The following is a 129,562-nucleotide window of genomic DNA, read 5'->3' on the forward strand; positions in this document are numbered from 1 at the left end:
CAACCCCTGTCCATCACTCTGGGATTCAAGTAAAGGATATGGGCTTTTGCTGCAATGAGAGAGACCTGAGGTAGACCTAAGGAAGGACTTGTTGGTGATAGAGTGTTGGAATGTATTTCATTAGGGTTTATTATCTCCCCAAGCCGGGATATCTCATTTCTCAAATAATGAGGACTGACAAGTGTCAGGCTCTGTTTTAGGAGAGAAAGCCCCTTCTCTCGTGGAGTTCACATTTCAGTGGGGCAGAGAGATAATAAAAAGTGATAATAATGAATACACGATGTAAGTTCAGATAATAATAATTGCATAGAAGAAAATTAAAAACGGGAAAGAGGAGAGAGAGTGCAAGCAGGGTTGGTGCTTGGAGGGCTGTTTTCATAGAATGGTCTGGGAAGACTTCTTGCAGAAGGTGAGTCCAGTCAGGGAGAGAGCCAGGCGGGGAAGGCTGGGAAGGGCAATTGCAGGCGGAATTCCAGCAACCGTGAGTGCTGAGGCAGGGAGCTGAGAAAGCTGGCACGTTGGAGGAACTGCCAGGAGGGAGTGAGGGAGTGGGAGAGAGGCAGGGAAGGAAGTAGAGAGTCACGCAGGCTCCTGGAGGGAGCCCTGGGAAGGACTTTGGATTTTATTCCAAGTGTGAAGAGAAGCCTTTGGAGGGTTTTGAGAAGGGAAGTGACATGATTTGATTTGAAAAGAAAGCTTGCTCTACTAGAATATGGATTTAGCAGTCATTTATCAGGAGTGCCTGTGACCCTCGTGTAGGTTAATTTAGTCCAGCCTGATATTACTGGATCTGGACTAGATGCATTTTTAACATCTCAGCAGTTGAAATACAGCATCTATTTCCATCTATATCTTTGTTTTTTCTCTATGTATTTCTTTGACAAAAGGTCTTGTATGAAGATGGATTGCTTTCTAAAGAGAAAATATTGTCATCTTTTGAGTTACTGCTTGTGCCGTCTTTTATCTTTTTTTAGTGCAACTTTTGAAAAGCTATGCTATTTGCTCCTTCCTCCCTTCCTTCTTTCCTTTTTTTACACAAATACTTAATGTTTCATAAGACACCTAGATTCCCCGCATGAGAGTGTTAATAAAAACCAGTGTTGGGTAGTATTTGCTGGGTTGTTTTCTTTTTTTGTGCAAACATACCTTGGGAATATTGAATAGTATTCACAGATGGTGGAATTGAAACTTTCAGTTCTACTTTCTTTGCACACACCTTGTTTGAGACAGATGTTTGCTTCTGATACGCTGATAACCGTGTTGCGAAAGTGAAATTTAAATTGCCTTAAAATGTCTCTTGAATTTGTCAGCCTCAAATCATGTGTATTTTGTGGCAACCCTATTTTCTTAGTCATTTAAAGCTCAGCTATGATACAAGCCCAGAATGGCCCGTGTACCTCTTGCGTGCAAGCGGCCAGCACACCCGCTCTCAGTCACCTTGAGGAATATTTATGGGCAGGCTGGGCTTGCTACCCGAATAGCTTAGTAACTGCCCACTTTTGTGCTCAGGAAATATATATCAAAGCCACAAGAGGGCAGCTTGTCCAGTGAGTCGAGGGGTAAAAAGTGCTTTAGATACAGGATAACGAGGGTGAGAAAGTCTGAATTTTTCAAAATGTTTCTTGCATAAGGAAGCTTTTTTACATTCTTAGCCAGCTTCGTCCATTTCAAGAGACAGTGTTTTTGGAAATTGAAGGTTTTAAGGCAAGGTCTTTCACTCAAATCTATTTTCACTTTTGTTTGGAATATGAGTACCCATTTCCCCTTGAATTCCCCTTTCCCCCTTCTTCCAGCCCTTTTATCCTTATTCAATCTTTACTGAACTATAATTTACATATAGATAACATTCAAACAATTTTTAGTGCTATGTGGAACACATACAGCCATGGACCCACTGCCCTTATCAAGATATAGAAACTCCCAGCTCTCTAGAAAGTTCTCTTGTGTCTCTTTGCAGTCAGTCTCCCTTTGCAGGTCCGACATCCCCTTGGATCATTAATCTTTGAAATTTTTATAAAGCATTTTACAAAGCATTTTATGAATGTAAAGTAATGATCATGCACAAATATTGGGGCCCTTTCTAAGAAGCTGTGTGAGAGCTCTGGAAAGATGAAGGAAATTGGAGGCAGCTCCTTTCCAAGACAATTATATAAGTTTTTACTCTTTGTGTTGGCCGTGGTGGTTTTAATCTGGCTCATTTTCTCTGAGAGGGAGGATTATCGTTAAGTGCACAGTCGATAATTATCCATTTGTTCTTTAAAGTTTATTTCTGCTCTAATAATAGCTGATTTAATAATAATGCATTTCTGGCACTTAACTACTTACTGGTATTAATGAGCTCAAGGAATCTTCTCTGTGAAGGAAGTGCCATTATTATCCATATTTAGATGAGGAAACTGAGGTATATGTGACTTTGATGGATGAAAAGGATGAGTGGAGTTAGTTTCTTGACGTGAAATGTAAGATAAATGAAATTAAAAGCTTAAGAAATGCATGTTCTCATTGATCAAAGTAGTACCCTTAAAAAATTAGTGCTTCTCTAGATGCACATAATGTCCTTGGGCAGTGTCATCTGTGGCCATGGGTTGAATGCCATGACAACTTCAGTTCTGCATCCCTGACCTTGCCTGCCAAGCATCCCTCTGTCTGTTTCCCTGGTCTCTGCCTTCATCTTCTCCAGATGGGTCACCCTGCCTTTAGCCCCTCTGCCTCGTGGTCAGGAGATCTTTCTAACAGGCAGTTCTGGTAATGCCACCTTCCTGATTAAAATTTTCCAGTGGTTCATTGTGCAATAAAATGTGAGCTCCTTGCCTTTTTCAGCTGCACCCTCCGTTGCTGCACCCTCTGCTGCTGCACCCTCCGCTGCCCACCCTCAGTCCTACTACTCGTCATTCTCCAAAGATGCTGTGCTCTCTCATGTCCCCATACCCAGGAACTGACTGTTCCTTCTGGCTGAAAAATGCCCTCTCCTCATCCGTCATCCCTGTCTGCCAAGCAGACTGTTATTCATCCTCCAGAACTTGGCTCACGTCTTCCTTGATTAACCTTGACAGACTTGCAGTCATCTTTCCACTTTCCATTGCCCCTTGTGTCTTATAGCTGGTGTCCCATTGTTTCATGATGGTCTTGTTTCATGTCTGTGGTCTGCTAATCTGCAGTGCCCTGGAGGGCAGCAACTTTGTCTTTTCAACTTGGTGTCTCTCGCCTAGCTCAGTACCTGGACTCCCTATCCCAGACCATTATATACCATGAAGGCAGAGAAGATGCCTTCTTTTATTCACCACTGCTATACCCAGTGTCTGGCTTAAGGCCTGACCTGTAGTAGGTATTCAATTAATATTTGTTGAAAGATGAATAGTGGGTGTTTTTAAGTGTCTAATTGCAATGGTTTAGCCCAGGGATTGCCACTGAAAGGTCCCCAGCATAATCAAACCATGGACATATTCTGTATGGCTTCCCAGTATTTTTTAAAGTTTAAAAATTTGGTACCTCTCCTATTTACCACTGTCTACACCACTCCTGTTATTTTTTGCTCTTAGTCGACTTCCTCATTTGTTACCTGCCTGCCTGGTCCTGAGATATAAGGTTGGGGGTAGAGAGAGAGGTAGTGTATTAGACCACTAGGGCTGCCATAACAAAATATCAATACCACAGGCTGGGTGGCTTAAACTAGAGAAATTTATTTTCTCACAGTTCTGGAGGCTGGAAGTCCAAGATCAAGGTGTTGGCAGGTTTGCTTTCTTCTGAGGTCTCTCTCCTTGGCTTGCAGATGGCCACCTTCTCGCTGTTCCCTCACATGGTCATCCCTTGCTCTATATGTGAATGTATCCTAATCTCCTCTTATAAGGACACCATTCGTATTGGGTTAGGGCCCACCCATATGACCTCATTTAACCTTAGTTACCTTTTCAAAGGCCCTATCTCCAAATACTGTCACATTCTGATGTACTGGGGGTGGGCAGGGCCATGTCAGGGCTTCAACATATGAATTTAGGAAGGACACTATTCATCTTATAACAGGCAGGAACATGCGCTCTCAGGTACTATGGTCTCTGCCTTGTATCTGACGAGTGTTTTAGAACTCAGGAGCCATCCGAGAGAGCACTTTGCTCACCAAAGCAGAATCTAGATGGACACGCACCCGCTCCAACACCTGATCTCCACTCTGATCACTTTGATCAGGGGATCATATTCATGTTTCCTAAACAACTGACATTTAGGTAAAGTGCCAAGTAGAACTTAGGTGCTTTTCAGTTTGGAAATCTACAGCCTTTCATCCTATTCGCTCCAAAAGCTGACATGTGGGCTGCAAACTGCCTTTGCCAAGGATTGGGGGACAGTCGAGGGGAAAGCCTTATAATGACATGGTACCACCTCCGTTTGCTGTAAGCAAACAGCCAGGTCCTTTATTACCCTTGAAACCAGCACTCGTGACACAAGTTGGACTCAGAAGCAAGTGAAATGCCAACTCTCTGTGGGTCAAAGTTCCTTCAAGCACTATGTTAATCAAAAGCTCAACCTTAGTTAATTAGGCCATTGAGTTGGGAAGAACTTTGGAACAAATGATTACCTAGTTCAACTGCAGGAGTTAGCAGAACTCAGTATTTTGTTTCCCAGAGGTAGCTTGCAGACTTGTGGTCTTTCTTGGAGCGGGTGGGAGTGAGACTCCTGTGGGGTTTTATTCATTCTCGGTGAGTTGTAGCATAATGAAGTCTGCTGTACAGTGCCTAGTTAATCAGATGTATTTAATTAAAGATGGAGGGGAATAGTTAAGGACTATTGCTCATATATGGGCAGAGAAGCTAGCTGCAAAGGGCTTCCAAAGGTAAAGAAATATTAAAAACACTAACAGCTCACAGGGCTTTAAACAATTTGGAGTGTTTGGTGATTTACCCTAAAAGACCGCAATTTAATGTGCCTCTGCAGAAAGACATTTAAATGAATATAATAATAATAGCTGCCCTCCATTGAATGTTTTCTCTCATATGGGGCCCCAAGGGCTTCATATATGTTGTCTTGTTTATTGTCACAATGTCCGTAACAGGTAGATAAACAGGCTCATATTAGATGAGAAAAAGGAGGATCAGAGAGGTTGAGTAAAACGCCCAAGGTCACCCAGCTAGCAAGCAGTGGAGGTGAGTTTTGAGTACGTGGCCAAACCTGTGAGCTTCTCCCCGTTACACCACCTCTTTATACGTTCCTCTTCTCTCCTTGTCAGACTGAGATTTTTTTCCCTTGAATGTCCTTTAGCTAATATCAACCTGAATAGCCTTGTGGAATTGGCAAAAGGACATGACCTATTTTCTCCATGTATGTGAGCCACTGCAGATCTCTTGTACTGACCGGTTATGTAGCTTTCCTTGTAATCCATGCACACACAAAGGTATGTAGTAATCATAAAACACCATATTTCTTCTTCTTACCGCTTCCCCTCCAACCACTAGCCGTCATTTACTGCACACTTCTCCTTAGCCATCTCTGGGTCAATAGTGTTATCTTTTCCATTTCAGAGTTCGGGTAAGAGAGGCATCAGGACACCTCGCATTAGGTCACCTAGCAGAGATCAGCCACTCCTGGGCTCAGTGAGGAGATTTGGTAAGTCATCTGGCTCCATCTTCACTGGGGCTCAAAAGGACATCATTCAGGGGTGCAGAAAAGTAGGTGAACATTACATAGTGACAACCAAATGTTAATCCTTTCTCATTTTTTAAACCAACACATATCGGTTTTTTCTGGGTATTTGCTTAATTTACTAGGCCAGAGTGCCCTGTATGTTTTGCAAGTACCATTGTCCCCAGAAGACTCCCACAGTCAAAAAGAATGACAGAAGCTCTATTTGAATGACTTTGCTTAAAGTCTTTTAATACTGAGTTTTTCCTGTAGTGTTCACTGCATTTCATCAACTGTAGAATACATTTCCCCCCCCCCACAATTTAAAATGTCTGAAGGTGGGATACATCTTATGGGGATTTCGATTTGGTGAAACACAGCATTCCTCTAATAACCCACAAATGACCAGCATTAAGTGTTCTCTGCCTCCCATTTTTCACAAAGTGCAAGTGCCTTTAAAAACTAAAATTTTTGGTGACTCCATATGATGGTTTTGAGACGAGTGGTCTGTGGACCTCCTAAGCAGTGGTCCTGGCATTCAGAACAACCCATGTGACATCACGGAGCAGCCTCTTAGGCAGCAGGTCCTAGGACCAGATGCTCTTATCCAAAGCCTGGCACCCTTCCAGCGCTCTGCATCATGGGATTTACAAGTCAAATACTCTATTTTAGAATATTTCACTACTATGTCCCCAGAGTGATTTGTTAGCGTCCATTTATGTGTGAATGAGTCCAAATTCACATTCATGTTAAATGCATGGGTAAATAGCATCTTTGTAGAGTTAATACCACAGAATGGACAGGATTCTCCAAGTCACATGGGTCTGATTTATACAGGCTTTAAGATTTGCAGAACCTCTGTATTATAGGGCCCCATGGGTGATAGTACATTAATCCTTAAATCAGTAGTGGTACAGGTAAATTGGTTAACTAAGGTTTTTCCCTGCACCTACTATGTGCCAGGCTCTGTGCCAGGTATTGGGTAATTCAGAGAGTAAGACAGAAAGGATTGGTTTTCTGCCCCCAAGAACCTGGTCTAGTAGTCAACGCAGACATTAAATAATTGAGTTGTGAGTGGGCTGAAGAAGAATTGCAAGGAGTTAAGGGAGTTTAAAACCAGAGGACCTACTCTGAATGTCAGTGGGAGGAGTGACCACTGGTGAAGGTTTCTCGGAATTTAAGTGCTGTTTTAACTGAGACCTGAAGGAGAAGGAAGGAGTGGTTTACTAGTCAGAGGGCAACTAGGGGCAGGTGGTAGTGACTTATCAAATGAGGAACAGCTGGAGGGTTTCAACTTGGGCTGGCGAGTGTCAGGTTCAAGGAATAAGCATGATCCTAATGGGGAAAGAGGTAGAGAGAAAGTGGCTTCAGAAGAACAGACGTCTGTCCTAAAATAAGGATTTAGTCACGTTTCTTGAAGAATCTTTAAAAGCCCTTAAGAAATTTTTTGTTTTGTGGTTCAGACATATATTCTTCCTTTTCTATTAGCATCATTTCCTGGAGCTGGATTGCAAGTCCTGTTTTCCTGCCAATCCTTTGAATTCTCCCCAAATCTATGTTCTTAATTTCCTTCATCTACCCCTTACAGGAAGGTGATCAACTTCTAGTGAGAGATTGTTTTCATTAATAAATGTGTCCACTTTTCTTTTTCTCTACTTACTTGATGGCATCAGGGAAGGGTGATCACTGATCACTCCAAAAGCCAGATTAAAAAAAAAAAATAGATGGTTTAAATAGAACAGACAGAAGCCGGCTACTTGACCCTGCTTCCATTTTGGACCATTATGAGATTCTCAGGTTTTGAAACTTCATGCTCTATGTTCACATTTTCTATCCAGAGTACTGCTAAGCAATTGAGTAACTTAATTGACAGATTCGGAAATTCACACATGTGTATGTACACACATACACATACCATACACAACATGGAACCCAAGTTCCACTGAATTGGCCATCTCAAGCTTGCTGGTTTCTTAGTCATGAGTGAATTTGATGTGGTCATTTTTGAGAGGTCTGTTGAGTGTAGGCCCACGCTGCTCCCGGGCCCCTTGAACTGTTCTTGCTCTGGGATATCCGCTGATGCTTCAGGCTTCAGTCGTCTTGAGAACTTTAAAAAAAAATGTCAATGCACAGGCCCCGCTCACTGAGACACTGATTTAACTGGTCTCAGGAGGGACCCAACTATCAGTACTTTTTGAAAACTCCACGACTGAGTCTCATCTATGTCCCGTGTGGACAACCACTGGTTTACACTTTTGCTTATTAACCTGGTGAATGGCTGTGTATTGCTTTTTCCGGAGAGCATAATTTGCGTTCTCTAGTAGCTTGTTTTGGTTTTGTTTTTCCTGTGGTCTGCGAAGATGGTTTGGGCCTTAAAAACCTTTGGGTCTTAGGAAGACTTTGCCACTGCTTGGTGAAGTCCTGTCTGAGAACGGATCCCCTGTTTACACTACCCCATTACATGTCCTGGGAACCACACCTACACATCCTCGCTACAACACTGCTCAGAATATACAGTTTAATTACTTAACACCTAAAATCTTATAGATTACAGGTGTATCTATAGATACAGGTGTACCTATAAAATAGATATACCTGTAATAGAACCCCAGTTCTATGTTACTATGTTAACCCCAGTTCTATGTTACTGGTACAGCTACTGGTTCTATGTTAGAACAGTACAGTACAGTTACTGTACAGTTACTGGTTCTATGTTAGAACCCCAGTTCTATGTTACTGGTACAGCTTAAAGATCATGGGAACATATTTATCTTATGACAACCCCAGCTATCTATCTGTTGTGATGTTCACTTAAAATGAACAGAGACATAACACAGGCACATTTTAGTTCCATTTTAGGTCTGGGGGAAGGTCTTGAAAATCTCATCTGACCTTTACTTAGACACCAATAAGAAGAGATTAAGAAGTTGATCTAGACCAGTCCCTAGATGCTAAAATGCAGAAACCAAGGCTAGGGGTTGAGAGAGAGGAGGCCCACTGAAATAGCCAAGCCTAGAACTCAGGTCGCAGGTCCCTTAACGCTAATGATCTTTTCTCTTCACTCTGCTGTCTCACTTAAAAAAAATTTTTGTGGCTTTTCCTCTTTATTCATACTACCACTTTCCTAGTCCTAGTCCTAACTTTATTCCTGAATTATTGCAATAGCCACAGAGGGGGGAAAAAAAACAACAAAACCCAGAAGAAACTGCATCAAAATGCCCACTACTGTTGAGTATGAAAGGTAGAGGTCTAGTTTTAATTTTTATACCTGCTTTTCTGTGATTTACACATTTTCTTTAATAAACAAGTATTACTTTCCTAAAGGAAAACCAAAAACCATTAGTGGAATAGCCTTCTTACCGGTTTCTGAATGTATGTGTCCATTATGCAATCCTGTTTGTGGCTCGCTATCAGATCAGATTCCTAAAATATGTTTTTCTCCTGTCATTATCCTGCTTAAACCTTCAGGGGCTCCTGTTGCTCTTGAGAAAAAGTCTAAACTCCTGGAATGCAAAGGTCTCCTTAATCTAGCCCCCGCTTCTGTCTGTCCCCGTATCTCCACCTCACCCAGCACAATCCTCCCTTCTGGCCGGGCCAGCATCCCCCTTGTCCTAGAACCAGGAGAACTCTGTCCAGTTCCTCGGATCATGCTGTTCTCCACTTGGAGAGCCCCACACTCTTTGTCCCTTTCTCTTTATCTGTCCAAACGTTGCCTTTCTAAGCTCAGCTCAAGTACTTCCTTCTCCTGTTCACATTTGTCACTTTTTATCTGTATCAAGGATGGCAAATAGGTTTCATTATATATACCAGGTCCAGGCAATTGAAAATAACGTTGCATGGGGAATCCTGAGAGCTCATCCCTGCTCAGAGGGGAAGGGTTCTGTGATCAGCAGTGGTTTCTGCCAAAGGCACAATAGGGAGAAGTGACAGAATATTTGTTACCTACCTTCCATCCAGATCTATAACCATTTTTTTAGACCTGTGATGTCCAATACAGTAGCCACTAGCCACATGTGGCTATTTAAACTAATTAAAATTAAATACCATTAAAAGTTTACTTCCTTAGTCACGAGACAGGCTGGGACCTGGAACCCTTTACTGCAGTGCTTGCACCTGGACAAACGTCTCCTCAAGCAACAAAATACAAAGAAACTACGAGGGACTAAAAATAACTGCAAGCATGTGCAGTTGGGGCAAATTATGCACATGTCACAAAAAGACCAAAACCCAACTGCCACTTCTGAGGTGCAGGGAGCAAAAGCAGGGTCCTGTGCATGATCCCTGCACATAGCACCACCAAGGGGGTGGGCAGACCACCCAAGCCACCGCCTCCGGCCCGACCCACGTATCTGCCCCATCCTAACCCCATTTAAGGGACCAGCTCACCCCACCTCGGGGAGCGAGCAAGGGAACCTATTACCTGTTTTTGCTCCCTTGTGCTATAGCAGGAGTCCCAATAAAGCCTTGCCTAAATTCCTTTTCTGGCCTCTTATCAATTTTCATTGATTAACGGGTCCAAGAACCCAGGTTGGTAACAGTAGCACTACCCACACTTTAAGTGCTCAGCAGCCACACGTGGCTATACTGGCCACCATATTGAACAGCAAAGATAAAGAACCATTCTGTCATTACAGGAAGAATCATCAGCTCTGTTTTAGCTGTATAATTACGTAACAATGTAAGACAATATATTTGTTTCATGTGTGTGTGCCTTGTTTTCTCAGTGAGCTCAAAAGCTTTTGATGGGCAGGACTCTTCTCTTATACTTCTTTTGTATCCCAGAGCACTAAGCCAGTGCTGGGCATGTATGGAAATACTTTATAAGTATTTGTTGAATTGAATTTTTAGTACTAACTTGGCAATGTGCTATGAAGTAGAGTAGTAGAATGGGAACTAATTTGGAAATCGGGAAACCAAGTTTCTGGCTCAAGCTCTTCCGCCAGCTAGTGTGTAACTTGAAATATCTCATTTAACCAAAGTAGGTCATAGTTTCCTCAAATGTAAACAGTTATAGACTAGGCTACGTCGAAAGATTTTTCCAGGTTTGGAATTTTGTGATACATATGGAGTGTTCATTTTAAACAGACATGCGCTCATGCACACACACACACACTCAGAATGGAAAACTAGCCTGTTAAAAAATATTCTAGCTTATTTTAAATGCCTTTTATCTAATTTTCTGACTATATAACACTATCATTTGAAGGTTTAATTTCCTGCCAGATCTACAGCTAAATTTTTCTTTGAAGAGGATCATAGCAAAGGGAAGATGCCTCCACAAGTGGAGAATGTCAGACTAGGCAAGTGCGATGGAGAATTAGGTAGCCTTTGTCAGTAAGAAGGCAGTGTAACAGCTGTCTCATGTTATGACAACCAGACTGCATGCAGAAACCTCCAGTTTATGCTGCCCATCCTTTGCCCTTGCTCTAAGTAAGGGATCAGCAAACTATGGCCTGCTCTGCTGCCAATTTTTGTATGTAGCTAAGAACGGTTTTTACATTTTTAAGGGTTTCCCCAAAAAAAGAAAGAGAAAGAAAAATATGTAACCATATGGCCTGCAGAGCCGAAAATATTTACTATCTGGCTCTATACTAATGGCCAGTGACCGTCATGTACAGATCCAACCACTTTTCAAGGCAGATCGCTTTCTGAGATGTCGTAAGGGCCTGTAGCTCAAACACAGTGGGATAAAACTCCCTGTTCTCCAGGCGCTGAAGACAGGGAAAAGCAATGGGCTGGTGGGGCGAAGGCCGGGCCCCGTGGCTCCACCCCCTTTGTATCTGAGGCAGGCAGAGGCCTTGACTCTCAGTGTTCTGAGTGCAAAGCCAGTCCTTGGATCCAGACTGTGCATTCTGGTCTTGACGTTGGAAATTTGATGAGTCACAGTTTCTGGCTGTGTCCTCCTTGACATTCAGCATTCACAAGAATAAATTCTGAGGGTTCCTTGAAGGGGAAAGCTACACTCCTTGGTCACCCAGGCTTATCTGAGGAGGGAGCCGTGCTTGCATCTCAGCTTGTTATTCTTTTTCTTTTTCCTCTCTCTGCAGACACTCCTTTCAGTGCTTGAGTTATCTAGACTGAGTGTGCAGATAGAGAGACTGCTGGAAAGGCAGACCCCGTCACCAGGGCAGGGCTGGGCCAGTATCTGAACTCAGACAGCAGCCCTGCCAGGTGGGCCTGAGGCAAATGGCAAAGTTGACAGTTTTAAAAGTAAAAAATGACTCTTTTACTTTTCCTTCAGATGCCCCACAGCAAGGGCCCTTGGGTTTCCCCAAACCCTCTTTCTCCCTCGGCCTGCTCTCTAGGCTCTCACTAAGTCTTGGTTTCTAAAATGCACGTCTTCATTATCCAACACCCCAGTTTTGGCATCTTTTCTTTTCTGATCTACTCTTTTTTTCCCCTCCCCTTGTCTCATTCGCTCCTCCAGGCTAATTTTCAAAGTTCTATCAACCTTGGCTTCTGGTTACACAACTGCCTTTAGTATAATGTAGTGTGCCTCACATCTAATAAAAATCCAAATTTACAAAACAAAAAAGATTTGAAAGGTAAATCTTCCCTTTGTTAAAGAAATAAAGAAATTTTCCCAAATGAAAGATTAGTATCTCTCTTTCTCCCTCCCTCCCTACCTTATATGTTTATCACTTTCTACATTTCATTATAGCCCTTGGTGATTGGGGGCGGGCCCCTAGTTGGCTGCAAGCAAATTCATTTTTGTATTTGCAGATCATGAGGCCCCTCCTTGCCCCCATGCTGGATCATAAAAAAATTTACTTTCTCTAGTTTGTTTACTGTCAAACCTGAGCTCATTAAATATATCCAGTGGCCTGGGTCATGATCATACAAAAAATAGGACCTTGGCTCACTTACAACAATGGTTGCATTTGCTTCAGTTGGTACTGATTCATTTGGAGAAATTACCAATTTATTCTCAAGGATGATCCTAGCCCAGCACCAAGCTCCCAGCAGCTTCCAGTTAATAGTAATGAGCAGTGCCTGTGCACCATTTCTCCATTCTAGAATTCCCAGCCTGGACCAATGCTGTTGTCATGCCCAGGGAAGCATCCATTAGGAAAGTCTGCTCCGAGTCAAATGCTGATGGCCAGTTCTGGATAGAATTCCCTGACACACAGCCTTGGTTTTCATCATTGCTCTGATAGCAGAACACACAACTATGAGACAGAGAGAAGAGAAGCAACAGAAATCGATTTGCTAAAATTTGAGATGCAAATACGCAGAAAACCCCATCATCTTTGGGATTCTCCATTATTCAGAGTTCAGTGTAAGCCTAATAGTTACAAGCTGAGATTTTGGTGTCTGAGTGAGTGAGTTCCAGTCTTGCCTCCCCCCGATAACTAGCTTTACTTAACTAGGGATCATAATAGTACTTGCCACATAGGATTTTGGAATGATTGAAGAGGTAATATTTGTCAAGAATTTAGTGCTGGGTCTGGTACACAGTGGGTGTTTAATAAGAGTTGGTATTAGTGTGTTAGTACATGTGTGAGGGGCATGGTCTACTGCAGCTTTTCTCAAACTTTTTTGGGCTTAGCACATCTTAACAGGCAAGTAAAATAAAGGACACTCAATGAGATGTAAACTTCAGATAAGCAATAAGTAATTTTTTGGTATAAGTATGTCCCAAATATTGCATGGATACTTATGCTAAAATATTATTTGTTGTTTATCTGAAATTCAAATTTAACTGGGCATCCTGCATTTTTATTTGCTAAATCTGGCAACCCTGTCTTTACATTCTTAATTATTGAGGAACCTGAAGTGTTTTTGTTTATGTGGGTTGTATCTGTTACTGTTTACCACATTGGGAATTCAAACTAAGAAATTAAAAATATTTATTTATTAAGTACTTAAAACATAATCGTAATTTCTTATGTTAACATAAGTGACATTTTATGAAAAACTATATAAAAAGTAGATGGTAGAAAGCGCATTATATTTTTGCAAATCTCTTTAATTACTGGCTTGATAGAAGTCAACTGTATTCTTATATCTGCTTCTGCCTTCAATCTGGTGAGATATGTTATTTTTATCAAAGTAAACAAAGAATACTCAGCTTCACAAAGATATGTAGTTGGGAAAGGGAGGGCTATTGTAATAGCCTTTTCAGATAATTGAGAACATTCTTCTTTGATATTAAACCCAAACTCTACAAGAGATAGTTTCTTAAAGATTAGTTGCAGTGTAGAATCTGAAACCATATCAATGAACTTTTCATACTCATATTAAAATCCACTGGTTTATCTTGTACTTTGAATGGATCTTTTACTATGCATGATTCTGTAACATCGTGAATTGGTCATTTGGAAAATATTAGTTTACTGAGTTGTGAAGATGATCCAAATATTGACACATTTCATTATACAATATTTTAAAAAATCACATTTAATAATGTCACAACTAATCTCATCAGAAAAGCATTTAATTATTGGCAAGCTGTCAAGCTCATGGTGGTGAATTCAAGTTCTTCAAAATTTTAACTTCTGCTTGAAAGCTCAAATTTTATCACTGGAAATAAATAGTAATACTATTAGTTGTGTTCTTTGAAGTGACAGGCACACTTCGCTCATTCTTCCAGAAATTGTCTACCAAATACCCACATCTGGATAGCCATAGTTTATCTGTCAGTCATTGCTTCAAGTAAAAATAGTGTTCCATGCTTTCCATGATGAAAGCAGCTGTAGCTCAATCTGTAACTCAGTCACACATGACTTTCCTTGCGCCTATGATCATAATTTATTATGCAGCAAAAAGTGCTTGTACTTGCTTCCCATTTCATCACATAGAATATTTAAAAAGGTATATGCTCAAGACATAATAAAATTAATATTTTCCTGCTTCAAGTACATTCTTAAGAAAAACTGCCTCTTAAAAAATAAAAAATAAAAACAACTTCTAGTGCCTGGCAATAAAAAAAATGCTATGATTACTAGTACACATTTGTGCCACTGTCTCATTCTGTGCTGAGGTACCAGCAGTTTTACCTTCTGCTGCCTTGTCATCATTGGTGCAAATGTCAACACAGTGAAAAAAAGGGCAGAAATGTTAGTATTATTATGAAAATAGTTTTGACTTTGCAGACCTCTGAAAGAGTCCTAGGGTCTCCCAGGGGATCCAGGGACCTCACTTTGAGAACTGCTGATCTCGTGGCTGATGTCCCAGTGAAAGACATTGCTGGACAGTGTAGATTCATCACGTGTTGCCCTCATCTGTTCCACCGTCTCCTTCCTGAAGCAGTTTGGGAAAACACCAGGGGCTATTGGGACCTTCCTTAGGGTTTGGTTTACGCTGGACTAGGGGACCAGCAATTTCTGAGGTCTCACTCACAGTGCTCTCTGAAGCCCTCTCCAGAAAACTGAAGGGGCTTGAGGGATTCAGGGGAGTTTCAAGACCTTTCCAAGATTCTGGGAGACCTACTAGTTCCAAATAAAATATTCACCTCCTGCTGCTGCTTCTTCTCCTGTCACTAGTGTCTGAGAGAGCGCAAAACTCCTTTCAGAATCTGGAATCATCTTGCAGGCCAAATATATGCTAGATTCAAATATACCTAAGCTAGAGGTGGGCCCCTGGAACTGACAGACACTCTGGAACAGGCCTATGGTGACAGAGCAGCACTCGCCAGAGGTTGATTTTTCTGCCCTAACAGAACTTGGCAGTTAAACATACTAGGGGCACACCCGCATGCTGGCATACCCAAAACAATAGCACAAAACTCGATTTAGAATTGCCTGGCTGGAAGTAGGAAAATACTATTATAAAACATTTATATGGTATAGAAGGCACGGTTCTTCCTCAGGGACACAGAATTTAGTCTCTGAGCAGCAAGAGGTAGATTATTTGAATACAGTAGCACACCAAGGGCTATATATAACACAGGGAATTTTAACACAGCCTACAGTGTTTAAAGTCAAGTATCAAATTTGTGACCATAGGAAAAAAATGAACATAAAGGCTTACGTGAAGTAGGGAAATCCATGCTATCTGGATGGTTTTTGTGGTCAAATGAGGGCCCCAATAATAGAGTTCGTCAATAGATTTCAAAGTGAGCAGGACAGATTGTCTTGGGGATAAAAAGAAAAGGTGAAAGGGAGGGATTGGGGAACTCAAGGAAAAGGAGATGAAGAACAGGGCCGAACGGGTTCTCGTAGAGTCTAAAAAGCATACACAGGTGGCTCTGGATTTGGGCAGCAGACACTTAGTCCCTAGGCTGAGCAGGCCGCAGGGTCCTTGTGTCGGGAGAGTGTGGCTCAGGTGAAGAGCAAGGACGAGGACTGGACCTGCTTTGATTCTCAGATCTGCCCTTATTGGCAAAGCGCATGCCCTCGGGCGGGCTCTTTGAACCTATCTCCTCCTCCTTCTCTGTTTGATTAAATTAAATGAGATTCTATATCAAGTACCTGGTAAATTGTAGGCATTTAATCATCATTGGTTCTTGTTTCATGGCGTGACTTGATGGTTAGTTTATTTGCTACCCTGTCTTATTTATAATCCACTTTTCTCATTCTCTTTGAATACAAAACAAAAACAAAACAAACCTACTACATCAAAACCCTAAACTCTTGGGCCTCCAGGCATTCCTGGAGTTTACTCCATGGAGGCACTACTTTGGATTCTGATATTATGTCTTCACATTTTTTTCCTTCAGAATTCAAATATATTCCTTAACAGTAAGCACTGGACACCATGCTAAGGGTGCAGAGGTGGATACTCTTATGGTCTAGAAAACTTTTGACGTGCACACAAATATGCTGGTGCGGTGAGCGTGGCATGGGTACCCAATAAGGAAAGACTCCTATGAAGTGAATAATTATTCCCCAGTCATGCAGCTTTGTCACTTTGGAGATTTGCTTCTCTTGGGTTTGCCTAAAGAAGGGCACACAGGGCCAGCAGTAGCCAGGAGGTGGGTTATGGGGGTCAAGTGAGATAGACCCTAAAAACAGGATGAGAGTTTGACAGTCCAGAGAGAGGAAGAAAGGAGATGAGGAGAAGAATGCTCTGAGAGGGGAATATGCCACAATTAGCAGTGAGACCCGATTAGACCAGGTGGGGACTTTGGGGCACTGAGAAGAGGTACATTTGAGGGTGGGGAGTCGGGTGGTCAGGGCCAGGAACGGCAGTAGGGCAACCCTGGCCTGTCAGGAGAGCCAAGCTTCAGCCCCATGACCTCAGGCCAGCTGTTGAATCTTTCTGGATCTCTCTTTAGTAGAATCTGGATGATAACACATCTGTCTCACCTCCCTCACCGGCTTGTTTGATATATCATGTAAAATAACAGAAGAAACAGGATGATGAGAATAATTGCTGTCCACATCTTTCTCTCAAGGACGCAGGGCAGAAAAGGAAGGAGGGTAGAAAGGGAAAACAGAAAGAGAAAATGAGAAAAAAAAGAAGAGAGAAGGAAAACGAAAGGGAGGCAGGCAGGCAGGTATCTGTGTTAGAGGGCAAGATGAATTCAAGAGGAGAAATGTTGTGAAAGCACAGGCGCTGGCAGCCTGGGCTGGAGGCTGGGGAGGCCCCCTCACCACGCCCCTGAGAGGCAGATAACCGGGCATTTAGGATACCCACCCAAGGCAGATCAGTCATAGCACTAACCTGAGGCATCTGTGATACAAGGAAATGGAAAACAAGATAAGACTTATGTACATGAGATAGGGGGGAGAAAAAAAATGGACAGCAACCCTAAAATGCTTTGAAAATGTGTGTATGCCATTTTCTAGGCTCTCAGATTGGGAGTGCTGTCAGTTCTTTGGCAAATCTTTTCTGTTTGTAGACATTTTTACTTTATAGATGAGGGAACAGGCTCAGAGAGGTTAAGTGATTTGCTCAAGATCACACAGCTGGTGTGAAGAAAAGCCATGACAGCAATTCTATGTTCAGTTTTCTTTTTTCCCCACTGGCTATACTAAAGGTATGAAATGCAGAATTCTAAGTATTCCTGGGGACTGGGTTAGGGAGTAGGGCCAAGAGAAATGGTTTTTGTAGTTGCCTAACCTGGCTGTGTGTGAGATCCCAAAGCCAAAGTCACTTCTTTCTTCTCCTCTCTACAGCCTTGGTCTCTTTTCATGGAGCAGGCTTGATGGTCACTCAATAATTCTGTTTTCTCATTTCTCAGTTCCAAGAGCAGGTAGGTGCAAGCGGCCCACTTGAGCTGCAGACTCCAGCCATGTCCATATGTAGTTTCTGTAAAACCAGGCCCACGATCCCTGGACACCCTCTCTTTTTATCTTGTTAACCCTGGTGGTACCAAGAGGCACCTGACATTCTGGGTATGCTAATAATTCGGTGCCAACAAGTTTCTGTTATCCTCCAGTTGTAATTGTTAACTCGAATGGAATGCAAAACTTCTGGTTTGGAGCAGAGTTGGTTTTTAACTGTGAATTACTTGAGGGATATGGAAAATGGGGAGTACATTTTGTGTTTTGTGGAAGATGGTTTATGAAAAGCTTTTTTGGATTCGGATTTGCTCTGAAAAATAGAAATCTACGGTACATGTGTAGTTGCAACGGTGTCTACAGATTCACTGGGGGACTCTACCCTCTGTTAACTCTTGCCTTTAACACTTTTTCATTTAGAAAGCCAAGACTTGCTTGGGGATTAGAACAATGAGCTTATCATAATGCCGCTTTAAACAAAACAGAACACCACACAAAACTCGAATGCTTCTAGTGTTAAGGTTTATTTCTGCGAGCCCTTCCTCTAGCCGCCCTCCATCCCACCCCTTGCAAGTCTGGGATTTTTTTTTTCCCCTTAAGGGGAAGTGTGGAAATAGAGCCCGCCTGTTCATTTGCATTATTGCACATCACACGATATCTCTGCGACCATTATATTGTGTTCTCTCAATGGTGTTTGCTCTGAGGGTGGGACTCAAGGCTGTTTAGTGTCTCGTAAAACATTTACCAAAAGCACTGAGCCATGGTTTTGAAGGGCATTCCGTTGCCAGAGCGTGTGGGAGGAGAGAGCGAGCCGGGGAAAGAGCGCTCCAGGTGTTTGGCAGGTACTTGTTTCATAGTTTAGAATTTATACATGTTTAGAATTTCAGATTGCGTACGATTCGGGTTCCCTTCTGCCGAAGGGGCGGGAATGGTGAGGGGAGGAAGGGGGCCAAGTGATTGCTTTGCAAACTCTTATTTTTCCGTAGCCTGGAGTCCCCGGATAATTGTAATCTTCAGTTTCAGTCAAACGTTGTTTTCAGTTTTACTAGGGGGAGGTGTGTGTCATGGAGAAGGAGGTAAAATCTACCTGTGCTTGAGGTTTTCCAGGGGCCTGAATCAGAACTTAGCATTTCCTTTAGCAAAGAATTCGGAACCAGGTGCGGCGTTTCTAGGAGACGACGTGTAACCTTGTGATTTGCGCTTCGTTATACCCCGTGACTCATTCCATGAAAAGCTTTCGCTAAATGGTGGCTCTGGTTGCTTGAAAATACTCAAACTTTCTTTCCTCCCCCATCCCCTACCCCGATTAAAGGTCAGTTTGAAAGACTGCTTCTTATCCTTAAATTTTGTTTTTAGAACGCAGTTGCTAGGAGTAACTTTATATACTGGTCATACATAGTTTTGGAGAAACTAATGACTCAGTATTTCTTGGGAATACTAAGTATTTCTATTCTAGCTTATCTTTTTTTTCTTTTGTAGAAAATATGAGCGTATATGGTAAAACTAGAGCCGGAATCAAATGTTTACATTTGATCAAGTGTTAATAATGATATCCTGGACACAGATACCTGGAACTGTGTTATTAGTGGCTAAAACCCAAACAGGAGATAGGAAAATCTAGAAAAAGAATAGCTGCAAAAGATTTCTGTAATGGCCAGTTTCTGGGGAAAGAAGTTGTAGTATAGTCTTTGCGGTGTAACAAGCATATGGAATCTTTAGTCTGTTTATCTTATGGTGGGAAACCTCAGCATAAAGAGAGAACTAAAGTTAAGATTAGACTGCAAGCGTATTGATTATGAAGGAATGTGATTTGGGTACTCTTTTGCCCAGTGACTCTGGCAGTAAGAAGCTGAGAGTCTTCTGACAAGTTCCCAGTCATTGCAAAATGGCTGGAATAAATGATTGTTTCAAAATTAGAGGAAACTTCCTTCATGGGAAAAACGTCCCTGTGGCTTTGTGTATTTAGGCAAATGGGACTAAATCTAACAACTGTGGAGGGCCAAAGACATCCAGTTCACCTGAGGGAGAGCAGATTTAATCATTTTTATATGAGTATCAGATAATTGAATTTAGCATTGAGTCATTTCACTACCCCGGCTACTGGAAGTTTATGTAACTTGCCACAATCAGATTAATATTTTTCTTACCTCTTTTAAAATTTCAAAACAGGGGTAAGAATACTTGCTCTCTACTTGTCTGTCCTATAGATGCACCTAGATTGCTTAAGAGTCTGTCAAACTTTTGACCTTCAGTGATACCTCATAAATCCAAAATAGACCCTGACCAGTGAAGGAACTCATGTGTTAACTCCACTGTCTCTGAAGTAGATTGATACCATTTTACGTTTGAAATTTTGTCAGAGGAACAGAAAGACTGGAAAAAATTCTAAAAATAAATCACCTTTAGATACTTGTCATTCCCTGTTTCCCTTTATTTCACTGGGAAAATCCTATTCAGTGCAGTTCCTTTGTTTGGCTTTTTAAAGTTAGAAGTCCCAAAGATCTGTATGGAATTGTAAGAAACTAAGGTCAGCAAAGGCTACATTTACATCTCTCATTAGGAGTTTTTGCAGTTACATGGTAGTTTGTTAATTGATCAACTCAGATGTCAAATTAAACCCTACGTACATTGGCCCCTATCTCTGGCATTTTAAACTTTGCTGCTATTCCATGTGATATGTTAATAATGCTTCTATATCAGGCTGGCTTTATAAGGCGTATATTTGAGTGAAGTCTCTCCACAAAGCTTGTTGTCATCTGTTCTTTCTGTCCTTTAGACTGCAAGTTCTTGGTTTGTAATATGTCTTAAAGCTGAAATCTCCAGGAACAATAATAGGCTCCAAATTAGGCAGTGGTTTGCAACCTGCAGTAATGCCCAAGGAGTCAAGGTTGTTTTGGCTTGCTTGGACAGAGCTGTCAACGGAAGGTGTGGGTGGGTGACACCCACCTTTTTGGGTGACCGTGCCAGGAAAGTCACATTCATGGGAACTTGGGATCAGAACTGTGCAGGCAAACTAGAGGAATCATCATAAAGACCTGGGCTATTTTGGGCTGGTTTTGTTTTGGTAAAAACTGAATTTGTATAGGTTAACCCAGCAACGGTTAAAAATCCTTCACTGGTCTAGTAACTCAAGGTCTTGAGTTAAGGCAAAAAACAGTCCTCACAGTAGTCAAAAAATTAATGCCATTATGTCCGTCTGGGCCTCACTGTGCCTTTGGCTCTTGGTTTAGACATCTTTCAGTAGAATTCCTGTTTTCTCAGTGCACAATAAATCAGAACTCTTCTTTGTTGGCTAATGATCATTCACTCATTCAACAAGTACTTACTGAGGTCTCATTCTAGGCTAGGTTCTTATCTTTCAGTTCTTAAATGTCCCTTCCTCAAGGTGACCTTCCCAGACCCTCTAAATTAGGTCCTATACCCCTGCCCCTTTAAGTTAGTCATCACCCTTGTTTTATATCAGTACTTGCCTCTTCTGCCAAAAAATAAGTCCCCCTTACATTATGGATTGCGAGTGTCTTATTCACCACTATATCTCCAGTGCTTAGCACATACTAGTCATTCTAAAGACAGGTACCAGATACATGAATAAATGAGTGAAAGAAAGCAAATGATAAGAACCAGGAAGGTTAGCGGCAGGCATGTGAAAAATAGCCCCTGATAACAGGGAAGGGGCAAAAATTACTGTCACCCAGTTTAGAAGCAATGGCCCCTGAAGCCATCATTTCCTCTCAGCTCAGCTCAACCATATAAGTTTCTAAGGATAGCCTTGGTTCACCAAGAAGTATGTGCTCAGTAGCGTTTAAGATGATAGGAGTACAAATCATTTTATAAGGATTTTCATCCAAGAAAGTAATAGTTTTCTTACTTAAATGGATACATTCAATTATTTGGAAAATTTAATATATGAGTAATATTTTATTCCTACAATTATGAGGTACCAGTGAATACATTTATCACTTATACAAAATACAAAAAGAGCCTAGAAGAATGCATGAGAGAAAAACTTCCATGTAATGAAATTAAGTCAAGTAAGTGCTTTAGAAAATATTATTTCAAATATTATTTATTCAAGTATAACATAAAGGCAGTAAAATGAACAACTCTTAAGTATACAGCTTGAATTTTTACATACACCTGTGTAACCACCAGTCTTAGTTCAAGGTACAGAACATTTTCAGTGTCCCAGAAGGCTCCCTTGTGCCTCTCCTCCCTGTCACCCACCCTGCTCCAGGTAACCATTATTCTGACTTCTATCACCATACATTAGCTGTTCTTGAACTTCATAAAAGTGGAGTCATATGTATGTGCTCTTTTGTATCCGGCTTCTTTCAGCATTACTTCGTGTAGCTATAATATATTCCTTCATTGCTGCATAGTATTTCTTTGTAAGAATACACCACAATTTAATAAATTTGGTGGTGGGGGGGATTAAAAACATGACTCTATGAGCTGCAAATTACTCCCTGTGTGTGCCAGCCCTTTCAAGTTAAATCATCTTATAAAAGGTGGGTTGGAAATGTTTTCACCTGAAAGGGCTCAAGGAGAGAAGTCTTTCTGGGAGTGGATTTGCTAAGTACTGTGCATAGGCTGTTTGTTTAAGTGAAACCATCACCCTAGGAGGCGACTCCCACGGTTTGCAGATGAGGAAACTGAGCCTGAGGAAAGTTTCATGACTTCACAGTTGGTCTGAACCAACACGCAAGTGGTTAGTTACAGTAGAGAGCAATCCTGTCCTGGAAGAGACTATGCCAGGTGACTGCTGAGGCTGTGCCACCTCATTAACAAAGACTCAGCTTTTATACAGTAGTGCAGACCTGTGTGCCTCCTGCTGGAAAGCTGGCCATTGACCTGACTTTTCTTAGGTCATTTTCTCTGTCTTTCCCTTCAAAGTTTGTTTTGTTTTGAAAACAAGCAAACTTTTCTTTATGAATAAATTTTTGTGGCTTATGAATTTTTTTTGAGTTGCACATGGTATAATCTAAAATCTATTTAGCAACTATTGAGGTATTTTTTTGTTTGTTTTTTTTTTAAATTTTGGCTGTGCCACACCCTGGCCACGGCAGTGAAAGCACCAAATCCTAGCCAGTAGACCACCAGGGAACTCCTTAAGATCAGGTTTCAATATCAATGCATAAAGAAATGTTCAATCACCGTTAGTAAGGTAGGTGAATTTCAAGTCAGAATTGCTGAGAAATTTCCTGGGAGGCAAAAGTCACATCTCTCAATGTGGGGTTTGAAGTGTTTTAAATTCTAACTCCCAGAAGGGTCTATATGTTGAATTATCTGACTCATTTGATCATCTTGGAAATGAACAAAATTTCTAAATTTCCTTTTCCTTACTACCTTTCTTGATTTTCCATCCTACAAGTATAGGCATTCACAAATGTTCCGTTCTTGCTTCAAAATTTACCAGAAACTTGCTCAGAATGTCCTTCAGTTAGACTAACAAAAGGGAGCATACACCCTTTAGATTTTTTTTTCTAGTTGGGAATAAAAGCGGTTATGTTTTAAATTTTGCATTAATATTGTAAGGCAGATCAGTGTGATCAGGTCATCATTTCAGTGAGGCCACGGATAAGCGGCCCCCTATGCCCAGTGGAAGACAAGAGAATACCCTGAGCGTCGCAATCAATTGTTTTAAGTCACTTTTAGAAAAAGCAAGAGATGCCCAGATTCTTTGCTTCAAAGGTGTCATTTTCTCAGTTAGTAGAAATCCCCTTTCATACGGGATGCTTGAAAGCAGTCGTTGAAGATTTGACTTGATTCTTTTTAACTTTATGAACAACCACAGGAACAATATCTTGTATTTGTACACTTTAAAAAATACTTTCCCAAATTTTTATAGTTATCTTTTAAAAAAAATTCTGAGATGTAACATATACCCATTTTGTATATGAGAAAGCTGAAATAGAGAACCTAAGGTCACACACCTTGTTAGTGAAAGAGGTGACATCCAGACTTTCGGCCTCCATGTTGCCACCTCTTCCCACTGCCCACGTTGCCACCCAAGCAGTGTTTGGTGAACTGCATCAGCCATTAAAAATAGCTCTCCTTCAAAACCGTCTTTGGTCTGTGATGCCTTCTCAAATCATACCATTTGACTGTGTACTTACTATGTGTCAGGCATTGCACTGGCTACTATATGTATATTATCCCCAATTCTTGAAACAATCCTGCAAGCTAAGAATCATTAACCCCCCTTTACAATTGGGGGAACTGAGTCACTGAGAGCTCAAGAGCCTTGAGTAAAGCCACATCATTTAGTAAATGCTGGAATCTGCCTTCACACTCAGATTAGTTTGACCCCAAAGTCCATTCAGTTTCCCCACGCCATCCTGCCTCTCATCAGTAAATAGTGTCTTTCCATTATCTTCTCAATTACAATTGAGACAAGTGCAGGAGCCCTAAAACAAATTGTTGACAAGCCTTAACTCACCTCAACACACCTTCCTGACAAATGGGCATTATCTTTAGAACTTAACAAAGACATGTACTGGGTTGTATTCAGTTAAAAAAAATTTTCTTTTTAACTCTTGGAGCCATAGGAAAACTAGATTTGGTTGCCATGTGGTCAAGTGTTGAGTGCAGAGGGTCCTCTCTTCGTCAGTGAGACTGGGGGACCCCTGATGGGGATGCTGGATGAAAGGGCAGCTCTTTGAAAAGGTGATTGGTCCAGGTGATTCTCAAGATCTCTCTAAGTCTCAAGATTGTTGTGTTCTAAAAAACAGTTCCATGATGGAAAATGGGAGAGAAGTGTTCAAAGCTACTGCTTATTTCTCTCCATCAGAGTTATTGTTTTCCTTCACCAAACAGCCACGTCTTGAAGTGGAATCAAGTGGTTTCCAGCACCCAAGACAACTATAGTGTGGCTGCGGATAGGATGGTCTCAAAGAAACTGAGTCAGCCAGAAAGGTACCTTGGATGCCAGTTGGGTACAAAAAAACACCGTCATGAGGTTGACTTACCTATTGGTCTTGTCCTGGGTGATAAAATCAGAGCCAGCCAGCAGCTGAGCGTTCTGCCCTTCCCAGTGCAGTGGCTGTCTCTGTACGGCACTTTTACTTTTTCGGCAAATTTACCCACCTTCTGGCAGTTACTGTTAGGGTTAATTGAGATAATGTGCAGTATAGGAAAGTATCTGGCGCGTCATGGGTGATCTTAGTTTGCCTTCCTCTCAAACAGGATTTCCTGGAAGGAAGTTGGCACATGTGAATGGAGCTGGACTCTTACTTAATAGTGAATTCAGTGGATTGAACATTGTCACATAGACTTTCTTCCCCCTTAAGGATTGTGAAACCTCACCATTTAAATTCCCCATTGTTGAAGTGAGGGCGATCTCTGTGTCAATCGCAAATGCAAACTTTGAGTAGAAACAAAACAAAGGCTTTTATTCTACTCCTCTAATTAAATGGCTTCTTATTATAAAGTGTAAGAAATGCCCACTCTTTCATTTTTTAATAACAAACAGTAGAGTAGTTCATAGGCACAGTCCCTGCTGTTGTTTGAATAGATAGGTCGGAGAGAGTAAGACCATATAATGAGGGTGTTAAACAGGGCATCTGCACACATCACAGATGATTGAATATAATCCCATTCATAAAATGATAAGGGCTTTACTTGCTACATAATAGGATAGGTGTTTTCATTGGAAGTTTTAAATGAAATATTTTGTAGAAGATGTCAGGTTCTGAGGAATTGGGGTGCTATAGAAAGAACACTGACCGGGAATCAAGGAATTGATTTATGCCTGGGCCTTCTTCCACCTCATCTGTGACTTAGAGAAATTTCTCCATGCTTCTGGCTGCTGTCTCATCTGTGTACTGTCACACTGTGTGCCTCTCAGGAGCATTCTGCTGTTTGTGCAGTAAAAGTTTTGTTTTGCTTTTAATTCTAGGAAATGACACTGATTTGGATATTGTACTGTTATTCTATAGACAAAAAATTAAATATCAGAAGATTCTGGCCTATGGAGTTTAGTCCAACCCTTCTTTGTCTTTGCCATAAGAAAAATTAAGGAATAAAGCAGAAACTAACACACCATTGTAAAGCAATTATACTCCAATAAAGATGTTTAAAAAAAAAAAAAAGAAAAATTAAGGCATCTTCTTATTCTTTTTTTTTTTTTTTTTTTTTTTTAATTATTTTTATTTATTTATTTATGGCTGTGTTGGGTCTTCGTTTCTGTGCGAGGGCTTTCTCCAGTTGTGGCAAGTGGGGGCCACTCCTCATCGCGGTGCGCGGGCCTCTCACCATCGCGGCCTCTCTCGCTGCGGAGCACAGGCTCCAGACGCGCAGGCTCAGCAACTGTGGCTCACGGGCCCAGCCGCTCCGCGGCACGCGGGATCCTCCCGGACCAGGGCTCGAACCCGTGTGCCCTGCATTAGCAGGCAGACTCTCAACCACTGCGCCACCAGGGAAGCCCCTTCTTATTCTTAAAAGTAAAAAAAACAACAAACAGCCTTTTTCATTTTTATAATTTGCCTTCAGAAGATGACTGTCCTTTGCCCTCTCTAAGCACTTCTTTGGTAAAAAACCTGCCACGTACAGATATTTCACAAATGGCCTATTTCTGGGCCACGTAAAAGTGGTGACCAAAAAAAGAAATTTGAGTGGAATGTGAACAAATTAATAGTGATAATTTTTGATGGGGAAGGATTTTCAACACAAAGAAGTCATTCAGTATTTTATTAATTCAGTATTCTATTCACAAGGTCTTATCATGGAATCTGAGAAGTAAAACAACAGAAAAAAGTAGAAAGGAACAGTCTAATTCACAAAAGAGAAATACTGGTGTATAACATAAGGAAGAAAGTCAGTTTTGCAAATAACCTGCAAATTAAAACAACAGTGAGATACCATTTTCCTGCCATGAAAGCCAACTTCCTTATATATGTCTGGTGGCCGGCCACGCAGATTGGTATGACCTAGTAGGGAAAACAGTTTGGCAATATATATCAAGAACCTTAGAAATGCTCAATCCAGTAATCCCACAGATGGGATTCTGTTTGAAAGAAATAATGTAGAAGAATGTAGAGGAACACCACTGAAGAATCAAACACCAAAATTCCCACCCATGATGAGAGAGAGGGTTTACAATTTTATATTTAATTATCCATGTTTCCATCTCCTATCCTCTTTCTTCCCTAAGGCCTTTCATAAGAAATCATCTATCCCAGTGTGTGTGTGTGCGTGTGTGTGTGTGTGTGTGTGTGTGTGTGTGTGTGATGTTTCTGTGTTTTCCATGGTGAACACTGATTTTTTTTGTATAATCAGAAAAAGCATGTGAAAATGTTATTTCTAAAGATCACTGAAATTCAAAGTCTCCTGCTGCCCGAGCCACAAGGTAAAGAGAGTAAACACTGTCCAAGGTGAAGGGAGCAGAAAGCAGTGACCATGGGAAGAAGCTTTTTGACCTTCCAACTGTATGCTGCTAGTAAGAACTCTTGCACCCTCTGAGTCTTTTCAGAATGCCCAGGACTGGTGTAACTTGTGCCCACAGCTCTCCTCCACTGCCTCCTCCCCAAAATGCGAGTATGCAGTTCACCTTTCATGAATGATCTTCTTCGGTGATCTGGAGGAAACCTTCTCCTTCCAATTCCTGTCACCCACTGCTGGCCATCAGCAGCCACCAAAACCTCACCTCTATGTAGCCTCCCTCTACCTTGAGACCACCTTGTAGGGAGGATTCCCCTGCCCAGTGCAGACTCGTCATACTTCTATTGCATTTGTTCTTCTCTCTCAGCTTTAGGTTCTGATTTCAAGTCTTTGTAGTTCTTGTTTCAAAGACAGGGAGTGAAAGAAGAGGGAAGATGTAAAGGTCAGATTTTAGTCACCGGTTCTGAGCCTGTGATGCAACACTGCCCTACGTCTGTTCAGGCTTAACAAATTCAACTGTTTTCAAGTTCTATATCATTGAACAGTGACTGGTTCACACAGTCATTAATCTCTCTCCCCCCCCCCACCCCCCGCCTCTCCTCCTCCGCCCTGCCCCCCATCAGAGAGATGGGAAAAACATGCGCTTAGCCAGGGCATTCATTTCTCAACAACACTTGGAGAGTCCTGTCCACTTCCTCATTCATACTTGACTTCTCAGTTCAGACCAGGCTCATTCATTGAATGAAGTTCTGTACTCTTTTCTGAACAGAGTAACAAGGACCAATCAAACAAATATCCTCTGGGAAATAACGTCAACATGATTACAATACAACAGGCGATTTGTCCAATTCGGCAGACCCACCCTAGAAGCCAGACAGGCAGACCTGCTTCAGGCATACCAAAAACAGCTAAAAATGCCCAAACTTGACCTTTGTGTGTATTCATTCTGGTGAGCGGACAGGCCAGAATCCGGGGGTTTTGCTGCAGACCGTGTTAATGCTTAAGACTGCCTGGATGGGAAATTGATCTGGGGGAAGCAGGAGATGGGGGAAAGAGTATGTGTGTGTGCTGGGGCTTGTGGTGGAGGTGTGTGTGTGTAATTGGTGGAGGTGGTTTTGTGGTTACTTAATATCGGTGTCAGGAAGGGAATTCTGCCTCTGGAAACGAAGAACTAAAAGACTAAAGTAACATCACTTGAGCTACTGAGCTTCATTTGACTCTCATCCGAACCTTTATTGAATCTTGAAAAAGATGACCTCAGATATTCATAGCGCGTTAAATGATACTGGTGCCTTCTACTCACCACTTGAATGGAAAGGGCGTTGATTAGCTCCTTGCCCTCTACCAGACTGGATAAAACATTTCTAAGGCTTACTAATCTGCCCCAAATCTCCTATTCTTCTGTCTGGGGGCTACCCTATGAATCTAGACCTGTGTGTCCAATACAGTAGCTAATAGCCACATGCAATGCAACTATTTAAGTTTAATCAATTAAATATAAATAAATTAGGTCCTTGTTTGTACCAATACATTTCAAAAGCTTAATAGCACTTGCTTGGTAGCCACTGTATTAGACAGTGCAGATATAGAATGTTTCCCTCATCACAGAAAATTCCGTTAGACAGCACTGATCAAGATAACCTGTTCAGGATCTGAGAGTATGAAGTAAAGGCCGTGCATCCCTCTACCCTCTGAGATTAGAACGATAAGCAACAGAACTCCTGGATTTGTTTTATATGCCACCCTTATTTCTGCTTTCCACATCTTCTTTGCCGTACAACCTTCACTATAACTTTTATCTTCATGTTATATGAGATATGTATGGTCTTAGGTTGCAACGATCAAGTTCAAGTTTTGATTATGCTCGAATTAAAACCAGGAGTATTTCCCTGTTTTTATTTTACTCTTCATCATAAATGAAACCATCATCAGATCTCCTGTGCACATTTGGACTCCAAATTAAACCTTCAGTCACCTGGAGCTTTTGTTTTATATTACTACTATTTTTTTGACATTGTGGAATTCAGTCAAGAACATAATTGTTCCAGAGCCCAGTTTAAGTACGTATTCCCCTTGCAGACATTTCTTCAAAAACTTAGAACTTGAAATTCATCAACAAGTGAAACCTGAATAAGAGACATGACATAGACCAAAGAATAGACCACAGGCCCATAGTCTATGTTTTCTATGATGGATTTATTACTAAAAAGTTGTGGTTAAAGGGAAATCTAGCAAACCAATCGAGTTTTCAATGTGTTGAGGAAGCAAAAGAGAGTACTGGGGTAGATCATTTTGTAAAGAAAAATATTATTTTGTTACATGACCTAAATCACCTTCTAATTCATCTGTTTGGTAAATTCAGATGCCCGTGTGTTGTGTGCTTATCTCAGTAAGGCTTATACCTACATAACCAGTCTGTTTGGACCTCAGATCAATTCATTAAATACAAAATTAAGTCGAGTTGTTTAGGATCAAGTAGATGAACATTTTATTGGTTTTATATTTATTTATTTATTTATTTTTGTTTGGCTGAGCCACGCAGCATGCAGGATCTTAGTTCCCCGACCAAGGATTGAACTCGTGCCCCCTACAGTGGAAGCGCAGAGTCTTACTGGTTGTATTTTTTAAATGCCACACCTTATGTGTTGGAATTGTTTGGGGCTGGCTGTGGGTTTTTCCTAAAGGTGTTTTAGGAATTCTTTATATACAGAGTGTTTCTTCATAGTTATAATTATATTACTATGGAGTTTGCAAAAGAGACATTCACTGAATGAATGAATGAATAACAATGCTATCTTTATTTAATATGGCTAACCCAGTAATTCTAAGACCTGCAGTTATGACTTGGGTGTTTCTAATTCATTCAGAGGAGTCATAAGAATTTTAAAAATTCTAGTAACAAATCGAACTTAGATTCACTTTAATTTTATTTATTTATTTTTTTAAAGTTTTTTTAAAATTTATTCACTTTATTTGTTTATTTTTGGCTGTGTTTGGTCTTCATTGCTGCGTGTGGGCTTTCTCTAGTTGCGGTGAGCAGGGGATACTCTTCGTTGTGGTGCGCGGCTTCTCATTGTGGTGGCTTCTCTGTTGCAGAGCACAGGCTCCAGGCACACAGGCTTCAGTAGTTGTGCTTCGTGGGCTCAGTAGTTGTGGCGCACGGGCTTAGTTGCTCCGTGGCATGTGGGAACTTCCAGGACCAGGGCTCGAACCCGTGTCCCCTGCATTGGCAGGCGGACTCCCAACCACTGTGCCAACAGGGAAGCCCCACATTAATTTTAAAAAGGAAATCTAGGGGAATTCCCTGGTGGTCCAGTGGTTAGGACTGTTTCACTGCGTAGCCTGGGTTCAATCCCTGGTCGGGGAAGTAAGATACTGCAAGCTGTGCAGCATGGCTAAATAAACAAGAAAACAAATCAATCTTTTAATGAAAGAAGTATGCTGTTACATCAATTACAGAATGTTATAATTTCAAACATTAGAAATTAGCCTTTTGATTTTTTTAGTCTTAATATGTGTTTACTAATTGGTTTCAAAAAAATTCAAAAATTTTCTAATCTACATTGAAATTTAGAGGGAATAAATATAATAAATTCCAGTATGCCTGTCTCTCAGATTTAATAGCTTTTAAGTTTTTGCTTCAGTGTCATCTATCCCTTCCTCCTTTAAGTCATTTAAAGCAAATAAAAATATCATATTATTTTCATTTCTAGTATTTTAACATGCATCTTTAAAAATATGGAGATATTTTTATTTAACCACAATGTCATGATCATACCCAACAAAATTAACAGTAATGCCTTGTTATTGTCTAATACCCAGTTCACATATACATTTCCCAGTTGTCTTTTTTTTCTGTTTTCTAATGCCCCTCTCTTTTAAAATTTAACCTTTCTAAAACTGAGGTATAGTTAATATAAAATGTGTTAGTTTCAGGTGTACAGCAAAATGATTTAGTTATACATACATATATATATGTATACATGTATACCTTTTCAGATATATATATGTATATATAAAGGTATATATAAAGGTGTATATACATAAAAGGGTGTGTGTGTGTGTGTGTGTATATATACACACACACACACACTTTTTCAGATTCTTTTCCATTAATGTTACAAGATACTGAGTATCGTTCCCTGTGCTATACAGTAGGTCCTTGTTGTTTATCTATTTGATGTAGAGTATATGTTATATGTGTATATGTTAATCCCAAACTCCTTATTTATCTCCCCCACTCCCCCATCCCCTTTGGTAACCATAAGTTTGTTTTCTATGTCTGTGAGTCTATTTCTGTTTTGTAATAAGTTCATTTGCATCATTTTTATAGATTCCACATATAAGTGATATCACATCAGTAGAGCGGGTGGGTAACACCATCATCAGCGGACTGTACCAGGGAGGGGGTGGCCACTGGGCTGGTGGCTTTGGCGCTCAGGCCCCAGAGGTGGCTCTGGGCCTGGCCCGCCACAGAGGAGGTGGATTAGTAGTGCCTCCCCAGAGTGCTCATGTTTGTTATGGAGACGGATGGGATTCAAGACTTCGCATTGCCTTATATACCTGTCTTTCATCAGCTATCAGCTATGCAAGTTGTTTGCAAAGTTGAACTGTGTCTCTTGGTGATGTTAGGAACTTGCTTTTTTTTTTTTAGTCTAAAAATAGAGATGAATGTATACTGCCCTCTTTTGTCAATTTCCCTTTTTGTTATACTCATGCCAAACTCAGGCTTCTTTTTTTTTTTTTTCTTTTTAACTGTTTACTTCAAAGTAAATAAACTCAAATAATTTGAAAAATTATGTGCACTAGTTGTCTTAATAATTTCTTTTTACAGTTGGTTTCTTCATTAAGGCTTTGAACAAGGCCCCCAGAGAATGCTTGTCTCTTTTTTTCACCAACGTTTTATTATTTTATTATAATAATTTCAAACATACAGCAAATTTGGATCTTACAATGAACACCCACATAACCAAAACTTAAATTCTGCCATTAGCATTTGCTATACTTGCTTTATCATTATCTACCCCTAATTCATTCCTCAATCCATATATTCATTATATTTTTTTGATGGCCTTCAAAAACAAAGTGCTGAACTTCGGGATACTTACCCTGAAACACTTCATTAACTAAAGTTCAATATTTGTTTACAGTTTTTTAAGATAAAATTTGCATAAAATGAAATGCACTAATCTTAGGTGTATATTTACTGAGCTTTAACAAAGGCATACCCTGGTGTCACCCAAACCTCAGTCATGATAAAGACATTACCATCACCTCAGAAAGTTCTCTTCATGCCCCCTCCAAGTCAATCCCTGCCCCTACCCCCATCTCCCAGAGTCAACCGCTGATGTTATTTTTCCTACCACATATTAGTTTTGCCTGTTTTCGAATTTCATATAAATGGAGTTTACTCAGCATGTACTCTTCCGTGTAAGACTCCTTTTACTCAGCATGTTTTCTGCTAATGATCTATGCTAATAAGCTAGTGAGCCATGATATTGCATGTATCTGATTTTAATGAGCAATATTCCATTGTATGACTATATCACAGTTTGTTTATCCATTCTCCTATTCTCAGCAGATTCTTTTTTTTTTTTTTTTTCTGGCCGCACAGCATGTGGGATCTTAGTACCACTACCAGGGATGGAACCCGCGTCCCCTGCTTTGGAAGGCAGATTCTTAACCACTGGCCGACCAGAGAAGTCCCACAATTTATTATTAATCTTCATTCATTTTTAAAAATATTTATTTATTTTCCTTTTTTTTTTTGGCTGTGTTGGGTCTTAGTTGTGGCACACAGGATCTTTGTTGAGGCATGAGGGATCTTTTTCCTTACGTTGTGTGGTCTGCTCGGGTTTCTCTCTAGTTGCGGTGTGCAGGCTTCCCTCTAGTTGTGGCGTGAGGGTTTTCTCTCTCTCGTTGAGGTGTGAGCTGAGTAGTTGTGGCACATGGGCTTAGTTGCCCCGTGGCATGTGGGATCTTAGCTCCCCAACCAGGGATCGAACCCGCGTCCCCTGCATTGGAAGGTGGATTCTTAACCACTGGACCACCAGGGAAGTTCCATAATTTATTATTAATCTTCATTATTATGATGTTAAGGACTTCACCTAAGCGGAAAAACTCACAGTGTTCAATTAAGAAGAGCATTCCGATGAAAATGCAGTGTTTTGCCAATAAATTGGAGCTTTGAAGGGATGTGGTTGTAAAGACACTAGTGGGCTTTTGAGCTACAGGAAAATAACTATCACAGTGCCACTTGAGTTGTGAATTGGTCTGGAGTCAATCATAAAGTGAATTTTACATGAACTTTGGGTTGGGAGAAAAGAAATCTGACCTTTAGTGCTAGCCCTACCACTAATTAGTAACTTTGTCACCTTGAGAAATAATCCAGTCACCAAAAGGAAATGAGGGGTTGAGCGAGATGATCTCTAAGGTGTGGTTCAAGTCGTTAACCATTTCTCAAACATGTGCTAAGCTTTGAGGGCACAGTTAGGAATAAGACATATCTTTTGGTCTTCACTCTGTTCACAATGTAGGAGTGCCAAATGGTGTTCTCCAGCTGTAAAGTGTCTGTGATATTGCTGATTCATTGTGTTCCTTCTCTTGGGCAAAGCACAATATAGTCAATGGATGAATGAATGAATTGAATGAATTAATGAATAGAAGCAAAACCCCCAACGTCAAGAACACTGTAATGTAGCCAAGGTTACCGATAGGTCTACAACCTGTTGTAATATAAGCAGAATATGCTGTCTGCTGTAATAAAGACTGTGCTTGGGGAACAGTGGAGGAATGACTAAATAAGATGTGATTCTGAAGTAGTAACTGCTTCCTCATAGAGTCTTTAGGAAAAGAAAGTCTAAACAGTGAGTCACATTTCTGATGTAGGAAAACTTCTCCATGTATGTATTCCCATGTACCTGAAAATGTAAATAAATGATACATTTTGGAATCTCAAAGCCCTGTTGGTAGAGTATAAGATCCATATGCTGTAGATCTTAAATTTCACCCTTTTTGATTTATTTTTGAATGAATGTGTGGAGTTTTGTTTTTCTGTCTGAGGTAGCCGTTCTCCCTAATTTTTGCATTTCAGTCCCCTCCCCCATTTATGTATTCATTCAACAGGTATTTATTAAGTACCTATTATTAACATGAGGCGTGAGGTGGTAATACCGCAGGGAGGTGTAAACTAACTGAATAAGACTTATCTGAAGCTAACTGTAAGATCTGCTCCAGTTTGTAAAGGTACCAAATCACAGTCACATTTATACGTTGTGTTAGAAATGAAAACCTCTGTTTTGTGTGTAAGTGTGTGTGCGCATGTGCGCACGCCTTATGTTTCCTAGCAAGTAGAAGCTATTATATCAACTGTCATACTTAACAGTTTTTAATAGAATGCTATACTATAGTTTGCTTTCCAAGGATCCCTAAGGGAAATTTCTAGATTTACCAGTAATTTATGCATTTTTCATGAAAAGGAGTTTAAAGAAGCATCAATTTTAGGTAATTGGTGTCCTGGGATATGTATTACTAGAAAGTTCACTGCTGATATATGGCCCAAATCAATTGTGTATTCACCAGACTAAGTAAAACCAGCTTGCTCAATAAAGTAAGTTCAAATTGTAACTGGACAATAGAGTTTTGAAGGTAGGCTGGTAACAGCTCGACATTTGTCTCTTTCTAGAATTAGAGAAATTTTTAAAAACAATAAGCATTTACAGTTTATCATATAAAATGAAGGAAACTTGTTTTGAATTTATATATATTTCTCTGAGTTTTCACCAGTTTTTAAATAGTCATATATTTGCACACGTGGTGGCATATTGAAGGATACGAATTTTGGATTAAAGACACAGTGATGAGGGGCTGTCTTTATAGTGGAGACAGAGCAAGCTTAGATTGGGGTTTGCTATGCCACTTATTTGCTATGTAGTGAATTCCTTTACCTCTACGTTTCTCCATTTCTGGTGCTGAAATTGGAAATGGTTCTACTGTCTAGGGTGGTTGCAAATGTTAGAGATGATGTATGTAAAGTGCTTGGTACAAACTGATCTGCAGTAAAGACTTCAGAACTGATGGCTTTAATTATCTGCTCGTGGAGAAGAAAGAATGGAAGTACCTGGGGCATTGTTAGTGGCCATTTTGGTTATAGCCCAAGCTGCCCAGGACAATTCTGATGGTTGGATAAAGAGTTTGTTTGGATGTCTGTATGGATGAGTGGATTTTACCTTGGCTACATAGTAGAATCACCAGAAGGAGCTTTTAAAAACTGCCAAGGCCCGGGACCCTCCACAAATTCTAGGTTGTTTTTTTTTTTTTTAAGATCTCTAGCCAAGGTTGTTCAGCCAAGGCTGATGTATAATAGTTTAGACCAAATGACAGTTTAGAAGCCGTCGTTTCTGCTGATAGCCTTGCTTTGTGCTATAGATAAACAGGTTTATGAGTGAACCACTGCTTAGCCCACACAGGTGCGGATCTGGTTCAACCCTGGTCAAAACTTCTCTTACAGATTTTCCATAGTTTGCTGTAAAAGTTACCTCCCAACAGGTTTTGTTCTTTATTCTTATCTGCCCTTTTTTTTTTCCTAAGAGGGAAGCAGGGGAAGGCAGATAAAATAAAAGGAAATAGAAAAATGAAGATGATCAATTGTTTCTGTTGCTTTTGTGTGTGTGTGTGTGTGAAATAGGTAAGGGGTAGATTTATTGAGAGAGATATACACTCCACAGAGTGCGGTCCGTCTCAAAAGGCGAGAGCGGCCATGGCAGAAACACACTCCGAAGACAGAGTGTGGGCCATCTCAGAAGGCGAGAGGCCTGTTTCTGTTCCTTTGAGCGATCCCAGTTAACACAGCTCAGGACAGCAGGCGCAGACATGGAATCAACAGGCAACAGGGCCTTTAAGGGGTTGCACTTCAGTGACATTTGGCTGTAATAATTGCAAAAAAAACTATCTCCAGGAATATGAGAATTTTCTATAAACTTTTACTACAGAGAGAGAGACCTGACCACTTTTCATAACGGAATCGCTAGGAGGAGGCTTCTTTATTGGAATGTCCTTTGTTAATTTTCTGTTTGAGTGTCAGCACTTCTCTTCAAAAATAAGTCATATTAGCACCACTCTTCTGTTACACCAAAAAGGATGAAATGCCCTTTTCAGTAAGGGCAAAGAGGCATAGAGTAAAATTTTACTAAAGGAATTAAGGAGGGAAAATGACAGCTCTTTATAAGACCTGGAGAGTACATTTGTTGAACTGGAAAAATGAGTGAGAAGAGTGAATTGGGGATAGGTGAGATGACTGTGTGACCTTGGTGACCCCATCCCATGATAATACATACCAGGGAAGAGAGCCGTAGTGAGACCCTTTGCTACTTAGGATTCATTTGGTTGCAAGTGACAGAAATCCAATCCCAAATAGCTTAAGCAATCGATCAACAAACAAATATATCAAATTAAATTCTATACATAAAATTATGTATATACTTACTTAGCTGGAAATTCCAAGGGGTGGAACATGACTAAATCAAAGGAGTCAAAAGAGGTCATCAGGATTGTCTTTCTCCGTCTCTCTGTTGTCCTCTGTGTTGGTTTTTTGTTTTAACAATTCTCATTCCTATGGAAAACCGCACAGCTTTTCGCATCCCCAGAAGGACTCTGATTCACCAGCACGGTGCCACACCTGGACCAGTGCCTGAGTCCTGGGACGTGGAGGGGTCTGTTGATAGGAGACGTGAGAGGGTGGATGGGCAGGAGAAAGTAGGTGTCTGCTGTACCCTCCCTTTCCTCAGTGCAGGTGCCTCGTTGATTCCCACATCTTATGCCTCAGACTCCAAAGTTGAATTACACCACCTTCCTTGCACTTCCACTTACTAGCATGGATTTACAACTCTCAGGGTTGTTTATCTGTGTAACTAAGCCTATTGATAACTGCTGGAGGTTTTATCATTTCAGCAAGATTTTACTCAGAACACTGAGTACTTGACTTGTCTCTATTGAGAAACTTTATCATCTCCTTTTTTTCCACCAAGGGGACGCCCATTTGCAAATATCTAGTTCTAGAATTGGCATAAGAGTACAGATCTGATTGGGAACCAGTATTATGAACATTATTATCTCCCTGCTTTGTTTCAAGAGCAAGAAAACCTCCTGAATAATTCTTGGGGGGGGGGGAATAAATACAACATGCTCTTCTGTCAGCCTTACATTTATTACGGATTTGTATTCTCTTTCCTAGTCATTTGAAGTTTGTGGTAAGTTCAATTTTATATCTCTGTTGCGTGGTACCACATAATAGGGAGTGAAAAAATATCTATTGAATGACTGAATGAAGAATCAAGAATTTTTGGATCATTTTACTGGATGTTCTAATTTGGCAAAGTTAGAATTATATGTTAAAATTCATAATATTACCCCAGAACATCCACATTTATTTGTTATAATTTAGATTTATTATAATTAATATCTTTTTAGTTATCATATTTATGAGCAGGAAGAAATAAAACACTGATGCCCACCTTTCTTTAGTTGACTTAACCCTTGATAATAACTGGCCAGAACAGTGAGCAGCCCTTTCCAGTTTCTTATCTCTCTTGACAAAACTTAAAATTGTTTTCGTGTACATTCCTAGGGCACTTTGTGGAAGAACTTCACACTCTTTGAGCACTTGCTGTGTGCCAAGTGTTCTATGGACACACTGTCTTAGTGAAATCCCACAGCCATACCATAAATCCTTCTTCCTCTTTCTCAACTGTTAAGAGAATCAGTCATTCCCTCCTTCATGATACCATCCATTATGGCATTTATCACACTGTATTGTAATAATTATTTGTATTTCTATGCCTCCTACTAAGCTGTGAGTTTTTCAACTACAGAGTCTGTCTTATTCAGGGGTGTACTCTCAGTACCCAGCTCACAATGGGAACTCTAGAAATTTTTTTTAACAATTTGGGTATTGTGTGATCTTTATTTTACAAATTAACATCTGAGGCTTGCCCAAGGTTACTCAGTGGAAAGTGATAAGGTTAGTTTTTGAGCTCATGTATACCAGACTCTGTCTTGTTTTCTTTCTGCTAAACCACTGTGGATTATTAGAAAGGAAGGTTGGCTGGAGTGATGAGGATGACTGAGGAGGGGAAATATAAGGGTGCGATGAAGAGAGTCGTTGCTTGCTGGGGCTGGGAAGGGAGGTTAATTATACATTGCTCAGTTTAGCAGTGCTCTGGCCCCGGCACTCCCGTCCCCAGTGCACGTGTGTCCATACACACACGCACACACGCACGCACACACGCATATGCAGACACCATCAGGGACTGCGTCACAGACAAAGTCTGAGTGAGCAGGGACCAGAGAAAGCATTTTCTTGGAAAGCTGTTCACTGTGAGGATAACAAGAGAGCTGGAGCACTAAGCCGTCCACCAGGACATAAAAAAATCATTGTCATAATGGAACCTTCTCTGTAGGGTTATTCTGTGTGGTGAGATTTTACCTATATGGTTCTAGTTTGAGATGAAAGCGGGGGAGAATATGTAACATTAACATCACAGTTCCCACAGTTGCATGTCTGCATGTTATTTCTTGGACATGAGGGTTGGAATGGGAGAGATTTAGGGGAAGCCTTTGAAATGGATCCTCCTGAAGCAGGGGTGGTGAGTGTAGCATCTGCCATCCTTCCACTATCACATGCTTGGCTTTTTTTTTTTTTAAAAAAATAACAGCTTTATTTGGGATATAGTTCACCTATTTAAAGTGTACAATTAGGGGCTTCCCTGGTGGCACAGTGGTTAAGAATCTGCCTGCAAATGCAGAGGACACGGGTTCGAGCCCTGGTCTGGGAAGATCCCACATGCCATGGAGCAACTAAGCCCATGCGCCTCAACTACTAAGCCTGCGCTCTAGAGCCCATGTGCCACAACTACTGAAGCCCACGCACCTAGAGCCTGAGCTCCGCAACAAGAGAAGCCACCGCAATGAGAAGCTTGCGCACCACAATGAAGAGTAGCCCCCGCTCGCCACAGCTAGAGAAAGCTGCGTGCAGCAACAAAGACCTAATGCAGCCAAAAATAAATAAGTAATTAATTAATTTAAAAAAATAATAAAGTGTACAATTCAATGGGTTTTAGTATATTTATAGAGTAGTTCAACCATCATTACAATCGATTTTAGAACATTTTCATCACCTCTCTAAAAAAATTCCCTGTACCCATTGCCAATCATTTCCCTTTTCTTCCCACCCCCTAGTCCAGCCCTATACAAAACTAATCTACTTTCTGACTATAGATTTGCCTATTCTGAACATTTCATATAAATCGAATCGATACCATATGTGATCTTTTGTGACTGGCTTCTTTCACTTAGCTTAATGTTTTTAAGGTTCACCCATGTCTCAATACTTCATTCTTTTTTATTGCTGAGTAGTTGTTTTCCATTGTATGAATAGACGTATTTTATTTATCTTTATTTATTCATCAGTTGATAGACATTTGAGTTGACTCTACTTTTGGGCTATTATAACGCTGCTGTGATCATTCATGTACTAATTTTTGTGTGGTCATAAGTATTCATTTCTCTTGGGTATATACTTAGAAGTGGAATTGCTAGGTTATGGTAATTCTGTGTTCCACCTTTTGATGAACTGCCAGACAGTTTTCCAAAGTGACTGTACCATTTTACATTCCCATCAGCAGTGTATGAGGGTTGCAATGTCTGCACATCCTTCCAACACTTGTTATGATCAGCCCTTTTGGTTATAGTCATTCTGGTGGGTGTGTAGTGGTATCTCATTACAATTTTAATTTGTATTTCCATGGTGGCTAATTATGTTGAGCATTTTCCATGTGCTTTTTGGCCATTTGCGTATCTTCCTTGAAGAAAGTCCATTCAGATCTTTCGCCTGCTTTTCAATTGGGTTATTTGTCTTTTTATTATTGAGTTCTTTATATACTTTAGATACAAGTCCCTTATTAGACATCTAATTTGCGAATATTTTCTCCCATTTTGTGGGTTATCCTTTTACTTTTTTTTTTTTTTTTTTTTTTTTTTTTTTTAGCTGCGTTGGGTCTTTGTTGCTGCGCACGGGCTTTCTCTAGTTGTGGTGAGCGGGGGCTACTCTTCGTTGTGATGCGCAGGCTTCTCATTGCGGTGGCTTCTCTTTTGTGGAGCACGGGCTCTAGGGCTCTAGGGCACGCGGGCTGCAGTAGTTGCGGCTCACGGGCTTAGTTGCTCTGCGGCATGTGAGATCTTCCCCAGCCAGGGCTCGAACCCATGTCCCCTGCATTGCGAGGCAGATTCTTAACCACTGTACCACCAGGGAAGTCCACCTTTCACTTTCTTAATGACGTCCTTTGAGGCACAAAAACATTTCAGTTGGCTAAGTCTAATTTAATGATTTTTTTCTTTTGTTGCTTATGCTTTTGGCATCATATCTAAAATGCCATTGCCTGATCTAAGGTCATGAAGATTTACACCTATTTTTTCTTCTAAGAGTTTTACGGTTTTAGCTCTTAGATTTGGGTGATTGACCTATTATTATTATTATTATTATTATTATTATTACTATTATTTGGCCACGCCACACAGCATGCAGGATCTTAGTTCCCCAACCAGGGATCGAACCTGTGCCCCCTGCCTTGGAAGCATGGAGTCTTAATCACTGGACCGCTGGGGAAGTCCCTTACTTTTTGTATATGGTATGAGTTACGGGTCCAACTTCGTTCTCTTGCATTTGATAGTTGTTCTAGCATCATTTCTTTAAAAAATATATTTATTTACTTATTTATTTTATTTTTGGTTGTGTTGGGTCTTTGTTGCTGCGTGCGGGCTTTCTCTAGTTGTGGCAAGCAGGGGCTACTCTTCGTTGAGGTGCACGGGCTCTAGAGCGCAGGCTCAGTAGTTGTGGCGCACAGGCTTAGTTGCTCTGTGGCATGTTGGATCTTCCCAGACCAAGGATCGAATCCGTGTCCCCTGCGTTGGCAGGCAGATTCCTAACCACTGCACCACCAGGGAAGTCCCTAGCATCATTTCTTAAAAAGACTATTCTTTTCCCATTGAGTGGACTTAACACCCTTGTCAAAAATCAATTGACTGTAGACATATGGTTTGAGGTTTTTTGCCTGTTTTCTGGACGGTCAGTTCTATTCCACTGATCAATATGTCTGTCCTTACGCTAGTACTATACTGTCTTAATCACCATAGCTTTATAGTAAGTTTTGAAGTTGGGAAATGTGAGTCCTCCAACTTTGGTCTTCTTTTTCAAGACTGTTTTGGCTTCTGGGCCCCTTTAATTTTTGTATGAATTTTAGGATCAGCTTATCAATTTCTTCAAAGAAGCTAGCTGGGATATTGATAAGGATTGTGCTGAATACATAGATCAGTTTGAGGAGTACTGCTATTTTAACAATATTACATCTTTGATCCATGAACATGAGATGTTTTTCTATTTATTTAGATCCTCTTTTTATTTATTTCAACAACGTTTTGATGTTTTCATATTATTTTGTTATTTTTAATGCTATTTTAAATGAAACTATTTTGTTAATTTCATTTTTAGGATTGTTCATTGATACTGTGTAGAAATACAATTGATTTTTGTATATTGGTCTTTTATCCTGCAACCTTGTTAGACTTGTTTAGTAGTTCTAATAGTGTTTTAGTGGATTCTTTAGGATTTTATGCATATAAGATCTTGTCAGCTGTGAATATATGTAGTTTTACATCTTCCTTTCCAGTAGGATTGCCCTTTATTTCTTTTTCTTGCCTAATTGCCCTGGCTAAAATCTCCAGTACAGTGTTGAGTAGATGTGGCAAAGAGTGGGCATCCTTGTCTTGTTACAGATCTTAGGGGGAAAGCATTCAGTCTTTTACCATGAAGTATCATGTTAGCTGTGGGGTTTTGTAGATGCTTTTTTATAAGATTGAAGAAGTTCCCTTGGTTCCTAGTATGTTGAGTGTTTTAATCATTAAAGGTTGTTGCATTTTGTCAGTTTTTTTTGGTGTCTATTAAAATGATTGTATGTTTTTTGTCCTTAATTAATAAGGTATAGTGTATTGCATTGATTGATTTTCTTATGTTAAAACCTTGCACTCCTGGGATAAATCACACTTGGTCATGGTGTATAATCCTTTTTACGTTGTGTTCAATTCGCTAGTGTTTTGTTGAGGATTTTTGCATGTATTCATAAGAGATATTGATTTGTAGTTTTCTTGTGATGTCTTTGTCAGGATTTTGTAGCAGGGTAACACTGGCCTCACTGAATTGAGAAGTGTTCCGTCCTCTTCCATTTTTTGGAAGAGCTTGTGAAGGATTGGTGATAATCATACTTTAAACATTTGGTGTTAGAATTCACTAGCAAAGCCATCTGTTCCTGGGCTTTTCTTCATGGAAAAAAATTTTATTACTAATTCAAACTCTACTTATTATAAGTCTATTCAGATTTTCTGTTTCTTCTTGAGTCTGTTTTGGTAGAAGTGTCTTTCTAGGAATTTGTCCATTGATACATCTAGGTCATAGATATATCTTTTTTATTTCTGTGAGGTCAGTGGTGATGTCCCTCTTTTATTCCTGAGTTTAATAAGTGGAGTTTTCTCTTATTTTCTTGGTCATTCTAGCTAAAGGTTTGTCAATATTGATCTTTTCAAAGAACAAACTTTCAGTTTCATTGATTTTCTTTATTATTTTTCTATTCTCCATTTCCTTTATTTCCATTCAAATCCTTATTCTTATTTATTCCTTCCTTATGTTGTTTCAGATTTAGTTTGCTCTTTTTCTAGTTTCTTAAAGTGGAAGGTTAGGTTATTTATTGTATTTTCATTGTTATCTTCATTATCTGTCTCACAAGACAGTTTGTGAGTGACCAGTGCTGAATCTGAGCCAGTGCATTCAGACCTTCTCCTTTGGGGGCAGAATAACAAGGCAGCTGGATCCATGAGATGGGTACAGAGAGAATAATTGATGAAATACTGGCTTCTCACTGTGATGGAGTCCATGTGGCATTGTAGTTCTGGGGTCAAAACATGGGCTCTGGAGTCTGGCTGCCTGGGTGTGAGTTCTGTCTCTGTCATTTAGTAGCTGTGAGACTTTGGGCAACTTATGTAAGTTCTCTAAGCCTCAGTTTCTACATTTATAAAATCAGCATAAAGCTAGTTACTACCTCCTAGTGTTGTTGTGAGGATTAAATGAGCTAACACCTGAAGTCTCAGCCCAGAGTTGGTACATGGTGAATGCTCAGTCAGGGTTAGCTATCCTGTTGTTGTTGTTGATGTTGTTGTTAGGTCGGATGAGCCTATGCTGTGCTAACTCCATGTAAAGTAGCTTCAGAGCCTGGAGTTGTGTTTCCATTAGTTTGTACTTCTTTGCCACCCATCCATGACCTCACCCGCATGTGCTACCAGGATGAGCCTCACCTGTGTTTGCTACCAGGCGCTGAGACACATTTCCTACTGAGGTGTGGCAGTCTACCCTGTACTTCCAAACAAGAAATCTTCTTTTCTCCAAAAGATCGCCGTCCTAACTTATTTGATCATCCATCCGTCCATACTGTAATGATACTATGAGAACAAAGGCAGGAAACGTATTTTCCTAAGCAAATATGAAACAAGGTCAGGATGGGAGTACCATAAATTATGAAAACAGTGTCACTAAAAAATTCTCATTTAAGTTTTATAGTACTTAAAGTTCTCCTCTTGAAGTGGGGATAGAAATGCTCTCTGTGAACGCACCAGAGGAGCTAACATTAAGATTCTGGTACCTGAGGCTCCATGGGGGTAGCACATTCTCCCATTGCAGCTTCAAGGCAATGGCTGCTGTTTATGTGCCCAATGGAATAAAAACAGTATATACATGTTATTCTCATCCTTTAGCCAAAGGATGGCCGTTACTTTTAGAAGAAGAAAAAAGGTATAGATCAATCCTCATCAGGAAACCTTCAGTTAGCTTCCTTTAAAATGAAAATATAGCCAATCTCTAGTTATTTATGAATGGTATTAGTTAAGATAATCCTAAAACCTTCAAGCAAAGTGATATTTTCATAAAAATATTTTATTAACTATAGCTAGATACTAGTTTTATGTCTTTACCATTTGAATATAAATATTAGTATTTAATATTAAAACAATAGGTGAGCATTATTTTAATAATATATTGCTTCTCTTCCTGAAAACTCAGAACATTTTCATGCATAATATATATTTTTCTCCCTCACAGCATCTCTGAGGTTGTTATAGGGAAATAATTATTCCCATTTTACCTGTGGGAAGAAGAAATAAATATTTCAAAGACATTTTCCCCAAGATCTTCTAGTTAGTAGAATAAGTACAACTAGTACTCAATTACTCAATTATTCATCCTCTCTCCCCTTTCTCTCTCTCTCTTTTTTTCTCCATTAAACTTTTCTTATTAGAAACATCACTAAGTATTAGAAAGGATGTGGATATCCCCCTTCTTTCCTCTGGCCCTGTAGGTGCAGAGAAATTCGAGAATACTAGGTTATACATAGGGAAAAAGTGAAGAAAAGAACTCATTAGTCTATAAATTGATAATCAGCTTTCTTTGTGAGATATATGTATCATTAGATGAATTTTATCCAAGGATGGGTTGAAAGTAGATTTATTTTTTGGAAGACTGAATTTAGTATGAATTAGTCAAAGATATAGTTATATTAATAATTGTTTTGTTTATCTCTTCATACATGGAGGCGAGCCACTCTTGTTCTTTGTGTAGCCATGATTACAAATAATTATACGAGGATGTGAAAGATGGGGCATAAGGGGTGCTGAGAAAACTGATGGGTCATGAGTTCTAAATTAGGCAATTAGAGTGGCCTGGGATCAGCAGCACAGATGTCTTTCTAGGCTTGGGTTCCTTAAACACTTAAATGTCCAATAGAAGTTTCTATGGTATGCTGAGAATCTATAATTGAAAGTTGTTAGGTTAAATACATTTTGTAGCTCTGTGTTATCAATCTGTAGATGTTATTGTCTGTCTACTATTTTCCAAAAATTTTAGGCCAGCCAGAATAAGAGACCACTAGCACTTTAGAAGATCATTTCAAAGAGTGCCAAGACATCAAGTTAAGCTGCACACACTGAAGCAACTGTAAAGTGTGTGTGTGTGTATTTATTACACATTATATCTAGATACTGATTTTTTGCAGGAAAGAAATGGATGATGTAGAGGTGAAATCACTAACATCATCAGATAGTGGAGACCACAAGGAACATCTCAGTTCCTGAGACTGACTCATTCTGGTTTCTTTTTTGTCACATTCAGTTCTACCTGCCAATCTTCAATACAGGTTCTAAAAGAAACTTCTGGTGTAAAAGAGCTAATAGATAAACTTTGACCATCCTATGTTGCTCCCTCCTGGGGGAGCACTGGGAATAATTTTTGGTGGCTACAGAAATCTTAAGACACTTCCACTCCAGTGAATAATCAAAATAAATTTGAATCCCTGTGAGTGGACCAGGGGTGACTTACAGAAAACAGTAACAATCAGGGATCACCTGACAGATAAGGATTGATTAAACATGTATGTGGATTATCAAGATCATAGCATATAAATTACCCAGAGACCAGCCGTTAATGCTGTGTAAGTGCCTTTACAGTTAAAAAGGCACATGTGTGCTCTGTTGAATCATGGTCACATGGGGAATTGGTTCTACCAGAACTTCTAAATTCACAAACCAATGTTTCTCAACCCATTTCCCTTCTACCCAGCACTCACCCGCCCCGCCCCCATTTCCTCTGAGGATTTTACAACTTCCATTTAAATCTGTAGCCCATCCCAGGGTATAACATTGTCAAAAGTATTCCTTACAAGTAGTCCATTTCTAAAAGTTGATGAAAAATTTAATTACTCCACAATCTGAGATAAAGTATGGACAAGAATGAATTTTATAAATTATACAGCACTGTACAAATTAGTGATTATCCTTACTACTGAAAATATAAACATTTCTTCTTCATTTTGATAGAACAGAAGCTAGATTGTTCTTTTATGCAAATGAGAAAATTATTATATTTTTGTCATTTAACAGATTTTGAATTGAGGATCTACCGTGTAGGAATAAGCCAGTAGGTTAGGCAGCACAAAGAATATGGACATGAAAGAATTTGCTCTGTGTCCTCAGGCATCTTACAATTCTTTATCATGTCCTTATACCAGTTTATATTCCCACTAGAGTATATGTGAGTCCCAGTTTTCCCCAACATTCACCACCAGTGGGTGTTATAAAATTTTTAAATTTTTGTTGATTTGATAGGACTTTTTTTGTTTAGGTTTACATTTATTTAACTGAACAAAATTCAATTTGAATAGAGTGGAACGTATTTTTATGTTTATTGGCCATAGAATTTTTCTGTACATTGCCTGTTCATGTCTTTGCTCGTAGTTATTGGGTTACATTTTCTTTATTGATTCGTAAGAGCTCTTGCACATTAAGGAAATTGACTTTTCATTATATGTGTTGCAGCCCATCCCGTTTGTAGTTTGTCTTTGATTTTGTTTTAATAAATATTTCTAAATTCCATTTAATTCTTGATAGAAAAGTAATGATTGGGACCAGTTTTTAGTTTGATTTGAAATTTAGATAAATTCTCAGTTTCAATCTTAGCTACTGTGTTTAGTTATTTAATTCTCCAACCTAAGTTCAACTATTAACTGATGTGTCTTTTGGCACATAGGTATGTGCATATAAAGAATCTAAAATGGAGATTTCTTATATCATAATTTTTTAATTCTTCATTTCTGAAAGAGAACTAAGTACCATTAATGGTATTCTATTTCTTCAATTAATTATTATTATTACTATTTTGTAGTTTTAGTGATAACCACTCAAAAGAATTTTAATAAGCAGTTATTGTTAATCACTTGCTTGTAAGTTTGAGGGATGTGTCGAGTTCCTCGTCATAAGAGTATGTTTTCACAGTAATGTGTTTTTTCCAATTTAAAAAATTGTCCATTTGAGTAATTATAAGGAGTCATGATCGACACTAACATTTTCATTAACACTTCAGATCAAAGTGATTTTCATATAAATGTTTTCATAGTTTCACTTGGAACTCACTCTGGGACTGATAATTTCAGTTGTGGTATTTCTAAAAACATACTGTGTTAATAAGTTGCTCCATTGCCATTGTTTTGGTTTCCTTTTCTGTAAAACAAACCCAGGGAAATGAGGTGCTTCTCAAAGCACTGACATATCAAGGACACATATGGATTTCAAATTGGAAACCTGAAACAAATACGGTAGGAGAACAGCAGAGGCACATACATGTATACTCTTACTATGCGGAGGTAGCATCTCTTAATGTGACTTTCCTTCTTCCTAATTGTTTTCATAGTTGCTCACCAAAAAGCTAAAGAGATTGAGCTTTGAGGCCTTTGTTGCACAGTGATTCTTCCCAGTCTGAATTTTCTTTTCTTTTTTCCTTTTTAAAAATTATTATTTATTTATTTTATTTAGTTTTGGCCGCGTTGGGTCTTTGTTGCGGCACGCAGGATCTTCCTTGAGGCATGTGGGATCTCTCGTTGCAGTGCACAGGCTTCTCTCTAGTTGTTGTGTGTGGGTTTTCTCTTCTCTAGTTGTGGCGTGTGGGCTCCAGCGCGCCTGGGCTCTGTAGTTTGCAGCATGCAGGCTCTCTAGTTGAGGCGCGCAAGCTCAGTAGTTGTGGCACGGGGGCTTAGTTGTCCCGTGGCATGTGGGATCTTAGTTCCCTGACCAGGGATCGAGCCTGCGTCCCCTTCATTGTAAGGCAGATTCTTTACCACTGGACCACCAGGGAAGTCCCTGAGTTTTCTTATTATGATTTATGGCTCCATATTGTAAGTCAAAAATATTTTACCAATAGTTTGGAATTCTTATCAAGAGCAATTGTTAAGCACCCAAGTTAGTGAATTTGTATAGTCTCAGTTGAGGTCACACTATACATACGTTTTCTGTGTATGTCCTTGGCAGGGAGAGAGGTTGAAAGCAAATGGCTTGGATATGATATATTTCGTAAGGTGCTATCAGCTTGTCATGCAAATTTGACAACTATAAATGAACAACAACAACAAAACCGAGAGAAAGTCTTAAACTTTGTGTATAAGTTTTAATTTTTAAATGTGGAATTATAGTTTATGCCATGCTGTGATGAAACAGGAATTCTCATCGATTTGCAAGTCTGATTGCAAATGACAAACACACAATTGTCAACTGTATTAAAAAAATAGGAATGCTGAAGCAATGTGGCAGTAAAGTCATTTGGAGAAAGGCAGGTACGTGGATTAGAAGCCTTTCTGAGGAAGATGATTCTGGAGGAGAATTGTAAAAGAAAACAAGGATCTGTTCGGACATAGGAAGTAGAAAGGTAGTTGGGGATTTTGTATGTGGTTGTGTGTCTGTCGAGCTTGAGAGGAACAAAGGGAAATTATGCAGTGGTTTGTAGTCACAAGTTAAACAGAGATTTGCAGTTCATGATCAAAAAGCTTGTAATGTTATGGATGACCAGGATCACATCAAATTCCCTTCATGGGAGTAATGTGATCCCAGCCACACTTAAGGTAGATGGTTCTTCCTACTGCTTTCAGGATGGTTAGCAGGGAAAGTGGCTAACAAGGAGGGAAGCAAAGAGGTTGTGCACAGTTAGTGTTGAGCTAAATTGGTAAGAAAGGAAAGGAAAATAATTGGCAGTAAGAACTTAATGATGGGCTGAAGAGGAGAGAAGGGAGCTAAAACAAGAGATTAATTTATCAAGTCATTTTAATTTTTCTGATAACCAAAGTTATGCTGAAGATAAACATGTATAATGTTAAAATAGAAGAACATAAAGAGAAAAACTTAAATCACCCATATTCAATATTCTTACTATCCACAGACAACTGCATTCAATATTTTGTAATATTTTTCTAGTTTTTATTGCTATAGTATCAGTTGAGCTCACATGATACATACGTTTTCTGTACTATTTTGTTAATCTCACATGTCATAAACCTTCATTCATGACATTAAAATTCTTCATAAATGTAATTTTTAGTGACTGAACAAATAATGTAATTTTTAGTGGCTTCTGTACCACCATTTATTTAACCATTTCCTCAAGGTGAAGCATTTGGATAATTTCTAAATTTATTATAAAGAATTCTGAGATAAGCATCTTTGTATGAAAACTTCATTTTTATTATTTCTTTAGAATAGATCTTAATGATATAATTGCCAAGTGAAGAGAATGAACATTTTCAAGGCTCTTCATATATATTATAGTTTTTGTTTTTTTAAGGAAAGTTTTGATCAGTTTATATTTGTCTTACTGAAGCGTGACATTTTAGCACTATTCATTAAAAATATTTGCTAATTTTATTGGTTAAAAGTGATATTTTAAATATATTTCTTGCCTTTATTTACATCTATTTGCTTACCAATGAGGCTGAACATTTTGTTGGGTTTGAGAGTCATTTGTAATTCCTAGAAGTGAGAGATTAAAATACATGTGCTATGCATATATGATAAGTACATTAATTGGCATATTTAATATTATTAGCATACAGAACATCTAAGGAGATTGTAGAATATTATTTCAAGTGGAAGAATAGAAAGTAAAGGCCAAGTGACGTAGATCTTCCAAAGCAGACCATAGTCATGAGGGGAACTAAGTAAGTATGGGATCATGAAGCCCAACATGGAAAGAGTATGGAATAGACAAAGAGCAGGAAACTCAAAGGGCTGGGTGGAGATGAAGGCCAGACAGTAAATGAGGGAGGCGCCCACTCACTGTGGCCCTCCACCTCCACCTCCACCTCCACCAGGCCTCGGGAGCTTCTCAAGCTTTCCAGGCAGGCTCTTGTCTATGCAAGTCTGTATTTCCCTCAAATTTGGCAGTTTCCAAGGGTATGGATCTTTTGTCTACCCTCTCTCCCACCCACCCAGTGTGTGTCTTAAATGTGTAGTTTATTGCTTTTAGTAACGGAGGTTGCTGAGACTATATTTTGTATATTTTTTTGTTTCTTGGCCCTGAAGTCTGTTTTCCATAGTGTGTACATTCTTTTGAATTAAAGAACCATAAAACTCCCAGAGGAAACTAGAAATGGAGAGGACTGCAGAGTTTATGCACAATACATTTAGCAACGACGTTAAGGACTGAGGGTGTTGGTTGGCTGAAACCTAGATTTTTAAAACGAATATTCCAAAATGCTGCCTGATGGTTAACAGCACTCACACTGTATATCTGTGCTTTTACTGCTTATGACCGAACGCCGCGCCAGGAAAAGCGTTTTGCCCCGTGTTACTGACGCGGTATTATGGCACCAGCCTTCTCCCAGCTGCTCAGGCTGAAATGTCAGTCATCCTGGACACTGCCATCCCTCAGGTCATCCATTAGCCAGCTCTGTCCACTCTGCCTTCATGATACTACTCAAAGTCGCCTTCCCTTCTCACGACCCCAGGGTTACCAGGCTCGTGTAAGCCACCATCATCCCATCCCTGGGTGACCGGAACAGCCGCCAGCCCACCTCTCCTCCTTTGCATGCCTGGGCTCTCCTTTCTACTCCGGAGTGATCTTAAGAAAAAGAAAATCAGATCTCATCATTTCTCTGCTCAGAATCCTCCATTAAGCCCAACAGAATCAAAGTCCTTGCCTATAAGCCCTTCATCTGACCCCTGTTTGCTCTGCTCACTCTACTTCAGCATCACTCTTCTTTTCTTGCTATTCTTCAGATACCCCCAGCTTCCTCCCCCACTGCAGTCTTTCCTTGAGAGAAAAAGGACAGCCTCCATTTTTTTCCTCCTAACTCTGCTTTATTCTTCCTCATAGCATTTGTCACTATGCCCCCTCCCCAAAACATACATATTTGCTTGTTCATTATGTTTCCCCAGTGTAACAGGAAGGATCTCGTCTGTCTTGGTCACCACTTTATCTTCAGGGTCTAGAACAAAGACAGTTGATGACCAGTAACCATTTGTTGAATGATCAAATGACTCATGTAACCAATTCAAAATTGAGTGTCTTGAGAAGTTACCATTTGCTCATAGAAAATTAAGTTCATTATGTCTAAACTGTTTGCTTCAGTACTATTTTATGTTGTCCTTTTTCTTGAACATACACTCTTTGCTAATTTTAGCATTCTATCTAAATTAATCAGCCTTGCAGTTGATCTTTTAAAGATGTCCTCATGTTTCTAATTAATGACTTAACCAGTGTTTATAGATCCACAGCAGCTAAAGTTTTAATCTGCTAGATTCTTTTTTGTACAGTTTCTATTATTTCCATAGTAAAAAAATTTTTTTCTTTAGAATATCTACTTCTATGTTTTCAAAGTAAGAGCTTCTTTAAGAAAAAAAAATGTTCACAGTCTGTTAAAGACAACATAACTTATTTAGTACCTTGACAGCCATTCAAGCCCCAGACAATATTCAATTTCTTGGTTGATTAAGGTATTATATTTATAAAATATATTACGTTTAAGGTTAATGCCAATGTTGATAATACCCAATTCTTGAAATAAAAAAAATTCTTCAGGAAAGAAGTTTTTTTTTTTTTTTGTTAAATCACAAAGTAAAGAGATTCAGAGAAGTGCATGTTTTAAAGTTGTGAGGTTTGTGATTGCCGTGTTAGTAACCTAATATGACCGTAAATCAGAATGCAGCCTACTGGCATCTCTGGCAGGAAGCTTTTCCCCGTGGACTTTGGTCAATTTGATAACACTCCCTACCTGACTCTATAGCACTTAGTGCCTGCACAGCAGGTGATGCTGCGTTTCACCCGGTATTTTATATGCTTTAATTGTTTGGCATTTAATTATCTCTCCAAAAAGATTATTAGCTCCTCGTTAATAGAGTCCACATCAGGGTCCAGGTCTTTGACTGCTTTCTCCCCCTGAGCTTGAATACGTCCCAGAATATTATTGAAAATAAACACATTTGGATGGAAAAGCACAGTACTTGGTAAATCCAGAATGGTAGGGGATTTCTGTGGTAATTTAGAGGAAATTAGTAAAACACCATTTAATTATTAAAGAGCAAAACTTACATAATACTTTGCAAGATCACACACTTCCTGAGCTCTCATTAACCTGATTGCTCATTGGGGGCGGGGGGCAGTCTACCTTTTACATTATGACTTTTCTCTAGCAAATGTGGAACACAGGGCTTGGATTTTACACATTATTTATGACTTTGTAATAGATATCTCCTCTCCACTTGCATTCAATATTTATTCTGAACTTCCTCTTTTAAAAATAAAGAGTCTGGGGCTTCCCTGGTGGCGCAGTGGTTGAGAATCTGCCTGCCAATGCAGGGGACACGGGTTCGAGCCCTGGTCTGGGAGGATCCCACATGCCGCGGAGCAACTCGGCCCGTGAGCCACAATTACTGAGCCTGCGCGTCTGGAGGCCCGCGCACCGCGATGAAGAGTGGCCCCCGCTTGCCACAACTAGAGAAAGCCCTCGCACAGAAACGAAGACCCAACACAGCCATAATTAATTAATTAATTAATTAATTTAAAAAAAAAGAGTGTTAAAACTACAACAGGATATATAAGGGTAAAGGCTGGTAATTATGAGACACTACAGTTTGCTATGGTAGAGGGGCAGAAAGGGATCACTTTAAAATCTAACAGGTTTCTAAGAATTAATGAAGAATGCTGCCTAAGATAGAGGAAGAGTTTAGGGAGAGAATTGTCTTTAGATTTAAATTAGATTCTGTGACTTTTATAAATTATCATTTTACTCACTGAACATTAAAGGTTTTCCTCCCTGGCTCCAAATTTACCATCTTATTCCAAAGGGAGTTCCCTGGCGGTCCAGTGGTTAGGACTCCACGCTTCCACTGCCAAGGGCGCGGGTTCCACCCCTGGTCGGGGAACTAAGATCCTGCACAGCCGCAAGGCGAGGCCCCCATCCCTGCCCCCAAATGTTCCAAAGGTTTTCTGTAAGTACAGAAATGCCTGTCACTGGCAGGCTCAAAGCAGCAAGGTGAAGGGTGGGTAGGTAGCTAGAGAGGTAGGTGATTAAGAGGAAAGAAAGGAGAGGGAGGAAGGAAGGAAGATTACTTATCTAGATGTGGTAAAATGTGATCTCTCAGAGCCAGAGTGCCTGGGTTCAAATCCTCATCCACTATTTGCTAGCTGTTTGTCTTGATCAAGTTACTCTATTTCTTTTGCCTTAGTTTACTCATCTGTAAAATGGAGACATTACTAGTACATACTGCAAGATGTATTTATGAGGGATGCATGTGTTAATATATGTGAAGCATTTAGTAACAGTGTCTTGTATCTGACAAGGGCTATAGAGAGAAGTTAGCTACAGTGATTTTATTATAGATGGAGGTGATGAGTTTAAGTAAAAGTTAGGAAATTTAGGTGATGATTCTGCTTTGTGCCTTTTCATTGGCTGCTTCCCCAAATGTACCCTTGTCAGTGTTGTATGTAATAAACATGGGTGCTTGAAGTCTGTGGTCTCCTCATGTCTGCCTGTGACACAGGAAGGTGGAGAACACTAGAAGGACTGCTTTTGTGACAAACATAAATTTTAAAGTAAAAAAAAAAGTATCCCTGGCTTGAGTAAAGCTTGGGAAGGAAGGAGTTGGTTGGATATGGCATAAGGTTATACTTTAATTTATTGGGTAAATCTCTCTGTCACTTTGAGAAGTTAGAGATAAGCTCTGTAGTAGGGATAATTAACATATAATATTGTAAAGCTTCTGGATTAACTCATGCAGTGCTGATGCCGGAACCGTAGATTCTGAAAAAAAGTTAGTAGACCTGATCCACGCCCACCTCTCTCTTCTTCCTCTCTCTGAGTCAGTGTTCCCTGTCATGATGAACATTTCCAAGAAGTAGGAACTCAGTCCCGCATATCCCCAATAAGGGTGAACCTAAAGACTGTGATTAAATAGGGGTAAAGGGAGTGAGCTAGGGTAAGGGTGAGAGGAGATCCCACTGCAGCCCAGCCTGGCCAATTTAAACCCTCTGAAGTTCCTGCTAACCTGAGAAAAGAGGGGAAAATTCGTTTTACTTCAAAACAATCATCCCAAAGCACTTCATTCTCTCTTGGGTTCCTTTCCGTAATACCATGTACCTGGCTCTTAACTACTGTATTTAAGATGTCTGCTGCCTTGCCTATATCCACATTAAATAGCTATGCTATGTAAGCAGGAAGTACTTGACATATGATTTAAATGAGGGTAGGTATACGCTTTAAGAGTGTATCCCACTAGACAGGTAATGGATTCCAAGCTTAATTTTTATAATAAGTAATAATAAATATACTTTCCCTTGTAAGACAGGGACCATGCAGGATGGTCCCCCGCCGCTCTGGCCACACACACACATCTTCCTTCCCTGCTGTTTCTTCTCTTTAGCTCTTTCATAATCTAACATACTATATATTTTACTGATCTATTCATTCAATGTCTGTCTCCCCCGATGAGACTGTAGGGTTCATGAGGGCAGGGATTTTTGTCTGTTTTGCTTACTGTTATAGCCCCAGTACTTAGAACAGTGCCTGCCACTTAGAAGGTACTTGATAATATTGATTGAGTGAATGAAATACACAAATATTAGTTATTATAATTTTACTCTTTAAAGCAATTGTACCAGTTGAGAAGATACCATTTAAAATTTTTAAATGAAAGCCCTCAGATCCTTTTCTGATGTCCAGATAAGATAAACTCATCAGCCCAGATATGGCAATGTCCATTATTTAATTCTTCCTGTTGATATCGTTAATGGGATATTTAGCAAATTAACCGAAAGAGAATACATAAAAGTAGAAAAAGACTTTTTGGTCTAAAGTAGTGGTGGAAGAGGGCAGGTAAAGGGATGTTAACAACGCATGCAGCTGAGGCCAAGGCATGTATATGTTGCGTGTATGTGGAAACCAAAAGCTGTCTTGGAGGCGTTAATCCTTTTTAATATTGCCATTCTTCTGGTGAGTTCTGTGTTTATCACATACATTCTTTAGGAGGACGCTCGTATGTATACCTGCATGCCTTCAGCTCTTTGAACTCACTTTTCCAATGTTGGTTAGTTAGTGTCATGACCAACTATTGTTGCTGACACCGTCAATACAGATATATGGCATCAGTGCCAGTAATCGACACTTTTTCAGATGAAGACTGGTACCTCAGTGTGTGTGTGTGTGTGTGTGTGTGTGTGTACAGTTTCTTCCTCTTATGCTTTAGTCATGCATTAATACAATGCCCAATTTCAGCAAAGGTTTTGAAATTCTAAATACATAGTGTAAAATTTACTTCTGGAAAACTATATACTGCTATTAAGTAAAGAGCAAACACACATTCACTTGATCTTTTTTTTTTTTTTTAATTTATTTATTTATTTATTTTTGGCTGTGTTGGGTCTTCGTTTCTGTGCGAGGGCTTTCTCCAGTTGTGGCGAGCGGGGGCCACTCCTCATCGCGGTGCGCGGGCCTCTCACTGTCGCGGCCTCTCCTGTTGCGGAGCACAGGCTCCAGACGCGCAGGCTCTGTAGTTGTGGCTCACGGCCTTAGCTGCTCCGCGGCACGTGGGATCCTCCCAGACCAGGGCTCGAACCCGTGTCCCCTACATTGGCAGGCAGACTCTCAACCACTGCGCCACCAGGGAAGCCCCACTTGATCTTTACATCAGCTATATCTTTAAGCCTTTAGGTAAGTGAAAATAAAAAAGAATGTTCTCCTAGTAGGATGTAAAAGGGACTTTAATAGATATTACCTATATTTAAAATAGCCCACATAACAATTTCCTGGCTTATTACCAGGTCTTCACTCATGCTCCAATTTCTCTTCTCCCAGGCCTGTCTGAATCTTGTTTCTTATTCCTTTTTTCCAGATCTACCTTAGAGCTCATCTTGTCTCAAGCTTCTATTTTGCGCCTGTATTTTTTTTTTTCTTTTTTTCTTTTCTCTACTGTCTCAAATCTCAGATTTACCTGCTGTCAGTCCACTCTAAAAACAAAGTTGCCTTGTTAAAACAAAGGATGCTCTTCCAGGGATGACCAAGGCACGCCAGAGCCATCAGAAGTTAAGGCAGCAAATGTAACATGTGTCTACTCTGATGCCACTGACACACAGTTTTTATACTGATACATCTCCCTACATCGAGGGCTATGTAATAGGAGTCAGTGTCACTACCAGTAGAAGGGATGACTTTTACTTTTTTCATGTACTTGTCTATATTGTGTGCATTTATAATAACTTGTGTGCATTGTTTTTGCCAAGACCGTAGATATCTGTGTGCCATATATGTATTTTTTAAATTAACTCTGTTCAAAGCAAAAGTAGGGAGAAGTTGCTCATTTTTTGTTTAGGGCAGGCGGTAGTTGTAATTATTGCTTTTAGATATTCAGTGAAAAGCTGCGCTGTCCTTACCACCTTGCTCTTAAAATTTATCATCCTGAGTTGGTTTGTTTCCTATGTTTTTGCATTCTTGGTAATGTTTGGTATAAGAATTCACACATACACACACACACACTCTCTCTCTCTCTCTTTCTCTGTCACATGTGCTCACCCACTTGACCGACACCCATTCGTACACCAAACCTCCAAACCAAAAATATTCTTCCTAATGCTTAAAGCATGTCACACATCCAGAATTTATAAAAATTCTTATATAATATACTCAATTACTCTTATATACAAGGCAGATTTTCTGGGTTCCTTTTGTAGTCAAAAGGAATTTAGTCTGAAGTCAGTAGTTTTTTGGAAACGCTGCCTTAGTATCGTTGAAAAATTGCTTCCATTTTCCTTTCATCAGAACCTAGCAATTTAGTTTTATACGATATTTAACATGATTATAATCTTAGACTTGTTCTGGATTTTGACCCTTTACTAAGTAACCTGCTGATAATTTTCTTGTCACTACTGATAGCTTTAGATTATTTCATTTGGGAGTAATAAAACTGTTTCTCTTAAAAAATATAGGTAGATAAACAGATTTAAAACTTTGTCACTCTGGCCTTTTTACTTCCCATCCTGGCTACTTCAAATTGCTAAAGTTCATGGGATTTAATAAGGTTCGCAATTACAGAATAACAGCTAAGGGAAAACTTGAGGTCACAAGTTTGAAATGTTTGTTTTAGGAAGAGTTTCAGATCTGTTCCTCTCTTTGTATGCTGTGGAGCTCATGTTAATCCTGGTTCAGGTGGTCCCAGATGTCACAGGTTAGCTTTCAGGAACCCTCCTCCAGTCCATCTTCTGGCCCCTTCTCCCCTTACCTCCCAGCTGCCTGAACTGACAGACTCAACCCCCAGGGTGGGTTCCATCTCTTCACTGCTTGAAGAGGAGTGTATTTACTCTGCTTAAGTGCTTCAGGTCCTCTTGATCCATTGTTATGTACGGACTGTTTTTATTATCCATGAATCATGTTTTACCGCTCCTTTTTCTTTCTCTGTCCCTTCTATTTTTCTCTGCCTCTTACCAATAAATCCATTTCCAGTTCCAAATGGATAAAGTAAAATAAATGAGGGTTTAGTTCTTGTGTAATTTTTGCCTCTATCTTTTTTCTGCCAGGCTTATCATAAACCCAGTTATTGGTAGTGATTAGTAGAAAAGATGAAGGGCACTCACTCCCAGTTACCTACCCCAGATACAATGAAAAGAAAAGAAAACAATATTTGCTAAACATAGAACATTTCTAAGAAATCATAGTAGTATTTTTTGAGTACTTTCTGTATGCCAGGAAATTTTCTAAGCACTTTATATGTGTGTTCATACATAAAGTGTTTAGAACTCAACAACTCAAGTGAAGTAAGAATTACTGTTTTCTTTGTCTGCAGCAAGCAGAACAATGTAATGGACGTCCATCTTGTTTCTAGGAAGGTGCATGTAAAAAATCATTTGTTTCCTTTTAGTCAGTAGTGGTGTATGAATAAAATATTTCAGTTAAATTTCCTTCTCTATGAAATGTCAGAGCTTTTGTCTTGTTGGGTCTTCCCCAGATCCATTTGTTACAGTAGGTTTGCTATTAAATTTTCAGGCTGCTGTTGAGCGTTTTGTATCTGGCAATTTTAGCACCTCCCTTCGTTCGGTACCACCCACTCAAGTTCATTTCAGGTGCCCTTAGCAAATGACGCCCAAGGCATTTAAGTGGCCAAAGCTCATTGACGAATGAGGAGAGGTGGGCCATGTATAACAGAGTTACGCAGTTCCTGGATCAGGAACGAAGTTTGCTTAAGGAAAGCTTTGGTTACCATTAGCCTGTTGCATCCAGATTTCAACCCTGGAAAGGTAGGGGACACCTTATTTGTTGTAATTGGAAGAGAGGAGTTGGTTAAAGTAATTTAGATCATGTAGAATAAACCAATGATCTGTTTTGTTTTTAACCGAAGGCAAAAAAAAAAAAAAAAAAGAAAAAAAAAGGAAGTTTGTGAGAATTTCAAATGCTGCACAGTTTGTCTTACCAGCAGCAAAACCGAAATTCCTAAGCTAAGAACATTTTTTAAAAAAAATTAGTTTGTCTAGCATCTCTTCACTTTAACAAACTTGAAAAAACTAGGTGGGAAAAAAAAGTCATGTTTTCATAGATTGCTGCTATTTTAATTATGGGGCAAAAAGCAGGAATGTATCAATAATGTCCACATTTATTTTCCAAAGTCATTTCAGAGTCAGTCGTTAAAGAAGAAATTTTAAGTGACGTGGTAAGGAAAAATGAGAAATTAATGGAATTAGCTCTTGAGAGTTACTGCACAGAAGTTAGTGATAATGACTTTTCCTCTGAGTAAAGTGCTGGTATAAGAAGACTCTCTTGTATCAATCATTTTTTTCAAACCAATAGTAAAGTTTATAAAATGGAATTAGTTAAGTGTAGGTTTATATACTTTAAAGACTATATAAATTAGTTTCACTTTTATTAGAACGAATAGTTTAAGTTATATTTTATGTGCTGTTTAGATTTGTTCTAATATTAACTCAAAGAAACCAGAGATAAAGAATCTTTATTCGCTTCTTTCTACCTGGAAATGGAGCGATTTGGATAGCATTTGAAGCTAATCCTGAAAAGAAAAACCCTCTTCATTATGAATAAAGTATGATGAATCAATGTTGCGACAAAATGTATACATTAAAAAAATATATTATTATACTTATTCATTAGCCTACATCTAATGTTTAGTATCAGAAGGTAAGTTTGAGTTCAAAGAAAAGTTTAACTTGTTTCCCATGATTGCTTTTTCCCAGAAATGGCTTAATATGGGCTTTAAAAGCTGTAAATTTAAAAGCTGTAAATTTACAGCTGTAAAATTACAGCTGTAAAGCTGTACATTTAAAAGCTGTAAATTTCTAACAGAAATTAGACAATACATTTGTTTAAAAATATAATATGAGAGATGGTACCATCTGGTAAGAATTTTTTTTAATTTTTATTTTATATTGGACTATAGTTGATTAACAACGTTGTGTTAGTTTCAGGTGTACAGCAAAATGATTCAGTTATACATGTATCTGTTCTTTTTCAAATTCTTTTCTCATTTAGGTTGGTGCAGAATATTGAGCAGAGTTAATTTTAGTGTTTAGTTGAGACTCTATTTTTGTTCAACCTGTAAAGAGAATTTTTTTTAGTGCACATTATCACTAGGTATAAATGCCCAGTGATTTCAGTTATCTCAGATTCTCCCCTTTTCAAAAATTATTTTTTTATGCTCCTTCAAAAGACTTGCATCCTGAAATTTTCTACTTACATTAGATTTGTTCATAATGCCACTTTATGAGACGTTTACTCTCGAGATCTCCCTCGTAAGCCTCTTGCTGTGGGTGACTCTTTGGGGGAGGAGGATGCGGATCGAGCACCAGTCACAGAGTTAACTATTCACAGCAGCCATCTTCTCTGGTACAAGTAAATGCTGTTTCTCAATTCCAAGCTGAGGTTCAAAGGTTTAGACTAACTTCACAGATCAGAGGTCAGGCACGAATTGCTGCAATTTGTAGTTCAGTTCTGCCGATATGACAGAATTTCACAGCTATGATGATTGCTTTTTCCACTTCTGCACACAGGCCAGGCCGGGCAGTTAACAGCATAATTTGTACAAGTCAGCCCTTGGCACCCAAGTTTAATGAGTAACTAGCTGGTGCCTTAGGTTTCACTGGTACAAGGTGCACATTATAAAAAGGGTCAAATGTCAATGCACAAAGATGGAGGGGGTTGGGTAGTGATATATCAATAACCACCGCCTGTGAATCATACGTAAAGAATTAGTAATTGCGTTAATTTTAAAAATAATTTCTGTGATGTGAATGTTAGTGTGTTTGTTTTCTTTGCTACTGAAAGAGGTAGATTATTTTATTAAATGTTAGCAAGAAAGAACGATCTGATTAGAGATTACTGACAACCGTAGAAAGTGAAATTGCAGGCTCTGTTTACTCCTTTCATGGGGTCTCTGATTTCTCAAAAACTTCCCCAAATGTGCCAGCTTTTCAAGAATCTAGGGAGCAAATTGGGTAACGAGGTATTTCTGAGCTCATGATATTTATGAGTATCTAACATTCTCTACTTTTCATCCAAAAAGTTAAACTCCTGTCTTTATTTCTAACCCAAGTTGAGAATATCTTTTACTGTTTAAAGTTGAATATTGAGATGCTTCAAAAAATTCTTAGATGTTGGGCCTTGAAAATCCATGGGTTTGCCATTCACAGTTTTGACTTCTCATAAATGACTCTGAAGCTGCAATATAAATACATATAGAGTAATTTGTCACTTTTGTTATAATACAAACTTTAGTTTTCCACTCTTCCAGACTGGGGTGTAGAAGCAATCGGATTCTTCCATAGAGCAGAATAATTAAGAGCACAGGTTCTGGTCTCAGACCTCCTGGGTTTGAATCCCAGCTTCATCATTTACAGTTAAAGGACCTGAGCAAATGGCCAGCCTCCCTCTGTTTAGTTCCCTCATCTCCAGGATGAGTATAACCATAGAATTTGCTTTGTGGGGTTGTAGTAATGATTAAATAAGACAGTGTACACGAAATGCTTAGCACGGTGCCTGGTGCATAATAAGTACTCTGTGAATATTAGCTGTTATTAATATTATTAAGTTACATGCTTTGTGAACAAGCCTCCCCTACCCTGTACATCATCCCAACTTGTTTAGACTTGGTCTTTCCTCTGTTCAATTCAGGAGGGACACAAGATAAGGCATAGTTGGGTAAGGCGATCTGGGAATGTTTTAGATGCATTCTTTTTGAATATCATGGGGAAGTGTATTTTTAAATTCCTCGGTTTCAAGTCTAGCACTCTTTTATATGCTAGTTTTCCCCCCTAATTGTTTTGCTGTCACATGGCAGAAGCTGTAAAAAAAAAGATAAATCCAAATCCTCTGGTTTCCTTTGAGAGTTGTTTTCCTTCTGCCCTTTGGTGAGAAACATTTGAGTTAAAAAAGAAAAAATCCGGGCTTCCCTGGTGGCGCAGTGGTTGAGAATCTGCCTGCTAATGCAGGGGACACGGGTTCGAGCCCTGGTCTGGGAAGATCCCACATGCCACGGAGCAGCTGGGCCCGTGAGCCACAGCTGCTGAGCCTGCGCGTCTGGAGCCTGTGCCCCGCAACGGGAGGGGCCGCGATAGTGAAAGGCCCGCGCACCGCGATGAAGAGCGGTCCCCGCACCGCGATGAAGAGTGGCCCCCACTTGCCGCAACTAGAGAAAGCCCTCGCACGAACCGAAGACCCAGCACAGCCAAAAATAAATAAATAAATAAATAAATAAATAAATAAATAAATAAATAAAAATTTAAAAAAAAAAAAAAGAAAAAGAAAAAATCCATAAATGATACCATACCAGTGGGCTAAATTCTATCCCCGATGATATGTATTATACTAACTGGAATTCATTCTTTCTTTCCAGAAATGCCAGAAATGAAAATCTTAAAAAAGTGATTTTTTGTGTTCTACTTCTTCATTTTATTCCTATGCAACACAGAAGTGGCATTTGAATAAAAACATGATACTACCAATGACAATATATAAATTATGTGCTTAGCATTAAAAAAGTAGTAACAATCCCTCACACTAATTCAACTCTGAAGCACCTACTCTGTGCTAGGATTGTGTGTGGGACACTGGGATTATAGTAATGAGTCAGATCTAGATTCTGCCTTGGGCAAGTTTACAATTGCCTGGAGAAGACTGCTATTATACCAACTACTGTAAGATTAAACCGTATCAAGTTGCCAATATTCTACCATTTTTGTCCCCCCAAACAGCAATTTCATGAGGTTCAAGCCAGTGTTATGAGAAGTGCTGTGAGGGATTATATGATGTTTCAGGAATGTTTTGAGAGGCTCCAGGAATGACCTCTGAGGAGTGAAGTGTAAGGATGAGAAAAGCTGGCTAGGTAGGAGCATTGGTGAGGGTTTAAAGCACTGGGAACAGCAGGTGTTAAGGGGGAAGTGACACAAGATGAGGCTGGAGGAGGAGCCAAAGTCTTCCTTATACCCCGTACTAGGGATACTGATTTTATTCTAAGGGCAGTGGAAGGGGGTGTAGAGGTTTAAGCAGGAGGGTGACATAAAATTGTGTGTTTTTAAAAGGTCACTTTGCCTGTCTTGAGAGCCAGATTGATTGCAGCAGGCAAGAGTGGATGGGTCAAAGTCAGCTGGGATACTACTGCAGACATCCAGGCCGGAGTTGATGGTTGGCAGTTCACATGATGCTTTCAAATGTAGTGTCTCATTTTATCCTTGTAACGACTCTTACATGTGGTGTTAATAGCAGCTTCAGTATACCGGTGAGGATGCTGAGGCCAAAAAGCTAAGTGGCAACGGGTGGTCTCACACTGCTGGTGGCAGAGCGAGAACCAGAGCTCTGTTACTAGACTGTTGCCCTGGTAGTCTCCCGGTAGCTTTAGGCCCCTGTGCTAGCGTCCCTGGGTGTGGGCAACTGGTTTATCTTTGGAAAGGATTTGTTTTTAAGAAACAGAATTCTCATTTGTTGGTGGAGGAGTCGGGGTGAGAAAGTTATTTTTCGCCTCGGTTTATGCGTGAGAGTTGAGAGAAGCAGAACGTGACATGGAACTTGATATTAGATTGGAACATCCTTTGAGAAACAATACATTTATTAATTTCACATACTTATTTACACCCTGCCTCATTGCAAAAGTGGATTTGAACAGCTTTCAAAAATACATATGGTAGACAAAATAAAGAAGAGAGGGTAAAAAAGTCAGGGTAGGCAAATTAAGATGATGCCACAGGCGTCGTTAAGTCCAACAAACGATTGCCCTCAGATCCCACCGTTTGTTGAAGAAGGACCCATGAGTAACTCTTAAGATTCACATGCCTGAAAAATTGAAAACAAACCAGTGTTCTGCTCAGAACAGCTTTTTCTTCTACTGGAATCTAAGAAAATTTCCCTAGTTGGTCTTCCTAAAGACTTCATGATATAATGGACAATATCCATAGCTTTTTCACAGAACGAGGAGCGGGTGAGGGGTTGGAATGAATTAATTAACCCAGTTTATGTCTGGAAATATTTCTTTTCTCTAAGAACTTCCCCACAAATTTTACATGACCTTCAGTAAGACAGTTTCCTCCACAGTAAAATGGAGGATTTGTACTAGAGATCGACTTCTCAAACAGGGTGCCCCGAGACACCCAATTTTGTGTCAGGAGGAGTGTGAAGCCACAGGAAGAAAGTAGCATGTGGGTTTCGCTCGAAGATTTTTATGACAAAATAATATTAAAATATTTACGAAATGGGTTATGTTTGGAGCCATTCTGGAAAATCGGATTTTTCTGGAAACAAATAGTCCTAAGTGTTTTATTTGGGGGAAACTTTCTGTTACTTGAATAGCTGTGAAAGGCACTTCAATAATTCTTCTTCCCATCATTAAGATTTAGCACAAAACTATATAAAACCTATAATTTCATTTATATATTAATAATTTGCTTCCAATCATAGAGTTTACATGTCCATTACCATGATATTATTTCTCAAAGGAAAAAATTTGCCGTTATAGAGAGAAAACTTACAATTCTGCACAAGTATGTGCCAGGAATGGTGCTTTACAAGTATTTTCTCTGTTCTCCATGCAGTCCTGCAAGGAATTAGCTCCACTTTATGGATGTGGAGACTGAGGCTCAGAAAAGTTGAATATATTTGTCTGGATTCACTTAACTCGTAAATGAATAGTGCAGGAGTCTACATTTTATTCTGTTGCCTTGACAGGGTAGAATTAATTTCAGGACACGGCTTGTAATTTGCACATTTATTTTTATTTATCAAACACTGTGATGCTGATCATTAGGTATTATCCAGGATGTAACATTTAGAAAATCGACCTCACAGACGAGGGTGAGGATTATATGCTTTGAGATGTGCAGAGTTTAACAGCAATTACTCTATGATTTATTTGAGGGTGTGGCTTTTTTTTTTTTTTAGTAGATCATTGATAATAAGGATTAAAGCCAGCTCATGATTTAGTTTTTTTTTTTTTAACATCTTTATTGGAGTATGATTTAGTTTTTTGTTTTTTGGGTTTTTTTATTTATTTAATTTATTTACTTTTGGCTTTGTTGGGTCTTCGTTGCTGCGTGTGGGCTTTCTCTAGTTGCGTCACGCGGGGGCTACTCCTTGTGGTGCGCAGGCTTCTCATTGCAGTGGCTTCTCTTGTTGCAGAGCACGGGCTCTAGGTGCGTAGGCCTCAGTAGTTGTGGCACGTGGGCTCAGTAGTTGTGGCTTGCAGGCTCTAGAGCGCAGGCTTAGTAGCTGTGGCACATGGGCTTAGTTTCTCCGCTCCGCGGCATGTGGGATCTTCCCAGACCAGGGATCGAACCCGTGTCCCCTGCATTGGCAGGCGGGTTCTTAACCACTGCGCCACCAGGGAAGCCCTGATTTAGTTTTATTGCTTGTGTTCCCATAAAGTTATGAATCCCATTGAATGCCTTGCCAGTCATTGCAATATAGAGATAGTTATGGCAGAATAATTTTGGAGCTGTAACTGACTTTAGAAGCCATTTATTTATTTGTTAATTTATTTACTTATTTTGGCTGCACCGGGTTTTAGTTGTAGCACACGGGATCTTTGTTGCAGCATGCGGGCTTCTTAGTTGTGGCAGGCAGACTCTTAGTTTAGGCATGCATGTGGGATCTAGTTCCCCGACCAGGGATCGAAGCAAGGCCCCCTGCATTAGGAGTGTGGAGTCTTACCCACTGGACCACCAGGGAAGTCCCTAGAGGCCATTTAATTGGCAGGTTCCAAATTGTGCTCTGTGGTCCTAAAGATCCTATGGTGTTCCCACACAGCCCCCGTGGATGATGGAGCAGAATGGGTGGAGGTGCTTCCCCATATCATCCCCAACCACCAGTTTAGCCAGCTCCTGTTTTATCAGTTTGTTTCTGCATCGAGGTAAAGTTTTGGTGGAAGAAAGGACACCACACCTAAAAAAACGAAGCAAAACAAAACAAATATTAAAAAACCAGTTTGAAAACTACTGGTAATCCAACTCTTTTATTTCTTCAGGGGAGCAAACTTTGGCTCAGCCAGGTGAAATAATTTGCCTGAGAACACAGAACAAGGCATGGCAGAGCTAGAGTTAAAATCCCAGTCTTCTAGGTGCTCCGAGTCTGGGGTTGCAGCCATTGTGCCATATGGAATCGTGGAAGTCGTCTGGATCTTCAGATGGCTTCATGAGGGCTCTCCATAGTGAGGAGAGAATGTTCCTGAAGTTTGGTAGATTATATTTCCAGATGTGAAATACAGGTACAAGTTTTGTGCTTAGGATATATTTTAACGTCTCACCCAAAATACCCTTATCTTGAACTTAAGTTTCTTAATTTGAATGTTTTGTATATCATGACTTTTAAGATGATCCTAGGATCCCACATCCTACTTTTTATAGTACTCCATGCAAAGAACATCCTCAGAAGAGTCTTAACTATTCATTTTAGGGCAGAATAACAAGTTGCTTTTATTACCACTTCTAATCAGTTGGTAGTGGTTGGCTGGAGCGCTTGTTTCAGTGGTTTTTGAGACCCTCTTTGGATTCAGCAGGCAAGAATGTGATGATCCATAGTGATGTGTGTCATGAGCCCCCAAATGGGGCAGGGGGAGGCCATGAGCTAGATAGGATCATCTCTGTAAGGAGCGCCACCTCTTCTTTTTGTGAATCTATAAGCATAAAATATAAGCTACATGTGTATTCATTCCTAAACATTGTGTTGTGCATTTTGGAGTCGGTGGCGGGGGTGTGTGTGGATAAATAAGACAGAGGGGAAAATAAAACAAATGGAAGAAATTGGTCATTTTCTTATTACTGTTCCCTGTCTTTTCAAGGACAGGAGGAGGAATAAAGGGTTGCATTTCTTGGTTTGTAGAGACTATGGTCATTAGTAATAGTAGTTCATTTTTTGAAGAAAATGGCCCCAAATTCGTAATGCACATATGAAAATTATATTCAAATAGAAAACATTCCTAGCAATTTTGTTTTTACCTCTTAGGATTTGCCTCAAAGGGCACTCCACAAATTGGACTGAGAAATCCCAAGGAAGCTGCCTGAATCTCCTTGTATATTCTTACTCAACATCGTGTAAAAGACCAGACAAATCAAATTGGTGGTTTTTGGTAAGTACATCCGCTGGTGTCCTTTTCTTCTTCACTTAAGGGAAACATTAAATTTTCATTCTTATGAACCAAGATGTCTGCTGTATAGACAATGCGTACCTGGTGTATGTTTATGTCGCAACGTTAGTAGTACATACAACTTGAAAAGTCATTTGGTAAGTCATTTTGAACTGACAATATAAAGTCCTTATTTCTTTGTTGTTTACATCTTTGTGGCCCAAGAGGAAAAACTACTGCTGCTGATATGTGAGCATCTTAGGAATCAAGGGAAAATGTGTATTGCTTATAAATCTGTCTCCCTCACAAAAAAAAAAAAAAAAAAAAAAGATCAAGGGTATTTCAATCAGAGTTGTCTTTCGAAATTTTGGATGCAAGGAAGGGTCCTCTGTACAAGCTACAGAAGATACTGGTATGTTCTCTTAACAATCCTTGTGCCTTCTCTAATTTCTGTTTCCTCACCTGTCATATAAGGTAAAAATAACTACTGTTATGTTAGATTCTCCAAATCATGGCAATCCAATGAATTACAACATATGTAAATATACTGTGAAAACTATATAATTCTCCACAGACAGAAGGTATTATTATTCTGTGGGTGATAATCCTACGTATGCTATGGCAGGGACGGGGGCATAGAAGAAAGAGGCTGCTCGTATCAGCTTCACCCAGAACCTTGGACGGGCAGCCCTCCCGGCCGCAGACACGGCCCTCACTTAGCTTTGAAAGGTAGAGGCAGTAGATCCCTGTGTGTTAGGGAGGGGCTACTGGTGACACTGATTGCCCAACGACTCCCCATGCCCCCCCGAAGTCCCTTTTCATATCCTCTAGGCTGGGTTCTGGATTCAGGGACTCAGAGAGCTAAAATTGTTTTAATTATATATATTTTTTCTTCTTCTGAAAGCATATTAATGAAAGGAAACTTGGAAATTAAAGAATAACATAAAATTACTTATAATCCCACAATCGAAAGGTAACCACAGTTAACATTATAGTATATTTAGTCCTTTTTAAGTTTTTAAAAATATTTCATATATATTCTAAAATAGTTTTTAACAAGGTTAACAGAGTTGAGAACATGAAATAAGTATTCTAGCCTACAACTATGCTGTATTTTTATAGCCATTTCCATACTGTTGAACATTATGTTTGTTACATCACATATAAATACATACTATTATGTTCATTACATTATGCTGTAAATACCACAGTAGTGAACATACCTGACTATAAATTTTATTCATGTCTCCAATTATTTTCTTGGGGTAAATTTCTATAAATGGAATTAATGAGAAGGAACTGCTTTTAATGACTACTGTAAAGCTCTTGATGTTGTCAAACTATCCTCCAGAAATGTACCAAATTATATTTGCCTTCCCATCCCCACCTATTGTATATGACAATGTTCATACCACTACACACATGTACAGATTGAATTCTGTCACGTTGAGAAGATTTAAAATTATAAATATTTCTACAGAAGCTCAGGAAGTATAAGCCTGTTCCCTCCCCCTGGCCCAGCCTAGCCTTAACCAACACCAGGTCTCTGAAGTAGAAGACAGTATCATCCAATCGACACTGCATCCACCTTGATCTCTCAGACTTGTTCATGGGGGAAAGCACCTATGAGGCTTGCATTCATTCACTTGGTATTTATTACGACTGCTTGTGTTCATTTCTGTACTATGTGCTTCTGGGGAACAAAAGAGCTTTTCTTTGTCTACGAGAAGCTTAATTCAGTTGGTGAGTCCAGACAAACAACAAACAAAAATACTTAACCTTGGATAGGTCACCTAACTTCTCAACACCTGTTTCTTCTTCTTTAAAGTGAGAGGTTCAATTTATCTATATCTAAAGGGTGTCTGAGGTGGTTTTTAGTAAAAATATGTGAGTACACAAGGTAGTGAAAACAACAATAAAGATATCTAAACTTTGAACAACATGATGTGTTGTATAATTTCCATTATCCGACAGTGAAAGCACACCAGTTCTTTAGGAGAAAAAAAGTTTCCCTGCGTTAAATACTAGGAAAAAATTTCAAGTTAATCATATTTTTAAATGTAAAAGTAAAGTAATAGGAAAATCCTTCAAGATGGCCTCTAAGGTTTCTTTTAGCTCTAACATCTATAATTCATAAGTAATAGACAAAATAGCAAAGGCCGAGAACCCCCAAAGCAAAGGAATGGTCAGTGGGCTTCACAGAAATTTGTAGAGTCGTGACTAGAATTTTAAAGTGATAGTTTCTACAGATGAGTTCTATCTAATCATCATCCTCACCACCCATACACTGAAAGTCTGTCCTAGTACTGGTACTGTTCATGAATTTTAATCAGATTTTCAAACTTTGGAACACACCAAACAGGTTTAAGGAGTAAATAAGCTTATGAATATTTAGCTATCCTTCGCCATTACCACTTACATCTACCAGAAATGTTAAAATTGTCTGACTCAACTACTAAGATACACTGAGCAATGTCAGGGAGACTGGGCCAAACTTTGGCAAGAAAGTCTGCCACTGGCCATTGCTCTCTCTTTGAAGTAGACTGTCCCTTGCAGTTTAACGCACAGTAGATACTTCATAAATATTTGCTGGATTCCTTTCTACTCAGATTTTGTGCCACTTTGTAATACCGGTTTGTTTTGTACTTAGAAAAAAAAGTTACATATATGTTGGAACAACTTCCAAAATCTAAAAGCATGAAGGAATTGTAATAATACCTCAGACTAGCTCTAATCTTAATCTTGGAACAAGGACACTTTCTGACTAGATTTCACACACTTGAAAAGTCTCAGTTGAAAAGCCAATATATTGATCATTTGCCTCTCTTTGCAATTTGAATCGTAAACATGAAGAAAAAAGCTGCATAACCTAGAACATCATTTGTCTAATCATTTTCCCATTTTCTCTTAAAAATCTGCATTCCTTTCTCCCTTTTATTCCATATATTAACTCTGCTGGTTTTCCATGACTTTTTGTGTGTGTGTGTGTGGTAAAATATGCATAACATAAAATTTACCATTTTTAGGGGTACAGTTCAGAGACATTAAATACATTCCCATTGTTGTGCAAATATCACCACCATCCATCTCTAGAACTTTCTCACCTTCCTGTACTGAAACTTTGTACCCATTAAACAATAACTCTCCATTCCTCCCTCCCCCCAGCTCCTGGCAACCACCATTCTATTTTCTGTCTCTATAAATTTGACTATTCCAGGTATCTCATATAAGAGGAATTTTACAATATTTGTCCATTTGGGTCTGGCATGTTTCACTTAGCATAATGTTTTCATGGTTCATCCATGTTGTAGCATGTGCCAGAATTTCCTGCCTTTATAAAGCTGAATAATTTTCTATTTTGTATATATATTACATTTTGTTTATCCATTCATGCACTGATGAACATATGGGTTATTTCTACCTTTGGGCTATGTGAATAATACTGCTATGATCATGGGTGGTACTCATATCTGTTTGAATCCCTGTTTTCAATTCTTTTGGGTATAAATGTGGTAGTGGAACAGATGGATCATGTGATAATTCTTTGTTTAACTTTTTGAGGATCTACCATACTGTTTTCCACAGCAGCCGCACCATTTTGTATTCCCACCAACAATGCACAAGGGTTCCAATTTCTCCACATTCCTGCCAACACTTATTTCTGTTTTGTTTTAAATCATAGACACCCCAACACATATGAAGTGGTATATTATTGTGGTTTTGACTTGCATCTTCCTAATGATGAGTGATGTTGAGCATCTTAGGCTTATTAGCTAATTGTGTATCATCTTTGGAGAATTGCCTATTTAGCCCTTTGCCTATTTTTTTTTTATTTAATTAATTTATTTATATTTATTTTTGGCTGTGTTGGGTCTTCGTTTCTGTGCGAGGGCTCTCTCTAGTTGCGGCGAGCGGGGGCCACTCTTCATCGCGGTGCGCGGGCCTCTCACCGTCACAGCCTCTCTTGTTGCCGAGCACAAGCTCCAGACGCGCAGGCTCAGTAGTTGTGGCTCACGGGCCTAGTCGCTCCACGGCATGTGGGATCTTCCCAGACCAGGGCTCGAACCCACGTCCCCTGCATTGTCAGGCAGACTCTCAACCACTGCGCCACCAGGGAAGCCCCCCTTTGCCTATTTTTAAATTGGTTGGTTTGCTTTTTTATTGTTGAATTGTAGGAGTTCTTTGTATACTCTGGATGTTAATTCCTTAATATTTTGAGAAATTATTTTCTCCTGTTCCATGGGTTGCCTTTTCATTCTGCTTGCAGTGTTCTTTGATTCACAAAAGTTTTCATTTTGATGTACCCCAATTTATCTATTTTTTTCTTTTGTTGCCTGTGCTTTTGGTGTCACAGAAATCATTGCCAAATCCAATGTCATGAAGTTTTTCCTCTATATTTTCTTCTAAGAGTTTTATAGTTTCAGCTCTTACATTTAGGTCTTTGATCCACTGTGAGTCAATTTTTGTATATGGTGTATGGTAAGGGCCAGGCTTCCTTCTAAAGAGGTACAAAACAATCCCATCACGTCTCAGTGAAGATGTGTGTCAATTAAGCAACTGCCACACATACTCACATGTATGCTCATCCTCACTCAGTTTCCTTTCTCGTGTAGGCTTCGGTGGTTTCCCAACAGACAGATGAGAGAAAGCTGAAGCAATTGGGGAACTAACAGCCCAGCAGGCTCAGCTCTTATAACTAGGATATAGCAGTGAGAGCCATGATCCTGGCAGTGGCCAGGATCAGCAAGCATTTTGAGGCAAACATGCTTGATGAAATCCCCAATAAAAGAACAGCAGAGGGGCAGTGAACATTGTGGTACATGCCTCTTTTTGAATTATGGTTTTCTCAGGGTGTATGCCCAGTAGTGGGATTGCTGGGTCATATGGTAGTTCTATTTTTAGTTTTTTAAGGAACCTCCATACTGTTCTCCATAGTGGCTGTATCAATTTACATTCCCACCAACAGTGTAAGAGGGTTCCCTTTTCTCCACACCCTCTCCAGCATTTATTGTTTGTAGATTTTTTTGATGATGGCCATTCTGACTGGTGTGAGGGGTGGGATAGGGAGGGTGGGAGGGAAACGCAAGAGGGAGGAGATATGGGGATATATGTATATGTATAGCTGATCCACTTTGTTATAAAGCAGAAACTAACACACCATTGTCAAGCAATTATACTCCAATAAAGATGTTTAAAAAAAAAAAAAAGAACAGCAGAGGTAGATAGCATTTTAGGCTGAGAAGAAAAAAGGGAGTGTGTGTGTATGTGTTGTGTTCGTGTGTGTGTGTGTGCGTGTGTGTTATATGTACATATACTTGGCAGCAGAGGGAAAGAGAGAGGTCACTCCATTCACTGTGACTGTGAATTGTGGGCTACAGCAAATTTTTATTTATTTATGTTCGTACAAAAATAAATTTCTCTTGGTGCTGCTTTAGAGAAACCAAACTAGATTAGCCACAGTTATGTGGGCAAACTGTATTTCCAAAACAGTTATCCTAGTTCTGTTTTACAGTGGACAGAACCTAAATGTGCTTACAGTGTAAAATGTGAAGGTCTGCTTAGCCTTCACTTGCAGAATCTTGAGAGGTAAGAAGAAACTACCAGGCCGTGTAAGCTGCCTCACCCAGTATCACCAGGACCAAAGGTCTGCCCTGCACTCGCTGCTCTGACAAACTTGGAGATAACATCGCCCCACAAACATAACTCATAGTTGCAGGATTCTGCACATGAATTAGATTCTCAACATTAGAACCCAGTATTGGCAGCTGGGCATCCAAATCTCAAATAAATTAGTGTTTATCTACTATGACTCTGACTTCAGGACCTATGCGAAACACACTGTGACCCAGTCTGTCCCCTTTTGTTTTTCATGGGGACTGGTTTACAGACATAAACTGTTTGCTGCTCTAGGTCCTCATCTTCTCTTTGCCATAAAAGACGACTTAGAGGAAAAGGAAATAACTAAGCCTATTAAATTTTCTGATGTCAGGTGGGATAAGCTAAGCCACACTTTCTAAAAACAGTTTGCAAGACTGGTGTACTATATTTCCCTTGAAGCATTAAAATCGTTTCACACTTTATTAACTCAAAGAATATCCAGTATTTCCCTGTGAGACTGGGAATAAATGACTAGCTTAAATCAGGGGCGTTTTTGTTGGTATGCTAGTTTTTCAATTGAAATACTAACTCCAAGTGCACACAAGGAAAGTACAGACTGCGTGAGACGTGAACAGCAATTACATCTCCAGCAATAGTCCCAGGAGTTTATTATACCTGAAAAATCATAAGCTTCCTGACACTTGACCATTTTATTCTAAATGCCCTAGGTTCAGGAAAACTCTGGAGATATATTTTCTGTTCATTTCCATTCTTAAATTTCAGTCTACATTTCATGAGTTTCTTTAACTAATATAGTTCTGCTTTCTGTATAACTTTTATACTCTATGCAACTTTTATGTAAATTTCCAGTTAACTTTAACTGCCTAGTTAAATTATAGAGACTGGGAAAACTGGTTCTCCTTCCCCTCCACCTTCTCTTCTTCTCCTTCTTTTAATAAATATCTTTCCTCAGAATAGAGCAACTTCCCTATGCCCACCCCACCACCAAAAAAAAAAAAAAACCTCTGCAAATTCTACCTTGAAAAAATGAGCAATTTAGTATTTAAATAATTTGTAATTGAGGAAACTCTCTTCCTTTCCCTAGTTTAAAACCATATATTACTACATCTTGTTCAAGTGGTGAATACCCAGTAAAAAGTGGGGTGTGTGTGTGTGTGTTATTTAAACAAGGATTAAAGCAAACAGCTACTAATCAGACAGTAGCATCGCTCTATTCCTATATGTTACTCTGGGGTACTTACTAACCAGGTATTTACATTTGAAAACCAGGGGTATTAAATGAGATTTTTTTTAAAATTGTATTTAGTCTTTATTAATTAATTTTTTATTTTTGGCTGTGTTGGGTCTTCGTTTCTGTGCGAGGGCTTTCTCCAGTTGCGGCGAGCGGGGGCCACTCTTAGACATCGCGGTGTGCAGGCCTCTCACTGTCGTGGCCTCTCTTGTTGCGGAGCACAGCCTCCAGACGCGCAGTCTCAGTAGTTGTGGCTCACGGGCCCAGTTGCTTCGCGGCATGTGGGATCTTCCCAGACCAGGGCTCGAACCCGTGTCCCCTGCATTGGCAGGCAGATTCTCAACCACTGCGCCACCAGGGAAGCCCAAAATGAGAATTTAAGATGAGAAAGAGAAAAAAATAATTAAGAAAAAGAAATTATGAAGAAATATGAATAAGGAGGAAAGACAGCAATAGTGATTTTTTTTCTCCCCTAAAACCAGAGGTCCCAGTGCTGCTTCCCCACCTTTTCCCCGCTGAACAAGAGGTTGCTTGCCTGTGTGGCAAGACAGATAGGTAACTGACACTACTGGATCAAGAAACTTGGAGATTTCCTACATAGACAATTGTGAACTTCTATATTCTGTTCAGTATCAGATAAGTTTGTGATTTCCCTTCCACGTCATCAAGACCCACTACTGCATGGTAGAGAACTGCTCAGGAGCAGAGAAATACCAGGGAGAAAAGGACCCTATCCCAATGTGTGAGCTGAAGCACTGTGTAACACCCAGCCTTTCAAAACACCTGCACATAAGAGAGCCTATGGAAACTGCCTTCATGGTCAGGCACTGTCTTTGTGCCTGTTTCCTTGTGGCAGCCTAAAATCTCTACCAAATCCCTGAGACAATATAGTAGAAGCTAAGCATATTGGCTCAGGCAAAAAAAGAAGTCATGGAAGTTCTCCAGCTGCCTGACCAGTGCCTGCTTTACCAAGAAGTTTCTAGGGAGCCTTCGATACAGTCCATCAATCAATGGTTGGCGGGGCTTTTCCCCTTGACACTGCTGATGCCTGAGCTGTGCATTAGAAATGCCAGCTCCTGTACCGAAGCTGACCTATCCATTCTTTAATGTGCTCCTCCTGATCATGTCGACAGACGCTGGACAATACTTGGCATGGCTATTTGTGCACAGTTCTAAATGCAGGTAAACCACAGAAGTTAAATAAATAGATAAGTATATATAGAAAAAAATATCCAAAGCAATTTACTGGTAGTTATACATAATATTAAAATTCTTTTTATAGCTTTATCCTACCATGTTTCTTATAAAAGACAGTGCTCATTCACTGGTTCTTTCATTAATTTTATCCTTTATTGAAATATTGTTTCATTCAGTGCTAGGCACTGGGGATACCAAAATAAAGGTCCCTGCCTTTGAAAAGCTTCAATTATACCTAATGAGATAAACTATATTCTTTTAATTTTTCTAATACATTTCAAACAGTGTAGAAGAAAGTGGAAATAGCCTAAAATGTCTAAAATCACTTCATAATAGAAAGTGAATTTGACTTTTTCTGTTATAAAGGGACCTCTCTCCGATGGCCCCATTTCTAATAGAGTCCAAGTTTTTATAATAAGAGTTAAGCTGCTGAGTATTAGGGTTTAACTTTAGCCATACTTTTGCTAGAAGGACCTGTTCTTTAAACTATCATTTTCGTTTCTCACTATATGCAAAATAATAATAATAATAAACCAAATATCACCAGAGGAAGACCAAAGGTAGAAAGCTAGTAAAGGGAGAATAATATTTAAACATTTAATGAATAAAAAAATATAATTTGGGGGTTAGTTTAAAGTTGCATTTTAATGCATATCGTCTTTGCCTCCCACTATAAAGTTTACTTTCTTTTATATTTTTTCTCACAAAGAGCCTATTATAGTCGTATTGTTGTGGTATTTGAAAATATTTTTAACTTCAAAAATACCCCGCATTCAACTTAAACATTTGTAGAAGAAAGTAACCCATGGCTTATTCAGTATTGAGAGTATTTCTGGCCAAATGCTATTTCACTGCAACTATTGCCTTGGGATACTTGGCAATGAAATACAAGGACATCAACATTAAACAGAATCTGGTTTTTTTCTGTGGTAGCAGATATTTTTTCATAGTCAGAACTGAAATGACTAATGTTAACCAAACAAAATCAGAAGGTCATACCTAAAACTGAAGCTAATGTTTGACTATGTCACTCCATTTCAGAGTCTTTGTTTCAGAACAGGCAATTTGTCATTTTTCTTACAAAGAGACCTATGATATTCTTATATACTACTATTTGACATACCACCAGAAGGTAATATAAGAACATATTCCATAGAGCATGTACTCATGTATAATATGGCATAGTAATAATAGACTATATTATTACTATAAAACTACCACTTGTAAATATAGTTTGAAATTGGAGGAAAGGAAGAGCATTTTATACATCATCATAAAGACTGTGTAAGCTTATGTTTGGGAAAGTTCACTTTCTAAATCTGTTTTGGCATAAATTCAAGAAACTCAGCAAATGAAAAATATTCTTCACACACAAATTTTAGAATTTTTAAAAAGCTATAGATATTTGGATCTCTACTATATTTGGACTGCCCAGGTTTTGTCTTGAATATAAATGGACTCTATTGTCAAACAGAAGTGAAACTAGAGACTATCATCCCAAAGATAAGGTTCCTTTATTAAATTATAATTCCAATTTTATCACTGTGTAATTGTGATCTTGAGCTTAAGCACATGATTATCCAGTTTCTCCATCAAGAAAATGGGACTGATACTTCGGCATAGTTTGTAGGTATATATCAGTATAGGGAAGGTATATACAGGAAAGATATAGAGAGAGAGAGAGCAATTTTTTAATAACTTGAATCATATTCTAGATGACATAGGGGACTTCCTATCTAAAGGAACTCTATTATAAATCCCTTTGCAAGTTAAAGAATATTTTTATAATAAAAATAACCATTCATCAAACTACCAGTTCATATATTCCAATGCTGGCACATAAAGTTTTTCTGTGAATATTATTCCCGGGTAACTTTCTTAAACTTGCAGTGATAATTTGAATATATCAGAGTTAATAAACAATATTTACTACTACATTCAATGGGTAGACACAAAGCATTAGTGTAGGTATACTAAGTAGTAATAAAAAGAATATAATACACAATTGAACAAATATCAAAAAGAACATAGTATTTGCTTTTTGCATAATCATTAGCTTTAAAAATGCATCATTATAACATTTCACATTTACAATGTCTTAAAGCATTTTCCTATATAAATATAGAACATAATAGCTATAGAAGTTCCCTTCCAGTTTGTCCACAAAAATCTGAGAGTAAATTCCCTCAGATTCTTTAGCTTTTAAAATTACACTGTCAAGCAGAAAATTTGTGATTCTAAGCTGTGGCTATATAGTTCTCTCCCAAGAGAACATCCTTGAAAAACATCTGCTGTTTTGCCCAACTGAAATAATAATAATTTAAAAATTATATAGGATATGAAAATATAAAATATAGTAAATTTGAGCATTTAATATAGCCAAGTACTTTCCTAAGTGCTTTATATGTATTATCATTTAATCGTCACAACATTGTGAGGTATATTATTACCATTTTATAGATGGTGAAACTGAGGCTCATGAAGATTAAAGTGACTGGTGTGATGACACTTGTTTCTCAAGCAGTGGAGCCAGGGTATAAGCCACGCAGTCTGACTCCAGAGCCTGGGTTGGGTAAGCCCATCCCACTGCCACATTGTAGTCCCATATTCTCACTTAAACATTTGGATTATGTGAATTCTAGTCCCTAAACATTTCCATTTAAGAATTTAATTCAATAGATTTTTTTTAAGTCTAAAAATTATAATTTGAACCTATTAACTACTTTATATAAAGGGCCAGAAATAGGCTATGGAACAGTTTGTAGAACTCTCTGAAGAGGAGTGGGGAGGGTGGGAGGTGCAGTGAGGCATTTGGTAGAAAGGAATGGTTTTCCAACAATTTTACTGTGGATCTGTGCTTGAGTTTCCCTTCAACTCTGTCAACCAATGTCCATCTCTCCTTGATATTGTTTTTATTCTGTTAACACTGGCTATCCCTAACTCTCCTATTACTGAGAAAATAGCAAAGGCAGAGTACCATGGTAGAAAGAGCTTGGGCTTTGTCATCAGCTAAATTTCAATTCTGAGTGGTCTTGGGTAAGTTATTTGATTGCTCTGAGCCTCAAGCTCCTGATCTTTAAAAAGGGGGCAATAATAGCCAACATTTATCAAACCCTTAGTATATACTTGGTTTTGTTCTAAGCACTTGGTATATTATGTAATTTATTCCTCACAGTGACGCCTTGAGATAGTGATTATTATTACCACCAGTTTCATTTTGCAGATGAAGATGGTGAGGAACGAAGACTTTAAGTAACTTAACCAATGTCATACAGCTCCACAGTTAAAAAACTAGGGCTCAAACCCAGGAAATCTGACCCTAGACCAGGTCTTTTGCTATAAAGGACCAGACAGTAAATATTTTAGGTTTTGTGGACCACACTAGTCTCTGCTGCAGCAATTCAACTCTGCCATTGTAGCATGAAAGCAGCCGTAAACAATATGTAAACAAATGGGCATGGCTACATTCCAACAAAACTTTATAAGAACAGCCACAGTGTTGAGTTTGGCCCTCTGGCTGTAGTTTGCTGATCCCCTGCTCTAGAGCTTGCATTTTAAACTTCATCTCATAGGGATGTCACAAAAAATCAAGTAACTTCCTTAAGGTGACTTATGCACATAATAATTGCTCAAAAATCGTAGCTATTGTTAACTCAAGAGTTTTTAAACCATACGTTATGGAAATTCTTTGATTATTTCTAGCCCATCTCCTTCCCTCCAGGGAGGATTGCATTTAAGGCATCTATTGTCTTTTATGCCACCCTCTTCGTAGCATATAAGTGAAATATACTCTCCAGCCACATTTCCAGAAATGCTAGACATGCCTTGGAACACAGTCTCCCTCTGAAATCATCTCACTATGCTAAATGATGGCAGTCAGCAGAGTGTTTGGCTTATAAAGATGCTCAATAAAATTGATTTTGATTTCTATGATTTTAATTAATTCATTCCACTACAACATCATCGGCTATTATGTTCACAGTAATGCGATATATGATAATGTAACTTTAAGTGTAGGAGGGTAAGGAGAGCTTCACCTTGCAGAATTTCCATCTGTCTCTAAATATAATTAAACCAGATGTGCAGATTTTCAGTCCTTGTCCACCTGTTATAGCTGGGTCACTCCTTGGGTTCTGTTTTGACCCATGGTCCATTGTTGCTTGTATACTTTACGAAGCCACTGTCATACCTTCGGCACTCAATAAAATGTTTATTGAAAGAATATATGTGTCCTCCTAGGGTTAAATAATCTTATGTGGCTGCCCATCTTTGCTCAGGATGTTTGCTCTGCTCTCTCTCCTCTCCCTCCTTCTTTGTCCACCCTTGCTAGACTAGGAACCCCAAGGACTGTGCAGTAGTCACCACTGTATCGCCAAGCACCTAGCATGGCCTGGCATACAGCAAGTGTTCAGTCAGTTCAATCAGCAAGTGTTTGATTGAATGAATGAACACATACACAAATATTGTTTGATCATCTATTTCATCAGTTCATTGCCTTCTGCCTAAGGGGTACAGAGGTTGATTTTAGTATCAGTAAATTGACTGTGTTCCAGGAACACATTTACAGTGATTGTTCATAGTGTGTCTTTAAAAAAAACAACTCTGAATCTTTTTTTTTTTTAATTTATTTATTTTTGGCTGTGTTGGGTCTTCGTTGCTGCGCGTGGGCTTTCTCTAGTTGTGGCGAGCGGGGGCTGCTCTTTGTTGCGGTGCGCGGGTTCCTCATTGCAGTGTCTTCTCTTATTGCGGAACACGGGCTCTAGGCATGCGGGCTTCAGTAGTTGTGGCACGTGGGCTCAGTAGTTGTGGCTCGTGGGCTCTAGAGCGCAGGCTCAGTAGTTGTGGCACACAGGCTTAGTTGCTCCGCGGTATGTGGGATCCTCCCGGACCAGGGTTCGAACCCGTGTCCCCTGCATTGGCAGGCGGATTCTTAACCACTGCACCACCAGGGCAGCCCACAACTCTGAATCTTAAGTGAAGCTTTCTACATAATTAGAAACCAGCAGTGACACCAGAGAAAGGTCTAAGTCTTAAAAACTGGATTGTCAGCAGTTTTCACATGTCCATGAAGTAGAGGATCTGAATTTAATGAGGCATTTCTATAGCTTGGCAGATCCTTAGCCTGATTGCAAAAGTGGTATTTGTGTGACCCAGGCCTGTCAGCTTGCTGGATGACAAATCAGTTTGATGACAGAATCAGTGTGATAGAGCTTTATGGTGGTAGTTCTTTGCTTTGAAAAATCAAATTGATAGGTTTTCAACCAAATTAAATGAGTAGTTTGGTATCAATAAAACACTACCGTGGACCTTTGAAAAATGTTGCGCAGTTCTCAGTCTTGACAGCCTTGACAGGAAGAGCCACAGCAAGACACCAAGCCCATGCTGGGTGTGGAGGTACTACTATTTAATTAGTACCTCGCATGTGTAAGTGTATAATCTGTTTAAAACTCCAAGTCAGACTCGATCAGTAATTCTCAACAGGGAGCAATTCTGCCCCCAGGAGACATTTTTGGTTGTCACACGTGGAGGTGGGGTGGGCACGTAGAGGGTAGAGGGCAGAGATGCTATGAAACATCCTACAGTGCACAGGACAGCCCCCCCAAAACAAAGAATTATCACACCCAAAATGGCAGTAGGGAATGAAGTTCAGAAACTTTGGATTAAATGATACCCAAGGTTCCTTTGCAGCTCACATTCTGGGATTTTAGGATATTAGATTATGTACGTGAAAGAATTTTATAAGTTGCCAAACACTATACTATAAATTCAAGCTACTATTATGATACAAGCCATCGCTGCTCCCCTTCTCCTCTCCGGTATCTGTCTGGCAGTCATCCTTTCTGTTCTGAGCCAGATCCCTCAAAGGTGTAGGTCAAAAGAGCCAAGATAAGGGCTGAAACTACTAGAAGTCCCTCCTACTGCTTGTTCACAGTTTGGGAAAACGTTAATCCAGGAGACAGATGTGGCCGAATTTGCGGGTTTCATTGTTTTCAGCATTATCCCATTAACCTGTTGAGAAAAAGTATACGTGTGTAATGCTTATTTAAAGGGAACCGGATAGCCGATTCTTAATGGGTATTTATGTGCTGCCAAAGCCCCATAGAAAATTCCCCCACACCACCTCTCTGGAGTGGGTGGTTCTATCCCTCTCCTGGTACACAGCCAGCGTCCTTGGGAACCCACAGCCAAATGCCTCATTTTCAGGGATGTGCTGATAGAAATGCCTGGGAAAAGTGAGCCTCTTGGCTTTCATCTGTTTATCAGCCATTCACTGAATGATGCACCTTGCCGTAACAAAATCTGTACAAGCATCAATACAGTTTACGCACCGATACAATTAACTCTTCTCAGATTAGCCAGGACCCGACAGAAGGAATGGCCCAGAATGTCATTATTCTAGTGCCTCTTTAGCCTTCCAGAATTTTCCCTAAATAAGAGAGAGTCATGGGAGGATTTTTGTGTCTCCCAAGGATCACGCCTTCAACTAGCACAAGGTTGCCGGCTGAGATAGGAAAAAAAAAAAAAAAGGTAGACCGGGCTTCAGTCTTCAGCTTATTGTGTGGGACCCCAGGTAAATTCCAAGTGTTCTGCCTCCAGTTTGAGCAGGACTTCTTTTACACGTTCAGACTCTGGGGTAACAGAAACGTCCCCATGCCAGAGGCCTGCCTGGTGGTGGGCGTGTGCTCTCTGCTGTTTACTTTAATGGGTGGTGGTAACTTGACACAGGGCAGTAAGATAACCGCTCAGCATGAGGCCAAATCTTGGAAACTTTTTGCAGAAGCTGGTCTTCGATTCTGTTCCCCCTGATGTGTGGCACTAAATGTGATTTGATCTTGGAACCAATACTCTGCAATGGGTGCTATTACTAGCACTATCTTAGAGCTGTAGACATGGAGCTTCATATGACATGGCGAGTAAGTGGCACAGTCATGATCTGAACTCCTGTTTCTTCAACTCCAAAGTCTTTGCTCTTAAGCAGAATGGCATATGTTTCATTATATCTATACATTGTGTATATGAGGTCATGCCTAAGAAGTGACTATTAGTAAAGACAAACATTTTATGGTATAAATAAGGGGACATAAGAATAGAACTCTCACTGCAAACAGAGATAGAATTACCTCTTGGATAAATACATTCTAAAACCTTCTACTGGATTAAATTCCATCTAGTGCTGGAAGACACTGCTCGCCACTGAATATTAACTTCAAATTGCAGTGTGTCTGTTGGTCAGCGAATAAAACTCTCCCAAGAATTCCAATTCCAAATTGCATATTAAACACACACACACACACACACACAACACACACCTGTGAACCAAAGCTCACTGGTAGTTTGCATAATTCTAGAGTAAACTCATGCTCGTTTTTGATCCTAAGTAAAGACTGGTTGGTAAACACTGGAAATATTTCCCAGTACAGTGTTTACAGTGTTATCCCTTGCCCTCTAAAATGTCCCACTTCAGGGAATTCCCTGGTGGTCCAGTGGTTAAGACTCCACGCTTCCACTGCTGGGGGCCCGGGTTCAATCCCTGGTGGGGGAACTAAGATCCCCCAGGCCGCGCAATGCAGCGAAAAAAAAAAAAAAAAAGTCCACTTCAAAGTTAAAATCTTACTGAAATGTACTCTAAACTGGTACTAAGGGAATTCAAATCCTTGATGATTTCTGGTTTAAGTCTGAGTTAACCCCAAAGTGTTATGTTACCCCAACAAGCTCAAACTCAACCTAAAATAAAGACAACAAAAATTCTAGCTAATAGTTCAGAATAATAATAGCTTGATTTGAAAGTATATTCTCCTCTGTTTTACATGCCAAACTGTGAATAAATGATTTGTTTTGAATATATTGCCATGTTTGTTTAATGCGAGCAGCCTTCAATGAAGACTAATGCGTTTTTAGCGTGTGCGAGCACGGCTCTGTGTTGGGAGGGTCCTGCCTCGGGATCTGGCATCCTTGTGAACGACTGCACCGTTTGCATCCAATGCAGCAAGTCTCTTCAGGTTCTTTCTGAAGAGCCTCTTGCAAACTGCTGTAGCCAAGGGTTAGGTGAGAAACAGGCTTACACTTGGATGCCTGAGCCCACATCACCAATGGAGAATCACACTGCCAGACAGCTTACCTGCAGTGAACGGAATCTGGGAGGCTCTGATATGCCAGTCTACACCAGAACTCACAAGCTAGGCTTCTCATTCTGACTGGTTTAAAGTTGGCTGGGGTAACCTCTTGCTTATTTCCCTGTAAACACAAGAATCCTACATAGGGGTAAGAGTCTAATAACCTCAAGTTCATATATGTTTTTCTAAGTTCAGATTTCTTATGCTGACATTTCTTGAGCACTTGGTGCTAGGTTCAGCACTCAGAGCTTTGCGTGGATCATTTCAGCCCAATGGTGAGAGTTAACTTAGCTCAGCTGTGGTACAGACTCTAAGCCACACTGTGGGTTCAAGGTAAGCTCCGTGAGGATGAGGTCCACAGGTATCTGGCACATAGTAGGTGCCCAGTAAATATCTGCAGAATGAATGAATAAATGAACACAAACTCTTCTGTGTTTGTGTCACTTTTAAAATCTTAAGAAATTGTTCACATAAAAGTGTTAGGAGCTGAGCCAACAACCTTTACCTGATGTCTCTTCTTCTAGGCCTCATAAATTTGACCATGTAGTTAAATGGGAAACAACTTAGAATGAAGGGGGGAAGGCAGCTCAAGAAGACTCTTTAAAATATGTTAGAACTTAAAACTTTGTCCTGAAATTAAGTCACTGCTCAGCATAGGAAACAGAGGGAAAAGTGACTGTAATGCTTAGCAATAGGAATCTCTGTTACTTAGTCTCATTGATGTTCTCTGCACATCTCCTAGAGCAGAGGTTGGCAAACTTTTACTGTACCTGGCCAGAGAGTAAACATTTTAGCCTTTATGGGCCATGCAATCTCTGTCTGAACTAGTCAGCCCCACCACTGTACTGCAAAAGCAACCATTTCCAAAAAAAAAAAAAAAAAGAGTATGGTTGTGTTCCAATAAAATTTTATTTACATAAACAAATGGCAGGCTATATTTGGCCCATGGCACAGTTTACCAAGCCCTGGTCTAAAGCATGTCTAATTGTAATAAGTTTTCTGTTTCATCTCTGACAGAAGGATTATATGGCTAATGCCGTATAGTTCCCCTTTTTTAAGGCATTAAATAAACCATATATCTTTCACATATCTATGCCTTTGGCCTTGAAAACTCATTGAACAGCACACCATGTAATTTATTTAACTGTGGTGCATTATCTTCTTATAAAGACAAGAAGAATGGAGTTCGTAGCCCATAAGATTTTATTGAATGTGTACCATTTTTAAATGGCCTCTAATGAAATCCTTATTTTATGGAATCGTATTTTTATTCTTTGTGCATCTCTGAGCTTTCTCACTTTTTTTTTTTAGTGTGTGTGTTAAAATATACATAACAAAGTTAACCGTTTTACCTGTTTTTAAGTGTCCATTTCAGTGGCATTAAGTACATTCACATTGGTGTGCAACCATCACCACCAGCGATCTCTAGAACTTTCTCATCATCCTTCACTGAAACTCCATAAACACTAATTCCCCATTCTCCCTCCCTCCAGCTCCTGGCAACCACCATTCTACTTTCTATCTCTATGAATTTGACTGTTTAGGTACTTCATGTAAGTGGAATCATACAATATTTGTCCTTTTGTGTCTGGCTTATTTCACTTAGGATGTCTTCATGGTTCATCCATGCTGCAGCATGTGTGAGAATTTCCTTCCTTTTTAAGGCTGAATAGTATTCCATTGAGTATACATGCCACATTTTGTTTGTCCATTCGTGTGTCAATGGACTTTTGGGTTGTTTCTACCTTTTGGCTACTGTGAATAATATTGTTATGATCATTGTTGTACAAATATCTGTTTGAGTCCCAGTTTTCAGTTCTTTTGGTTATATACCCAGTAGTGGAACTGGTGGGTCGTATGATAATTGTTACCTTTTTGAGGAACCACAATACAGTTTTCCATAGTAGTTGCACCATTTTACATTCCCACCAGCAGTGCACAAGGGTTACAATTTTTCTACATTCTTGCCAACAGTTATTTTGGTTTTCTGTTAGTTTCTATGTTTGGTTGGTTATAATAGGCATGCTAATGGATGCAAAGTGGTATCTCATTGTGGTTCTCAGTTGTTTTTATGCCAGTGTTTGTAGTTAGTGTAAAAAATGGTTCATTTAAACACTACATTAATTTCAATCTCATGCAAATTTTATATATATATATATTTTTTCACATATATGTGCATTTATTCCTCTCCTAATGCCAAAATTATGTGAGATGGCTTCCAAGGACATGAAAACAATAAGATGAATAATATACATAGCTAAATTCATGGCACTGGGGATATAGAAGACTAAAAAAAATGAACCAATAGCCAAGATTAGATGAACCTGAGAGTGTGTTGTGATGTCCTATACAATTACAAAACTAAAGTGACAAAGTCAATCCTGAACTTCCTAGTGGCCAAAGAAAAAAGGGAAAGGGGGCCAGTACATGATTCACTTATTCCAGATGATGAAAGCTCAGGAAAAAAGGCTTTTCTTGGCTCGTAGATGTAGGAAAATAAGCTATAACTATTTTAAAAGAGATGATTATGTTACTGAAAGCAGCCGAATTTTTGGTGAAATTAATGGGGCTGGAATTGGGAATGACTCCTCTAGCCTGACTGTTACACAACTTTTTTTGTGTTAAATGGTAGTTTCAAAGTACAATTTTAGGAAAATAAAAAGTCAACTCCACGTCTCTCAGCAGAGCGATAAGGACTATTCCTTTGGACTTTAGTCACTGTTTTATGTAGGACAAATACGTAAGATCTTGAATTCCCTCATATATGTTTATATATGTACCTGGCATTTGCTTCCCAGGTCACAGATTATAAATGCATATGTGTTTGTACAAATAATCTTCTTAAGAATATATCCTTATCTTCCTTTTGGAAGGAGGGAAAGATCTTCATGTTCAAATTTGATATTGAAATTTCTGCTTCAACATGAAAACTACAGGAACTGATGTATATTTTCAAATTTATACCAGAAAAAAGGCTTCATGATAACTGGATCTGTTGCCAAACCAGCCTTCAAGCAATTGAAGAGCAAAGCAAATTAAAAGTAAGAATAGAAGCTGTATCAAACAGATGTTTTTAAAGAACTGAGAAAGTGTCAAAATTACTCTAAAACTGAAAGAATTGGTCTGAAGTTTTACCCAGAAGTTTGGATGAAGAATAATAACTGACATTTCTTGAGCATTTACAATGTTCCAGGCATAGTTCAAAGTGCTTTGTATGTATTAACTCACTTCTCTAAACTTAACAAAGTTAATACTGCTGTCATCTTTCCCATTTTATAGACAGGGAAACTGAGGCATGGAGTAGCTGAATATCCTTGCTCCAGGTCATACAACTAGGAAGTGTTAGAGCTAGGATTCACACACAACCACGCATTCTGGCTCCAGTGGCCAGTCACTAACCCACTAAACTGCAGGGGTCCCCAGACTCTGTGGTACCAGTCCCTGGCCTGTTAGGAACCTGGCCACACAGCAGGAGGTGAGAGGTGGGTGAGTGAGCGAAGCTTCATCTGTATTTACAGCTGCCCCCCATAGTTCGCATTACCGCCTGAGCTCCTCCTCCTATCAGCATTATGGTGAGTTGTATAATTATTTCATTATATATCACAATGTAATAATAATAGAAATAAAGTGTACAAATGTAATGCGCTTGAATCATCCAGGAACCATCCCCCCACCCCCACCCCATCCGTGGAAAAATTGTCTTCCACGAACTCTGTCCCTGTCGCCAAAAAGGTTGGGGACCGCTGCTAAACTGTACTGGCCCTTGATGTTACAGCAAATGAACCAAAGAAGTATTGGTTGGCCAACGGGCAAATAAATATCTTCTGTTGTATCCCCTATACTTTCTTTTGTTTTGTTTTGCTTTCTTTAAATGATCAAACTTACCTTAATTATCCTTGAAATTTCTGTTAATATTCTTGTGTAGAATTCCTAGTAGTAAATTTTTTTTTAACGTCTTTATTGGAGTATAATTGCTTTACAATGGTGTGTTAGTTTCTGCTTTATAACAAAGTGAATCAACTATACTTATACATGTATCCCCATATCTCCTCCCTCTTGCGTCTCCCTCCCTATCCCAGCCCTCTAGGTGGTCACAAAGCACTGAGCTGATCTCCTTGTGCTATGCGGCTGCTTCCCACTAGCTATCTAGTTTACATTTGGTAGTATATATAAGTCCATGCCACTCTCTCACTTCGTCCCAGCTTACCCTTCCCCCTCCCCGTGTCCTCAAGTCCATTCTCTACGTCTCCGTCTTTATTCCTGTCCTGCCCCTAGGTTCTTCAGAACCTTTTCTTTTCTTTTTTTTAGATTCCATATATATGTGTTGGCATACGGTATTTATTTTTCTCTTTCTGACTTACTTCACTCTGTATGACAGTCGCTAGGTCCATCCACCTCACTACAAATAACTCAATTTCATTTCTTTTTATGACTAATATTCCATTGTATATATGTGCCACATCTTCTTTATCCCTTCATCTGTCGATGGACACTTAGGTTGCTTCCATGTCCTGGCTATTGTAAATAGTGCTGCAATGAACATTGGGGTGCATGTCTCTTTTTGAATTATGGTTTTCTCTGGGTATATGCCCAGGAGTGGGATTGCTGGGTCATATGGTAGTTCTATTTTTAGTTTTTTAAGGAACGTCCATACTGTTCTCCATAGTGGCTGTATCAATTTACATTCCCACCAACAGTGCAAGAGGGTTCCCTTTTCTCCACACCCTCTCCAGCATTTGTTGTTTGTAGATTTTTTGATGATGGTCATTCTGACTGGTGTGAGGTTATACCTCATTGTAGTTTTGATTTGCATTTCTCTAATGATTAGTGATGTTGAGCATCCTTTCATGTGTTTGTTGGCAATCTGTGTATCTTCTTTGGAGAAATGTCTATTTATGTCTTCTGCCCATTTTTGGATTGGGTTGTTTGTTTTTTTTAATATTGAGCTGCATGAGCTACTTGTAAATTTTGGAGATTAATCCTTTGTCAGTTGCTTCATTTGCAAATATTTTCTCCAGTTCTGAGGGTTGTCTTTTCATCTTGTTTACGGTTTCCTTTGCTGTGCAAAAGCTGTTAAGTTTCATTAGGTCCCATTTGTTTATTTTTGTTTTTATTTCCATTTCTCTAGGAGGTGGGTCAAAAAGGATCTTGATGTGATTTATGTCATAGAGTGTTCTGCCTATGTTTTCCTCTAAGAGTTTTATAGTGTCTGGCCTTGTAAATTTTTTTAAATGATAAAAAATGGAAAAAATTTAGTTGAATGATGAAACCTTATTCAGCTATTATAAATTATGTTTTTACAGTTTTAAGAGCGTGGAAGAATGCTTGTAAAATGAAGTAAAGCAGCAGGATGTAAATTTATTGGAAGCCCAGCTCCACCTTTCCCACCCCCCAAAAGAAACTATTGAAAGAAAGATGGGAAAGTTTAATTGTGGCTATGACTGGGTAGGAGAATTAGGAATAATTTTTTTTCTTATTTTTCTTAATTTCCATAAAATTTACTTGAATACTATCATAGACCAAAAAAATGAACTAAACTTCATTTTTTCAAAAGCTGAAAATCAGAGCTGTTCTTTACAAACGCAAAATACGAAGCTCCTAGTGATAATCTCACTGTATAACTTAAAATCATTTCCATGAGCCCTACGCTATAGGAGTGGAGGTGGCATGATTTAGACTTGCACTGGTGTGGCTATTTAATTTTAAAGTAAAATGAAAAATTCTGCAATAGTCACATGGCCACAAGTGGCTAGTGACAGGTTTTCCATCGTCACAGAAAGTTCTGTTGCTCAGCACTGGTTTCAAAGAAAGAACATGGACTCTGGAGCCATACGCCTTGAAATCAAGTCCTGATATGAGCTGATACTTGCTGTGTGAAATAAGCAATTTACTCAACCTCTCTGAGCCTATTTCCCCATAGACATTTGGGACTAATGATAATATCACTTCCCATGAAAGGAGATTAAGAAGATCAAATAAGATAATACATGTGACAGTTCTCTGAAGACTATAGGGTAGTTTACCAGGTCGTTCCTGCTTCACAAGTCCCCCAGCCTGAACTTAATCTAGCTCTTTGTGCACTGATTCCAAATCCATGAATGATTCATACCAAGAATTTTGCTGATAGGGAACGACACCGTAAAAATCAGACTTACCAGCTCTTAGCACAGTTCCCAGGACAAGTCCTTGGTAATGTGGGTGTTCCATTTCTTCCTTGTAAAAAGCTTCCACACACAGCTCTGCATCTTCTATAGTAACACCTCCTCGGTTTTTTCCTTAACAATATAAACACATTGCCCTCCTTCCATTCCTAAATGAAAAAGGCTGTCTTAAAAAAGAAAGCAAAGAAAGAGGTTTTGTCTGTCAAAGAAATAAAGGGGGTAAAATGCTGTAACTAAAAGGAAGTCAATCTGACTTGACAGTGCAGGAATTAAGCAAAAGATGTTGCCAACTGCCGCAAGAACGTGAAGTTTTCCCCAACGATGAGAGCAGGTTCTCTATGCTTCAAAGCTGTTGGGTTACTGACTAAGCGGAAGTACTTGCTCATTCTGATTTTTTTTCCCCGAGTCACTTCTGGTTTTTCCTGCAAAACACCTTGCCCAATTTAGACTATTTTAGAGCTGCCGCATATCTAGAGCGGTCTCCATCTTATTTCTCATTCAACCACCTGATAGTTAAGCGTGAGTCTTGTATGGCTTTGAAGAAGAAAGAAAGAAAAAAAAAAAAGTCAAGTTCTGACTCAACTCGGTGCAGATTCCACACTCACCCTCTCCCTCCTGCCTCCCCCAGGTTTCCCCCGGGCTGTGGATGCCTTTGACATTATGACCGCAGAGGATTCCACCGCAGCCATGAGCAGCGAGTCGGCCCCTGGGTCCTCCGCCAAGGTGCCCGAGGGCGTGGCGGGCGCGCCCAACGAGGCGGCGCTTCTGGCGCTGATGGAGCGCACGGGCTACAGCATGGTGCAGGAGAACGGGCAGCGCAAGTACGGCGGCCCGCCGCCCGGCTGGGAAGGCCCGCACCCGCAGCGCGGCTGCGAGGTCTTCGTGGGCAAGATCCCACGCGACGTGTACGAGGACGAGCTGGTGCCCGTGTTTGAGGCGGTGGGCCGCATCTACGAGCTGCGCCTCATGATGGACTTCGACGGCAAGAACCGCGGCTACGCCTTCGTCATGTACTGCCACAAGCACGAGGCCAAGCGCGCCGTGCGTGAGCTCAACAACTACGAGATCCGCCCCGGCCGCCTGCTCGGCGTGTGCTGCAGCGTAGACAACTGCCGCCTCTTCATCGGCGGCATCCCCAAGATGAAGAAGCGCGAGGAGATCCTGGAGGAGATCGCCAAGGTCACGGAGGGCGTGCTCGACGTGATCGTCTACGCCAGCGCGGCCGACAAGATGAAGAACCGCGGCTTCGCCTTCGTCGAGTACGAGAGCCACCGCGCCGCCGCCATGGCGCGCCGCAAGCTCATGCCCGGCCGCATCCAGCTTTGGGGCCACCAGATCGCCGTGGACTGGGCCGAGCCCGAGATCGACGTGGACGAGGACGTGATGGAGACCGTGAAGATCCTCTACGTGCGGAACCTCATGATCGAGACCACCGAGGACACCATCAAGAAGAGCTTCGGCCAGTTCAACCCGGGCTGCGTGGAGCGCGTCAAGAAGATCCGCGACTATGCCTTCGTGCACTTTGCCAGCCGCGAGGACGCCGTGCATGCCATGAACAACCTCAACGGCACCGAGCTGGAGGGCTCGTGCCTCGAGGTGACGCTGGCCAAGCCCGTGGACAAGGAGCAGTACTCCCGCTACCAGAAGGCGGCCAAGGGCGGCGGCGCGGCCGAGGCGGCAATGGTGCAGCAGCCCAGCTACGTGTACTCCTGCGACCCCTACACGCTGGCCTACTATGGCTACCCCTACAACGCACTCATTGGGCCCAACAGGGACTACTTCGTGAAAGGTTAGTGGGGACTCCTTGCCTGGGTAGGCCCAGGGATCCGCGTCTGCCAGGTGGGCGGTGTCAGGGGTGTGGTGGCTGTCATTTACCGAGCTGGTGGACGGCGACCCCCCTACCCAGCCTCGTTTGGGTGTGGGTTCTGGGTTCTGTTCTTTGCTGGCGCTTAAGGCATGCACTTCTACAGCACTGAGAGGAATGCAGATCGTTAGTATGTGTGGGATGAGTGGTAGAATCGTGGGCGCATGCAAGCTCTTCCTGCGCTCAGCCTTTCCAGGGCCTACCCACTGTGGGGCTAGTCCGCAAGGCTCTGGGTTCTTAGGTTAAAAACTACGTGTGAAATGAAGTCTTTAGAATGTTGGGGATTAGGGGGCACAGTGTTGTCGTTGGGTTTTTTGTTTGGGTTGTTTTGTTGTTTGTAGTCACTGGCTAGCCCGTAATGAAACCAGGCATTACACTGGGAAGCAGAATGCTTAGCCTCTGGGTCCTGTTCTCTGATTAACTGCTTTTGTGACTTAAGTCAGCCCCTTTGACCTCCCGAGGCTTGTTTTCTCACGCATAAAATGAGAAAGGTGACTAGCAGTTCCCCTTCCACAACTAACTTTGTTACAGTGTGTGAACATTTTTATTTACTGGAGTTGCAGTTGCAGTCCTAGGAACTCACCCTTCAAGTTCATCTCTTGCGTTAAGCAGACATTTTAGGGTGCACCTAGGCTGGGACAGAAGGTGTGAACCATCTTCCAGCTCATTGAAGGGCAGAGGTGTAGCCACTTGCAGCTTAGAGCCAGCGCAAACACCTAAGTGCCAAGAACCTTGAGCTGAGGTCCGCCTCCTGTACTGTTGCTATTGGTAGCTCATCGTGTTTTGTGTTGTTATTATAAGCAGGCAGCATAAGAGGCCGGGGTCGAGGTGCAGCTGGCAACAGAGCCCCAGGGCCCAGGGGTTCCTACCTTGGGGGATATTCTGCTGGCCGTGGTATATATAGCCGATATCATGAAGGAAAAGGAAAACAACAAGAAAAAGGATATGAACTTGTACCGAATTTGGAAATCTCTGCCGTCAATCCAGTTGCCATTAAACCTGGTACAGGTCAGTATAAACCGGAGTGAGAATGGATCTTTTCAGCCTGAACCCCAGCCCTCTCTTTGAAGTGACTTCCTTGGGTACTTCTATCTGCATATGGGTTCCTCTTCTCAAAGGCAACCGGAGATTAGGCAAGGAATGTGGCCTCCTGTGCCTTCTCATCTAGAATTTAGGGAGATAGTCTAGTTTTGACCACGTTCAAGTCAAACTTTCCGATAGTGGGTTTTTCCAATGGGTATCACCAGTTGTTAGGCTTTTTTTCAATTAGGCAGATTCTCAACTAGGCAGATTGGGATGGGGGGTGCAGAGATAGAAGAACACGAGTCTCTTCTGTGTCTTCTACCAGCTAAAAACTTTCTTCTCCTTACTCAAGCCTATTTCTACCACACGCATCAGAAGCCAGAAGGCGCATTTCTTTGCTAGTTCTGAGAGTTGCTGGGAAGGTTAGAAAATTCCCCTTCAGGAGCAAATAACACCACTGTCTCTTGTCATGGTCTTAACAAACCAGAATGCCTGGGAGCAGCAGTGAAAGTTTTTGCAGATGATTTCCAGCTCTCATTTCCACCTTTTGCTGGATCAGTAGATTGGGGGTAGGGGCACTCAAGTAATTCAAGCCAGGGACCTTGAACTTTGCTTCCACCCTCCACAAACCTGGCCCCACAAACCAGTTTTCCAACATTGTTAGTGCTCATTGGTCGCCTAATGTGAAACAGGTCTTTCTGACCCTAACCTGCAAGGAGCTTTCTTTAACTCCACAGTGTGAGCATAGCACAGACTCCCACACACCACACAAGCCCCCAAACACATGGGAAATTCCACCCTGACCCTCCTCCAGACCTGTTCCCGGTCTCATGGAGGGAAGATTGAAGAACGCTTTGAGAACATCCTCGCTTCGAAGCTCAGCCTCTCTGACTTTCTGTTGCCTGAGGTCTGCACTCCTTCCCCTGGCTGAAACAGACTCAAGGGAGCTGTGCGAGTGGGGCGTAGGTTGGCATTGGCCACATAGGGCTTACAAAGCATTTTCCCAGTAGAGCTTCCTTTTGAAGTAATCCGGTGATTTTTTTTTTTTTTTTAATGCCTATGAAAAAATTCTGCAATTTCTGCGGGTAAGTGACTCCTTAGACTGGATTTCCTTATAAATGCCATTGGTGCTTTAAGCAGTGTAAAACAGATCCTGTTTCTCTCTGTAATTCCATAAAGCAGAGCCTGGATACAAGACTTGTCACTTCTACTTGTTGGGAAAGGGACTCCTGTTGGCATTAGCTTAAGATTTAACTAGAGGTAGTGGGAAGCAACCGCATAGCACAGGGAGATCAGCTCTGTGCTTTGTGACCACCTAGAGGGGTGGGATAGGGAGGTTGGGAGGGAGGGAGATGCAAGAGGGAAGAGATGTGGGAACATATGTATATGTATAACTGATTCACATTGTTATAAAGCAGAAACTAACACACCATTGTAAAGCAATTATACTCCAATAAATATGTTAAAAAAAAAAGATTTAACTAGAGAAAAGAACTCTTAAACAACCTTTAAGCATATAGTTGTGTTCTGAGGCATGGAGTAGCTGACAGCCAGAATAATCCAGAGTTGCTTAGTACAACTCAAATATAGCTCAAACTTATAACCCTTTCTGGGCCCTATCCCCTTGACCTCTATTTCTGATTAATCTAGAAAATTAGAACTATGTATTTTAGGAGGAACACCAGGGCAGTAGTGAAGTATCTGGGCACAAGATCATATGGATGGAAAGGCAGGTAAAAGATTTGGTTAAGATTTTAGGTATATTTTATTGAATGGCTGTATCATTGTTTAGCCCACAGTCATTTCTCTTTACCTTATATCCTCAGCTTTTATTAGAAGAAATTACTTACAGTTGGAGAAAAAACATAAGTGAAAGGTTACTTTGTGTATGCATTTCAATATTCTTGCTCTTCCTTGCAACACACACATACCACACACTCACGCAAACTCCCCCAGATCAGGGCTAGTATTTTTTTTTCTTTTTACCTCTCCTTATCATACATTGACATTCGATAACTGCTGTCGGTTTGAATCTCTGGTTGAAATGAGCCCTTTGGACTTGACTCACAGAAACATGTCTTTGAATTGGCAGGTACCACCAAAAAAAGCAGTCACTCTACTGCTTCGCTATTATGACTGGCCATTAGAAAATTAGGGAATTTTCCATTTTTTATTATGTATTTTTCCTTGAGTCAGTAATACTGAAATCTGAAATGTGGGGTGGGGAGGATGTACACAGACCTCTGAGTTCTCAAAATGAAACCCTCAACAGCACCAGCTTTTTAAAACGTGGTGAAAGTAAAAAGGGCAGCGGGTCTGGTAACGAGTTAGATGAGTGATAAGGAACCAGCAGTCTCCTTCTCACACTCTTGGGCCTCGAGCCTCTGCTCTCACTTCTTATTCTGAGACTGTTTTCTCAGAATTAGAAGGCCCTTTCTTGCTCTGTAGGACCTCAAGAGTAAGAGTCAAAATGCGATTTTCTGTTAGAAGCAGTAGGAAATGTGGGTGCAGAAACCTAACTCTAAGCTTTCCTTCCCTGATGATCTATGGGGAGACCCCATTGGTACCTACGTGTTTCCTTTTGAAAGTCAAGCCAAGGGGAGGGGGGTACCTGCCACCTCCTCTCTCTTCCTCTTGGGTAGCACCTGTACTGAGGGAGCATTAGTTAGCAGGGAGAGCCCTTGGCTGCTAAACTTGGTTTTTAAAAACATAGAGAAAGTGATGGACCTCCCTCAGTGACTGGATGACTGACCTGTGTTTCCTTCTTACTTCTCTTGCAGTGGCCATCCCTGCCATCGGGGCCCAGTATTCCATGTTTCAGGCAGCTCCGGCTCCTAAAATGATTGAAGATGGTAAAATCCACACAATGGAGCACATGATCAGCCCCATCGCTGTGCAGCCAGACCCAGCCGCCGCGGCCGCGGCCGCCGCCGTCATCCCTGCCGTGTCCACGCCACCACCTTTCCAGGTAGGGTTCTTGCTGCGGTCGTTGCGTTTGTGTGAGGCCTCCTGTGTCGTGGATTCATTTAATATTCCACAGGAGAATTTACTGTGTGCCTAGCTGTCTGTTAGAACTATGGGACTGGATGACAGACAAATTTTGTAAGATAAATCATGGCAGGACAGAAAAATTTTTAGTAATAATTGTACTACCCCAATATCATCACTGTATTAAGGATGGGAAGCAATATGCAAAAATGGCATGTGTAATTTTTCACAGTGTCATAATATTATACATACTATTTTTTTTTTTATGACACTGGATAATTTTTAACTCATGTTCTTATTGTTAAGGAGCTGACACACAAAATCCCAGGAGATAGTTCACGTTTTCCCATTCCAGGTTATAGTTCAATGAAGAGTTCTTTAAAGTTCTACTCCTCCCTCCACGCTCCCTCCCTCTCTCTCTCTGTATGAGTATATACATATGTATACATGTATACATATGTATATGTGTGCCTGTAGAGAGAGAAACGTCTATAGAGATAAAGATACATGAAACTTTACAAAATCTGCCTTTACTCCTCTCTTACAACCATATCCAACTATTCCCATATCTCCTCCCAATCCAGTCTTAGCATTCCATCCTCCTTCCCCACCTCTACTCACCCACAGTGTTCTCCTCTCTGTGGTTTCTTCTCTAGAATCTTTCCCATCCATCTCACCTTGGAAATCATCTCTCCTGTACTTCTCATTACCTACAGTATTACTTGGCATTTGACTGCCAGTGTGTTCTATCTCCCCAATTAAAACGAAGTTCTTCCAGAGCAAGAGCTACGTCTTATATTGCTTTGTATCTGCAATGTGTAGCACACAGGGAATACCTATGTGATATATCATTCATCCAGACAGAAAAATAATCTTGTTGAAGCTCTCCTTTGTGAGGCAGTGAATCTCAACTACCGTATCTATCAACAAGCGTAAAAACTCAGGCCGGGGCTGTCTTTTATCTAATTGGGTAAGAATTATCCAGGGGACATGTTTATATTGATAAAACAGAGATTCTTAGATTCAAACCCCAGAAGATTCCAGTTCAGCAGAACTGGGCTGGGGTTCTAGAATCCATATTTTGTCCCAGCTCCTCAGTGATGCCGAAACAAAGCCAGGCTGTGAACCCTCACAGTAGCCTGCTGTTTGCTTGCTGTTGCCCACACTGAGCCCCAGTCTTGACTGCACTATTCAGAAAGGGTCAGGCCATGTGAAGTTTATTTATCTATCAATATATCGTCAAGTATTCTTTAACTGCAAAAAGCCAAAAAAAGGAATAGGTTGGAAATGACTCACAAAGCAGTTATTCCTGTGGCCTGACTATAAATATATACGGTAACCTACAGGCATTACTTAGTGGAATTCTGCTAATAATTTCTAATTCCTCTTTACTAAGAAACTCGTGAACTTTGGTCTTTGCTGCGTGGTCACAGTTCTGGTGGAGCCCAGATTCCAGGCTTCATGATCACGTTCTGGAATGCAGACCGTTTCTATCTTATGTCAGTCTGTGCTGGATGCTGCCGTGGGGTCTTTACACGAAGTTGTGGTTTGGGAATTCGTTCAGTGTGCTGTCATTAACAGTTGATTCCTATGGAGATTGTTTCCTTCTCCAGTATATTCTGCAGAATGCCTGGAGCTACTTCATTTGTAACGTGGGAATGGCTTCTTTGAGTGTGTGTGACCCTGCCACTCTCCCTCAGATCTAAGTACTCTGTGTCCTGCCTCGAGTTCATTGACCTGGGTTCTCTGACACGTTCAGTCCTCTGCCGCCTCTGTGTTCTCTGCCAAATTGCAGCAGAGGAAGGAGCTTTTTGTTTTTTTTTTTAATATTTATTCATTTATTTATTTGGTTGCACTGGATCTTAGTTGCGGCTGGCGGGCTCCTTAGTTGCGGCATGCAAACTCTTAGTTGCAGCATGCATGTGGGATCTAGTTCCCCGACTAGGGATCGAACCCGGGCCCCCTGCCCTGGGAGCGCAGAATCGTAACCACTGTGCCACCAGGGAAGTTCCCAAGGAGCATTTTAAGCTCCACGGATCGGTAAATAGAAAACTTTTTGGAGTGGAGCAACACTGGAAATCAGTTCCCAGCATGGCTTCCAGAACCTTCTTGGGGAACACCTTCGATCTTCCTCCTCTGTTTTGCAGGTGCTCAGGGATATTCCTGTTTAGCCATTTTATATCCAAAGTTTCATATAGCCTTTGCAAGCAATTAAAAAAACTTGCAAGTGTAGACGATCATTTTTTCACGTTGATTTCTCAAAGTGTTCTCAGTCTTCACAACAAGTCGGTGGTATAGGTAGAGCAAAGATAACCATTCGTTTTTTGAGAGGAGCAAAAATTGAGGTCTTTTTCTCTCCTCCTCCCCAACTCCCTACGCTCAGCCGCACCCCATTGCATTCACCTGAGCCCAGGTGTTGGGCTGCACTGTAGCACATGGAAAGGTTCTTCTCAGATGTCACCTTCCCTGTGATTCCTTCCCTTTGTGCATTTGTCATTAAAGAGATGGCCACACATTTGGAAAAGATGGCTTGCTGTCTTGCTGTAAACCACAGTCTTCCCAGTTCGAAGATTGTCTGCCTGGTCATAAAGCGTTTCTAATAAGATATTCATTGTGACTGCATTGTAGGAGGCAGGATAATGCAAGGCTAAACGCACAGGCTCCAGAGTCACACATCCCCTTGCTTAAAAGCTGTGTCACCGGGACTTCCCTGGTGGTGAAGTGGTTAGGATTGCCGTGGAGCAACTAAGCCCGGGCACCACAACTACTAAGCCTGCGCGCTAGAGCCTGCGAGCCACAACTGCTGAGCCCGTGAGCCACAACTACCGAAGCCCGCGTGCCTAGAGCCCGTGCTCTGCAGCAAGAGAATCCAGCACAATGAGAAGCCTGCACACTGCAACGAAGAGTAGCCCCCGCTCGCCACAACTAGAGAAAGCCCGCGCGCAGCAACAAAGACCTAACGCAGCCAAAAATAAACAAAAAATAAATTTATAAAAAAAAAGAAATAGGTAAAAAAATATTTTTCAAAGAAAAATAACATCGTACAAATAAGGCACTTAGAATAGTGCCTAGCAGACTATAATCTCTCTGTTATTGTTATCATTTAGTATAATTATTATTTTGGTTACAGTTAAAAGAAATGACTCTTAGGTTATGAAGTTCCTTTGAACATAATTTTGTGACTCTGATTTGCAGGTATTGTAGAGGAATGATAAGTAATTCCTTTATAAAAATCCAGGAAGAAGTAATTTTTTAAAATCTAATTCTCCATTTCACATATCCTGAATTGTTTATTTTAAAGATACATTAAGACAAGGAGACCACAGCAGCACGTACTAGAGGGCATTCTATGAAACATAAGGTGCACCGGATGTTTTGTTATATGTGTGTTTTATTTTACCAAACATCTATCTACTTTTCCATAAAGCAGCTCAGAGAACGAGGTCCATAGCAAACACTTCGGGAAATACTGAACCACAGTCTTCCCTGCATACTCCTATTTGTTCTGAAAACATAGTATGTTACACTTTCAAGTGGAGGGAAGGAAGCAGCAAGGACTTTCAGAGCCAGCACGGCAGCTGCAGTGCGGCAGCTTCAGTTAGCTTGTCTTTCCCCACTTCCTCCTCATGTAGAAACCCCACCTTATTCTCCAGAACTCAGCTCAAATGTCTCCACGTCTGAGATGCTTTCTCTGGCTCCTCAAGTTAGTTGGCTCCTTCTCGAACCTTCTACAGCAATTTGTTTATATAGTGGTGTCATATCTTAGGTGGGAGATGGTTGAAGAGATCACATTTGCTGAAAATCGTGTCTGGGTCACAATCTTTTTAGGTCACAGCTTAAGAAGCTGACCCTTTGGAGATCTGTGTACTTTGTTCCATAAAGTTGTCACAGACTATGCTTCTTTCTCTCCGTTCTTGAAACATCATGCTTCTTCAGTTAAGTATGAGTTGAGGCAGCTGGCATGTATTTTAGGAAAAATATTTCTTCTTAGTTACAGTGAGATCAACTGAGTAAAGGGTGGACCTCAACTCCCATCTCTCGCTAACTCTGGGGCATAGGCTGATTGTGTGGAATGGTGGGCAGAAGATTCCAGAGCATTGGAACTTTCCCTGAGCATTCCAATTCCGTCAGTGTCACCAGCTGAATTCAAATGAGCCTTGAGGATGCAACTTTACCTTACTTTAATGGCTCCTGTCTCACTCCCTTACAGTTATTGTTTGTCTACCCCTCTGCCTTTCTGCCCTGAGAATGGCAACTTTTGTTTGCTTTATTTTTAAATAAATTTATTTATTTATTTTTGGCTGCGTTGGGTCTTTGTTGCTGCGTGTGGGCTTCCTCTAGTTGCGGTGAGCGGGGGCTACTCTTCATTGGGGTGCGCGGGCTTCTCATTGCAGTGGCTTCTCTTGTTGCAGAGCGTAGGCTCTAGGCGCCTGGGCTTCAGTAGTTGCAGCACGTGGGCTCAGCAGTTCTGGTTCGCCGTCTCTAGAGCGTAGGCTCAGTAGTTGTGGTGCACGGGCTTAGTTGCTCCGCGGCATGTGGGATCTTCCCGGACCAGGGCTCGAACCCGTGTCCCCTGCATTGGCAGGCGGATTCTTAACCACTGCGCCACCAGGGAAGCCCAAGAATGGCAACTTTTGTTTCTCTGTCTGTTTCTCCTCCAGACCCTTGGGAGTTGAATGAATGAATGAATGAATGGATAGGTAGCTACACGTGATCAGTAAGGATTCTTTCTCTCCCTCCTCCTCAGGGCCGCCCAATAACTCCAGTGTACACGGTGGCTCCGAACGTTCAGAGAATTCCCGCTGCCGGGATCTACGGGGCCAGTTATGTGCCATTTGCTGCTCCGACCACAGCTACGATCGCCACGCTGCAGAAGAACGCGGCGGCCGCCGTCTACAGCGGGTACGCAGGCTACATACCTCAGGCCTTCCCCGCCGCTGCTATCCAGGTGCCCATCCACGACGTCTACCAGACCTACTGAGATCCACCCACCATGACCACTGAAGGAACACTTTACTATTTATGAAGAAAGAACGTGTTGGGTTAGCACACACGAAACCCGAACGTGAAGAATGTTATCAGATACCAACCATACTGGAATATTTTATATACATGAAGTTTTCACTAGTTTTTTAAGACTGTTTTCAATTTAGCAGACCTGTGTTCGTACATTTCTAAGAGGCTTGCAATGGTTTGTGCCTTAAACACCATCTCTTAAAAACTTGTACGCTGTAGTACATTTGTATAGAGGTTTTCGTTTTTGTATTTTTAAGGATATATTTTCAGTATGAAGGTTATTTTCTTAACTTCTGCACTCCAGAGATTTCTATTTTGTAGTACCTTCAATAGTGAATATATCAACTATATATTAAAAAGCACACTTGAGCAGCTAGGGAACTATTTTGAAAAATATATTCAATATTTAAAGATACAAACAATAGTGCTTTAAAAATACTACATAAGACGTTATTTTAAAAGTTATACTGGAAAGTGCAATTTTAAAATGAGTGAAACCTCTATTTCTGCTGGAATTAAAAGTTGACGGGTGTTACTATGTGTTATCCATGACGGTTCTGTTTTTTAAACACTCGACCTCTCCTTAAGCCAACATTGAAAGACTTGTCACACTTCTGAGTCCAAACACTGGAAAGCTCTCTCACCTGCCACCATCACCCTGGGTCCCTACTCCTTCTCCAGGTGCCTTTGCTCTTACATAGGTTCTCTCCCCACCCACTAGTCACCCTCTCCCCCTGTTCCCAGTCCCACCTTCGTGTTTGGCAAGTCTAGGACAAATTAATTACTCTGACAGAGAAAACATTGATGACTTTTATACTTCTTTTTGTTGGGGTTTTTTGTTATGGGTTTTTGGTTTTTGGGGAGCATTTGGTTTGGTTGGGAGGTATTTTCAATAGCAGAGTATGTGTAAGCACAAGATTTTAATAGTTTGCATAAGACATCTTTGCATAGCTATTTAATTGTCCAATATACAACTTTCATTCCTTTCCTAATGCTTTTATTTTATTATATTTGTTTTGAAGTGTAAGTTTGTAGAGACAGAGAATGTTATTGTAGACAAGACCCTGAAAGACTCTTGTCGGCAGATATGCTTCTAGTTGCCTTATCATGTTTCATGCGAAATGTCTGTAGTTGTCACGGTGTTGGAAATATTATGTTTATTGAACAGGGCCTCCCTCCGTTGCCATGCACGTGGCAGGTGAACTGAATTGGGGCGTGCACAGCCAGGGAGACCTGCAGGAGTAAAAGATAGTTTGTAAATATCTCCTAATGCTTGTTTTTAGCTGTTTTATGTTGCAGAAGTTCATGGTACCTAGTTGAATGCAAAATGAAACCATTTTATTTCAATGTTATTGAACAGTTTTGTTTTAGTAGGAAGTAAATGTATTGTTGCAGTGTTTTGTGCCTGTTTAAAGGCCTTTGTTTAGCAGAGTGAATGTAAAATACAGTAAAATGTTAAGATTGTCATCTACTTTATGAAATACACCAACTTGGAATTTTTTTTGTTTAAAGGTTCTATCAAGGAAGTGAGGTGTGCAATAGATGGCACGGCCACAGTTGTGTTTTTATGTCATATTGGAGATTCCATCAAACCTTCTACTCACTGAATTTTGCTGATGGCTGCATTCTTATTGTGGATTAATAATAGGATAGTGCCCTTAGCAAACGTTTTAGTTTTGTTTTACATTTTAAATTAAGAGATTCCCAAATGCCCTCTTTTCCCTCATCTTTGGGTGGGTTGAATTTTTTATATATAAGCAATATTTATTTAACTATTCTATAAAATTATTGAGTGCCTGCGAAGGCCTTTAAACATTCCTAACCTTCCTTTCCATCGTTCTTACATGACATAAAGTAATTGTGCAATGTTCCTGATTCTGTACCCAGCAAACTGCATCCAAACTCAAATCTGTTGTAATGAGTAATCCAACAAAATGCAGTTTGGATTAGATCCCCATCCTTTGACTTTGTATGAAAGAAGTACTCTCCTACTCTCCTTCCAGTGAAGGATAATTATCACAGAGGTTCACTGGATGAGACTGACCCAGGGGTCTTACTGTATTTTACATGTGCCTGTAAATTATTTGCAAAAAAGAAAAAGGAAAAAAATGGTGTCTTAACATGGCAACTACCAAACTACCTTAAAAATAAATGTTGCTGACATAGCCAGTTAAGTATCAGTGAGCCTCCTACCTACCTATGGTCTGTCTGTTCCTGTTCTTTGAAAAACATTTCACATATGTACACTACTGAGGTAAGTCTGTAACTTGAAATGTGAACTTTTTTTTAGGGTTAAGAACAAACTATATAAATGTTAAAAAAAAAAAAACTTTCGAGTTCTCTGTTTTCAAACATGCTAGCAGTTTAGTTGTTATCTTTAGTTGCATTGTATTTGAAAAGCTTTTAAGTTTATTTAGATCTTGCTTCATTTACAATACATTCTTAGGATGTATGTGGTAAATAAAGCTTTCTTTAAAGCAATTTCAAGACCTTATTTTAAATTGTGTTTTCTTTATACACATTTTTTTTTCTAACAAAATTAGAATAACCCTTACAGCATAGAAGGAACTGACTAATTCATTATTTTCAGCTGGAGAAAATCATATCTTTGATTTGAATTACTAATGAAGATGAGGCACATAGTAAAAATTGTAAATTATCAGTGTCTTCAAACTTGTGCCCAGGTGGTAGAAAGTTGAGCACTCAACTACTACTCAGCATCTGGATTAGAATGGGATGTGGCACAGCCTGTCACTGTTCTCGGTACTGGTTTGTTTATGATCCCAAGAGCTTTACACTCAGAAATCTACATGGAGGCAGTTGATGTGACCTTGAGTTGTTTGGTGGTCTCATGAAAGTTCTGGGGTGACCTAATGTTGGTCACCGCATCGGAAACCAAAGCCCTCTGTTTCACCTTTTTCACAGCACCCACCAAGATTAGCAGGATACTGCCTTTTTCTCTAGAGATCATCACTAACTTCAGGTAGGATCCATCAGCAAAGCCAATCAAATGATTCAAGGGAAAGTGGTAAGTTGTCAATGGAATTACCTCTAAAAACTGCCCCACATGGCTTTGCCGTTGATTAAGAATTTTACCTTCTTAGTCTTGAGCAGCCTGGGTCATGGCCTCCCGAACCACATTTCTTAGAATTCTAACTTCCTGCTTCCTCTGAAAAGGAAGAAGGCTCTTTCAGAGGCAGAAGAGGCCAGGGATCTTCCCAAGATGACAGATCATTAGGCAATATTTTCAAGGGCAACAAGATCTGCTGATTCTTTCTTGTTCTAGGAGAAGAGTACAGATGCTCTTCAAGTTGCAGAATCAGAGTTTGACGGCTCTTGTCAGAAAAGGAATTAACAGTCTTACAAAATGCATATTACACCTCTACTAGATGCCCTGCCCGGCTTTGTTCTAGGAGCTGCGGTGACTACAGCATCAACAAAACCAACAAAACCTTGCACACATGGAGCTTACATTCCAGTGGGAGAACACAGACAAAATAAGCAGGTAAATAGTGTGTTGGGTGGGGATAAAAGCTTTGCTTGGGTGATTCATTAGGCTCTTTGGCTTCCATTGCCACGGGACCTCACAAGAACTCAGCGAAGTATGCAGAGCAGATATGTGACCGGCCAAGGTCCCACAGCTGGTAGGAACCAGGGCAGAAATCTGCGCTCAGACTCCAAGTCCCAGATACTTTCAAACAGCAAGCACACTGACCCTGGACATGAACAGATTCGGTAGTGCCAACAACCAACTTCACGGTCTACAAAAAGAAAAGAAAAGCTTTTCTCCAAGTGTAGTTTCTTTTCTGTTGGTTGGCTTTTAGTGTGTTTTCAAATGCAGCCTCTTTCCTTGGGGGGATGGGAACTGAAGGAAGAATGGCTGAAATGCCTACTTTCAGCCTGGAAGACATAGCACTAGGTGAGCTGCTAAAATTGTCTACACTGGTGGATTTAAGGAATTCGATCTACAATGCCATATCAAGGATTATGGAGAGGGCTAAACAACTATTGTTAAGAAGTCAACTATACCCTTCTGCTTCTTCACTAGGCTAGATGCCCCAATTTGTTTTAATTCCAAAAATATCTGTCAAGACAACATGCATAAGCACTTATTTAGTTGGAAGTCAAGACAACTAGAAAACAAAGTTCTAATTTTTCTTTTCTCGTGAAGGGTAATCCTATGGACAGTACAACATTTTATTGGGTGCTGTGACATGACCTGCACTGTGCTGGGTATATTTTGTTAACTATAATTGACTTTATTGGCTTGCCAGGCCCTGTTTTAAGGGCATTAGGGTAGTTGACTATTTTCAAGAGATGTATATAGTATATTACATGATATTGGGTTGGCCAAAAAGTTCATTCGGGGTTTTCCAGAAGATGTTACAGAAAACCCGAACGAACTTTTTGGCCAGCCCAATATTTATCATAAAGTCTTTTGGGCAACCTTTATATCAGAGTTGGGTTTTTTAAAAAAACGAAATGTGACATTTGGCATGGCTATTTTGATGAAATCACATTTGGCACAATGACCCTAAAAAAAAAAATACATCTTCACCTTAAAAAAAAACTTACTGATAGGATAACAGATGTATTCACTTTATCCCTGCCCAACCACTTCCTTGACACACTCTCCATCTCTTTGACCATCCAAGGTCAAGGGCAGGATTAGGTTTAAATACAGAATGAAACTCAGGAGCTGAGTTTTGCTTCAATTCCAAGTTCTAAGCTATCAGATTGGATACAGCCTTTCTTCTCTTTCTCCTCATTAGTTTTCCCTCTCTAGGTGCCCAGTATTCCTCTGTTTCCTAACTCCTCACACCAAAATGTGATTGCCTAAATACTTGTCAAGCACTGTGGCCTGGTAGAACAGGCTGGGCTTGCCGTTGGGATGCCTAGGGGCTGAACCTCCAGCTTTGCTATTTACCAGCTGTGTGACCTTGGAAAAGATGGCTTGCCTCTCTGAGCACCAGTTTCTTAATTGATAAAACAGAGATGATAATCCTGACCTCACAAGATTATTGGGAAAATCAGATGAGTTAATGAATCTTTAAAAAGCCTGGTATGTCATAGACAAAGTTATTTCCTTTCTCTTCCTGTTTATAAACTGTAGTGTGAATGCGTCCCCACTGTATTAACTCAATTAAGCCTTTCCATTTGACTCCTTTTTACGCTTTTGTTCACCCATTTTTTTCAATAAACATTTGTTGAATGCCAGCCATGTGCCAGAACAGTATGAGGCACTGGAGAGACAATGATCAACAAAATCGACCCCCTCTGCCCTCCAGAAACTCCCGGGCGTGATAAGGCAGTGTTGCAAGGGCTATGAAATGGGAGGCACACCCACCCAGGCCTGGGCAAGGGGTTAAGAAGACTTTGGGGAGGAAGTGGCATCTAAGCAAAGAAGGACAGGATGAGTAGGAGGGAGGGCAGATGAGCAGGGAGAAGAGGGAACAGGAAATGCCCAGGCCCAGAAGAAAAAGCGTGGTATAGTCAAGTACCTGAAAGAAGTTCAGTGTGGCAACCTCAAAAAAGGAGGCAAAAGGGTGTAGAGTGAGGAAACACAACCTTTGTTCCCTCCAACACTAAACATGGTTGATAGGCCCGTATTAACTGTGGAAGGAAGAGATTTGGCCTGCATAACAAGGAAGTAGGAAGAACCCTAAATCATTCCAGTTTAGGACTTTGAGTTTCTTTTAGAAAATGGGGGGTGCCCCGCATTTATCTAAACTGAGAGGCTGAGGGATTGTCTAGCAATCAACAGTATGATGCATCTGAGCGCTCCCCTAGCAGGCAACTGCCTCTCTCCGGCCTTCCTGGCCCCAGGTGATGCCCGCCAACACTGATCTTTCCATGGGAGAGTGTAAGGGCAGCCAAGGCTCTTAGGGTTCCCACCCCTTCCTTCTTTAGATCCAGGTTCCATCTTCTGGGGACCTCCATCCTTCCTCTCTGGAGTCTTACAGCAGCTACAAACATCGGCCAAGCTGTCCCCACTCTCCCTCGCCACAGGAATGCAGCCTTCTCAGCAAAGGTGATGGAGGCCCTTAGTCCTCCAGATGACTGAGGGTAGAGGAGGGTCCCACGTAAAATCTCCAGAGACGCACTGGCTTCCTCAACAGGGTTATATATCCTTGTGACTCCATTCCACACAGTTATACCCACAATCAAAAGCAACACCAAACCTTGCATTTGCAAGAAATATGACCTTTCCTGAGCTAATTTTTAGCCACCCTTCTTTCTTGGCTTGTTCTACTTTGTTTGGCAAAAATCTTCTTTAATGATTAACCAAACACGAGGCTTAAATAGGCCTTAGTCATTCTGAGGCAGGTAAGACAAGTTGCTGGAGCCCAATTTTTTCTGAGATGACCTTGCTGGGGGCGCTGGGTCAAGACATTTTGAGCTCATGGTACCATGATAACATTGGGTCATGCCAGTTGCGTTCTGCTGGGATTTTTCCTCTCCTTTCTCAGGACTTTTATTCCAAACTGTGGTGGCACCAGGGAATGGTATTTCTATCAGCTTCACCCCCACCCCAATTCAAACATGGCCATTGACACTTTCTCAGTCATACAAAGTCGTATACAAACTCAGCTTCCCAACAGGCACCTAATCTCCCCTTTCCATATAAGATGCTCTTCTAAGAGGAGAAATTCTGGAAATGCAACTGATTCTAAATGTGCTCGAGCATTTATAGAAGGAAGCATTTTGAACATGAGACAATAGCAAAAATTACCTATTTAGCATAATTTCCTAACCCCTAAGTACAGATATCTAAACCATCAAGTGCCCAGTCAAAGCCTGCCCTCTATTTCTCTTTCTTGTTTGTCATTTTCCTTGTGTTTGGGAATAATGTTAAAGCCTTAGAGGGTGATCACTCAGCTGGAGAGAAAAGGAATTGTTGACAGTAACTTACTATATGTCAAGTAGTTTACATGGATTTTTTTAAAAACTTTTTATTAAAAAATAATATAGATGGAGAATTATGCGCATATCGTATATAGCTTGATAAATTTTCACAAACTGAGCACCTCCATGTAACCAGCATCCAGATGAAAAATATGACCAGCATGCCAGAAGCTTCTCTGTGGCCCTTCCTAGTCGCTACGTCCTCACCAAGAAGTCACCATTCTGACTTCTAACAGTGTAGATTAGTTTTGCCTGGGTCATTTTTTCATACCTGAGATAGCTACTACTATTATCCCCATTTTACAGATAAAAAGCAAGCAGGCAGAGGGAGATTCAATAACTTTCCCCAAGACCACATAGCTGCTAAGTAAAAGAGTCTGAATCTGAACCTGGATCGTCTAACTCCAGGGCTGGGGATGCGGTAGGGAAGTGTAATGATAATTCATCCATTTTGCGAGGACCTAAAGTCATTTGTTTATTCTAGAAGCTACACTGATCTCCTAACTGAGTCACCTGACCACAAAGGTCATTGGAAAAGAGAGATTAAAAATCAGCACGTACGGCAGAACATGGGGCACAAAACCTTCTGGAGCCCCCAGGCCCTGTAGGATTACCTTTCTATGTTCATTTTTCCCTGGTGGTTTCCAAATCCCTCGCACCTTAACACCCCCTGTTATCAAACTTCACTCTCAGTAAGGGAAGGAATGAACCAATTCACACTGAGGTAGGTAACGCATTTTCACTAAGGGCAGATCCCTTGTTCAATAAACTGAGGAGCAAAGTTCTAATTTTGGAACTTAAGGCCATACCCAGTTAAATAAAGAGATTAACTTCAAGGGTCCGGAGGCCCTCCACCTGCCCATGACACTGTACCACAAAGGCAGCCCAGTCTAGGGAGCTCGGTGTAGGAATTCTGAGTTGCTAGGGGCCAAAGAATTAGACCCCTGGAGAGTCCATTGAACAAGGTTAAGGAGCAGTGTCCCAGATATGAGACAAACTGAATAAAATTCTGGAAAGACATTCCAGTCAAGGAATTTCCTTTATTCTAAAACGCTACTCGTAATTTTAGCTTATTTTCGAACAGCATTTCACTATCCACAGAAGGCTTTCGTCAGGCCTATCTCATCTGAGCCTCGTGACAGTCTGTAAGATAGTTATGAAAGACATTCTTCTTTCTCTCCTCCTCCTCTTTCATTCATCTATTAAGAAATGTTTTTTGAGCATCTACTGTGTGCCAGGCTTTGTGGTGGAGCCTAAAAATACAGTGGTGAGCATTATCTCCATTTTATCAAGGAAGAAATTGAGGCTTAAAGAGGATAAATGACTTGCCCAAGATCACAACGATACTCTAAATTAAATAATATGATGTGACCTTTCACCCTGCACCAGACTTTTAAATGCAGTGTCTCATTAAATCCTCACAACAACTCTACGGGGCAGTTACTATTATTTTACCTCCCATTTTACAAATAAAGTAACTGAAGGTCAGAGAGGTGATTTGACTGCCCAAGCTCTCACAGCTGTGTAGGTGGAAGAGCCAGCATTCGGATCCTCATTGGTCTGATTCCAGAAATGAGAGCTTAAGTATTACCTTGTAGATTCAACCGCCGGTGATATCACTGACCCATCTGGGCCCTAAATAGAACTCATGAGAGTTTTGACTCTGACGCGAATAGTAGGGTAAGAGCTCTGTGGTTCTGTGGGAGGCTGTACAATGACCTGGTTGGCTCAGCATAAGCCCTACTTCTTGGGTTAAACAGACATTTCTGTGCATCTCTTACAGAATAGCCTTTTCACCCAAATGTTAAATATATCCATTCAAACAGAACTAGAAATAAAGTCCTTGAAATCTGAAGTTTTAAAAAACATGCCACAAACTAATAAAGATGTATTGTATAGCACAGGGAACTCTCTACTCAATACACTGTAATGACCTATATGGAAAAAGAATCTAAAAAAAGAGTGGATATATGTATATGTATACTTGATTCACTTTGCTGTACACCTGAAATTAATACAACATTGTAAATCAACTATACACCAATAAAAATTTTTTTAAAAAGAATAAATAAAAAACATGCACAATAGCTTGATGCCTTAAATACACCCTGCCCTGAGTAGAGCTGGATATGCCAGAGATGGAAGGGAGATTAACCACTGAAGGCTTCACTTCCACTTTTCAGAATGCTCCCCCTAGTAACCTGAGTGTTTCTATACCTTCCTTTCCCACAAAGTTAGTCCCATCATGGGCAATCACTCGAGGAGTGTCTGGCTCCTTGTGTTTTGAGGATCCAGAGAGCAGAGACAGTGCCCCACTTTCTCTGTGCAGCACCAGCAGCATCTAGAACCATGTGGCAACCTAGAACATTGGTGCTGGCAGCCTCCACATGGGCCTCCCTGCCTCCGTTCTTGCCGCCCTTCCGCTTGTGCTCAACATTATAGCCAGTGATCTTCCTAAAATCAAATCTGAATGCCACTCACATCAAAAATCTTCAGCAGCATCCCACTGCTGACAGTATAAAGTTCAGACACTAGCTTAAAACATAACAGGCCCTTTATAATCGGGCCTCTGTGTCTCTCTAGCATTATCTCCTGCTGGCTGCACATGGTCAGAACTGATATTCAGACAGTATGTACCACCAGTATCCCTGTGATTAACCAGAGCCTGTGCTGGTTACTGAAGATTCTATGTTCCTTTCACCTGGTTACCATTTTCTCCAATTACAGACCCGACCTAATTTTATTGTGCTTCACTTTACTGAGCTTTGCAGATACTGAGCTTTTTTTACAAATTGGAGGTTTGTGGCAATACTGCATCAAGCAAGTCTATCGGTGTCATTTTTCCAACAGCATTATTTTTAAATTAAGGTATGTAGATTGTTTGTTTAGACTTAATGCTATTGGAGACTTAACAGACTACAGTGTAGTGTAAACATAACTCTTATGTGCATTGGGAAACCAAAAAAATTCGTGTGACTTGTTTCATTGTGATACCTTTGTTACTGCGGTGGCCTGAAACTACAGTATCTCTGAGGTGAGTCTGCATACCAAACCATCTGCAGCTCCTGTAAGAAGGTTCTGTCCCTCTAGTAGTGCCCACCCAACAAACTTCCACTCATTTATCAAACATTTATTGAGCACGTCCTATATACTAAGTATTGTGCTAGGCATTCAGGGTAGGGACTCCAGCTCTCAAGAAAATGCTGGTCTAGTGGGAAAACAGAAAAGTTAAGAGATAGTTATAAAATAGCAGGAGAAGTGTTAGGACTGAGAGAAACTTCAGTGTTTGAAGAGAACAGAGAAGGGGCACTTAACCCAGACTCAGGGTTTAGGGAGCTTTTCCTGGAGAGGGGAGATTTCTGCTGGGGTTCTGAAGGCTGAGAAGGGACAGAAGGAATCTTGATAAAGTAAGAGATGAATCTGTAAATAGTACAAAAGAAGTAAAGCCTAAAATGAGAGTTGAGGGGACGTCCCTGGTGGTCCAGTGGTTAAGAATCCGCCTTCCAATGCAGGGGCGCAGGTTCGATTCCTGGTCGGAGAACTAAGATCCTACATGCCGCGGGGCAACTAAGCCTGTGTGCCACTACTGAGCTCACGTGCCTCAACTAGAGAGAAGCCCGCGAGCCGCAACTAAGACCCAAAGCAGCCAAAAATAAATAAATAAAATAAATAATAAAAAAAAAATGAGAGGTGAGGCTAGTGATGTGAGGTTGAGAAGTGTGTGTGTGTGTGTGTGTGTGTGTGTGTGTGTGTGTGTGTGTGTGTGTGTTGTGGACCATTCAGGTGTGAGATTCCATCCTGACCACAGTGGGGAGCCAATAATTGATTTTCTTCAGGGAAGTGACTTGATTAGAATTGCATGTTAGAATGTTCTGGCCAGAGCATAGAGAGCAAGCTGGAAGGGAAGGATGAAAGGAAGGGAGACCAGTTAGGAGTCTGTTGCAGGAAACAGATGAGAGATGTTAGTGGGCTGGACTAAGGCACTAGCAAAGGGGTTAGAGATGGAATGGACTCAAGAGGTGTTAGTAACTAAAAGTCAATAAACACTGGTGACTAGTTAAAGATGGGGCAAAAGGAAATGAAGACTTTTGAATGAAGTCAGACCACTGAGCATTGTCATGATTGTTTAACTAAGAGCACACGTGTATCAGCCAATTGTCACTCTGATTGATCAGCAACCATTCTGAGTGGTGGATTCTGTGTCATATCAACAGGAAAGGAGAAAAAGGAGGCAAAATGTAGGAGAAAGGACAGGAGGTCAGTGGCAAAAATCCCAGTCCAGAGTCAAAAAAACTCGGCAAATATTTTTAAAATATTTTGGTGCAGAGGAGCAAGATGAGATAATCCAAAATCCGGTGGGACCCCAGACTTGTTCAAAGAGAGTCAAAGAACACTGCAGCCCGTGCTCTCTTTCCCTATCACATCCAACATGGCAGGGAGAGGCAGAATGATGTGTCAAAGGCAGGTGGATATGCCTGAGATAGTGCTACTAATTCTGGGTTCTCCATCGTCTTACCGTGATGTGTTCCCACATGCTCCCACCACCCTACTGCCAGCATGCCTCACCTGCCCAGGGGAAAAGGAAACAAAAACAGTTACCCACAGAAAACATTGCTATGGATACCCAAGGCAGGGCTTCTGCAGAGGATGTGACTGAAATTCAAAGGGTCTGCAGGTCCTGCGCCATCGAAAGCTCTTGTGAGCTAGATATAGCTCAACTCCCTGTGCATGGCCAAGAAAGCCAATCACACTTTACTGCCGCAGACGTCATTGATTGGCACCAGGACTAAACACTCAGGGATCAGGTTAAATCACCTCACCACATTAGAAACCAGCAAAGACCCATTGACCAGCATGAAGATCCAGAGCTTCTTATCTCCTGCCATGACATTATAGGAGCTCCTTGAAAACAAAGAGCCATTTTGAAGGAAAAGGAGTGAGAGCAGAGAAAGAGCTCTGGCAGGGAGATGAACTTTAAATTGATTGAATATTTACTTAAAAGAGACTTTTTTTATCAAAAAGAAATTATTGTAAACCAAAAGAGCTTGAGATATCTTTAATTGCAAGACCAAGTATTTTTTTAAATTATTTTATTGAAGTATAGTTGATTTACAATATTGTGTTAATTTCTGCTTTACAGTGAAGTGATTTAGATAGATAGATAGATAGACAGATAGATGATAGATATGCATTCTTTTTCATATTCTTTTCCATTATGGTTTGCCACAGGATATTGAATATAGTTCCCTGTGCCATACAGTAGGACGTTGTTGCTTATCCATTCTCTATATAATAGTTTGCATCTACTAACCCCAAACTCCCAGTTCATCCCTCTCCCACCCCACCTCCCCCGTGGCAACCACAAGTCTGTTCTCTTTGTCTGTGAGTCTGTTTCTGTTTCGTAGATAAGTTCATTTGTAAGACTAAGTATTACTGTTATTCTGGCTACCCATAAAAAAAAAGGTACACACTGCTATATAAAACAAAGAAACCCAATTTATTTTCTCCATCTGAGTGCGTATTACTAGTGAGGAAAAATGTCAATCCATCTCCTGATGGTTCCTTTGATGTGCAGAGAGTTCAGCGAACATAGCGCTAGGTCTCTCTCTGCCTCTGTTTTCTTTTCATGCCTGGAGCGGTAGTTTAACAGCTGATTGATAACTTTGGGAATAACTGGGCATTCGTGGCTATGCAATTTCCTCTTCCTCTTGTGGGGGAGCCTAAGTAGACAAGTTCCCCTCTGTTCTTCCCTCTCCTAAGTCCTCCCAAACCCAGTTTTGCCTGTGACCAGGGAGGGTAATTCTGCTGAATTTTGGGGCTCAGTTGGCAGGCGCACTTGGCTTTCATGCCAAGCTAAGTCCTCCAACATCCTCCAATCTCCTCCATCAGTAATAAACATGGTACTCTCATCTCCATTTTTTAAATTGATGGTAAAATTAACATAATATTCACCATTTTATTTGGAAGTAGACAATTCAGTGGCTTTTATTACTTTCACAGTGTTAGGTATGTTGGGTAACTATCACCACTATATAATTCCAGAACCTTTTCATCACTGCCACACACACCCCCCAAAAAAAACCCTTACCCATTAAGCAGTCACTCCCCATACCCTCTCACTCCAGTCCTTGGCAACAACTGATCTGCTCTCTGTCACTATGGACTTGCCTATTCTGGACATTTCCTATAAATGAAATCACATAGGGCTTCCCTGGTGGTGCAGTGGTTAACAATCCGCCTGCCAATGCAGGGGACATGGGTTTGAGCCCTGGTCCGGGAAGATCCCACATGCCTCGGAGCAACTAAGCCTGTGCACCACAACTACTGAGCCTGCGCTCTAGAGCCCATGAGCCACAACTACTGAGCCCATGTGCCACAACTACTGAAGCCCACGCACCTAGAGCCCGTGCTCCACAACAAGAGAAACCATGGCAGTGAGAAGCCTGTACACTGCAACGAAGAGTAACCCCTGCTCGATGCAACTAAAAAGAAAGCCAGCACACAGCAATGAAGACCCAATGCAGCCAAAAATAAATAAATAAATAAATTTATTTTAAAAAATGAAATCATATAACGTGGCCACTTATGACTGGCTTTTTTCCTCTTGGCCTATTTTCAAAATTCACCCATGTTATCGCATATATTATTACTTCATTTCTTTTTATGCCATTGTATGGACATACCACATTTTATTTATCCATTCAACAGCTGATGGACATTTGTATTGTTTCTACTGTTTTGAGTATCATGAATAATGCTGCTAGGAATGTTCATGTACAAGTTTTTGTTTGAACACCTATTTTCATTTCTTTTGGGTGTGTATCTACCTAGGAGTGCAATTGCTGGGTCATAAAGTAATTCTGTGTTTAACTTTTAAGGAACTGCCAAACTGTTTTGCAAGCAGCACCATTTTACATTCCCACAAGCAGTGCATGAGGGTTCCAATTTCTCCATATTCTTGCCAAGGCTGAGTTTTTTTCCTCTTTCCTTTTCTTTTTTTTTTTCCCCAGCCATACCAGGGATCGAATCCACGCCCCTCTGTGGAAGTGCAGAGTCCCAACCACTGGACTGCCAGGGAAGTCCCTCTTTTTTTTTTTTATTAGAGCCATCCTAGTGGGTTTGAAGGGGTATATAGAGTGGTTTTGATTTGTGTTTTCCTAATGACTAATGATGTTAATAATGTTTTTGTGTGCTTATTGGCCACTTACATAAATTCTTTGGAGAAACATTAAGTCCTTTGCTCATTTTTAATTGGGTTGCCTTTTTGTTGTTGAGTTGTAGAAGTTCTTTAAATATCCTGGATACCAAACCCATGTCGGATACATGATTTGCAAATATTTACTCCCATTATATGGGTTACCTTTTCATACTGTTTTTTTTTTAATTAAAAAAATTTTTTTTGTCCACGCAGCGTGGCTTGAGGGATCTCAATTCCCCAACCAGGGACTGAACCCAGACCACGACAATAAAAGTGTTGAATCCTAACCACTAGACCACCAGGGAACTCTCATGCTTTTCATATTCTTGATAGTGTTCTTTTATGACAAAAGTTTGATGAAGTCAAATTTATCTGTTTTTTTCTTTTATGCTTGTGCTTTTGGTATCATATCTAAGAATTCATTGCCAAATCTAAAGTCATGAAGATTTTTTCCCTAAGACTTTTCTAGTTAAACTCTTACATCTTTGATCCATTGAGTTAATTTATGCTTATGGTGTGAGATAGGGGTCCAACTTAATTCTTTGGATATTTTGTTGTCCCAACACAATTTATTGCAAAAACTGTTCTTTCCCTATTGAATTGTCTTGGCACCCTTGTCAAAAATCAGTTCACTATAGAGGTATGGGTTTGTTTCTAAACTCTCAATTCTATTCCATTAGCCTACGTCTATCCTTAATGTCAGCACCAGTCTTAATTACCTCAGTCTTGTAGTAAGTTTTGAAATTGGAAAGAGTGGCTCCTTCAGCTTTGTTCTTCTATTTCAAGATTGTTTTGACTATTTGGAGTCCCTTGCAATTCCATATGAACTTTAGGGTTGGCTTTTCCATTTCTGAAAAAACAAAAGTTGTTGGGATTTTGATAAGAACTGCACTGGATCTGTAGATCACTTTGCAGAGTATTGCCATCCTAACAAAATTAAGTCTCCCGATTCATGAACACAGGATGTCTTTCCATTTATTTAGGTCTTCTTTAATCTATTTCAGCAATGTTTTATTTATTTTCAGTATACAAGTCTTAGTTAAATTTATTTCTAAGTAGTTCAATCTTTTTGATGCCATTGTAAATGGAATCGTTTATTTCCTTTTTGGATTGTTCATTGCTAGTATGTTGAAATACATTTGACTTTTGTATGTTTTAAGTATCCATTTTTTTATTGAAGTAAGTTGATTTACAATATTATATTAGTTCCAGGTGTACAGCATAGTGATTCAGTATTTTTACAGTTTATACTCCATTAAAAGTTACTACAAGATAATGGCTGCTATAACCTGTGCTATACAATATATCCTTGTTGCTTATTTTTAGTATCCATTTTAACTCCCTTGTGTCTTTTCTTAGTTTATTTAGAACATGAAAGGGGAAAAGAAATGCTATTTATTGGGACCCTTTCAGAAACCAACACTTGATACAGGTGCATTTGGTAGCTGAGGACAGAAAGAGTGTGCACGCTGACAAAGGAGGGGTCAAGAATGGTACTTTGGTGAATACCAATGATTAGGGAGCAGTTAGGAGGCAACTCACCCATATAGGAGTCTAAGGAGCCATAGTCAGAGAAATGGGAGAAAAATTACATGTTTCATCATTTATTGTTGCGTAATATGTAAAAGTCCACCACAAAGCTTAAAGGCTTGAAATAACAATTAGTTCAGCTTTGCTTTTCCTTATTTCAGATACTAGGCTTCAGTCTGGTATTTGACAAAATAGTTTTGCCCAATATAAAATAAGTCTGGAGAACCCTAAATTAGATTTATGTGTTCTTTTAGCCCCAAGATATAAAGATTTGTTGTCTGTGATGAGGAGGTAACGAGCTAGGGCAGTGGCTTGCTAGTAAATGTTTAACAACTGGCTCTCTGGAAAGAAAAAGCCCTGATTTGTAGCCTTTGCCAATTTCCATGGTCCAAGTAGTCCCACCATGGCTGATTTCAAGGTGCTATCACCAAACACCAACTTGGGAAGAGAGTGCGATAGTCTTGCATTATTAGGTATTTCCACCGTACAGATAAAACAGGTGCAAATAACCTTAACAGCATAGATAATAGTGGCAAGTTTTAAGTATTTATCACCTTTGTTTTTACTATAATTTATGTTATTATAAGTTTATATACTTTGTTTTTTCAATAATGGCTGTGTTTAACAATTGGCTCACAAAATTCCTGAAAATTAAAGAATCATCTCTCATGAGCTAACACAAGTCAGCTTCATCCTGGGCTGTAGGCACACTTTGAGCTAAGGGACACATGTCCTTGCATAGACACGAGAGCATGGCCATGAGGTCAGACAGACCTCTCTCAGACTTTCTCCTTATGAGAATTTGGGAAAGTCACTAAATCTCAGTTTCTTCACCAATAAAATGGGATGATAGTATTTCTTTCTCAAGGTTGTTATAAAGATGAGAGGTAAATATACAGAGTCTGAGCCATAAGAGGTGTTCAAAAATCCTAGTTTAATATTATTTTCCATAGCTTTAAGCATAGCATCATTTTGTGTGTGTGTGGAGGGGGTGGAGTTTAAAAGAAAAGACAATTGAGAGTTACCCAGGGTATAACTGGGAGATACCAAGTCCCACACTAGGCATAACATTTGTGTGAAGACACAGATCCAAGTAAGTTTCACTTATTATACACTTGTCATGGGCAGAGACTTGGAAATCTTGCCTCTGGGAGTTTGAGAAGGAGGGGAAGCAGAGTATCAGGCTCATGGCAACCCTAGAAATTGGGGAATCAGAATGTGATTATGTGTCTCCCTACAAGGTCTTCCTGGCTCCCCAAATATATTCCTGACAGACTGCTCAGGAACTTGACTGTTCTACCCTTTAAGTTTCAGATGTGTTACCTAAAGGGAGGGAGGCTTTGCCCTGAGCGCGTCATAGGGATCAGCTTCTCAGTCAGCCTGGGGGGCAGAGAGCAGGGCCTCAGAGAGATGTCACCTGGGGCAGGTACGTTATGGGGCAGAGGGGGGAGGACTGGGCAAAGCTCCTGGCCTGGAGCAGGGCTTTGCAGGGGACTGTTGGGACGTGAAGGAAGGAAAGAAACCTCGCAGCAGGGAGAGGGAAGGGTCAAGAGGAGGCACAAAACCAGTTCTGCCCCACCTCCCAGACCTGCCCACAGACTCTGATTTCACACCACCCCGTGAGAAAGCTAACATCCTCTTTGCTTTTCTGTGTCCTCAGCTGCAAATACCAGGGATACACTTAATCAGGAAGTAAATGCACAGTGGCTGGCACTTGATCCCGTTTGTCAACATTTCGCAGCCTCTTTGGAGAGGCCTGTGGAAAGATGAGCTGAAAGGTATAATCCTTTTGCCCTGGGGAGGCCAGGTTCTTTGCTTGTTTTTTGCACCCTGGTATACTGGTCACTTATGAAACAGCAGTTGCAAACTGTCGATCATGTTTTAAGTATGGAAAATCCAGCATTCTGACAATCCCACCAAAACAGGTTATTTCAGAGAGTAGTGGCCAAGTGTGTGCTGGGAACCTGGCTTTGTGCTCAATTGGGGGTCCCTGGGCAAGTCACTTGGCTTCTCTAGGCGTCCATATCCTTTCTGTAAATCAGAAATACAGTAACAGTACCTACCTTGTAAGGCTGTTTTGGGGAGACCTAATGCAATGCTTTGCCCGATGATAGCTAATGCAGTAAGTGCTCAATAAATTGGAGCAGCTGGTGTTATTACTACTGCCTGTGTGACCTTGGCAAGTTATTTCATATTTCTGGGTCTCCGTTTCCTCACAAGTTTTTGTCTTGTGGCCCAGATGACCTTGGAGGCGTCTCTGATTCTAGCATTCTATTATTCCCTGACAAACAAGATTCTTTGCCTCGACTCTGGCCCTGTTTATCTAAAGCAAGAGATCAGACCATTTGCTGCTGCTGTTGCAATGCTCAGATAGCAGAGACCTTTGACAGTCCAGAAGGCTTGTTCACCCTTCCCCCTGAACGGACTTTCAAGGCTCTGGCATAAGTAGCAAACTGACGTGTTTCCCTAACCACAGCATTAGAAGAGGGGGCAGGGTGCTAGGCAGCAGAACCTGGGTGTATTGAAAACAATTGCCCTTGAAATGCTGCCTAGAGGGGAGAATAAACGTGCTCTTGGGCCAAGGTCATGACAGACATGTCAGCATTTGCTCGGGGACCCAGCACCATCTCCTAGGATTCTACCCCCAAAATAGGTGGTGGCCGAGGCCGGAAGACAGCTCTCCACTTTCAGAAAAAAATTCCCCTCTGGACTCCGGTTGAATGATTGAATGATGCAAAGCTTTTCTTTCTGAATGAGGCCCTGTGAATGATTATAAAAAAGTGAGAGAGCGAGGTGGAGAGAGAGGGAGAAATGGATAGATGAAGTCAAACTTTGTATCTCTGAGCTGAAGGGGACAGAAAGATACGTTGAAGGCCAGTGGCACCCTATTTAATGCTCTTAGCCCTGCTTAATATTTCTTTTTTTTTAACTTTTTATTTTATACTGGAGTATAGTTGATTAACAATGTTGTATCAGTTTCAGGTGTACAACAAAGTGATTCAGTTATACATATACATGCATCTATTCTTTTTCAAATTCTTTTCCTAATTAGGTTGCTACAGAATACTGAGCAGACTTCCCTGTGCTATACACTAGGTCCTTGTTCTGCCTAATATTTCGAGTTATCCTAATGTCCTTAGCTCAGGCACATAACGCGACAAGGATTGAGTACTTTGGACACAGAGTAGAGGGAAAGGCTTCTTTTCCTCAGACCCAGGTCCCTAGGGCAGAATGCTAAGGAGTTCAGACTGACTTATTTCCAGAATATCTCGGGTCAACCTCATCTCCATAACAAGGGAAAGAAAAGGAAAAATACCTATGATTATGTACAGAATGCGTTTTCTACAGTCCATGTTTTCTCAGAGCCTCACTTCTTTGGGGCCTCCCCTGATTTCCATTAATGATTTCCAGATGTCGGTTAAGGAGCTGGTTTCCAGCTGGTAGGAAGTATTGCTCATTAAGAGTATTCACAAGACCCCAGGCCTTTAGATGACAAGTCACAGGGTTTCTGTCACCCTCCCAGCTGGAAGGTTTCTGCTAAATGACAAATTTCCTGATGTTTTTCCTTACTCATCTTGTCCTGTGATCAACTTTCAAGATTACATTTCAGTTTTTTATACTGTCTCTCATTTTGTGCCACTGGTTCCATGCCTCCCTGTCAGTACAAAAGAAGCATCTGTCAGAAAAATGGCTTGAGTGGGTAAGGGCCACCCCCTACCCAGCTGCCATCTTTTCGTGCCTCTGTCACCCTGTCTCCTGCCTGGACTCAGAAAGGTGAGAGCTGCAAGGAACAGAGATTATGTGTTGTCAGTGAATGCCAGCCTGCTCACTGATCCATCATGCCATGGCCACATTTTATGCTAAATAATGGCAACATATCTAGCATTATCCTCAGAACAGGAGCACTGACCTGTAGAATGCCCTGCTACTGTAAAATGTATGCCGGTAATGGGCTCCAGGTGGGGCTCTCTTAAACCATGGGACACTCGCACAATTCTGTTATCCAGGCAAAAACAAAGAAAGGTGAGTGTATTCGTTTGCTAGGGCTGCCATAACAAAAGACCACAAACTGAGTGGCTAAAACAACAGAATTTATTTCTCGCAATTCTGGAGGCTGGAAGTCAATGATCAAGGTGTTGGCTGCTTTGGTCTCTACTGAGGGCTCTCTCCTTGGCTTGCAGACAGCTGCATTCTCGCTGAGTCCTCACATGGTCTTTCTGCTGTGTATGTGTATCCCTGGTGTTTCTTGGTGAGTCCACATTTTGTCTTCTTATGAAGACACCAGTCAGATCAGATTAGGGCCCTCCCTAAGGCCTCCCATTAACTTCATCACCTCTTTAGGGCCCTGTCTCCAAATACAATCAAATTCTAAAGAACTGAGGGCTCGGGCTTCAACATATGAATTTGTGGGGACACATTTCAGCCCATAACGTGAGCTTTTCTGCTCTCTGTCGTCACTGATGTGGAGGAAGAGGAGGAAGAGGAGAACACACTCTATAATTTCAGAGGAATATAAACACTCAGGACCTATCCAGAGGTTAGCAACTAGGACCAAGAAAGTGTAAAAAAGGGAAATCACTGGGCCTGAAATAGAAAAGGCTGATTTCTTTCATTGAAATATAGGGTGGCAGGCTTAAATATCCTCACCATCAAACTTGGGTGTGCAGAGAAAATATTTTCTTCGTATTCTCATCTTATTTGTTGTTATTTGCTAGGTAAAGAGGAGAAAGATAACTGAATGCCCAATCCAGCTTAAATCTTAGTCTAAATAATCATTCAACTGGTCCCTTTTGGGTTCCGGCAATGATGTTGGGAAGAAGGCACCTTGGCTTTGTGCAGGCCCTTAGGTGGGTGCTTGGCCCCCATTACTGAGGTCTGCATCTGGCATAGCTCCTGGTCTGGACTCCCCCTCACTTGCCTCCGGCTCCTCGCCTCACCTCACCTCCTTCTGGAGCTATGGACCCTTCAGAGCTCTGCCCCAGCCTCCTTCTGCTGTGCTGGCGCAGTGGGCATCAGGGCTGGCTCCTGGCTCTCCAGTGGGAATGGAGGGAAGCTTGGGACTGAATCCGGCCCTCTCTCTCTGCCTGACGCGCAGCCTGCCTTTTGTACCATGTTGGACTGCCCAGCCCTGCCACTGTCCCAGAGCAGAGTCTGCTACCAGAGTTCTCTTCTCAGCTTATCCAGCATGCCTTTCATCAGAACATGTAAACTCACCACTTTCCCTCCTAACTCAGCTCTGTTCGTGGCCTCTTCTTCCCGCCATGCCCCCGAACGAGAAAAGGCAACTCATTTATTTCCTCTGCCTTATAACTTCCTAGCTCTAACCCAGATATAAGCTATAGACTCCTGACTAAACCTCCTAAATCATAAACAGAGTTATCTTCTCTGTCTTATGGGAGAAACTCTATGATCTAGACCAACTGGGAGTTTAAGTTATTTGGAAAAATCCTTTCCCTCACTCCAAGCCTAGCGTTCAAGTTATTGTCTTGCTGTGAAATCCTATTTTCAATGACAGAAACTGAATACTAACTTTCTTTCTCCTTGAATTCCTTCAGGAACCATTCTAATCACTTCTCCGGATGAAAAGATTCCTCTAGCCAGTAAGGAGAAAGCAAAAAAGAAAAGCACATTAATCCCCCCAATTATAACTCCCATAACAATAGTTTGTTACTTCTTGACATGCAAAGGGCAATTTGCCAAAGCACTTGCTTAATGTTTTTTAAGGAAAGGAAGGAAAAAGAGGGAAAGAAATGAATATTTTGAAGGTCATAACTAATTATCCGTGATCTTGACAGGGTAGAACAAGGCATATTTGGTTTTAATCGAAATGGAAACTGCTTTGAGCAGTCTGAGAGAAGCTGAGCACGTAACCATACTTGAGAATTAGAGTAAAAAAGGGTCATTATGGCAAAGACAAAGAGATGAACTAAATGACCTCTGCAAACTTCTTCTAGATCCCACTCCTGCTCTAACCCCGAGAAGGCCCAGAGATGACGGAGCTATTGTTTCTGGAGTCCAGTGTATACATGTGGCCAGGGGCCCACCCCCAGCATGGTAGGAATATGATAGGGCCGAGAAGTCCTTGGTTCCACAGAAAGTCTGTGACATCCTTCCCAGCAAGGTGGCTGGGGTTCAGTAAACTTCAGGAGACGTGCAGGCTTCCGGGAAGAAGAAAATCAGAAAGGCAGCAGGGATTCCTCTACCCCTGGAGGGGGGGAAACTGAGAGGACTTTGAGGAGAGTGAACCAAGCCCACCCGAGGCGCTGCTTGGTGACTCGATGGGGCCTGGTAGACAGGGCCCCTGAGCAAAAGGTCCTATGGCTTCTCGAAGCCTCAGTTTCCTCAAGTGTAGAAAGTGGGTATCGGTGCCGACTGCCTGGGTTTACTGAGAGGGTTACTGGGATAACAGAGACCCAGAGCCTAGCACTGGGCCTGGTACAGAGCAAGTTGTCGGCACACGGTGGCTGTTTTTGTGACTGCCATTATTTTTTTATGAAACCTGAAGAAACAATACAGGGACAGCAGAGTAGAAAAACCTGCAAGAGGATCCTCTGGTATATAAAATAAACAAAAGATCTCTTTGTATGGCCTTTTGTTCTCCTTCTGGGTAAAACCAAGGAGCAAAGATCCGATTCTAAACTTGCAGTCCATATTGTCAAAAATGTAACCAGGATCCTCTGGGTGTTTACCGAGAAAATGACAAGGATATTTAACCCCATGCTTAGGGTGAGGGTCACATGCTGAGAGCTCAGCCCCTCTACTGTTCTCTTGTGACCCCGGAAAAGTCAGCGTCCTCAGGCTGAGTGATCTGGGGCAATGTATGCATGACCCTGAGTGGGAGGACTCCGGGTTGAGCAAAGAATGGAAAATTCCCCTTTTTACTGGGCTCCATAACTGGTGTGTTAAAAATGAACAAAAGGGATAGAAATAATGCAGACCAGAATTAAGAGTGGGAGAACCAGGAAAGTCAGGAACCCAAGAAGTGAAGTCGAGAAAAAAAGACATTGGTGTTAGAACCATCATCACTGTGATTCAGCAGCACAAGAAATCTTTACAGTCACCACGCCCTGGATTTTCCAGAAAAGGAAACTGAGGCTCATAAAGTCAGATTACTTGCCCAAGTCCACGGTTAACCAATCTGGGTCTCCTGACTTCGATCTATCACTCTTGCCATACCCAGTGATTAGAGAGATGACCCTCAGAGGGAAGAGCCAAGGAGGAAAGAAAAGGTCATTTCAATCCAAGTCCCAAGATCTATGATTGGTTAGCTGGCAACGTGCGGCTTCATGAAAGGAAACTTGACTGCAAGACTTCAGCCAGGAGAAGGCCCTGGGGATGGAGACCCAATGTTAAAAACAACAAGCATCTGGAGTTGAGCAATGGATGGCAGGACTCCAGGCACTGGAAGGGAGCAAATGCACCTGCTCAGGTACTGAAGCATGACAGGTCTTGGCCAGGCCCAAGCTCAACAGGAGAGAAGGTGGAGGAGGGCGGAGCAAAGGGCTTGGTTGAAAAAACTCACTTTACAACACTAAACAAGATTCCGGCATATCAGTGGACATTCTTTTTTTTCCCCTTGCTGTTTAGTGTCTAAATCCCCCTTCCTAATTTTGAGGAATCCCCCCGCCCCCATTGTGAGTCAGAGCCTTCTTCTGGCACCAGCATCTCAAGAGTTAACCAGAGGATGCGAACCCAGCATAACTATGCTGTATGTTCTGAGTGTTAGCCAACACGTGCACAGCACAGAAGCGAAAAGGCGGAAAACCTTGCACTTCTTGTCCTCGCTGCTGAAGGGACCACACAGGGTCTAGGACACCCCCATCCAGGACTCTGAATTGTGCAAAGTCATAGAAACAGTGGTGTTGGATCTGTGGTGGAGGCTGACGTGGTCTAGTATGCAGATCAATGTCCAAGGACGGCGGCCATGGTTGGCAAGGGTGGTGGCGTCCCGGCCACGCTGTGTCTGCTGCTTAGCCTGCCTGGTTTCCAAGCCTGCTTCTCCCACCTCCTTCCTTTCATTGACTCATTTCTATCACTGTTGGCCAGCCTCCAACTACAGATACCTGGTTGCCACAGGCCCTGTGCCTCACCTGCCACAGAAGCAGCCAAGGAGTTTTAGAAGGCTAGGACTCAGCTCAGCTGTGAATCTTACAAAGGCAGAAGATGTGAGGACATAATGGAAGATTAAAAGGTTCACAACCTTTTAATCTAACCTAACGGTGCAACACAACCAGTGGAAACACATTTACAAAACAGTCTCTTATACCTGCTCAAACCACTTATCTGATTCTGGGAGAGAGATTTGGCCACATGGTCCTGCTGGGGCCGCTCTCCATTGCGGACAGACCCACGTTCAGGCTGGAGGTTTAAAAACTTGCCCAGGATCACACAGGTAGCCAAGGGGCATAATGCTTGGAAGCTGTTAGGTTCAATTGGGCCTTGAAATGTCAGGAAGAAAAGAGGGTTTGGTTCTTTTTAAAAAGAGGCCTTAGGTGCTAAAGGTCTGGACTGGATTATACAATCTGCACCAAGGACTTCCTCGGTTCCATAAACAATGAAGCATTGATTGCCGGAGAGAGAGAGTCGAGAGCTGTTTCCTGATTGGAACAAAGAAGACAACCCTGGGATCTGTAAGCCACACTGAGAAAGTTACATAGCCATACTATCTCCCAGCTCTTCCATGCTAAAACAGGAAGAAGGGAGAAACAAAAAATAAGTAAATAAGTAAATAAATAAATAAAATAAAATAAAAGAGGAAGAAGGGAGAAATCCATGGTGGATATAGAGAAACACCCTCTGATCTTCTGTTAGGCTACCTACCATTCTCTAGGTCCAGCCTCTGGACTCCCTTTTCTTTCTTTGCAACAAACCCCAAAGACTTATCCTGTTTCTATTTCCTCTCTAAAGCTGCTTTCATTCTCTCTATCCCCTAGAGCTCTTACCACTCTTCCATCCCACCCCAAAATGGCTGCAAAGTAAGAACATCTCATTCCAGCTGCCCCCAAAGAGGAATCCAAGCCCTTATTCTCTTAGGGATTTTCCTCCTAAGAATTCAGGACAAACAAACAGGGGGACAACAAAAATACAAACAAAGGGATAGTTACAAAGCTTAAGAATCTTAAAAGGTTCACATAGTCCTGGTTCTTTCATGCTGAGCCAAGACGTTGCTAACATTTACCAGGCATTTATTATTCACCAGGCAGTGGACTAAGTATTCCACTGGTGTTATCTTACTTTATATTCCCAGCAACCCCATGCATTTTATTAATGGGACTGAAGCCGAGAGAGAGATTAGGTAATTTTCGAAGGTCAATTGGTAGTTAGCTTCAGAATTGGAATTTGAACCCAAGTCTCTCTGACTCTATATCTGGTGCTCTTCTTTTAAATTTTATTTTATTTTTATAATGCTTACTTCCATTCTTGTCCCTTCATCCAATTCCCATCTTCCCCTTACAGAAAATTTATAATAATTTCTGATTTACCTTTCTAGTGTTTTTTTTTGAGAATATACATACACACATGCATACACACACAGAGATTAAAGCTGGTGCTGCTTACACTATGCCTAGTTGAATGCCTACTCTGTCTTTTTAAAAACAAAACAAGGGACTTCCCTGGTGGCGCAGTGGTTAACAATCCACCTGCCAATGCAGAGGACACGGGTTTGAGCCCTGGTCCAGGAAGATCCCACATGCCGCGGAGCAACTAAGCCTGTGCGCCACAACTACTGAGCCTGCGCTCTAGAGCCCGCAGGCCACAACTACTGAGCCCACGTGCCACAAGTACTGAAGCCTGCGCACCTAGAGCCCATGCTCCGCAACAAGAGAAGCCACCGCAATGAGAAGCCTGCGCACCGCAACAAAGAGTAGCCCCCGCTCTCCGCAACTAGAGAAAGCCCGCGCACAGCAACGAAGACCCAACACAGCCAAAAATAAATAAATTAATTTAAAAAAAAACAAAAGGAAACAAAACAAAGCAAAAAATCAGTTTAGTCAGAAGGAAGGTGTTTTCCAGAGCCAAATCAGAGGGGATTTGTAGGATGTAAATGCTTCTATAATGGGTGAAAACAGGTATGTAAGGATTTTCCAACATTGCCTAAAACTATTCCCAGATAGCTTTTTAAAGTGTCTACAGTAATAATACTAGTATTTGGATATCAGAAACAGAATTGTGGGGCTTCCCTGGTGGTGCAGTTGTTGAGAATCTGCCTGCTAATGCAGGGGACACGGGTTCGAGCCCTGGTCTGGGAAGATCCCACATGCCTTGGAGCAGCTGGGCCTGTGAGCCACAACTACTGAGCCTGCGCGTCTGGAGCCTGTGCTCCGCAACAAGAGAGGCCGCGATAGTGAGAGGCCCGCGCACCGCGATGAAGAGTGGCCCCCGCTTGCCGCAACTAGAAAAAGCCCTCGCACAGAAACAAAGACCCAACACAGCCAAAAATAAATAAATAATTAATTAATTTTTAAAAAAAAGAACAAGCTTCACGCGTTTAAAAAAAAACGAAAAGAAACAGAAGTGTGAAAAAATTGTAAGTTTCCCTAACATAAAATAGAAAACAGGTCTAACCCTAACAAAAGCTAGGTGTCCATGTGACCAAGTCTCTGCATAGAGTCACAAATAAGGAAGCATATTACTGTGCCCCAAAGTAATAAAAACTAAATTCCAATCTTTACTCATATCTCTCAAAGAATATCAACAGAAATCCAATTCATAAACTTCAGCAAATTTCCCAAATCCAAATTCTCTCCAATACTCAGTTTATGAAATTTTTTCTTCCTCCCTCCACCTCTCCCCTCTCCCCTAGCTTTTTAGTATGTAAATCAACTTAGCTTCTGTGCTAAGTCTTCTGTGCTTTCTTCCCACTTCTCAGATTTTGTCTATTTCTTCCTGTCTCTTTATTCCTCCAAGGATCTGGGAAAGGAGCTGGCAATGATCATGTAGAGGGGGGCTACTTTAAAGAAATCTTCTGTGTTGATAAAGCAATTTCCTGAACACCACCCAGTAACTCATCATTGATAACAGTTGCAGTTTAGCGGAGAAACACATCAGATATGTTTCCAGGAAGGAGAAAGAAATCACACCAGCTATTTGAATAAGGAAACTCTAAATATAAAGAACTGTTAACTAGTAGAAGGTGATTAACTACTAAGAGGAGTAAGAGGGACCCCTAAAGGGTTCAGAAGTAGCCAGTGCAATAAAAAGAAACTTTTACCTCTAGGCTGAAGAAACTGGACAAAGAAGGAATTAAGGAATTAGGAGACCTCTTCCAAGAGGATGTGGCTACTACAAGAACACACAGCCTGACAAGACGAAGAAACATAGCAGAGTCAGACTAGAGCTGTGTCTAGAAGGAGTCCTCTATTAACAGAGCTTGTGGGCATGAGACAGGCCAGGACCTGGAGCCCTTTGCTGCAGTGCTGCAGTGCTTTCACCTGGACCAACGTCCTAGGCTACAAAATACAAAGAAACTATAAGGGACTAAAAATAACCGTGTGCACGTGCAGTTGGGGCAAATTCTGGACAAAAGATACAAAAAGACCAAAAAAAAGCCCAACTGCCACTTCTGAAGAGCTGGGAGCAAAAGCAGGGGGTCCGGAGGAAAAGCAGGGTACTGCGCATGCTCCCTGCACACAATACCAAAAGGGGTGGGCAAACCCCCTAAGCTACCCCTCCAGCCCGACCCCTGGACACAGCCCTACCGTCACCTTATATAAGGAACCAGCTCGCTCCCCCTTTAGGAGCAAGCAAGCAAGGGAACCTGTTGTTTGGTCTCACTCCCTGCTGCTAACCCTAACTAACCCTAACCCTAACATTGTAACCCATGTTTACAATGTCTGGCTCTGATAACACAAAGCTGTGTAAAGAAGGGTAAACTTGGAGCTGAGAGACAAATTGATAAAGGTACAGATCCTGACCAGAGTGGATGCCAGCCGTAAACAATACTGGTGTGTATTAGTTGAGTATCACCCTGCAAAGATGTTGCATTTTTCTAGACTCTTGTTTCAGCTTTCCGCTGCGTCCCTAGAGCTTGCATGTAAGAAAAACCTGGGATATAGGTTCTGTACTCAGAAATCAAAGAGATGCGATTGGAACAGGGCAGGTGATGAGGGGTGGAGTGTCCAAAGGATAATTTTTATTGGAGACATTTATAAAAATACCAGTTGTGAGCCAGACATTGTTCTTGACCATTTGTATGCATCTTCTAAGTTAGAGCTTATAGCAATCTTAGAAGGCCGGTGTTATTGCTGTCTTCCCGGCGAGGACACTGTGCTTCACAGATGCTAGGCAACGTGATGAAGTCACACAGCTAGTAAGTGGCGGAAAAAAATATGAGCTCACATCAGCTTGATCATCACCAAAGTCTGCTCAGTCCTATTTTCTTAGGGGAATGTGTTAAACTGCTAGTTTTATAAGCTGTTGCTTTACATGTTTCCAGGCTATCTTCTTAGCTGCATATCTGTTCATGGTTCTTGACGTAAAGGTCTTAAAACAGCACATAATGCCTGCCCCCTTGTCTCTTATGATCATTTTTCATATGATCATATGAAATTCTATTTTATCTATTATTGAAATTGCTATCCCACCTTTCCTTTGGTTTCCTTGTATGCGTTTTCCTATTCCTTATTTTCAAATTCTCCATATTCTTTCATTTCAAAAATGTCTCTGTAGACAACATGTTACTGGATAGAGTGGAAGAGGATGTTTTGCAATTATCATTTTTAAAAAATTTAATCTGAGAGTCTCCTTTTTTGCCTTTGATTCTAAAGTCTGTGCACTTTAGAATTAAAGTGCACACTACATTTCTCCTCAGAACAAGCTGGCAGGCAGCTGGGGAGATTCAGAAGCAAGGGAGGACCAGACATGAGACCAGGGGTCAGTGTCTGGGTGCCAAGCCCTGCAAGGGCTGTGGAGAGAAGACCAAGGTAGGACCTCAATTTTCAGAGAAATAGGATACTAGACAAGAAAATGATGTAGAGAAAGGGACCTCTTCTTAAAATTGGGGGTGAAAGTTGGGAGTCTGGTCATGGGGGCACAAGCAAGGTTTGCATTCTTAGAGGTCAAGTCAAATGAAGTAAAGAAAATGAAAGAACATGGTGTTTACAAATATTAAAATATTTATGATTCTGCATCCCTATGTCACAGGGACTTCTTTAGCAGGTGTGCTAAATGACTTTTCTCAGTAATGCATTCCAAAATTAGTGCTTCCTTCTTCCAGCATTTGTGTCTTTTCCATCTTTGTTGTCCTAATGGTTGTATTTGAGGGTAAACCAAATTTCTTTAAAACAATTGGACAAAACAGCTTCTTGCAATTATCCTTTTACTGGAAGGTTGAATTACTTAACCAGCTTTCTCCAGCCAGTTCTTGTGCCTACTTCCTGCCATCAAAGCCACTCCTCTCTCCTGCAAAAAGAAATTGTCGTCAGACACCATATATCTAGAACTATTCATCACAGAAAAAGAACTGGAAAGACTGTCAACAAGACACTCCCAAAGAGTCATCCATTTGACTGATTTATTATTTTCCCCTGATAGTCACTCAGATTATTCAGTGTCCCAGAAAAGGAAAGTTTGGAGTTCTACTGATCCTTGCTTTTGTTCATGAACTATGGAAAAGTTATCTTGTATTATTTGGCAAGTGGATACAATCTCTTACATAGAGAGAGCATTTTCCAGGTTTTGAAACACTGTCAGGTGTATTAATGCCATTTAAAGCCTCCCATAGCTCACTGAACTGGAATTTAATCATTGGGGAAATGAAGGCTGAGAATGGTAGAATGACTTTTTAAAGATTACAGAGAGTCAGTAACTACACTGGGACTCAAACTCAGGATTTCTGACTCCAAATTCAGCCCTCTTTTCAGTTTCATTTTTTTCCTCCTCTCCTTCAGCGATTTTGTCCTCTGTCCTCCCTCAACCATAGCCATGGTCCTACCTTAGACCTTGCCATTACTAATAATCTACTTATCATGTTAGTTTTAAGCATCTCAACTACCACCCACTTTTATTTTTCCAGCGTACTCCCTCTTGACCCTGACCCCAACATTTCTTTGATCCTACC

General features: G+C 40.7%; 1 protein-coding gene across 3 annotated transcripts; it reads left to right on the forward strand.

Moving 5' to 3' along the window:
* Positions 1–18,541: 18,541 nt before the first annotated feature.
* RBM47 (RNA binding motif protein 47) lies at positions 18,542–100,409 on the forward strand. Of its 3 annotated transcripts, none has more exons than XM_007178788.2 (6): positions 18,542–18,619; positions 66,536–66,659; positions 89,607–90,767; positions 91,644–91,850; positions 94,646–94,833; positions 99,601–100,409. In XM_007178788.2, the coding sequence occupies exons 3-6, from the start codon at positions 89,639–89,641 to the stop codon at positions 99,832–99,834; spliced, it is 1,758 nt and encodes a 585-aa protein (XP_007178850.1). In that variant the 5' UTR covers positions 18,542–18,619; positions 66,536–66,659; positions 89,607–89,638; the 3' UTR covers positions 99,835–100,409. The 3 variants fall into 3 exon arrangements, with proteins under 3 accessions (XP_007178850.1, XP_028021406.1, XP_007178858.1); XM_028165605.2 differs by having other exon boundaries at positions 91,647–91,850; XM_007178796.2 differs by lacking the exon at positions 91,644–91,850.
* The last annotated feature ends 29,153 nt before the right edge of the window (positions 100,410–129,562 follow it).

Source organism: Balaenoptera acutorostrata, chromosome 5, assembly GCF_949987535.1.
Source record: "Balaenoptera acutorostrata chromosome 5, mBalAcu1.1, whole genome shotgun sequence".
NCBI classification, from domain to species: Eukaryota; Metazoa; Chordata; class Mammalia; order Artiodactyla; family Balaenopteridae; genus Balaenoptera; species Balaenoptera acutorostrata.

Coding starts and splice junctions, on each gene's coding strand:
- RBM47 (XM_007178788.2), top strand. CDS start 89,639: ATGACCGCAGAGGATTCCACCGCAGCCATGAGCAGCGAGTCGGCCCCT. Junction 90,768..91,643: donor CAGGGACTACTTCGTGAAAG/GTTAGTGGGGAC, acceptor TGTTATTATAAG/CAGGCAGCATAAGAGGCCGG. Junction 94,834..99,600: donor CCACGCCACCACCTTTCCAG/GTAGGGTTCTTG, acceptor CCTCCTCCTCAG/GGCCGCCCAATAACTCCAGT.